General features: G+C 54.5%; 1 protein-coding gene across 1 annotated transcript; it reads right to left on the bottom strand.

The window, feature by feature from the left end:
- Nucleotides 1-5,120: 5,120 nt before the first annotated feature.
- HMCN2 (hemicentin 2) lies at nt 5,121-125,083 on the bottom strand. Its single transcript, XM_077836252.1, has 98 exons — nt 124,965-125,083; nt 115,902-116,257; nt 111,442-111,512; nt 108,886-109,044; nt 108,375-108,497; nt 103,846-104,017; nt 102,467-102,573; nt 101,509-101,629; nt 100,691-100,954; nt 99,579-99,723; nt 98,314-98,435; nt 97,802-98,074; nt 96,440-96,581; nt 95,044-95,171; nt 91,346-91,459; nt 90,691-90,840; nt 84,702-84,896; nt 82,546-82,673; nt 81,692-81,836; nt 80,707-80,819; nt 80,087-80,246; nt 79,135-79,300; nt 73,872-73,999; nt 70,741-71,013; nt 69,938-70,021; nt 67,251-67,442; nt 66,014-66,144; nt 65,701-65,848; nt 64,393-64,519; nt 63,462-63,616; nt 61,694-61,972; nt 60,906-61,187; nt 60,166-60,274; nt 59,249-59,418; nt 58,529-58,683; nt 57,774-57,870; nt 57,114-57,209; nt 56,018-56,194; nt 55,086-55,240; nt 54,566-54,689; nt 53,563-53,738; nt 53,007-53,103; nt 51,416-51,535; nt 50,862-51,023; nt 50,004-50,285; nt 49,235-49,402; nt 47,651-47,764; nt 47,250-47,336; nt 46,181-46,372; nt 45,439-45,612; nt 44,793-44,906; nt 42,744-42,886; nt 41,853-42,003; nt 41,117-41,335; nt 40,140-40,253; nt 39,067-39,254; nt 38,807-38,903; nt 37,233-37,394; nt 36,517-36,630; nt 35,508-35,710; nt 35,334-35,415; nt 33,547-33,678; nt 32,432-32,575; nt 32,119-32,278; nt 31,129-31,253; nt 30,841-31,024; nt 30,372-30,469; nt 29,439-29,717; nt 28,920-29,110; nt 28,750-28,831; nt 27,882-28,018; nt 27,333-27,474; nt 26,371-26,518; nt 25,717-25,844; nt 25,250-25,406; nt 24,869-24,990; nt 24,274-24,438; nt 24,046-24,153; nt 23,653-23,787; nt 22,846-22,980; nt 21,794-21,984; nt 20,874-21,087; nt 19,935-20,069; nt 19,535-19,725; nt 18,763-18,844; nt 17,779-18,048; nt 15,666-15,815; nt 13,747-13,884; nt 12,390-12,511; nt 11,959-12,196; nt 11,634-11,696; nt 10,744-10,866; nt 9,955-10,089; nt 8,720-8,848; nt 7,620-7,940; nt 6,810-6,929; nt 5,905-6,031; nt 5,121-5,491 (listed from the first exon to the last, which is right to left on the bottom strand). Exons 1-98 carry the CDS (start codon nt 125,081-125,083, stop codon nt 5,155-5,157), a joined length of 15,372 nt encoding a protein of 5,123 aa, XP_077692378.1. The 3' UTR covers nt 5,121-5,154.
- Nucleotides 125,084-125,498: the final 415 nt, after the last annotated feature.

Genomic DNA, 125,498 nt, shown 5'->3' with positions numbered 1-125,498 from the left:
CTAGGGATTTCTCCATGAGAAGGCAGCAGCACCGGGCTATTCTGCAATGACACAGGACATTGCTGATGACAACAAGGAAATACCTTCCCGTTGGGCTAAACCCTGACTAGCTCCAGCGTGCAAACCCTGGTTTGCCCTTGTCTGCACTTAGGTGGGGAGGGGGTCGGGGGGGGGGGGTAGGTGCAGCGATGCTGAGTGCTGGAGACCAATGGTTCCTGCCTGGCAGTCTGTGCTGCTCCAACATCACGGCATGGGCTGCAACCACAGTAGTGAGTTGAGGCCCAGGTAGTTGCAGTGACAGGGTAGCACACGTGGGGTACTTTGGTTGTGGTTTTGGCCCCTGCCCCTAGCTAAGCAGAGAGGCCAAGGGACTGAATGGGCCTCTGAAATTGAGCTCTAAGTTCTCACCTTATAGGTGACGCCTTCTAGGTCAGTGGCCAGGCGAGAACATGAGGCCACACATGGGAAGTTTGCTTTGCCCCAGCTATGATGTCCCTCTTCCCCAGACAACTCCAGCCTCCAGGGACGTCAATCAGGCACCTTTCACCAGCACTGACTGCACTGTAGTATCTTTCAAATCAAACAAGGAACTAAATCAAATGTCCATGGAGCAAAAGCAATGTCCCTTTGCGGCATGAAATATTGACAAGAATGTCCCCAGGGACAAGCCCAGCTTCCTGCCACTCTCTGCCAGCAAAGGGCCTTGCAGACTACATCTTCAGCTATCTTCCAACAACCAGCTAACATAATTGGGAAGTCTTTAGGGAGATGGCATCTTGATGCCTGACTGATGAGCCCCAGACAGTGCAGTTAATTTCCCATGCTCTTAGTTTTCCACTTAACCACAATCTGGTGCACCAGACGCATCAGGAAACGAGGCCTCTTCTGAACCAATACTAAAAATACTACCTAGCTCTTATCACCAGTAGATCTCAAAGCACACTGCAAAGCACATTATCCCCATTTAACAGATGGAGAAATTGAGGTACAGTGACTTGCCCACCGTCACGCAGCAGTCCAGTGGCACGAGTGGGAGAACCCAACTCTCCTGAGTCCCAATCCAGTGCACAATCCCCTAGGCAACAGCAGGTCCAGGACTCACGCTGCCATGGGGAGGTTGAGGGAAATGCCCAGTTCCCTTTTGAAAATAAAGCAGGAAATTCCCAGGTTAAGAATTTAGCCTTCAGTCACCCCTAGGAACATCTGTTTGATCCATTTGGCCAATCCCTTAGACCCAAGATGGTACAGTGCATGCTGGGATCTGCAGGCTCTGCAGATTATCCCTTTGTATTGGAGAGGAGAGCAACTTCACCCTGTTCTGTTTTGGGCAAAATTAGGTATGTGGCACCCATGTTCCCAGCACATTGGAAAGTTTGGGTTCCCCCGAGACAGAGGGCTTTCCCCACAGCTGAATGCAGCCACCTCCGGAACATGGCAACCTCTGTTGTCCCAGCGACACACCATCAGCAAGGTCTAGAAGAGGGAGTGGTGAATGAGAGAAACCCTCCCCACACTACAAATGATTGCAGTCACATTGAATCCCTGCCCTTGAGGGCTGCAAGATTAGGGGGTCAGATGAGGTTATCAGGCACAATGCATCACATGGGGGTCTTGGTGGTGGTTTTGCGGGGGCGGGGGGGGTAGGTGGGTCAGGTGACTGGGAAAAAGGGAGGCATTTGCAGCAGCAAAGCGACTGGTTTCATTCAAATGGCTCCAGCTGATGCAGGATCAAGCCTGTCCCATGTAAGCTCGAAACTTCCCAGCTCCCACCAAGCCGGACAGCTTGGGCCAGGGACACATCACAAGGGGGCGTTTTGAAATCCAAACAGTCCTCTCATGACTGGGTCGCTTGACTTCAAAGAACACGGCCTCCTCCCCGCTTAGCAGGGACGTTGGGGAACTGGGAGCCAGTGCTGTGTGAGACTCGGCACATCGCAAAGCCCAGGCCAGGGCCAGCAGCACAACTGAGTAGAGCCTTGCAAGCCCCCGAACCTGCTGGGAACTGATCCCAGGTGTCAGCTTTGGGTGGGGGCTGAAAACAACCTGAGCGACCCTCTTGGGCTTGGGTCGTCCCAGATCGCGTCCTGCCCAGGGCCCGGGGGGTCAGCTGGTGCCCAGCTCCTGCAGCTGCAGAGGGAGAGAGCCGGCAAGTCACTGCAGCCTCTCCCTCTGCAGCCCACACAGTGCAGCTGGCAGGAGCTGGGCACGCAGCTGCCACCACTGCGCTCAGCCCCTGCAGGCATGAGGCGGACAGAGACTGTTTGCGGGCACAGGGAACTGGCAGCGCTCCCCAGACAAAGCCCCAAGGACGAGGCAGTGGGAGTGGTGCTGCTGACGCAGGTCTGGGTCAGGTCTGAAAATAATGCCACCCTCTGGGGTCAGGTTCAGGGTATCGGAGCTCAGGTCACGCTCTAAAAGGGGGCCTGGCCTGAGCAGACCGAGCACCAGGTAGGTCAACGCAAAGCACCAGGCACAAAGCGGGCAAAGGGCCTTTGTGTTTGCAGGGCAGCTCTGCACACTACCAGCTCTAGCAGAGCCATTGCAGGGATTGGTCTTTCCCTGCAGCCCCTTCACCCCAGGGCTTGGCCCAGCCAACCTCCATGGACGCTCTATCGTCCTGTGTGCAATTTCCAGGCATCCTGTCTCTTCTGGAGCCTGAGCCGATACTGCCGCAGCCAACAGGCATCTTTCCATTGACTCAAATGAGTGGGGATCAGGCCCACAATGAGCGCGCTCTCTGGGTAGGTATGAGATGTCCAAACACCTTCTCTTTATGGGGAGCTCCCTCATTCAGATGGTCCCAACTTGACCCCTTGATGATCCTAAGAGGTCCCCAGAGCAGGAACTCCTTCTGCTGAACTGTCTGTGTGCTCCTGATATTGCTAAGGTAACAAACAAGAAGTGGGGAGGATACTCTTTCCACATCCTTGCTCCATCACACAAACCCAGTTATTTCGAATAACCATTGCAGGTCACCTCTACACAGGACCCAGCTCCCCCTCGCTGGTCCTGAGCACACAGCTAGTGCAGAAGTCAGTGCCACCAGCACTGTGAGCAAACAGCCCTGCGCCCTCTGACCTGACGTGGGGGCCCTCTCCAGAAACAGAGATAAAGATCACTGAAAGGAGAAAGGATCTTTGTATCTCCAGATCCCATCTGTTCTTGCAGCTTACTCCCACCCTGAGGTTATAACTGCACCTAGGGCCTGATCCTGCATCTACCGCGGTCACTGACACAGCTCTCATTGGTTTCAGTAGTATAGGATCAAGCTGTGAGATACGCGATGACTGGTGCCCTGTCACTGCCACAGGTGAATAACTTTGGGCAAGTCATCAGGGCTTAATTCATGCCAGGGCTGAGCCTTGGCACCTCTAGGCTTGGCAGTTCCCAGCCCCAGCACCTCTAGGCCTGCTGCATCAGTTATGAACATAAAAAATAAAAATTGCTTGAGCCCCGGCACCGCTATCATTACAAATTAAGCACTGCAAGTCACGCACCTCCCTGTGCCTCAGTTTCCCCATCTATAAAATGGAGACAGATGACATTGCCCTCCATTGTAAAGCGCTTTGAGATCTACAGATGAAAAGCACTGTAGAGGCACTAGGTGGTGTTATTACCATCGTAATCTCCAAAGCCAATGGGGATGCCTGGAATGGAGGATACGAATGAGAAAATGGGTCAGATCCTGCCCCACTGAGTTCAGCAACAGCTGGTTGCTGGGACTGAGAGCAGAGTCAGGCCCCAAGCTCCAGTCCGAAATCTGAAGCGCCGTCATGCAGTGCAGAAGGACGATGCCCTCAAACAACATGACTGTTTTACTCACAAAATCATCTTTATTTGGTACAAAACCAGAAATAAATAAGTGTGCCGAGAAACCAGTTTGATTATAACAAAGACTGACCACGAGGGAACTAACCTTTTAATATGTGGTTAGCAACAAACCCTTCAGCCCTGGAACTCCCTTCCCAGGCCTCCCACATCAGCTCGGTGGCTTTTTAAACATCTGCCTCACCCAGCACTGCGCAGTGTGTGCTTGGCCTCGGGATGGCTACAGGACCTGTGCAACGCTAGCAAACCTCTGCACCACTTCCAGAGCTGCAACGTGCATCTCAGCTCTCCGAGCAATATGCACCTGAGCACTCAATGCGTGGACAGGGCACGGGATGGGGACTCAGGAGACCTGCGGTTCTGTCCCTGATATGGGCACTGATCTGCTGGTGACCTCTCTGGGCCTCCATTTCCTCTCCCACCCTTGAGCAATGGGGCTGTGATCTCAGATGGGGTCTCTAGGTGCTACCCCAATACAAATGGAAAAGAACAGTAATGGCCTGGTGTCTCCAGTGTCTGTCTCAGGCGAGTCACAGGCTCCGTGATTCCACCTGAGAGCCAAAAGCCAAGGAGATTAACAGCCGCTGGGGCAGTTTCCCCTCCCAGGTTCTCGGTATCTCAGCTCTGATTGCCCTCAAGACCATGTAGGCAGCTCTGTTTGCTTAAAAGCCGCACGTGATAGTAGGTCCAAGGACAACCCCATGTTGCAAGAGACTAATAGCACCTGATGTTTACAACCCCTCACCCCTCCACCACTGCTGAACACTGGAAGAACCAGGGCCTCAAGCCCATGCTCCTCTGCTGAGCTAGTAGGTGAGGTGATGGGTACAATGTCCAGACAACGAGAGGTCAGCATTTGCAGGCCTCCAAACTGCCTTGGCACCATCCCACGGGGTCAAGGCAATTTCACTCACCAAGGGATTGAGCCATAGGGCTGGGAGTAGTGTTGCCAAATATTGGTTGGGCATATTGGAGGTTTCATCACGTGACACCATCTTTAAATTAAAGATTAATCTTTAATTCCTGGAGACTCCGGGACAATCCAGGAGGGTTGGCCACCCTAGCTGGGAGCCAAGGGAGGGGAGTTTTACAGGATCATGGGGAACCTCTTGCAGGGCACTGAACTGATGGCAGGCAATGGGGCTTAGGGATTCTAGGGACACACAGGGGACAAAGGAAGAAGCGCATGTCAGACTGAGCTGATGCCACGTACGGGAGATGGAATCAGGAACAGAAGGAGAAGGAGACAATGTCTGGTGGGGTTTGGGGCATGGGATCAGCATCTTCTCCCGTCCTCTGCCCATTCCCAGCGCCCCCTCGCTGCCATTAGTAGGGGTAGGGTGAGACGGAAATGAGGATGAGGAAGACGCTCCGTGCCCGCTGCTCGCCGTGAGCCAGGGCCTGCACCTTCAGCCGATAGACGCCGGCAGTGTGGAGTGGGCGCAGTGTGGAGAGGACCCCCCGGCCTCTCTCGTCCCGGAGGGCGAAGGGGCTGCCCGGGCCCTGTTCCAGCAGAGTGAAGACAGTGCGGTTCTGCAGGAGGCTCCCCTGGGAAGAGGCAGTGAGCTGGACAACGTCGTGGCCGGCCGGGATGCCAAAGGGCAGCGTGAGAAGCTTGTACTGCAGAGTGAAGGGGCCTCCAGGGCTGCGGCGGAAGCACACTCTGCACGAGAACGGGCAGAGGACATGGGTGAGAGCGGTGAGGAGCGGCAGCATGATCTGAGCCTCGGGCTAGCAGCCAGGACTCCTGGGTTCTAAGCCTGGACAGCCTTGGACAAGTCACTGAGCCAGTCTGTGCCTCAGTTCCCCCACCAGGGAAAGGGCAGGGGGAGGGTCAGACTTGGCAAGTCTCAGCACTTTAACTCTTCAAAGTGCTAAATATCATTAATGTACTGAAATGGACATGTGCCAGTCCAGGCCCACTGGTGTTACACCCAGGACCTGACCACCCCCACAACCTGGCAGCAGAGCTAAGAAGAGCATTGGCAGGTTGGTCACGCCAGGAGAAGAGGAACAGCTGCCCCACTTGGGTACAAGCCCCTTCCAAAAGAACTTCTCCCCCCCTCCCCACCTTACCCTGGGCTGGAGCCTCTCCTATAGCCTGTGGGGCAGGGCGTATCCAGGCACTGGGAGCCTCCCCGCGTGTTAAAGCACACCTGGCTCGGGTTGCAGTGAATCCTCCCCTCTGCACATTCATCTATGTCTGCAGAGGAGAAAGGAGGGGGGAGTGAGGACAGACAGGTGCTCAACGGGGCCCAGGCTCTGCTGCTGGGGGATCCTGCTCGTTGTATCACACCCCTCTGTGCATTCAGGTGAACAGCTGCGCCCTGGAGAGCTCCTCCATTTTACCTGCTGGGTGAGCTGCAGAGTCTGGTGGCAGCAGGCACCCGCCCAGGGCACCCACCCAGTTACTAACATGCCCCCAAAGCAGACCGTGCATGACCATACTGCACACGGGTCCAGGAAGCAACAGAGCCACACAGGAGCGCCACAGCAATTCCTGAGCAATGGCTTGGCAGAGGGGGCAGGAGGACCATGGCCCTGTGGGCTAGTGGCCTGAGGCCAGGCATAGGCACCAGGAGGTCCCAAGTTCTAAGTCTGGCTCTGCCACCGCCATGCAGTGTGTCCCTTGGGCAAGTCACATCACCTCTGTTTCCTGCTCCATGGATTGGTGGCAGTGATACTAAGCTGCGAGCGCCATTTGTGAGGTGTAGGAATTTAATGGGCCAGATCCGGCCCTGGCCTAGCTCCGTTGACTTCCCTACAATGACGCCCCTTTGCTTGGGAGATGAAAAGTGCAGCACCAATGCAGGCACTGTGGGGAGCCTGGCAGCTGGGTGGGGATTTTGCTGGCGCAGCCAGAGACAGATGTGAAATCCAGGCTTTAGAAAGGGAGATTAGGGCTTACAGTATCGAAGTGGCAGGGAGGGATGGACGGACACACACGCTATGTAACCGACTCCTGAACAGCACGCACTGACCCCGGCAGGTTTCCCCATTGGGCAGCAGCCGGTAGCCAGCTGGGCATAAGCACTGGTAGCTGCCCTCCGTGTTCCTGCACTCGTGTTGGCACAGGTTCCGCACCTGACATTCGTCAAGATCTGTGTAAAGAGAAGGGAGGGGAAGCGAGGAGAGATTCCGAGTCCGGCACACTGCAATGCACTGCTGTGCCCTCCACCCCCAACCCCGAGGGGCAACCCCAGCCCCACACGCAGCATGACACTTCCCCTATGCCTTCAATGCACAGCCACCATGGTGCACAGTGCCACTGAAACAACCCTGCAAAGGCGTAAGGCCCCGGCAAGTGCTCCCATTTACCCACCCTCCGGGGGAGATGTGGCCCAGGGAAGCCCCACTCCAGCCCCATGGGGGACCAAAGGCCTCGGCCCCAGAGAGACCAATTGTATGGGGGAGCAGGTAGAGCCACAGAATGGCTGGCACAGTGGGGAGGAAGAAGGGAAGTAGGAGTGAGGAGAGTGGGTTATAAGACGGGCTATTCCCTTTAGGCCCTGGTGGGCACCCAGATCCTGCATGACCCTTCTGTCAGCCCACAACCTCTCTGCTGATGCTGGCACGCAGAGCACCTGCTTGCACCAGCGGCTTTTGCAACACGGACACTTGTTCATCGGGAACTGGATTGATGGCACCAACCCCTGCCCCCCCAGGCAGCCAGCAGGTGCCGCAAGCTTTCAGTTGCCCCGCAGCTAGGCTGGAGTTGGGCCTGTTCCAGCTGCATCGCTCCAAGGCTCCCCCTCTCTGGAGTGACAAGGGTCAGCAGCACGTGGCCTTACCAGTGCAAAGTCCATTGCGCCTGGTGAATCCTGACGGGCACTGGGCCTGGCTGCCGGGGCTCAGGGCGTTACCAGACTGGCCAAAGGAGAACCAGGTGTAATAGCCTCCCCCGGGCGATCGGCCACTTGGTCTGAGCCACTGCAGACGGGTCCTTCTGTTGCTGACACGCGTCACGTTCCCTCCTGCCTTCTCCGGCCCAGCACAAGACTTGCCATCCCCACGTAAGGCCTCCCCAGGTGGGCACAGGCATCTGTAACTGCCCTGGAGGTTGCGGCACTGGAAAGCACATGGCGGAGGTACCCGCTGGCATTCGTTTATGTCTGATACAGAGAGAAAAGCCAGCGTGAGTAACAGAGCCCAGCTTTCTAGGGCAGAAGCCGCGCTGGCTAATGGCTAGAGCAGGAAATAGGAACCCAGGATTCCTGGGGTCTGTTCCCTGGCTCTGGAAAGCAGAGTTGTCTCCTGGTTAGAGTGGGGGGAACTGGGAGTCAGGACTCCTGGGTTTCTATTCCTGGCTCTGCCACTAACATGCTGCGTGACCCTGAACAAGTCACTGCACCAGCTACAGCTTAGTATCCCCACCTACGAAGTGAAGATAACACTTCTTGATTCCCACCACCACAGAAGGCTTGTAAGGGTTAATGAATGATCCTGAGGCGAAGGGCAGGGGACAAGGTCCAGCGCAAAGCATTCACACCCACCACCCCCTGCACCCAAACACCCGCCTCCTGCAAGGTTTGAAGCTTCACTGGCAGCTTCCCCCAGATCCATGCCTGGCAACTCTCCTTCCCCCCTGCTCTCACCAGGGGGCGCTCTCGCCGGGCAGCGGGAGAGCAGGCGGCTCCCTCTACAGGTGACAGCATGAAAGGGACTGGGCAGAGGAGAGCTGTGTCGGGAGAGAACTAGCTGCGTTACTCCAGCAGCCACCTGGGGGGTCAAGACCCGTCTCCGGACTTGTCACAGAGCGAGTCAGTAGCGGAGTCTGGAATTGAACCCAGGAGTCCTGAGGCCCACCCCCACTCTCCTGCTCGAACCAGCAGAAATGCTACCTCTCCCTGCTTTTCTCATTGCATGGCAAAGGCTGGCAGGTCTGTGTTACCCAAGCAGGGTCGGCCGGTGCCCTGGGTCCTGTAACCGCGGGGACACGTGCACCGGTGCCCGCCGACGGTGTTCACACAGATCTGGTTGTAGCGACAGGCGTGGGATCCCTCCGCGCACTCGTCCAGATCTGTGGGGAGAACGAGAGGAGAGGTCCCCCGGCGAGCAAGTCCCCACACAGCAGCTAAAGCAGAGGTGGGCGATATGGCCCGTGGGCCACATCCAGCCTGCGGGACCATCCTGCCCAGCCCCTGAGCTCCTGGCCGGGGAGGCTAGCCCCCGGCCCCTCCCCCGCAGCAACACCACCAGCGCTCTGGCCCGCCGCTCCTGCTGGGCAGTGCGGGTGGCGTGGCTGGCTCCGGCGGGGCTGCCAGCTCCTGCTGCTCTGAGCAGCATGGTAAGGGGGCGAGGAGCGGGGGGGTTGGGTAAGGGGCAGGGGGTCCTGGAAGGCAGTCAGGGGACAGGGAGCAGGGGGCGGTTGGATGGGGCCGAGGTTCGGGGAAGGCGGTCAGGGGATGGGGAGCAGGGGCAGTTGGATAGGCGTGGGAGTCCTGGGGGGCCTGTCAGGGGCCAGGGGTGTGGATAGGGGTCAGGGGGGCACTCAGGGGACAGGGAGCGTTGGATAGGGGGTGGGGTCCCGGGGGGGGCAGGGGGGCCCAGGAGGGGGCGGTCAGGAGACAAGGAGCAGGGGGGTTGGATGGGTAGGGGGTTCTGAGGGGAGCAGTTAGGGGGTGGAAAGTGGGAGGGGGCGGGGGCCAGGCTGTTTGGGGAGGCACAGCCTTCCCTACCCGGCCCTCCGTACAGTTTCGCAACCCCGATGTGGCCCTCAGGCCAAAAAGTTTGCCCACCCCTGAGCTAAAGCCATGGCCCCTCCTCGTGCATCATGGGCTGAGATGCCAGGAGACCACTGACCCCTTGTCACTGCCTGGGACCCCTCTTGTGTCCAGCCTCCTGATCCGCTTTGGCCTGTACTGAGCACGGGGCCGATCGAGGGCTCCCTGGCTGGGCTCACTGAGACTAACTCCCCTCTCCGCTAAGGGGAACCCCAGGTGGGGCAGGATGGGAGGAGCTGGCCCTGCAGCTTCCCCATCCCACAAGGCAGAGGACTCATCCCTGGGCTGTTCATCCAGCCCCCGGCACACGCTGGAATGCCCCGCTGGAGAGCCTTAGGGAAGGAGTGCGAGCCAGGCGATGTCCCTCCCCATGGGCCGGGCAGGAGAGCCCAGGGGCCGTTACCTTCACACCCCACTCCATCCACGGCCGGACGGAAGCCAGCCCTGCAGTGCGTCAGACACCGATAGGCCCCCGCCAGGTTTGCACATTGCTGCTCCGGGCGGCAGGCATGGGTGCCCTGCGCACACTCGTCTATGTCTGCAGAGAGAGCCGACCGTCAGTGTAGCTGCCTCACCCCCTCACCCATGGAGCCTGGCAGCAGGGGGGCTTCTGGGCCCAGGCCACCTCCAAAAGAAACCCTCTGCCCCCTCTCTGCAGGGAGGCCTCCTGCCGGTCTCCTTCCCGTTGGGCAGCATCGATGAAACTGCCAATGGCTGCTTCACAGCATCGTCGGACCCCCAGCCACCGCGCCCTTCGATCTCTGGCCCAGCAGGGTGCACAGACATTCCCGCGCTGGGGGGGGGGGTGTCTTTCCCCCTGAGACGTCCAGAGAAGAAGGATGGACTGGTCTATGGGGCAGCCCCCTGCTATGTTCCCCAAGGGAGCTCCCAGGGCCAGACCTGCACGTGTTCCTGTCTCCAGCCTCCTGATATTCCCATGGGCACCCACCACCCCCAGGGAAAGGGGCCTTCCTCGCTCTGGGGAGAAGGCAGAAGGGGCATCCCCTCCCTCACCTAAGGAGGTTCTGGAGATCCTTCCGCCTGGGATCGCTTGCCCCCATGCAGCGAGGGCGCAGGGCGAATTGCTTGTGCTCACACCCAGAGGCTGTCCTGTCCTAGGCCTGCAGCTTCCCCGGAAGGTCAGGCCAATGTTGGGGGGCGGAGGGAAGCTGGAGGGTAGCCCCTTCCTTACCTCTGCACTCCCTGCCATCCGGCACCAGGGCGTATCCGGCAGGACAGGCGCAGGAGAAGCTGCCCACGGAGTTGTGGCAGACATGGGAACAAGGGCTCTTCGCAGCTGCACACTCGTTCCGATCTGGGATGCAGGGAAAAGGAGTTACCGTCCCTTCCCAGCAAGAGCCTGGGGTAGCACGGGCCAGGTACGCCTCTGCTGCCCCCACCCTCAGCACCGAGCCAGGCGAAGCCACGACCGCCGGGGAAGAGGCACCTCAGCAGAGGTTACTGACCCGGAGATCACCCCAGGGCAGCGGGGAAGCAGAAACCAGGCCCTGGGTAACTGCCTCTGGAGAGCTGCCATTGCTGGGGGGAGAGCACAGAGGCTGCATGCAGACGGCAGCATGCGCTCCAACCTCCCCTCCTGCCCCCATGCAGCACCTCTCCTCACCCTGGCTGGGACGGCTCCCAGGTATGCACATCTAGTAATGGCCTCTGCCAGCCACAGGGTGCCAGAGCCTCCCCCAGCCAGTGCACACAGGGCCTCCAGCAGCCGGGGGAGGGGATGGCCGCACTGGAGCTGGAGGTCAGCTGCAGCCGGTGCTGGGTAGATGTACAAGCGCCAGCTAGTCTGCTAAAAATAGCAGCCCGGGCGCAGGCAGGCGCAGCCCTGGGGCAGGACTGAACTGGGGTGGCCAGCCCAGCCTGCCACCTGCACCAACACTGCTGTTGTTAGCCCGCTAGCTCAATGAAAGGCAGCATGCCGACGTCTAGCCGCACTGGGAATTACAGGGCCGCGGCACCCCCGGGGACACCAGACACTGAAGACACCCTGGCGTTGAGCAGGGATGGAGAACGGGCCCCAGCCTGAGGGAAGCACATGGCCCACCCCTCAGGAATGGCGCTTACCTATGCAGTACAGCTGCTGCGGGCCCAGTGCAAACCCCTGCGGGCACTGCTCTCCGTTCGCCTCTGTGACAAAGACAAGAAGGCAAGAGAGCCCCGTCAGCACCTCAGTGAGGCAGGGCTCGTGGGGAGCACGGGGGACAGGAGCCCTCGGCACAGCATCACCCAGCTCCCAGGTACGCCAACGGGGAACGGCCTCCCTCTCTCATCCTGGGGAGCAGGGCACACTGGGAGAAGCTTGTCCTGCCACCGTCCGGCCCGTGGACTCTGACTCCAGGGCTGTCAGCGGGCCACACTCACCCGGAGAAGACGGCTGCTCTCCTGTTACCTGCGTGGAGGGAGGAGCTGAGCTGGAAGAGGAGCTCCTCAGAGGCCGGCTTGAAGGAGGATGTGACGGCCCTGGCCTGGACGTGCTGCACCAGGGAGGGCTGCCGACCCAGGGCAGCATTGTACTCTATGCTGTGGTTGCCGCGGATCTGAAGCGGGAGCCCGTCCTGCAAGTAGCTCTGCACAGACTCCACGTGCAGCTGCCCGGCCCCTGTCTGCACGTAGCGCTCGCTGAAATCCTGGGTGGGGGGAAGAGGGAGATGGGACACTCAGGCACCGGGGCTCACTGGGACGAGGGGCTGTGGCAGCGGGGATCTCCTGTTGTGCCCTTGGCTGTCACTGTGGGCAGGAACAGGCACTGCCAAGGTGCTGGCGGGGGCTGCTGGGCAGAGAAGAAGGTAGCGAGGGCGGTGTCCCGGAGCTCCTACTGACCTGGAAAAGCACAGCAGCCTCTGCGATGCTCTCCGGCACAAACCCGTTGACCACAGCGTCGAAGAGAAGAGCCCCACCGGCGTCCAGGCCTCGGGCGACATGCGTGATCCGGAGAAGCTCCCCTGCAGCAACAAGGGGCGGCAAGCAGGGTTCAGCAACTCCGTACCAGTTAACGATCCAGCCCACGATGATTTCAGACAGCCCCGGGGCTCAGCCAGGCTGCAAAGGGCCCAGATCTGGGCTCTGGATGGGGCCAGCAGCAAATTTCAAGATGTCGAAGCCAACTTTTAAACCTGGGGGTATTTGCATCTGCAGGCTTGTCTCTGACCCCAGCAACTCGCTGTGCAGACACAAGGCTCCCTGCAGAGCACCGCAGGCCACCCCAGCAAAACACCACGCCCCATCGCTGGCTCTTAGGAAGGGCTCGGTAAGGCTGGCACTGAAATGAGCTGCCCTGCCTGGCTGGGAGCCCTGCAAACAGCTCTTCATTCTATTCCCTCCAGATGCCTAGACACCAAACGTCCTGTTTCCCTTGGGGTTCCAGTGAACCCGGAGCCCCCATCTGGAATTCAGGCCAAGGGGTCAGTTTTCACTAGTGTGGGGTTGAAGCCACAAATTTCACTGGGTTTTGTGCCAAAGTTGGTCCCCTAAAGCAGAGGTGGGTCACTCAGGCTGGGACACAGCCCTGCTCCAAAGGCTCACGAGCCACCCCAGACGCCTCAGGCACCGCGGTGGAGATGGCTAGCACACAACAAAACCAGAACCCAGGCGGCACTCCTTGGGGGCTTGGGTTTTGCTGTGAACGTTTTGCACAACCTCAGCATGCAGTGGTCACCAGCCTGTCTCCAGGAACTCCCTGCAAAGCGACCTGAAGGATAGGACTCAGGATCCCTGGATTCAATGCCCATTTTTGCCACTGGCCTGCTGGGTGACCTTGGCAAGCCACTGCCCCTCTGTGCCTCAGTTTCCTCAGCTGTAAAATGGGGATAATGATACTGCCTGCCTTTGAGATCTACTGATGCCAAGCCCTGTGTAAGAGGCAGGTATTTGTTATTATCTGACCCCCCCCGGGTGAGAAATGAGCAGTGCAGGGTTTCCTTCCCCAATCCACCCTCCTTATGAGCTATGGGTGATACCTAGCTCTCTGGGTGGCTGACGGAACGTTTCTGCTGACTGAGACATGCCACGGATGTAACCCTGATCATCGTCCCAGGCCGTCTGTTCCAACTGATGCCAAACCTCCCACCCAGCCCTAAGGGAACCTCCCTAACAACAAGGCTCCCACACGGACTCCTGCACCATGATCTCTGCCGCCCTCCCTTGGCTCTCAGTAGGACACACATGCCTGCCTCCTCACCTGTGGCAAACTCCACCTGCGACTCCTGCCTGAAGACACCACTGGTCAGCGAGAAGCCGTTCCTGGTGCTGCCACTCTGATGTGCAAAGGACCAATAGATCGGAGCAATGATGGTGACCAGGACTCTCATCAGTGGCCCTGGGAAGTTCAGGGAAGGGCACGAGGGTCAGTCCCATCTCAGTCAGGGCTCTCCTGAGGAGTAGCTGTGCGTTCTGGGGAGAGGCGCCCCGGAATCCCAGCCAGCTCCCCACCCAGTGCATCGGTCACACTGGCCTTAGCAATTAAATTGTGGTCAAAGGTCCTTATTGGGGCAGCAGAATCAGAATCATGATCCTACTCCAGCATGGCACTCCCAGCAGCAAACAGTCTGGAGCCATTCATCCCAGGGAGGTACTAAGCCTGTTCTGCTCACATGGGAGACTCCCGTCTGTATCTGGGTGAGCACTCAGGAGTTCCTGCCCTGCTAGCCCTGTGCCCCAGGGGTCAGAGGTGCTAAGCACCTACTGCTCCCACTAGTCACCGAAGAGGGCACTCAGACCTTCTCATACCAAGGCAAGAGGCCTCTCGGTGATGGGTCAGGCTCCCCCATAACTCAGCCCCCAGATCCCTTCCATGAAAATCCTGTTAGGAGCAGCTCCCTCCCCAACAGCACCCGAGGAACCCACCAAGGGAGTCGCAAGCTTAGATCCCTAGGCCAGAAGGGACCATTGTGATCATCTAGTCTGACCTAGACCAGAGAAAGCCCCAAAATAGCTCCTAGAGGAGATCTTTCAGAGAACTATCCTGTCTTGATTTAAAAATGGGCAACGATGGAGAATCCACCACAAGCCTTGGGAAATTGTTCCAATGGTTAATTACTCTCACTGTTCACAATTTACATCTTATTTCCAGCCTGAATTTGTCTAGCTTCAACTTCCAGCCATTGGCTCATGTGATACTTTCCTCTGTTAAACTGAGAAGCCCACTATTAAATATTTGTTCCCCATGTAGGTACTTACAGACTGTCATCAAGTCACTCCCCTGGACCCTCTCTTTGGTAAGCTAAATAGATTGAGCTCCTGGAGTCTAATACTAGAACGCAAGTTTTCTAATCCTTTAATCATTCTCATGGCTCCTCTCTGACTCCTCTCCAACTGATCAACATCCTCCTTGACTTGTGGGCCCCAGACCCGGAAGCACGATTCCAGCGGCGGGCCCACCAGTGCCCAATACAGAGGGAAAGCACAGAGAGCTGTGATGCCTGCTGCGTTCGGAGTGCGGCGAGCAGGCAGGCAGGAGGATCAGACCAGCTCCTCAATTCAAGCAAACCCACCTCGCGCCTCACCCTCCAGACTCCTTCCTCAGCTCCCAACAGCGTTCCCCAGTCTGTACCGCACCCACTCAGCCCTGCGCTGAGCGAGGCCCAAAACGAGCTTTGGCTGCCGAGTGCCAGAGGGGCATTGAAGAACCACACCCCGATAGGTGCCTGGCAGGCACAGTCACGGTTAGGTTAGCATACCGCGGGGCACTGCAGGTACTGTATTGTCCCAGGCCGGGGCTGCGGGGGGGTTGGGGGGGGCAGACAGGACTCAGGTATGTGAATGTAAAGGGGGATAGACCGGTCCTGTGGTTCTCCCGGGTCTCCAGCTCCCAGACGAGACGCAGCTTGTGCTACTAGAGGTCTCCCTAAATCCTGGGATGGGTTACCTAGCCAGGGCACAGACAACGGGTTACATACGTGTACGAGTGGGATCAGCAGCATTTATCCACTACATCCCACTAGAGCTGGTAAAAAAATACCGCACGGCTAAGTCGCTCCATGCCCCTCACACTACAGGCAAGCGTACTGTGCAGTGGGTATTTCACCCAGATTTACATCCGGCTTTTTGCCATGTAGTAGGTGTAACGGACGCAAGATGCATCCCCGGGGCGTCACGCACCGACAGCTGGTGGGATATTCCTGATGCTGCTCCATATGGTGGCCGTGCCAGAGCGGGGATCCTCCATCACGCTGGCATTCAGAGAGGCAATGCCAAATTCTTGGTCATTAATGATGCCGATCAGACTGCCCCGGACTCTGAGGGGCTCTCCTGAGGGAAGGGGAACAGGGCGGAATGAGTGGGGGAGACCCACACTTTGCACAGCAAGACCCAAGCTGGTGGGCAGAGGGCCCACTTGGCCAGCGAGCCATTAATCCCCATCTCCCCTCCTGCACCACTTCATTTCCGGTGCCCAGCTACCATGGGCAGCCGGAGCCTGGCCTGCAGGAGCCCTCTGCCCTCTGCTGCAATACACTGCTGCACCAGCTGCCGGGCACAGGTCAGGCCAGTGTTGGTTTGTCACGGTTGGAGCAGAGGGAGTCATCTCCTAGGGCAGCTGGGGTTCACAGCTCCACAGGACTAATCTGGATGATCTCTGTACAAACCACATCCTTGCACCTGCCCACAGGCTAATACACATGCACAGCCACCCACATGGTCTCACACGGTCCCATTCAGGCTGCTCTCTGTGCTGCACACGACCATCTCTGGCCTGGGTTTCTCTCTGCAGCGTGTTTCATTTGCTCTTCCTGTAAAGCATCTGGGCAGTGCCAGAGCACCCCTATTACTGCTAATCAGACGGATGCACCAGGCACTGCTGCATACTTCCTCTGCCTAATCGCATGACTGTCTCATCTGGCTCTTCAATCTGTTCACCGAGAAAAAGCCGACATCACCAGGCCTGGGCATTTAGCAGGTCTCCCGAGACAAAAGAATCAAATCACTGAGGATAGATTCAGTAAAACTCAAATGGGGAAGACCAGCCTGCTGTGGGGTGGAGGAGCCGGGTATGCAAGCCTTCATTGAGGCTTCGTGGCTCAGGGGCTTAAATGCAGCTTCGAGATTCCCCCAGCTCCACCCCAGGGCTATTCGCTTGCAAAGGAAAAGGAGAGAGGCGGCAGGATATCAAACAAAGAGGGGCATAGAGGTCCGTTGCCCCACCTCTCGGTGCCATTCCACTCAGTACAGGACAACGGCGGGAAGAACCAATGAAATTACAAGGCAACATGGTTTAAAACAGATCACTAGGGAAGTACATCTTGACACAGCACATCGTTAACCTGTGCAACTCAGTGCTGCAGGATGCTACAGAGGGAGCAAATTAGATATTTATAGGAATAAGCATAATGCCTGCGTTACACCAGACAGGGTATCCAGGGTAAGGGCTGGTGCAGCAGCACAACTATGAGTCCTAACGCTTCACCTGTCAGCAGGTGGAACCAGAAACTTCCTCCTCACCCCAGCTGCTTTACTGTGTTTGCAAAGGAGGAGGGGTGGAATATTCCTTCCGTCTTATGCATCCAGGATTGGCCACTGGTGGAGACAAGAGACCAGCCTCAATGGCCCATTGCCCCAGTCTGGGAAACGGAGAACCCACTTGATAGACAAAGGCCCCTGCTATTAGCATCCGTGTTCTCATGGGAGCGCTCAGTGGGGCACAGGGCCCTCCATACACATCTGCAAACTCCACTTGGATGCTACATACACATTACAGCTCCCATCTGACTGAAATCCTGCTGTAAAACCCCCAGACAGGCCAAGAGAAACCAGGTCGGGGAGCTCCCAGCTTTGCAGGGATCCTCCCTTCCCACTGGCCAATGGCCCTCAGGCCGGAGCCTGCCCCCAGCATGCACAGGGGGAGAGGCACCTCTCAGAGCTGTGCTTCGTACCAGGGCACTGATGGGGCGAGCATAGCTCCATCACCACATCCTCCCCAGCGCAGGCCTTGCCGCCGGACTGAGGGGGCAAGTGGACACAGGAGTAGGTGTGCTGGCCACAGCCCCCTTCACAGGGCAGAGAGCATCTGGACCAACTGCCCCAGCTTGCCCAGTGCCCGTCCATTAGGGCAGGCGGGGGAAATAGAACTTACAGCCAATATGGTTCTATTTGCTTAACCCCCGCAGCCTTGCTGCCCTCCCAGCGACCAGTCCTCCCCTGTGGTGTGCGGAGAGGGTAGAGGGCACTAACAGGCTCCCCCGTTCCACGCAGGATCTCCAGCCCATGGGGCGCATACCTCGCATCGTTAGGAAGGCCTGGACGACCGAGGATCCCATCAGATTGCGTGCAACACATTCATACAGCCCCACGTCTCTCTCCTCCACGGCGCTGATCAGCAGCGTGGAGTTGGCTAGAATCTGGACTCGGTGGTTCTCCTGGAGGGGTTTCTCTTCCCGGGTCCACTCCACTGTGGGGGCTGGCTCTGCAGTAGCCTGGCAGTGCAGCATTGCCCTCTCCCCAGCACTCACAGCCACGTCTTGAGGTTTCACACTAAACACAGGGGCACCTAGAACACAGGGGGGTAACCACCTGGTCAGTGCAGCACCCTACGCCCGGCCGAGTCCGAGAGTGCTCAGTGGAGCTGAGACCAGTATAGGCGTTCTGACATTCAGCTCTGAATTGCCCCAGAGTTCAGAGGGGGTGGGATAGCTCCACCCATACTTATTTTGAGGGGCTTCTGGTCAGTTACTCGCATCTCTCTCAGATGTAACCCGGACTCTTCCAAGAGAGATGTTCACACACAGTCACATTGGATTTCTGAGGCCCCGGGGGATTTTATGAGGCTGATCCTCTCAGTCAGTGGGGTTACTAGACAACTCTGTCATTTTTTCTTCTTGATCTCAGTCCTCTGCCCACATCCTGAGGACAGTTACAAAGTCAGAGAGTCTAAGGCCAGAAGGGACACCTGATCACCTTGTCTGACCTCCCGTATATCCGCGGTCCCCACACCACCAAGCACCTGTGCATTTAACCCAATTGGGCCAAAGCATGTCAGGCCTCAGCAGACTATGTCACTGTGTGCCAGAGGGAGAGAACTGGAGGGACTGAGGTGCACAAGTGCCCAAGGCCTGGGGCAATGGCAGGGACCTGATCAAGCAGGATACACCCAGTTTGGCCATTTCCCCTGCAAACCAACTGCCAACCCCCCCCCCACAGGCATGAGGGCGACACCGTCCATGAAACTAAACTACTGAGGCTGCCAATGTGGATGGACACTCACTCCGCAGGGCAAGGGTGACCACCTTCTCCACCGTGCCCACCTCGTTCTCTGCCACGCACTTGTAACGCCCCGCGTCGTCTCTCTGGGAGGAGGGAAAGCAGGTGCATCACCCACCTTGCCCAAGGCAGGGCTGCACTGATGACTTCCCAGGAGTCCAAGGGGCACAGCTAATTAGCATAACATCGGGCAGACTGAAGCCCCTTCATCTTTAAGACAAACTGGTGGCGAACACGCAACACCCCATCGGGCCTTTGCAGAGGACTGCAGAGCCGGAGCTAGGGCCTCTCCAGGTTCCCCTTGAGTGACAGACGCCGGAGATCAATGTGGGCCTTATCTGCCGGCCGGCCCCTCCTCACAGAGAATGCTTCTGTTCGGAGTTAGGGTAGAGAGGAAAGAATTTTTTTAGACCCTCTCATAACCCCCAGCAACAAAAGGAGAGGCTGGCCCAGCGAAGAAATCAGTGCACTAGTTCCACAGAGGGAGAAGTTACCTCCCGAGTACACCTCCACCGGGTGAACGGGTCCAGAGAGCCCAGCCCCTGTGGCTGACCCTGCTTGTTCCCAGGCAGCATCTCCTCTGCTATGCAGAACGCTCCAAGATTCGCTAGCCCCCACTCCAATCTAATCCAGCCATGAGACTCAAAGGAGGGAAGGAAAAATCTGGCAGCACAAACGAATAGAGAGAAAAGGGAAGAAACCCAAGCCCCTTCTCACACACCCCTGCAGCCCTCAGCCCCCGTCTACAGGGAGCCAGTGCTGGGACTGGGACTCACCACCGTCCCATAGATGGCCAACGAGCCGTTCTGCAGCTGGCGTAGGTGGGGGCTGCCCAGCAGCGGGAGCCCGTTTTTATTCCAGTGGATAACTGGGGCAGGGTCGCTGTGGGCTTCGCAGTTCAGGAGGGCGTTGCCCCCGAGGGGCTCCACCTGGTAGGCACTGACTTCGCCACGTAGGACCGGAGCCTCTGGGGAAGGAGAATGGGTTAGAGACAAAAATCTTGCTTGGGTCTGGGCTATGCGCTCCCGGAACAGCCAGGGCCTTCAGACACCAGGCCATGCTCTGGTCTCTGTGGATGCAGGAGGGTCTGCTGACCACAGAGGTGCTATTCCAGGCTGAGACCAGACCCCCTCTTCTCAGCACTCCACGAGCGAGCCGCCCCCACGGCCAAGGTACCTTTCACATAGACGAACGCGATGGCCTTGATGCTCCCCACGCCGTTCTCGGCCACGCAGGTGTAGGTGCCATTGTCCTCTTTGGTGACGGCCTCCCTCTGCAGGGTGCTCTGCCCTCTCTGCTCCCAGATGCCCGCTGCCAAGGAAAGCCACACGGGACGGTTTGGCGGACAGACAGTGGAGACAGCTCCCCAATGCATGGTACCATGGAGCAAGCAGGTGCCTGCCAACTCAGCCACGCCACCAGCATGCTGGAGCCCTTGGTGCCTGAGAGTTAGGGTGAATGGGGAAGATGAATGGGGAAGGGGCTGGAAGGCCCTGGAGTCCAGCTCTCCCTTCTGTTCCTGGGGGAAAGTGAGCGACACAGACCAGGGCTGATCCCCTCACTTCCCAGAAGGAACGGCAGGACCTGGACAAAATGGCCACCCTTTCCACTTCTTCAGAGCCTTCTTCTGAGGGCAGGCCCACCTGGGATGATGAAAATAGCAGCACGTCCCTCTCCACCGCCTCTAGCTCAGCGAGCTCACAGTGCAAGTCTCGCAACCTGCCCCCCTGTGAAGTGGGTTTTCTTAGCCCCGTGTTACAGGTGGGGAGACCGAGGCACAGAGAAGTCATGTGACTCAGACAGAGCCAGTGTCACAACCCGGACCAAAACCCAGGAGCCCCGACTCCCTGCTCTAACCACTCGACTGCACTCCCTCCTGCACACAGCTCTGCACAATAACCTACAGCTAGGTCTGCACCCTGCTACCAGGATCTCTGGGGCCTTTTCTAAGAGACACCAGTGCAGCCCCCAGGTCACTCTCCTTTCGTTCACCTGCTCTCTTACCCCTCCCATCACCTGGGGTCTCATGCCTTCTTTCTCTGCCTCCCCCGATCTAATCCCCCCTCATTCCATGCCAGCCCCCACCGCTCCTATGGCAGAGTTTGCCCAGCTTACCTCTGACGGGTTTGTTGTTGACTGTCCAGGTGAGGTGGGGCATCGGGTTCCCCTTTGCCACACAGCCAAGTATCAGCCTCTCGCCCCTGTTCAGCGTCCGGTCCCTTGGCTGCTCTGTGAAGGCGGGAGGGACGTGGACGGAGAGCTGGAGCTGCAGTGTGGCTTTCCCAGCAGAGTTTTCTGCAGTGCAGGTGTAGGTCCCGGCATCCCCACCCTGCAAAGGGGGAAGGTTCGAGTAAGTCAGTGGGACACCCCTTGGGCGAGGCGCTGCACCCCACAAATGAACCGAGCCCAAAGGATTCTGAATGCTTTTCCATTCCAGCCAACGGGCTGATCCTCCACTCTGAGCTGGGTCCTTTGTACTCCTCAGGATCCCGAGAGTACCCAGCTGGCTGAGATTTCCCTGGGGGTATGTGTGCACGTCAGGGGTCCAGCCAGTTCCCACTCTCCCTGCCTCGGTGTGGAGGCCATGCCAGGGACAGGGCAGAGCTCTACTAGGCTCATCCTCAAGTGGTGTTTGTGCACAGATTGATTCAGTGCTTGGTTTTAAAAGTTAATTTTTCTCTTGGCGGGACCTGTGTGATCAACATCCCCCAGACACACATGCAGCCCCAGGCAGCTCCACCTGGTGCCAAAGGGGACGGGGCACAAAGCTCAGAAGCCATTGACTGCAGGTCCTGAAATCAGCCAGTGGGAGTCACTATTAACTGGGACCCGGCTCTCCCCTCCTTCCCCTGCAGCCCTCCCAGCCCCTGAGAGTACAAGAGGCACTGGACATGTCGTCAGTCAGCCCAGGGTGACACTGTAAGGCCACTTCTTCCCAAGATCCCTTTACTATCACGGGCCTGCAGACCTGGGAGAAGTAAATGGGATGTGCCCCAGATAAACCAGAAAACACACTGCCCCCTTGGATTGCTTACCTGGGAGTCCTTCACCATCAGCTCCCCAGACGGCAGCAAGGTGAATTTTCCCTCCATCCTTGGCAGCGGGACCCCGTCTTTGGACCAGGTGAGTCTGGGCTCAGGGACTCCCCGAGCTGCACAGGGCAGGAGAACTTGCAAGCCCTCCAGGATGGACAGCTCCGGCCGGCTGGCCTCAATGACTGGGGGCACTGGGAAAAAACAGAGAATGGGAGACAAAGGATCCCTCATCCGATTTCAGCGGACGGGGTTCCCCCTCCCACAGCTACTTCCCAGTGAATGCCAGGCGTGATCCAGCTTTGAATGAATAACTGAGTTTGCAGAAGTGCCCTGCAGTGAGATGCCAGCCCAGACCCTGGTAAATGAACTCCACCCCACCCCACCCCAGCCTCGCGGCTCTGCATGGTGCTCCTCTGTTACCCTCTGCCCCTGCGTACTGCCAAACCCCTCACACCTCCCCCTGCTCTCCCTCATGGTGCACAGAGACGAATGCAGCACAAGAGTGGAGGGGACACAAGCCAGAACATTGGATCCAAACACCACCTGGCTTTGCACCCAGATCCAGGCTCTACATTTCCAGCAGGCCCCTGTGCTACCTCAGACCAAGACCTGAACATCCTGGGTGCTTGGGGGAAACGTGCATCCAGCTCCCAAATGCTGCAGCTCAGCCCATCTCTAGTAACAGCACATGGTGACACTTGGCCCCCAGGCGCTGGTTTGGAAACAGCGCAATCCAGCCACGCTGCCCTCTTCTCCGAGCACCGTAAAGCTAGAAAGCGTTCCTTGTCCAACACCTGTAAGGGACCAGAATGGTGACCAAGCTCTGCTGCCCACCCCTGCATCCCACATCAAGCTGGGAAACACACTGGGTCCTGGGCCCCCTATGGAGGTTTTAGTAACAGATACTCGCCACCTCCCCAGGTCAGACAGGACATTCCAGCCAGGCCCAGGGGAACAGGAGAGCACATACTGCGGGATAACGCACAGCCCCCTGGGTTTCACATGTGGCTCTGGGTTTGCTCCGAGGCGTGGGTCCCCGTTCATGCTCCTACCTTGCACAATCAGTCTGGTTTTCCCCAGCGCTGTGCCCGAGGGGTTCTGAGCCACACACAGATAAACCCCAGCATCCTCCTCAGAAGCCCGGGACAGATGCAGATGCCCATTGGGGAGCACCTTGAAACCGGCTCCTGCCACCAGGAAACAAAGATCAGAGAGAAAAGGGATGTGACGGAAATGAAGAGCAAGAGCAGGAAGGCCGGCCACTGGTCAGACAACCCTGGCCCAAGCACACTAGTGACTGACTGACAGACTATACACAGGGACCGCTTCCTCCGTGCATCACATGCGGCCTCCTCCCAGGTAGCACACAACAGCTTAGCTTAGGAAGTGAAGAACCCATCGGACCCTCTGAATCGGCAGGTGGAGGCAGAGTCTAATGACTCTTGGTGGCTTTTAGCAAGGATACCCAGGTTAATGTCTCCTTAGATGTGCCAAGGGGTATTTTAGGATCACCAGCTGTCCTGATCTCCCACTGAACTGACTCACGGTGCCCCCTGCTGCCCTCTGACACTGTGCTGGGATGCACAGGGCTACCAAGTGGAGCGCCTCCCGGCGCTGCAGCCAGGAGAGGTTCCGTGAGAACTAGGGATCTAGGGCAGGAGGGGATGGGGGATTTGGAAGGTCCTCAGATTGTTTGTCGCCCAAGCCACTGCCACCCCCAGCAGCGCCCGGGGTGCTAAGTTCCAGTAGCATCACCAACCCCTCCCAGGGGCTTTGCTGAGGTGAAGGCATGGACCGGCTGCTGCAGTGACCAGCGGGGCAGTTCTGGGCTCGGCTGGTTTAGCTGCACCCCAGCTCACCTGCTGGGATACTGATCCCTTCCTTCTGCCACGTGACCACCGGGCGGGGGATCCCAGACGCCTCACAGGGCAAGACCACACCAGCATTGACCCTCACCTGCACCATGCTGGGCAGGGGCTTCACCACCGGGGACTCTGCAGTGAAGATGGGGAACGGTGCCTGAGCTGGCTCCTTCAGAGTGTACAACCTGGCTGCTTTCCCAGCCTCCAGGGCTCTATGGTCAGTCGTAACCAGGAGAGGTCCAGGAAGCCAGGCTACTTCCTAATGCCCCTTCACAGTCCCAGCAGATGGAGCGCTCTCTCACAGACCCCTCCCCCTCCCACCCTCCCTCTCTGGAGCTGGGGCTCGCCTCCTTCCCCCCAGCCTGTAGTGGCCTTGGCAGCTCCGGGTACCTTGCACTGTCAGGAGGAGATGCTTGTGTGCCATGCCAGCGGCGTTCCTCGCCGTGCAAGTGTAGCGCCCGGCATGAATCGGCAGAGCACGGCTGATCTCCAAAGCACCTGGGAACACAGGAACAGTAAATAATGGAGGCGGGAGGTGAATAGTGCCCTCTCTTGGGTAGTGAGCGTGCTGCCCTGCTCCTGCTGACACATCCATGTACGGGGTGGTGCTGCTAATACCTGTCGGCAAGACGCGGTAGCCACTGCCTCGGTTTCCCAGCTGGGCTCCATCCTTGCTCCAGGACACAGCTGGTGCCGGCACCCCAGAGGCATAGCAGGTCAGAACTGCTGGGGACATCCTGGTGGCTGCGAAGTCTGTGTGATCGTCGGCAATCGTGGGAGGGACTGCAAATGGGGAGAGTCAAGGTGAGAGGGGCTGTGCAGCGAAGAGTAGGAGCCAGACTCTCCCCTCTGGGCATGGATGCAAGACTCCGGGAAGCATGTGTGACAGCCATCGTCTTGGCCGACACACCAGGGATTGAACTGGGGACCTCCAGAGCTAAACACATGAGCTGCTGCAGCTTGAGCTGCAGAACCAAGGCGCGCACACACTTGCATGCGTGTACCCCCCACCCCAGTGGATTCTGCAGGCTCACCCAGGCTGCTCGCCCAGAGAGCACGGCTCTGTGTTCGCTGTCACTGGGGCTTCAGCCCGGACGCCAGTGCCGGGAAAGCACTGGCCGGAGCTCAGTCAGCGATTTGAGCGCCGGGAAATGGAAAGAGCTCAGAAAGGCCGTCCCAAGGTGAGACCACTGCATGCCGGAGAGCCACTCACCATGCACAGCAACAGCAAGGAGCCTGCGAGCCTCTCCTGCGGGGTTCGTTACGATGCACTCAAACTGCGCCGTGTCCTGGAGGCTGGGGCTGGCAAGCAGCAGGGAGCCAGAGGACAGTAACCTGAGACACAGAGTGCCTGGGTGAGGGGGAGCCACAAACGTAGGACCAGATCCTGCCCCACTAAGGTCAGCAGTGGCCCCCAGGACAAAGAGGGCCTGGGCCAGCTGTGTACAGGGTGGAGCTAGGGTACAATGGCAGAAGCAGCTTAGCAAGCGAACCAAATGGCAGCAGAACCAGCCACCGGACCTGACTCGCTCTGCACATTTCCCTGAGCGTCCCACCCCGCCGGCAGCATGCATGGCAAGGACAGCGCCGGTACCTGTATGGGCTCTGTGGAAGGTCCACGTTCAGGAGGTGCCCGTTTTTCTTCCAGGTCACGTGGGGTTTGGGGAGGCCAGTAGCTTCGCAAGCAAGCGAGGCCGGGCTGTGGGCCATCAGGGTGAGGTTGGAGGGCCCCGGAGCAATGGCAGGAAGGACTGTGAGGAGCAGAGACAGATGCAATCGGTTCAGGAGCGGATTCCAACCAGCTCGAGGCATTGCTGGAGGGAGGCGGCATTAATGAGAGGGGAGCGCATTGGCTTGGGCCAGTCCAGCAGGAGGCAGAGGGACCCCTTGGAACAAAGGAGAGGGGACGCCGGCATGTGTAGGAAAAAGGAGATGGTGGTATCCAGAGCAGAGGCTGTCTGAGATCCATGCAGCATGGCTGGATGCGAACCCTGCACGCCAGGCTCCTAGGGGCCTGCCTCATTCCCAGGTCAGTCCCTTCCCGCCTCACGCTCCCCTTACCTAAGACTCGGAGATCCAGGCCTCGGCGGTCAGACCCAGCAGGGCTAGATGCCACGCAGAGGTAATGTCCCATGTCCTGGACCTGAACTGGGTCTATTCTCAGGGAGCCATCTGACAGGAGCTCCAACCTGAGGGGAGGGAAGGTGAATCCATCAGGCCACCAGCCAGTTTGGTTTAATGCCTCATTGACAGAAAGCAGCAGACAAATAGGAAAACAGCCACTGAGGGAGAGGAGAACACTTGCCAGCAGACCAGAGCCATCGTATGGCAGGCCCAGAGGTGGCCACCACCAGCACAGAGGAGTGGTCCAAGCACAGGGCTAGGTGTCAGAGCACCCGGGCTCTGTTCACAACTTGGCCCCTGAGTGGCCATGGGACCTTCTTCTCCCCTTGCCGCAGCTCCCCCAGCCTAGAGTGGGGGTAATAAATGCCCCTGCCTCATGTGGGTGCCTGCGAGGCGCCGTTCCTCGCTGTTTGCAAGGGGCCGGGCCCGTGCAGCAGCCCAGTTACAAACCTGAGCCCACTGGCCGTGCTGAGGCACCACAGAGAAAACAGACGGGAAGCGGCTGCTTTCCCACCGCCGGTTTCAAACTGATGGGAGAGCCCGGCTGCGGAACGGCCCTGGGTTTGCCGCCAGCACAGCGGGCTCACGTACCTGGGGTTCGCAGCAGGCAGCAGGAGCAGGCCATCCTTCCTCCACGTGAGCTGGGGCGTGGGCTGCCCCTCCGACTCACAAGGCAGCAGAGCGGACTCGTTCACAGTGGTGCTCACAGCCAAGGGGCCCGGCTTTATCACAGGGGCAGCTGCAACAAAAAAATCACGGGGGGCACGAGGCATTGGAAAATAACAGTAAGAGAAACTGTGGAGTTTGTGCTTAACTGCTCTGCCCTTGAGCCCCCTCTGTCCAGAGGCAGCGCAGAGCCCGCTTCTGCTCCTGTGAGCCTGGTGCTGCAGCAGGGTAGGAAGAAGTTTGGAGGGCTCCCAATGTTTTGGGGATGGGGGGGTCTGAAACCCCTCCCTCTTTCATTCACTCCCACATAGGCCTGGCTTGAGATGAGTAATTAAACCCAGGGGAGGCCTCATTTCTTGGAAGACAGGATTAGAGAGGCACACAGATGAGGAGGCTGAAACGAGAACGTTTGTGCTAACGAAGATAGGGAAATGGGCCAGCGAGTGGGCTCTCTGAGCTGGCCAAGGCCAGGGGGGGGAACATCCGGGGAACCACTGGCCAAGAACAAGCTAACAACGATGGACAGGGTAAATCGGGAATGGAAAGATGAGGTAACGAGCAGGTCGAAGGCGGACAGCCCGTGGACAGAACATGCTGCACAGGGATTGGCTCCTGCCAATTAACCAAGCCAATGCAATGAGACGTGTAAATGGAGGGACTCCCAAGAGCCTGTCCACTCCTCTGCTGATGGGGAGATGGCTCATTGATAAATGGGATCCCATCACACAGCGTATCCCACCAACCCAACTCCGGGAAGGAAAGCGAGGGCCAGAGCGTCTGAGTCAGCCCAGCTCTGATATCTGCCATGGAGCCCCAGCAACTGATGGCACCGCGGAATCTGAACTGGGGGCTCACACCTCCCCACAGGCCCCCCGAGCTCTGCTCACTCTGGATTTCCACGTGGAAGCGCAGGCTGGTTCTCCCCAGCGCGTGGCTCGCTGTGCAGCTGTATTCTCCGCCGTCAGGCACTCCCATGGGCTGGATCTGAAGGAAGCGCCCCTGGGCCAGAAACCGCACGTGGGCATCCTCCTGCCAGCACCCAGAGACAAACACCCCATCAGCAGCGCCGCCCAGACCGCAGGCTTCACAGGCAATGAGTCTGGTGGCCTTGGTTCAATATCCCAGAGGCAGCATCCGCACTGCTTAGCGGCCAGAGCCAAGCCAGGCGGGGGGCGGCTGATCAAAGGGACACGCACCGCGGAGGGATCCCCAGGGCAGGGGCTTCAGTCCCCTGCCATGCAGTGATGGGAAGCCACCTTGTGCATTGGCTGCACCCCAGAGAGTGGGAGGGAATCTCTTGGGCCCTGACACAGCCAGGAAGATGATATGGGGAGTCAGCGCCACCTCGCTGAGACGTCAGCTCCTCCCTCCAACCTCCTTGCCATGCACGCCCAGCCTGGTACGTACAGCAACTGGCGAACGCCCCAACTACACACCTGCAGCAGGGAGCCCCCTCGGTGCCACTCGATGCGGGGTGGCGGGTCAGCGGCGGCAGGGCACTCCAGGGAGAGCTGCCCGCCAGCCAGCACGGTGACAGAGCGCGTCTCACTGGAGCCCCGAACGTTCGCAGGCGCTGCAGGGATGCAAGCCAAGCGGGTCAGGCATGTGTGGAAGGGGAATCGTGCCCATGAGCAACTGGGAGCGCCGGAGAGAGGGCACCGTCCCCGAATGGTAACACCCACCTACCAACCACCGCCCAAGAAATGCCCCAGCCCTCGCTGCTCCGCTTTGTGCTAACCCTGCTTGTTCTGTCACCCAGCCCCAGGCTCACAAGCAAGGCACTTACATCCCCCTTCCACCTCGCTGATCTAGAAGGGTGGGCACAAGAGAGGACCAGGATCTGCGGGCCCAGCCATGATCCTGAAAGGCTCCCACCAGGGGAGAGTGCGGTACATCCCCCAACACCCCAGTTATAGGAGACATCTAGGCCCCTGTCCCCACTCGCAGACCCAGCCTGGTCCTGCTGGAACACAGCTGCCTTCCAGTGGCGCTAAACCAGGACCCACCAAGGTTGCTGCATGGTGGAGATTGATGCCAACCCTGCATTACATGCCATTCAACCCAACCCATTCCCTCCGGGGGCACTATCCTTTCCCCTCCCTGGGCAAAGGGAAGCCAGCAGGGTGAGCTCACCCACCCACCATCAGCTAGAGGCTGATGTGGCCAGCTCTGCCCCACCCCCACCCCGCCACTCTCCCAGGGGCCAGGAGTCACTTCTGATGGCAGCGCAGACATGAGGCTGGCTGCTGCCGCCGTGCGACCTGCCTGCTTTCTAGCCACAGGCGCCCCGCTGTGCAATGGTACCTTGTGTCTTGACCCAGAAGCTCTTGCCATCCTCCCCAGCAGGGTTGGCAGCCAGGCAGGTGTACAAGCCAGCATCGTCCGCCTGAGAAAGGCCAGAAGGGAGGGGAAGCTCAGGTGAAAACTCAGGGATGGAGGGAGGGAAGAGGGGAGGGCGGGGGAGAAGTCCCCACCTGCACGCTCTCTATCCGCAGGGAGCTCCCGTTCCTGGCCACGATCCCGGGCCTGGCTAGCAGCCGGCCATCCTTCTCCCAGGTGACGCTGGGGGCGGGCACGCCAACTGTGGTGCACAGCAATTCTAAGGGAGCCCCAATGGTAGCAGCCACCTCCGTGGGCTGGGCCAAATCCTCAATGCGCGGGGGCTCTGCAAGGCACGGCAGGGCTGATTTCACCGCCCCTCCTCCGGACAGGGGCCTGGGAGAGCAGGCGGGCAGAGGGGGAAGGTCCTCCTTGGGACTGAGCGCAGAGATTCGCTAGTCCAAAGGAATGCCCCTGGGAGAGTCTGGCCCTTAGCGCCCAGAAACTAGAGAGCTGAATCCAAGAGAACAGACTGGGCACTGCCCATCCCCCTCCTCATGCCCCCCAGCTCAGCCCCATCAGCCCAGCCTGCTTGCCCCTCACCCATCCCTCCTGATGCCCCCCACCCGCACCCCCTTCCAGCCTCCCTGCCGACAGGCCGCTCAGGCACGTACCCACGACGGAGAGGTGGAAGTGTTTGCTCACTTCCCCGGCCTCGTTCCCAGCAACACAGGAGTAAACGCCCGAATCGGCCGGCTGCACCGACTCCAGGTACAGCCTTGTGCCCGGGCCGTTGGGCACCAGGTTGTTTTGCAGAATCAGGGGCTCGCCATCCTTCAGCCAGGTCAGAGCGGGCAGTGGCGACCCGCTGGCTGCACAAGTGAAGGTCACGGCAGAGTCGGTCACTGCGGTCACGGTCTCGCTGCTCTCCGAGGGCTCTAGGGCTGGAGGCACTGCGGGGAGGCAGAAGCAGCAGGTGTCTGTTACCGGGGCCAGAGGAGGCCTCACCTGTCATTTTCAGATGACACCTTTGTCCCCCTCACCTAAGGCTGCACCTTCTGTCTCCTGAGAGGCGTGGCTGTGGACGCCCAGTTCAGGGGCCTACAGTGGAAAGACACTGCCCAAGGCAGCCGAACAGAAGGTGACTCTGCAAAGCACCATTCGCAGTGAGCGGAGACAGCCTCATACAGCCTCTGACGCACTGGCAGCCTGGCTTGGGTCTGCTCCTGCTGTCCATCCTGCCTCCTCCATCCTCTGGACAGTAACAGACGGGGCCCCTCATCTCCGTCAATCTCTCCCTCCATGATCAGCGTCACGGTGATTCCCCATCACACCCTGCATTGCCCCTTGCTCATTTCTTCTCCAGTGATCCCCTCCAGTCAACTAGCCAGTGACCCCATCCCCCAAATCTGCATTTAGCCAGTTTCTCCTCCCCCCACTTCCCAGCCCCTTTCTCCCATACACCCCTTCCCCACCGCCCGCATTTCCCCAACCCCTCTCCATGCTTTCTTCTTGTCTCAGCCCCAATCGCCCCTTTCCCCCCCACACTCCAGGCTCTGCCCTCCTCAGCAGACCCCTCGGTTACACAGGTGACATTCCCCTCCTACCCTGGATCTGCAGGATGAAGCTTCGCTCCGCTACTCCCGCCCGGCTGGACGCAACGCAGGTGTAGATTCCAGTGTCCGAGTCCTGCACCGGAGAGATCCTAACTCCCAGGGGTAGGGAGTGGGGTAAGATGATGATGAATCAATTCAGAGCACATGAAGGCCAGCTTGTGGCTTCTGCTTGCAGTGCCATTGCCACGGGACAGCTGAGCGCACACCGCATGGCGTACGGCCGCTTTTCCAAAGCACCCAGCCTTCCAGAGCACCCAGCGGGCTGAACCTGCAGCTCCTGCTGTATCTCCAGGGGGAGCGGTGAGTGCTCAGCACCTCTGAAACTCAGGCTCCTTGATCAACACTCCACTGAAATGCAGCCACCTCTGGAGTGGGCAGTGGCAGCCAGGCATAACAGTGCATGAGTACGGGAGGAGGATTTTGGCCAGAGTGGAAAGCACTCGGGAACCTCCTCTCTTACCTGAGGGTGCGTCCTGCAGAAAGCAGCCTCACCCGGTGGGAGAGAGGGAGGGGTAGTCCGTCCCTCAGCCAGCTGATCTGTAAGGGAGGGGAGCCCCGTGCTTGGCACTCCATGGTAACCAGCCCCAAGGGGGCACTGGTGATGACTGCAGAGTCGTTGGCCCCTGGCTCGATAGTAGGGGGAGCTGAGGGGGAGGAGAAGGGGTTGACATTGAGGGGGTTAATCTTTGCCCCCTGCCCAGCAGCAAACCCCACCTGTGCCCTGCACCACCCGGCATGCATCACTCACCCAGGACATTCAGCATGTGGAGCTTGGTGTCCTCTCCGGCCCTGTTTTGAGCCAGGCAGGTGTATGCCCCCGAGTCAGACACCCGCAGCCCCTTGAGCAGCAAGGAGCTGCCATCAGGAGACAGCCTGCACACACAGAGAGAGAAGACTCAGCAGGTCAGCAGAACCCACTAGGACCACACACATACACAGACACCATGGCCTTGCCTGGGTATCGAACCTGTGACCTTCTGTGCCGAAAGCAAAAGTCCACCCTGACTCAAGCTAAAGGATTAATTCATTGAGCCCTAAGTAGCAGGCATCATCCTTGCCAGAACCAGCCACTCAAGCTATGTGCACTAAGCCAAGCATTACACTCAACGCAAAGCATCCCTGGCCTCCAGGCTAATAGCCATTGATGGACCTATCCTCCATGAACTTAGCTAGTTCTCTTTTTAACCCTGTTATAGTCTTGGCCTTCACAACATCCCCTGGCAAGGAGTTCCACAGGTTGATGGTGTGTTGTGTGAAGAAATACTTCCTTTTGTTTCTTTTAAATCTGCTGCCTATTAATTTCATTTGGTGACCTCTAGTTCTTGAGTTATGAGAAGGAGTAAATAACACATCCTTATTTACTTTCTCCATACCAGTCATGATTTTATAGACCTCTATCATATCCCCCCTTAGTCGTCTCTTTTCCAAGCTGGAAAGTCCCAGTCTTATTAATTTCTCCTCTTATGGCAGCCATTCCGTACCCCAGTCATTTTTGTTGCCCTTTTCTGAACCTTTTCCAATTCCAATATATCTTTTTTGAGATGGGGCAACCAGATCTGCACGCAATCTTCAAGGTGTGAGCATACCCTGGATTTATACAGAGGCAATACGATATTTCCTGTCATATTATCTCTCCCTTTCCTAATTATTCCCAAGATTCTCTTCGCTTTTTTGAGAGCCGCTGCACACTGGGCCATGGCGCCCCTCTGCAGCACCAGAGCCCTAACAAGAGGCATACCGGCGGCGAGGGGCAGCATGCAGTTCCAGTGGTCTCCCATCCTTCAACCAAGTGACTTCTGGAGCCGGCTGTCCTTCCGCTTCACACTCCAGCTTCACCCCGGTGCCCTCCAGGACGCTGTGCTCACTGGGGATGCCTGCGCTCAGGATCCTGGGCACCGCTGAGCGGAGAGAGGAGAATGTGACTGGAGGGCAGAGGAATTACCTGACCCCTTTAAAGCGCAAACCACATCCTCAAGAGGCCCCAATGCTCCCACGACAATCTGTCTCCATCCCCTTCGGAGGCAGCCTGCTCGCTGCAATGCCACACACACCTTGCACCAAGACGACGAACTCTTTGCGGGCCTCTGCTTCAAGGCTTTGTGCCAGGCAGGTGTACCGGCCCGCGTGGAAAGGCTGCAAGCGGCTGATCTGCAGCTGCCCACCTCGGGACACCACTCCCTGCTCCACACTGTTCTCTGAGGGGGAAAGAGAGCGCATCGTTCCAAAACCAGTACAGAGAACTCGGCTTCTCCTCTGAGGAGGTTCCCTCAGGCTTGCTCGTCCACAACCCACCTCTGGCAAGGAGGCTTCCCACCTTTCCCACTGGAATTCCCCCCAGTGGGACCTAGGGACCCCAATCTCCTCTCGCTCTTCCTGGGGTGACTCAGCAGCGCTGCCCTACGCAGCGCTGGGAACTTTCTGCTCATGGGCATGAAACACCAGGACCCCGCTTCAATGTATCATCGGGATCACGAAAACTTCACCACACAAAATCAAGATCAGGCTCCTTAGACGCCCGCGCATTTCCCTGGCTGCATAGTGCACATTTCCAGTTCAAGTCGAACACAGTAGGATTGGGGTAAACCCAAATAAAGCCAGATATCCTGGTACTTGCATTTATATTATCCGGAGACTTTAATTCTGCAGGGATCTAAATACCATGTCGGCCAGTGATTTCCACTACCCCAGAACTGAAACACCACAAGGGAACCAGAGTTCACATGATTTTGGCTCCGTAAATAGACCCCCAAGGCTTTACAAGAGTTCATGAAAAGCACACAAGACCATGAACCCACCCAAAGATGGCTTTGCATACGCCGTGGTGTTTATTTCATGAATTATAATATGCCCTTCTGTCACTGCCTTAGATCTCAAAGCACTTCACACACATGAATGACCCAGGCCTTATCCCCACACATGGTGAGTGGGGAATCCCCACTTTAGAGGAAGGAAACTGAGGCACAGAGCAGTTCCGCTTACAAAGCAAGTTGACATGAGAACTGGAAACAGAACCCAGAACCCTGCATCCGCAGTCCTGTATTCTAAACCCAGAAACCACCCCTCCCTGCTAGATGCTCTAGCTGTGTACGCTATGGTCAGCTAACACCCAGCCCTGCTCTCCCAGCAGCCCATCAAGCCAGCTGATGCAGTGATGCGGCCTCCTTACCCAGCAGTGCCCCATCTTTCAGCCAGCTGATGGCAGGAGGGGGAACACCGGCCGCCTTGCAGGTCAGAATGAGGAGGCTCCCCACGGCTCCGTAGACCGTCTCCTGGTGTGGATTCTCGATGGTCGGGGGGGCTTTGGGAGAGAAGCAGAACACACAGGGAGGCTTAGTCACTGCCGCTGGAGCTGAGGGACACCAGGACCCCTCTGCATTTGCTGCTATCACATTCTTAAAGCACAGCCACGGAGCAGCTCTTTCCCCCGCTCAGACACACAGTAAACACCACTAAGCGCTTTCACCCAGAGTTCCCAAAGCCAGGGGGAGTGCCATTGTTCCCATTGTACAGGTGGGGAAACTGAGGCACACAGTCAGGCAGCAGCCTGCTCAAGGCAGCAGAGCTAGGAACAGAACCTGAGTCCCCTATGTGCTGCCCCATTCTGTTTCCCTACTCAGCACTCCTCTTGCAGGGGCTGTACTTGCAGGCACAGCACAAAACGCTAAAATAAAAAGTGACTCCCATCTTCAGTGGGTGTCAGTGAGAGAGGAGTGTCTGGAGCTGCACACTGGCCCCAAGCCCCCACTGGGCTCTGTGAGGGGCTGTTACCATCCTCCTCCTCCTCCTTGGGGACTGCGCTCACACTCATCCCTGACCTGCATTTCAGCTGCCTGGCCTCTGAAGTTAAAACCCCAGAGCTGAGAGCCCTCAAGTTTTAGGAGTGGAGTTTGAAATCGAGATCTGGATTGCAGAGCCCAGGGGACCATCTGCCCCAGTCGGTCCTCTCCCCAGCACTAACCATGTCCATGGTCACAGCTCTGCAGCACTGAACTAGCATCGAACTAGAACTGGTCACAAAAATGGGGATTCTTCCTCTGGAAAAAACTTTGCGTTTCAGAGAACAATCAAAATCAGAAATGGATGGCCACTGCGCTGCCTCCTGCTTCCCATCTCCCCCATAAGCCAGGTTCTCTGGTTGAATTACATCTCCCGTGGTCTCCCATCTTGGTGAGTGGGGGTGGTGCATCATGGCAGATGAAGGCTATGTCTACACTGCACCTCAGTGTGGACTACAGGGGTGCGAAATGCAGAGTGCACCAAAATGTTACATTCTAACTGCCCCGTGTGGATGCTGCTGGGCAAATGAAAAGGTACCTAGTTCAAAGTAGCGTAGTCCCGTTTCAGAGAGGATTGTGTTAATGCAAACAAGGTACCTTTTAGTTTGGGCCAGGAGCATCCACACAGGGCAATTAGAATGACACATTTTGGCGTGCTCTGGCATTCACACCCTGACAGTCTGCACTGCAGTGCAGCATAGAGAAGCCCAAAGTCTAGCTGGGGAGCCCGCCCCATAGAGAAGAGAAGCACGAGGCACCAGAACTACAACTCCCAGGGGGCACTGCGGCAGCATTTCAGCATGCAAATAGTTTTGGGACATTCTGTTTTTTGACCCACATATATATAAATGCTCCACAGAAAGCAGACACTTTTCACACAAATGTTCACTGAGTCAAAAACCCAACTTTCCGTCCAAAGCAGTTTAAACAGGCAATGGCCAGCCCGACTTCTGACCTTTCCTCTATCGAAAAGCTCGATGCAGATTAACTTCCCCTACTCAGTGCGCAGGGAGTAGGGCAGTGGAGACAGGCCTGGTGTTACTGGTTTCACTTCCAGATCTGCCAATTAACCTCAGCCCTGACCTGCACCCTCTCACAACCCCAGTCCCAGGTCTCCTGAGACAGACAATCTGAAGAGAACGGATGGAGGCACGTGGTTTAGACCCTCTTCTCTTACCTTGGACGGTGAGCGTGAAGGTTTGTTCTGCCTCCCCAGCCACATTGGTGGCTTTGCAGCTGTAGAGCCCTTTATCCGACACCTGCAAGAAGGAGGAAGTCGTCGAAATCTCGCACACAGGGCACGGAAGGCTGAACAGGTGGAACGGTTTCCCTAGGTACGACCTAACCTTACCTGGGCGTTTTCAATCTCCAGCCTCTGCCCTCTCAGCAGGGTCTGAGCACCGTTCCCTAGTGCCAGCTGGTGCCCATTCTTGTACCAGGTGACCACTGGCTCTGGCAGAGCATCAGCCTCACATTGAAAAACAGCAGTCTCTCCGGCACGCACCATCACGCCCTCCTTCTGGCCTCCAAGGGGCTGTGTGATGGTGGGGGGAACTTTACCAGAGAGAGAGAGAGAGAGAGAGAGAAGAGACTCTAGTATTGCTGGATGATGGGGCAGTATATTTCCTACAGAGGGGAACAGCCTGGCCACAGATAAATTCAAAGATCTCTAAGGAGCTATCCTTACCACCGTGGATGCAAAGATACTACACCCCTCCCCACGCATGCATATTTAGGACACACACTTCCACGTGTGCATGCCTCCCCATACCACACAGAGGCTATTCATGAAACACATGTGCAGGGCCAACTTTCCAAAGGAGGGCAGATGCAGGCGGCAGCTGCACAAATGCATGCAAGTGCAAATTGTGCACTTAACCCCTTGCAGGCTGTTGCATGCACAAATGTTGTCAGGGCAACTAAGCAAGCCCTGTGAAAATCTGGCCCATAGGGATATAGCCTCCTTTCAAGCATAGGTATAACTCCCAAAGCACACTTGCTTTTAGAGATCCTAGCATTGCGGGCAGCTGCCAAAGCACCAAGTTTCCGAACTAGGTACTAGCTGTAGCTGTGTGTGTGCAATCATAGAACTTTGTGAATGCCTGGCCAGGGGAAGTGCTGTCCAGGAGCCGCACCAGAACAGAGGCTACTTCTAGAACTGAGCTGGCCTGCATCAAGCACAGACAGATGGGTCTCCACAGGAGCCTGGGCCGGAGCTGAAGGCCCATGTGTGGCATCACGTGCTCTGCTGCTAACCTGCAGCTTCGGTACCATTGATCTGATGGAACCAGAAAGGCTGAGGGGGAAAGATGTTGGCCCACAGTGCATGAGGCAGACAAGGCTCGGAAGCCTTTGCTCACCATAAACACGGAGAAGAAACAGCTTCTCATCTCTGCCGGCTGCATTCAGCGCCACACACGTGTACTTCCCCCCAGTGGAAATCCGTACTCGCGGGATCTGTAGGATCTGAGAACCTGGAACAAGGAAAGGCCAGGAAAGGCTGGGGCTCATTGCCCGGCTCTGTCCACATGGCTCTAAGTTAGCACCTGGCCACATCCACCCACCAGCTTGCTCCCTACACTGCATCTGGATAGTCATGCAAATCTCTCTCATGGCCCCGTTGAGCTCAGTGGGAGACCCAGACACAGAGAGGTTGCAGGATACAGCCTCTAAACCATCATAACAGCAGTTCAGCTTCCAGGTCAGGGTTATTTTTCCATGTTGATTACAGGGAGTGACGAGAGTTTTCCTATGTTCTTCCCATAACCTTCCCATAACCTATGGGATTCATCCATCAGAGAGTGTCACGGAGGGGATCATCCACTCTGGCAACTCCAGGCTGGGATTCTTAAAATAACCTATGGGATTCATCTCAATAGGAGTTGCATGTCTACACTCCTTAGACTCCTTTGAAAATTCTAACCTTACACTTTCTGTATTAGGTATCAGTTTATTAAGTGTGTTACTGGCCCCATAAGAAATGTAACCTCACATCAGGAAGCAGCCAGCCAGCTCTGGTAGGAAAGTCACTGGCTTATTAACCAGTCTGGGTTTTCACCTGCACAGCCATACACACCTGGGATGAGGATAAGCTCCTCGCTGAGCGGCAGGGTTTGGCCATCCTTGTACCATGTGATCTCGGCAGTGGGATGTGATTGGACATGACATGTCAGGGACAGGCTGCTATTGACGACAGCAGTGATGCTTTCGGGGTTTGCTCCCACTATCCTTGGTGGAACTGCTCCTCCCAAAATCAAAACGTGTTGATTAGAAATCTCCCCCCATTTATCCAGGTGCTGTAGACGCTGAGTGCGAACCAACCCCACAGATACAGCAACAAGCAGCAAAAAGGGCAAGGGAGGAGAAAGGACTGGAGCTTGGACATATTAAGCAGCAGCCCTGGAGGTAGCAGAGTGTGGAAGGCCAGAGAGACGGGAGCCCTGTCTGGACATTGCACTCAGTGTAAACAGCAGGCTACCGAATCACGAACATAGGAGTAAAAAGCTGCCCAAGGAGGAGCCAGTGTGAAATACCAATGCTACGTGCGGACGTTATCCTCAGTCTAAGACACTGGCTACCGGAACTGCTTGGAAAGTGGCACGACTTGGAAGATGCATGGCCCGGCGAGAAAAGCAAGCACAGAACTGCATTCTGAATGGATGGGAAGTCGTTATGATTACCCTAGCGCCTAGAGGTTCCAACCGGGTCAGGCCTCAGCATGTTAGGTGCGGCGGACACACAGTCTAAGGGTAGGTCTACACTGCAGTCGCAGGGTGGGATTGCAGCTCGCGTAGATACACCTGGGCTACTTTTAGCACTGGGGCTGTGGCAGTGTTCACTTCAGCACAGGTTGTACAAACCCACCTGGAATCCTAGGTAAGGACTTGCAGGCGAGTCTGTGCTGAAGAATGCCCTGCTTCGGCTTCACTGCTCTGGTACCTGAGCTAGCTAGACCAAAGGCAACTCATGCATGTCTACACAAGCCACAGTCACGCCCCGTGTCGACATACCTTATGAAAAGAAACAAGCCCTGGCCCCCAAGGCTCGCAGACCATCCGGAACTATAGGGAACAAGGGTTCGAAAAGCAGAGGGGTCCAAGCCTGCCTGCAAAAACCACACCAGCAAACCCGCAGGTGCAGCAGCACACATTCAACGGGCTCCCCGGGGACCTGCCCAGACTTTTGCACACGCCTTCACCCGGTTTGTGTGCGCAACTGTAAGTGGGCGATTTGGCACCCACATTTTTTGCAAACAGACTTTGAGCCTCCATTTGTGAAAACGTGCTGCAATGTATCTCGATAAATATATCTGCTGGTCATAGCTACCGCTGTTCTCCTAGCTTAGGTTTTCCTAGGCTATAGGATCGAGGCTCAGTCCTTTCAAACCCCGTACTACTGCGTGTGCCTGACATGTGGCATTCTCCAGGATCCTTCAGTCTGCCTTCCTGTGTGGTGCTTTAAGCACTTGCTACGGAGATAAGGGAGAAAAATGGGATGGATGAAGAAAGAAAAGGTTTGGGATAAACTCATCAAGAGAGCGATGAGTGACTGGGTGCCTGGGTAGATAAACTATTAGAGGACCCAAGGGGCTGACCAAGAAGGAATCGGATAAGGGACCAATCTAGAGAAGGGTCCACTTGAATTACTCACCCAGAACTATGAGAGCAAAGCGCTTCTCTGTAGAGCCCTCCTGATTCTCTGCCACACACACATAGCTGCCAGTGTCTGTCACCTGGACCGAAGCCACCTGCAAAGGGAAAGCGGATCCCTGCTGAGATGGCTAGGAGTCATCACAGGCACTGGCCGGCGGATTCAGAGCAGCAGCCAGAGAAGCTGCATTAACACCTCCAACGGTGCGTGTTTTCTTCCACTTTCCACCCACTGCAAAGCCTGCTGGGTACGACACCGACCTGCAGGAGCCTGCTGTCCTCCAGGACCTGGTGCCGGGGGCTGGTGGTGAAGGGCAAGTCATTGTGGAGCCAGGTAATTGCAGGCGCTGGGTGCCCAGTGACATCACACTTCATGTGGGCTGTGCTGTTTGCAATCACTGTCACCTCTTCTACCAACTCCTCCATGTTCCTCTGGATAACGGGGGCAGCTGGGGACAGGAGAGAACCGGTCAGTTATGGGCTGCTCATCTCTCAGCCCTCCTAGATAGGGAGGAGAAGTCTGACCCAGGCCTTCCTCTCAAGGGGATGGAGCACCAGGGCAGGGTCTCAATAGCCTTCATCCTTCAGTGCCCCTTTATTCCCCTACTCTCCCCCTCACTTCCCATGATCTTATCTCACTTTGTTCCTTGCTGTTATCCTAAGCTTCTGCAGTTCAGTCTCCTCCCCTCTCTGTTGTCAGGGACAACACGGTGCCACTGTGAGTTAGCTTCAGAGCTGGGAAATGAACCCAGGAGTCCTGGCTCCCAATACCCTGCTCTAGCTAGTAGACACCACTGTCTCAGATATGCAAGTGTGACAAGAGCTGAAGGCTACTCTCGCATGCAGGGAACGTCTCTGTTTTAGGTCTGTCCAGACCCTAGCAATACAAATTATTATTTATTATGTGCTCCCCACCGACCTCTCCCCTCCCTTGGGAGGAGTCCCAGGGAGCGATCTCTGAGCCAGCCAACGGCACTCACATCAGGTCACCTCCCTTCTGCGGACAACTGAGCCGATGACCCAGACTGATGCTCTTCAGAGAGAACCCGAGTATCAAGAGCTTGGGGACGGGGCCAGATTTCGCCGTCCACACACCAAAGAATACAACGTCACGGATGCCACCCACAAGGGCTTGCCAGCTCCTGAAGGGAGTTGCCTTGACAGCTCAGCTCAGCCCAGCTGCAGGGAGGACCATGAAGACCGGGGGGAGGAAGGCAGCTCCTCAAGATCATTCGGGGTCCTGTGTGGCTCTGGTTTTCTGCCAGGACCCAGAAGCGACGACCTGTCACTTTTACGTCCCCTTGGCCCCATGATGTCTTCCCCTGGATACTCACACAGCACCAGTAGCTCATAGTGCAGCCAGTCCTCTCCTGCCTCATTGGCTGCCTGGCACGTGTACCTCCCCGCGTCGTTAGCTCTGACCGCAGGGATCTGCAGGATTCGTCCCCCTGCCAGGCAACAGAGAGTTAGAGAGCGGGACAGGAATGGCTCCTAGGAAACCACTGTTCTACTAGCGAGAGAATTAGAGCTGGGAGCTGCTTTGCGTGCGGGATGGGGTCAGCGAACCTCCATCGATAGACATGCTCTCAAGGCTGCCTACGCCACAACTCATTCTGGCAGCGGAATGTGCCGTGCCCTCCCCCAACATCCTCTCTGACAAAGCTAACGGGTCTGGGCCCAAGGGCATTAGAACCTGCTAGGGGCACCCTCATGCATCCGTCCCCTTTGGAGCACTCAGAAGGGTGCCGTAACGAGGGAGGAGGAGGCAGCCACTTAAAAAGGGCAACACAGCGAGATAGGAAGCAGGGCAGGCAGATGGCCAGAGAGATCCCCACTGGGGAGACAGTCACATTTCCATTGCTTGTCCCTGCACCGTACATTTCCGGGACATTAACAGAGCCGTAGGAGGCTTCCTGAACATCTGGCACCACAGCAGGTGTGCGCCGTTCAGCACATCCAGCAGCACAGCAGGGGCATCCCCCCAGTGCACCTGGCACGTCCCATAGTACAGCAGACGTACATCACCTGGGCACGCGGGAAGATCTGGCAACGCTGACATTGGAGTATTTTAGCTGCGCACACCTGAAACATCTGGCAGCCAGGGCGGTGCGCTCCCATACCTGGAATGTCCGTTAGCACAGCAGATGTGTATCACCTGGGCACATCTGACATATTCTAGCTGGCCAGGCCTGGCCTGCCTGGGAGCCTGGCAGGTGCTCTCCACCTGGAATGCGCAGCAGTTGTCGAATAGCTAAATGAAGCTTTTGGAGTTATCTGACCACACTGAAGTTTGCATCGATAAGCTTGTTACCTAGCAATACTAAAACCCCCTCCGCAGTGGGGAGGGGCTCTCCATCCTTGTACCAGGTGAGCTTCGGGGGCGGGATGGCATTCATGTCACAGTACAGGGAAGCTGGGCTGTTGACTGTCGCCGCCAGGTGCTCTGTCACCTTTCCGTCCTGGTCTTCCTCTTGGTAGTGGAGCTGGAAGGCTGTGCTGGGATTTCCCTGTCTCTGGAACAGCGGGGGCACTGAAAGAAAGCAAGCGTCAGCAATCAACCCATGCTGGGGACAAGACCCAACAGAGTGTGTGGGCAGCCAGCAGGGGCAAGCGGCTCCAAGGAGGAGGGATTAGCCAAACTGACAGCTTAGCCGTGGGAAGCATTCCTCGCCCAGTTCCCCGAAAAGCACTCTCTGGACACGTCCCCTCCTGCCATGCTGCTGTGTGGGTGGCTGCACATGGGGAAGAGGTAGGAGCTGCTTGTTGCCTGGGATTCTCAACCCATTTCCGCTCCCTTTGTGCCTCTCCCAACAGAAGTCAGAATCTGGCCCCAAATGAACCTGGCTACTTGGGCCCTTTGGGCTCCACTTGAACATGGAATCTCACTGCATTGTGGGTGAAATACAACCCTTCCACAGTGACCATTCCCCGTCCCCCTCTTCTAGCGCTCCACTTCCTGCATTCTAGGGGCTTAGCCCCCTTATGCCTTCGGTTCCCAGACTCTCATTTGCAGCTTTGCGACCCGAGACCCCGTGAGAGAGACTCACCTTGAATATGCACGCTGAAGTCCTTATCGTCTTCGCCCACTGGGTTGGTGGCAATGCAGGTGTAGTGCCCCGAATCCGAGACACGGGCGGGTCTGATCTGAAGAAGTTGCCCCTCGCTGAGAACCTGGAGATGACCGTCACTCTCCAAGAGCTGGCGAGGAGATACCCAGAACAAGGATGTGGGGGAGGAGAAGGCAGAGTTAAACCTTTTTCATGGCGATTAAATGCCAGGATCAAAGCCTTGAAAACAGCCACAGGAAAATACAGAATCCAGACCCCAAGCCTTACAAACGGTGCCTTCCCTGTCCAGTCAGTTGGAAACTGCTCTTCATTCACCAATAGATACCTGGCTATTAATCATCAGAGGGTTTCATTGCCTTAAACAAGCACATTATTTCATGAGAATCAGTGTAAAGATCATGAATCTAAATGAAAACAGAACACAGAGTAAAGAATTACCCTTCCCTGCCTGCCCTCATGGCAGAAATCACTGGGAGGCAGACCTGGAGAGCACACCCCCTCAGGGACCAATAAGGGGGCTTTTTCGGTTGTATTTCTAGGCATCATTAGGCAACTGACCGTGCCCAACTGCTGTGCAGCTCCCTGCTCGAACAGGGGCTGGCCAGGTTGTCACACGTCTGCCGTCTCCTTTGGACTCCAGAAGCCTGAACAAATGAGAATAGCTGCCCAGGATGAAAAAGGCTCGTCATGACAGACTACAGGGGAACTCTCCAGCCTTCCCCACTGCAGACCCATTGATCCTGGCCCACTGAAGCCCATTGGTCCCCTCCCCTTGGCTCTGCCTTTGGAAGGCTCCAGGCCCATTAGAAATGGTTATGAGTTTTCACTAGCGACATTGGTGGCCTCCTGCCTTTTCTTTAGCAACCTCACCTGCCCATCCTTGTACCACTGTATGGTCGGCTTGGGCACAGCCCAGGACTCGCACTCCAGCGTCAGGGTGCTGTTGACCTTGGTTTTCACCTCCTTCATGGCAAATTCCCCCGAAGCATGATCTTTGGCAATCCAAGGAGGAACTAGGAGCCACGACACATGAATACAATCAGGACCAGAGAACCATCTCCCACCACACCTGCCCTTTGGTCTAGCCACATGGGCAATGCGATGCTGGGACATCAGCTGACAGCTAACACCGAGGCCCCTAGGCTTCACTGAGCACTGACAAATGGATGCTAGTATTGTTTAAATAGATATGAGCGTTATGAGAATGTCCGTTCAGATTTCATGAAATGCTTGTAGGATGCTGCGTGTATTAATCTGACTTAGAACATCTGTACCCCTTGTTCTAAGGTGATATTTACAAGTTTACTCTGTGACTATAGAAGTGTTTGCTCTAAAACGGTAACCCCCCTTTCTCCCCCCCACCCCCAGTCAGAAGAGAAACATCACCCAGTGTGAAACACTAGTTACCAGAAGAGCTGTCATCTCCTCTCCAACAAAAGAAGGTCCATAGACACCAGACAAGCCATTGTGAAACATCAGGGGATAAAAGACTTTGTTGATTGTTCCCCCCACACCCATGAAGAGGAGACAAAACACTCATCCCATCCGCTTGAGCTCTGGGGGGAAGGGAATACAAATCCCTGTCAAGAAGAAATTGTTATCCCTATGCTGCTTGGACTTCAGGGAGAGGGCAAGACTTCTAAGCATAAAGCTAAACAGCCAGGGATCTCTTGCTTGGGTTAAAAGAAAAGGAGTACTTGTGGCACCTTAGAGACTAACCAATTTATTTGAGCATGAGCTTGCATCTGATGAAGTGAGCTGTAGCTCACAAAAGCTCATGCTCAAATAAATTGGTTAGTCTCTAAGGTGCCACAAGTACTCCTTTTCTTTTTGCAAAGACAGACTAACACGGCTGTTACTCTGAAACCTTGCTTGGGTTAGCCCTAAAGGACATATAGAGCTTGCACATTACAGCAGCTTCTAAGACTAACTGATCTGTGGGTGTATATTTACCTGCTTTAACCTTGTAAATAGCTCATTTCTTTTTCCTAGTTAATAAACCTTTAGTTAGTTTATTATAGGATTGACTACAAGCATTGTCTTTGGCAGGAGATCTAGGGTGCACTCAACCTGGGGTAAGCAACGGGTCCTTGGGACTGGGAATTGTTGTGATTTTTAGTCTATCACAAAGGGAAGCTTGCCTAGGTGACAAGATAAATCAAAGTACCCAAGGAGACTGTCTGTGACTCTATGGTTAGGCTGTTTTAGTGCTTGAGGAATTTACATTTGATGCTTGGTTGGTGAAAACTAATTATAGAACACACAACCGGTCTGTGGTTTGTGCCCTGTCTTGCAACAGTCTGCCCTGAGTTGGTACTCATGTTTTTGTGAGCTACTCTCGACAGCTTGACAGGCACATTCCTGTGCTGTAGGTGTGCACAGCAACAGCCAGCCAGTGAAGAGTGCCAGGGAGAACTGTGACTCAAGGAGCACAAGGCAAAGTACATACAAGTCAGCGCAAAACAAATCCACAGCTCCGCTGCCAGGAGGGAGGGCTCTTCAGAAGGGATTGGAAGGCAGATGTTTAACATGAGCTGAGATAGGGCCTGCTGCAGCACACCGGGTGGCCGATACCTTGAGTGGGAGCAGGAGACAAAGGGAGTGACCAGGAGGGAAGGGTGGGTGTTGCTCCTGGACATAAACAGCCCTCTCTCAGCTGATTCAGCTCAGGTAGGACATACCCCCAAGAGCGGCAGGAGAAGGACACACAGAGAGCTTGGGCAAAGGGCCTCTAGGGCAGGATCTCTTCTTGGGCCAAAATGTTCATATCATAAAAACCACGGCTCCGTCAGGCACATGGAACACTCATGTGACAGAAGGAAAAGAAGCAGCCATGAGACAGGTCTGAGCAGAAGTCGGCTGTAATAACGGAAACATGGGGCCTTGGCAAAGCGCCTTAGAGAGGGGCTTCGTACATACCAAGGACCCTCACTTCATAGCTCTTCACAGCCTCCCCGAGCTCATTGGTGACGATGCAGGTGTACCTGCCAGCATCCTCTTCCTGGGCATTCAGAATCTGAAGCCCCCGGCCACCTGGTCAGGGAAAAGGACTCTCCATGATGGAGCCTATGGCAGCCCTTAGTCACTTAGTTAAGAAATAAGCAGGTGAATCATCCCAACTAACAATTCCTGGTTATAACACAACACAGTGCAGGGTATGAAAAGAGCAGATATTCCCCAGAAATTGTGGCTGCCTGTCCACACACAGCAAAGCACCTTCCTCAAAGGGCCCCCTGCTGACATGCCTCAAGTCTGAGCTGCAAAGGTCACATCTGCAGCACAGCCTCCAGGTCTATAAGATCACTGGTGTCCCGCGGGCACAGCTCCAGCAGGCATCAGCTGAGATGATGGGTTTGGGAATGCCAGCACCTATCCAGTAAGAACACGGTCCAAGACCTCATCCCGCCCCCAGGCCAGAGAACCCTGGTCACACGATTGCCCTGGACTGGACACAGATGAGAAAGGCTCCAGATCCAGTCCCTAGTCTGTGAGACCAATCAGGAAGCAGTTACATGAAGTCAAGGATGATTCTGAGCAACCACATTCACTGAAATTGATACATTACCAGGGAGCAACCGAACGTTTGTGGATGCTTGGAAAGGAACCTCGTCCTTCAGCCAGGTGATGGTGGGGAAAGGGTAGGCCAGGGCCTCACAGGGCAGGGATACTGGGTTATTGATCACTACAGTAACATCGTCCGTGGCACCCTCGTGGCTCGCTCCAGGAAACGTGGGACTAACTATTGGGAAACAGAGATCGGTTTTGAATGGAGAGAGATAATGTATCTAATTTCTGAGACTTTCTGTCACAGCTGAGACTTTCCACCACTTTACTCCGCCCACCACAGAGTGTGTAGCACTCAGCTCCTCCGGCTGACAGCTGGCCGAGTGGGGACTAAAATATCTGGTGCAAACAGAACCTCAAGTGCTGATGTCTAAAGAAACTCTGAGGCCAGTTCAACTCCGCCCAACACCAGTGGAAGTGAAATAATGCCTAGACCACAATGGCCAAGGAAACCATACCAATGGCCACAGTTAAATGCACTCATTGCTAACATGGCTTCATTGGAAACATAGATATAGCTATTCCCCTAGCTCAACAAATTGCTCAAAGGCATGGACCCTGCAGGGTGCTGGGCCCTTCCTGCTAAAAGGCAGGTGCCCTCACTGCACACTGAACTCAGTAGGAGCTGAGAGCGCTCAGCACTGCCCTGGATCAGACCCTGAAGTCATATGAAGGAACATCTTAGTGGTTTTGAATTCCATTCCCCCGGTCAAATCTGAAAACGCCCACGGCTCTGTACTTACCTAGAACACTTAGCAGATAGTGTTTGGTTTTATCAGCCACGGCATTGGAGGCCACGCAGGAGTAGCGGCCAGCGCTGGAAAGGGTGGTTTGGTTTATCTGCAAGACAAATCCGTCTGGGGATATGTGATAGGCGTCTCTGCTAAGCAAAGGGCTGCCATCTTTTAACCAAGTGATCTCCGGCTTGGGATTGCCTGTATGGTGAAAGGTAAAAGAGGTAAAAAAAAAAAAAAAAAGCACGACTTAGCCTTTGCTGGAGTTTGTCTCACATATGCTCAGCTGTGCTGGAGTGAGCCAGACCAGTGCTCTGGAACCCGGAGCCCAGTTCTGGAAAGTTTTCTCTCCATCCACGCTAGGATTTAAGAAGAGAGCCTCAGTAGCTAGCAGAGGGTGCTGGATGAGCCACAAGAGCAATGGGGATAAACTGGCCCTGTGTAAATTCAGGGTGGGAGGTTTCCAACCATTGGAGCGGTGAAATTCTGGGACAGCCTCCCAATAGGAGCAGTGGGAACAAACAGTTGAGATAGTTTAAGATGGAGCTTGATAAGTGTACGAATGGGATTGTATGACGCAGATAGCTGATATTGGACTCAATGATCCAGGAGGCCTCTTCCAGGCCTACATATGGCCAAAAGGTTTCACTGTGATGAGGCAGGACCTCCCATCTCTACCTTACTCTGGTATCAAAGTTTCACCCTGATAAATGGTACCCACGTGCCATATTCCGTCTCTTTCCCCGGAATGGAGGGATCAGCTCCCTGAAGAGTTACGGAACATGCATCTTCCCGTGTTTGTTACCAGAGGAAAGAAGAAAAAAGTGTGGCAGCAGGATGGTGGTTCTATCCAGGCATTTCCAATGCAGCCAGCTCTGCAGTACATGGGAGCCCAGGATATAGGCAAGTTATTTTCCCTAATGGGAAAAAGGCCTCAAATGCACATGGATGGCTAAGTCGCTTAAAAAGAGCCTACTCCTTGCTTAGATGCTGGGCAGCAAAATGATAATTACCCACCCAGAGCCCTAGAGTTAAAACCACCTCTTGCTTTTTCCCAGCCGGGACTCGGGACACTCACCTGCGGCTATGCAGGACCAGCTGACCGACTGACCCTCAAGCACTTGAACTCTGTCTTCCTCGCCCGCGTTCTCGATGCTGGGAGGAACTAGAAGGCCAAAGAGAAAGAGAGGGGAAGACAGGATGATTCTTTCGCCAGGAGTCCAACCGCACCAAGAGAGACAAGAAACCACTTTCTAGCCACTTAGAGCAAAGGATTTGGGGATTGCTGTACATGAAGGGCATATCCCAAGGGCTTGTGTGAGCGTAGCACTTAGCTTCTCGTCTACGTCAGAGAATCCCCACTGGAAACCTTGTAGCAGGCAGAGCATTAAAAACCAAGCGGACAGAGGAAATGGTGACAGGTCCCAGAGCAATAACTCAGGTATCTACAGTGTTTCTGACCCAGTGCTTCATCCTTACCTAGGACCTCCACACTGAAATCCTTCCTAGCTTCCCCAGCCGCATTGCTAGCTATGCAGGAATAGAGGCCTCCATCTTGGGCTCGCATGCGTGTTAGCCTCAGAATCCATCCACCTGGAAATAAAGGGGAAAAGCCACGGTGGCAAAGAACAAAGAAACTGCATTACCAGTGACTACATCCTGGTCCAGGGCTTCTGCCCTGTCCTAGCAAGTCTTCAACATCGCCTGAGCTGGCCTGTCACAGCTCTCTCATTCACTCATCACCACAGCATCAGAGCACCCTCCTCAGGTCTACAAGGACACGTGAGGGGTCTACATAGTGCTCTCTCCTGCCCCTCTATCAGAGTAGAGCCAACTAGGAGTATCCACTAACCCCAGCAGGGAGTCCAACCAAACATGGCATCCTCTCGAGTGCTCTTTCCTCACAAGTAGCTCCTCAGACCACACAGAGGGTGGGTCTACCCTACAAATACAACCCAGGGTCTCTCTCCGTATAGCTTCAGTCTCCATAGCAACTAGGCACTGAATACTGGGCTGGGATGGCAGGGCAGGGCAGGCGGAGTGGCACACTGCTACCAGTGAAGGCCAGTAACAGATTACCACCCTCTGGGAGCAAGAAGGGAGTAGGGACGAGATCATCTCTCTCCAAGTCACAATTCCCTCCTCAAGCTACTCCCAGGGCAGCATGCCGACACGCTGCTCCTTAGGGTTTGTCTTCACTGGGGAACAAGCAGCATTTACAACAAGAGCGCAATGGCAGCAGGAAGCCTTAGTGGAGCTGGCTGAGGTAACCCTGAGTGTGTGTGGGGGCGGCTAGGGTTTATTCCAACCGGCCACACTGAGACACAGCTAGCACTTGCCAGGTCTCCACTAGGGTAGCTGTCTTCTCATAAAGAACGCACCCTTCACTCCTCGTGGGGACATAGCCTTCATGAGGACAACTTTTCATTGGACAAGTCAGACAATCTCGCTCCCGCGGGTTAAATTAGCAGAAAATCCTGTCATTGCTGAATGAGTCAGGCAGCTAAAACCCTGTGCACCAGTTTGAACGCTGAGTGGTAATTAGATCTGCTTCCCTCCCCCCCTCCCCTCCACCCCTGGTATCTCTGGTGCTTTCCAGGGAAAAGTTGCTAACACGCTGGCAGAGATGTCAGAGGATCCTTGGAAGCATTAAGAGCATCCACAGAGGCCCCTGTCACTTCCATTCACAAACCACATATTTGCTTTTGTTTATTAAAGACATTTTCAGTGGGATCCTGCCCAACCCCTAGTGACTCCAAGAGACACTGGCTGAGTGAGCCAAGAACCCCCAGCTTGGCAGTGACCTACAGGCTTCCAGCTCTGGAGTGTGATTGTCTAAGGGCTTGTCTATGTAGGGAAATTGACCAAAATCACTATGGAGGAATAAGCTATTCAGCAATAGCTATTCCAGGGTAGCTCCCTGTGTTATTCCATGAGCTATCCCGGAGCAACCATTGCACCGTAGCAATTCTGGTCAATTTCCCCATAGCGAAACCCTGAGTTCCAAGGTTGCTAGCCAGCCAGAATAAACCTCCCAGCAATGATTACTCATTAATGCCTCACCTGACAACAGGCGTGTGTGCTCGCCAGGGACGATGGGAGAGTTCTCCCAGGACCAGCTGACCGATGGGGGCGGGACGCCTGAGGCCTCGCAGATCAGAGTTAGGGCTCCATGCAAAGAGACAGTGACATTGGTGACTGACCCTGCTCCCCTAACAAGCTCAGGGGGAACTAGAGAGACAAAGGGATCGTCTTTCATTTACAAAGCAGTCTCCATGGAAGCAAGAAAATAAGCAAATGGGGGCCCTAGGAAATCCAGCTTATCCCTGCCTTCAAACTACGGACCCACGTTCAAAACAGGGGCACAAGGAGGTATGCCCAAAAAATAAGCCTGCCTCCATGGTGCCTTCAGGACCCAGATCTGTGCCCCAGAGCAGCTCACTGTGAATGTAGCTGCCAATCCAAATGTGAGTTTACAGGGATGACAAGTGCACATGCAGCCAGGCAGGTGACCCAACTCCCCGGAGGAACTTGACTGTTTGAAAGCTTCGTTCACACAGTCCAGGGAAAGCAGATGACTTTGTCTCCTTGTTGTTCACCCCACCATTTAAACCCCCTGCCACTAGTTGCTGGGGTGGCCATTGCAGTAACAATGCCTAAAGCTTACACAGAACTTTTCACCCTGATAATATTATCTCATCCTCACACCTAAAGCTCTATCATGTGTACGGTGGAGCTTCCCAGTGCATCACAATTCTCCTGATCCCCGCTCTCAGACCCCTCTCCCCCAAGGTCCCAGAAACAAGAGCAAAGCTGCTGCCCACATCCTTACCATGCACAGCAAGATCAAACGTCCTCTCCACCTGTCCAACTGCACTGGCCGCTAGGCAGGTGTAGCGGCCTGCCTGGGTGACCTGCGCCCTCTGAATGTGCAGCTTCCACCCCTGGTCCTTAAGAAGAAGCGCTTCCCCATTCACCACAGGCTGCCCATCTTTCATCCATGTGACTGTTGGCTGCGGTGATCCCCCGGCTTCACATTCTAGTGTAATCTCACCAGCCTTGGCCACGGAAATCTTCTTTGGGGCTTCGCCGCTGCCTTTGATCACTGGCAGAACTGCAGGTGAGAAGAGCACAAGGCAGAGACACTGCACCGACCTGTTGGGATTCAACTCCTCCTGGGTTTTCTGCACGAGGATATTAAAGGCAGCAAGCGATTGGTCTGGACCAGCAAAGGACAGCTATGAGCCATGCCGAATACTAAGGCAATCCAGACTCTGGGGTAGGGTTCACTGACCACCAGGTGTCTTGAAATACTCAAAATCACACAGCTGCTTTGGACCAGTGGCTCCCAAAGATTGCCCAGCTGAGCCCACACTGGCTGCTTGCCAGGAACCCAAGGGCAGCACCTAGTTTTGCAGATCATAGCTGCCCTCCTCACCAGGGAGGTGTAGATTGCAGAGACCATAAGTCCAGCATACGAAGTGTGGATCACGATGGAGCACGGCATGCTGGGACATGGTGTCTCCCAGGGCCACACCTGGGCAGGAGAAATGAGAGAAGCCACTCATGCTCCCCAAAACCACTAACGACGACTGACCTACACTGGAACTCTTATTGTTATTCTCCACGCAGAGATTCAGCTCCCTGTAGTATAAAACCTCACTCCTCCCCCAGCACCTCTCCGACTCACCGTCCACCGCCAGCCGGTGCTCCCTTCTGCTGCTGCCAGCCGCATTGCTGCACTCACAGGTGTAAGATCCCTCATCTGCTGTCTGCACCTTCCCGATGTACAGCAGCCTGCCTCCTGCGGAGATACGCTCGGGGCGTCCAGGCTCCATGGCAAGGGGCGTACCTGAAAGGTGGGGTGGGGGATAAAAAACAAAAGTCTCCCCTAAGACTCCTGGCAGCACTAGCTCCGAGGCACACTGTCCTACAGAGGGTCGGATGGTGGTTACATGGAATTGCCTGCTTCTCTCCAAGGAGACAAACCCGCGATTGCCTCTGAGGCAGATGCAGCCTTCCCAAAAGGGGCAGCTTCTCCTTGTAGACAAGAAGGAGATGCCAACACAAGTCTAAGTAGGTTTAAATCAATGTGTATCCTCGGCTTTGAAATCCAGCCTGGGACCTTCTAGTCCACTGGCTCAGAACCATGCTGTCTAGCTGGCTGGACTAACACTGAAGGGCTGGTAGCCCTGCTAGGTGACATCTTCTTGGGGAGGAGCGAAGATATGAACACAACCCTACCGTCTTTCTCCCAGGTGAGGGTGGGGAAGGGGATCCCGCTGCACTCGCAGGACAGGCTGACGGACTGTCCCTCCACCACAGAGAGGGCAGCAGGCTCTTCCGAGGAGAACGAGGGGGGAACTGCACGGGACAAAAGAAGGATATAACTGAGTGCAGGGGGCATCAGACATGCTACAGAAGCAGTGGTATGTGATGCTAGCTAGCTTCCCAGGGGACTTCACTCTGTTTGCTACTCTCTGGCTTACAGGAGGTGGGTTTGGCCAAAGGAGAACAACAAGAAACACGTGACCCCTGCCCGTTGCCCTGATGGGAAACCAACCTGCCCAGCATCACACACATTTAATAGCAAGTGCCACTGTCAGTCACACAGACTTGCAATTTTGATCCATGTGGAAAGAATAATTTCAACTTTCCAGCTATTAAAAACCAGCAGTATTCTCAATCATACAACTCTCCTACAGCATACGACAGTACAGAAAGTGTACTGTGCCAGCCATGTGGTTAAAGAACAGTTAGACTGGCCAGCCACACTATTATAGATAGGGCAGGCAGCCCTGTTTTCAGTTGCTTAAAACTTTCCCAGTCTTCAATCATTTGGGCTGAAATTTTTCATGTCAGGTGTTTGCCTCCAGCTGATTATTATTAATTATTATTATTGGTAATTTTAGCCAGAATGGCTTAGCTGTCCTCAAGGACAAAGCTATGGAAAAATGTTGCACAGCCAGCCTCAATTCTGGCATTTCCTAACTTTTGGGTGCTTGACTTTGCAATTTTAATAAGATTCTTTCAGAGTAGTTTGGTGCGTGTGAAATATCTATTTTAAGTAGTAATAACGGACCACAGACTTCTAAAATTAAAAAAACAAAGAAGCAACTAAACCATGTGTTAGCAAGATAATCCAGCTTCAGAAAGCTTAGCGTGAGGTTATGCAAGCAAGTGTGTTTGAGGAACTGCACATGAGCACTGTGGAGGGCTGTATTTTGGGAGAGGGTGTGCTCGTGTGTAAGAGAAGGATTTTATCATTGCCAGGGCAGATCCCAAAGGGATGCAGTCTCCTTGCACAGCGAGCACACCCGGATTGACAGGACACTGGAATGGTTTTACACAAGGTTTCACAGGCCGTTAGGTGGAAAATAGGTATCATTCCCCACCTTTGGGAATGGGGTGTGTGTGTTACAGACTGAACTGCCTTCACGGAATGGACATAACCTGATAAAGTGGATCCAAGATGCATACACCCCGCCCTCACTAATAGCATCCAGGCTGGGACAGCTGGAGTGGGGAGGGACAAAGGGATTTCTCCTTCTCAGCAAGTTCTGAGACCCAAACTTACAGGCGTGGGGCTTGAATTTCTGGGCAGCTGAGCACCCACGGCTCTACTTAAGATAACAAAAGCTGCCTGTAGGCTCTTAAAATCCAACCCAGTTGCTGCTATTTTCCTGACCCTTGTAAGAGGTGGCTGTATTATGCCGTGTGGTTAAGATGGAGGAACTCTCACAGAGAGTGACATTAGGCCATGGGGCCAGGCAATATTCACGCCCCTCCAGGGGATCTTTGTCCCCCTCCCATGTTTGGCCAACACTTGGCTTACCCCAGACATGGAGGTTGTAGCGCTTCTCCGCCCGGCCCAAGCGGCTCGACACCTCACACGTGTATCTCCCAGCATCTCGCGCCTGAGCGTGCTCAATCTGTCAAAGCAAGCAGAGCCGAGGTGGGATCGAGAGACGGGCAAGCAGCACGCCACTCGCCCAGCAGCAGCACCAGAAACGCACGCCCAGCCCGGCAGCAGGGCCAAAGGCCGCTCGCAGCCCAGGCCCATCATCCAGGTTGCTCCTGGCAACAAGCCCCTCCGTTCTGGTGCAGTGCTGCAGCCATTCGAGCTGGGCCCAGCGGACTCAAGGGGCAAGGAAAGTGCTGAGACGGCACAAGGACTCTCACGCCTGAGGAACACAGCCTGGGCGAGACGGGGGTAGGCCCATTTCTCCGTGACTCCAAGCCACACCTCTCACGGGCAGTGGAATTCCCTGCCAAGGCCAGGTAGGGGAGAGCCAATGAGCCATAGCCAGGCATACAGGGGACAGAGACATTTACTGCAGGGCCAAGTTCTCTGCATCCCCTCCCGACTCAGCACCGGCCAGAACAGTCACCTGGAGCACGGCCCCGTCCACAGAGAGTCGGGCTCCGGGGTCCTGCGGGAGAGGGCGCCCCTCCTTCAGCCAGCGGAGCACGGGAGACGGGGCCACGTGGTGCTGGCATTCCAGGGTCACAGACCGGTTAATGATGACTGAGATATTTAGTTCCTCACCAAGGTCATTTGGGGGCACTGAAAGGAAACCACCCCGGGGGTAAAATCAACGGGGAAATGGCTCCTTCCTGAGGCCAACACGCAGGAGCAGGGCAACTGAACGACCACACCAGTAGATTCCAAACCTCCGCTCCCGCCTCCTTCCCATACCCTGACCCGTAATGCGGAAAGGCCAGCGCTTAATCAGTAATGAAAGAGGTGCCTGGGCTCAAGCAATTAGGGACTGGAGCTCAAGCCATTTTTTTACTTTCATAACTGACACGGCCAGGCCCCAGGGGCGCCGGGGCTCGGAAGGGCCAGGCCCCGGGGGCGCCGGGGCTCGGAAGGGCCAGGCCCCGGGGGCGCCGGGGCTCGGAACGGCCAGGCCCCGGGGGCGCCGGGGCTCGGAAGGGCCAGGCCCCGGGGGCGCCGGGGCTCGGAAGGGCCAGGCCCCGGGGGCGCCGGGGCTCGGAAGGGCCAGGCCCCGGGGGCGCCGGGGCTCGGAAGGGCCAGGCCCCGGGGGCGCCGGGGCTCGGAAGGGCCAGGCCCCAGGGGCGCCGGGGCTCAGCCCTGGCACAAATGAAGCCCTGGGAAAAGCCCCCGTGCAGGGCTGAGGACCAGCCTGTGACAGAGCCCCTGAGAAGCGGGTGGCCCTGCAGTCACCATACATGGGGTTTGACGATACCTTATATTTACAGGGCTTTAGCAAACAGACAGACTGGCTTCCCTAATCTGCGTAAACTGCAGAGCAGCAGCGGCTCTAGCAAACACGGGAGTCGCTAGGAGGTGAGGTGCGGGGAGGGGGGAATCGCAGTCTGAGACAGATTCCTCAGCCTGGGTGGGGGGTCAGAGAGGCCTATACTTGCCTTGCACCCGCAGCACAGCATCCCACCTATCCTCTCCCACGGCACTGATGGCCACACAGGAGTACGTCCCCGCGTCCGAGAGGTGCGCGCTGGCCAGGGAGAGGACGCGTCCCCCAGACAGGATCTGCGCCGTCCCCAGAAACAAACCAAAAAGGGATCAGTGAGCAGAGGGGAGCTTCCAGCCTGCTGCTCAGCATCCTGCCTCCCCAAGCACCGGGATGGGGAACTGCAGAGCTGCACGAGCCAGGGGCTTGCACTAGGCCTGTCCTCACCAACTGGCACCCAAGCCCTGGCAAGAGAACTCCACTTCCCCCACCATCAGCTCCCAAGTTTCCGCACCAGGGAGGGATGGGAGCAGCAGGGGAGGCAGCCCCGTGGTCCTTTGCCCAGCCCCGCTAGAGCAGCAAATTCCAACAGACTGATGTGCTCTGGGTGACAGGGGCCTCGGAGCACAGGCCTGGTGCCAGGAAGGACCCAGACAGTCCCTTCTGCTGGTTCTAAGCTAGCCGTCCACACTGACCTGTAGTCCCCCGGGCACCGTGCTGGAAACAGGATTGCCGTCTTTCAGCCACACCAGCGTCGGGGCAGGGATCCCTGCAGCCTCGCAAGCCAGCTCCACCCGCTCGCTCAGCAACGCAGTGACAAGGCTGGGGCCGTAGATGATTTGGGGAGGCACTGGGGAGGCCAAAGTCATGCGCTGAGCCTCACAGAAACACCAGGACATGAGCATGGGCAAAGGAAAGGTGGGGTGGGCAGAACCACCCAGAATAACGTGGTTTGTTGGCATGATCCTTTCCACTGGGACTTCCCAGTGGGGTGAACAAAATCCCATCACTGGTACTGGGCTGTGGAGGGGAAAAAGGGGAGGCTCCGGCCCTGAAGGGGGAGGTGTTCAGTGTCCAGGCTGGAGCAAGGGAAAGGCTGGATTGTGCTTCCTCCAGAGTGAAAGCCTCCTAGCGGAGTGAGAGCCACGGAGGATCCCAGGCCAAAGTCTCCCGCTAGAGCTCGAAGACTTTGAATGAGCTGGGGGTTCTGTGGGGCCCGGTGAGGTGACAGGCCCTGCTCTGGGGTCATGTGGCGAGACTGCCATGCCTTACATTAGTATGCATTAGATGGTACTGGAGTGTTGTGTGGGGTTACCTGAAGTTGCTGGGTGGTGCAAGGCATTCTGGGACAGCACACAGTCATTGCTGGGATGGACATGGGGGGGTTTAATCACATGGCCTAGAACGGCCAAGCTCTGAATTGCCCAGCACTCTAGACAAACCCTCTTGCTTCGGCTCTGACCCCAGTTCTGCTCACGGAGATTTTGTTACACAGGTAAAGGAACGTGCCACTGAGTGCCAGGGAGGGATGGTGGGCATGGACCAGGGAGTCCGTCGAGTGATGGGAGACCCCAAGACCAGAGACACAGAGGCCGCTGGTGCCTTCCCTGCCCACCAGGTCACTCACCAGTCACCTGCAGACTGTAATGGAGTTCGCTGCTGCCCACCACACTGGATGCCACGCAGCGATAGCTCCCCGCGTCCGAGACCTGAGCCCGCTTGATCTGCAGGCGCCTCCCATCGCCCGACAGGACAAGGCCTGGACTGGCCGAGAGAAGTTGGGGCCCCTTGTACCAGGACACGTCTGAAAAGGGAAGCAGGAGGACGTGGGCTGAGTTAGTGGCCATGCCACCTTCACCACCCCATGGACTTGCCTTGTCTGTGGTTTAAACCGTTTGCCACCTCCGTTACATTGGCTTTATATTCCCCATTATATTCTTTGTATTTGTTTGTTGTACTAATACAACAGCAACAAAAAGTCCCAAGCAGGGCAAGGAGGAGGGCCCGTGATGGAAGAGACATTGCCTCTCTAGTAGGAAGGTGTCTGCGATAACCAGGGGCTGTGCAAGCCAATCTGGGCTGCTTTTCTCAGATCTGTCTGAAGAGAGGGCTTTGCATTTGATTCTGGGGGGCTTGGCAGTCCAACTGCAGTGCCACAAGCCTTGAGGCAGGCAACCCCTGAAGGGAGGATGGTCGCGTAGGTCAGGCAGTGCGCTGGGACATGGCAGATCTGCATTCAGTCCCCAGCTCTGGCACCGACTCCTCTGTGTGACCTTGGGGAAGTCACTTAGGCGGTGATAGTCAAGGGCATGCCCGAGGGAAACTCTCAAATCCACTGTAATTCAAAGGGGTTTGGGTGCCTAATTCCCTTTGGCTCCTTTGAAAATCCAGCCTTGGTCTCTCTGTGCCTCAGTTCCCCACAACAATCCTTTGTCTGTCTTGCCCATTTTCGCTTTAGGTTCTTTGGGGCAGGGAGAGTCTGACTGCACATTTGTACAGCAGGGACCCCAGGTGAGCTGGGGTATGGGCAGTGCCCTACTACAAACAATAAAATGGAGTCCCTTTAGCTGTGGACTCTAAGGTAGAACCACAACAGGGAGGAGGAGTCCCATGCGACCGGTCTAGATTTGAGCAGAGAGGGCTGAGATGAGGTGGGAAACCAGGCCAGGCAAATGGACGAACGCTGGAAAGAAGACGAGCCAAAGGGAGCGGAGTTGCCTTACTAGGAGTGGGCATTCCAGAGGCCAGGCACTCAAAGGATGCTGGGAAGTTCTCAGGGACGGTCTGGTTCACCTCTCCGGGTTCAATGTTTGGGGGCACTGCAAAGAAACATCACGTCAGTCCGGTGGCTCTGCGCAGCCCCACGCGGGCGTTGCCAGAGGCAGCACGGGGAGGGAGGAGGTTGGGAGGGTGAGATTTTATGCACACAGCTGTGCCGTGACAGAGCAAGGGGCTGGGAGTCAGGCCTCTTGGGTTCCATAACCAGCTCTGGGAGGGAATGCCATCTAGTGGTTAGAACCAGAGGCTGGTAGTCCCAGGACTCCTGGGTTCTACACCCAGCACAGCCACTGATTGGACAGGTCACTGTGACTTTTGTGAAACGGGAGGTAACACCATCCCCCTCGCCAGGGCCCTAGCAGGGTTAATGATTATTGGTAACACACAGAGGTTGCAGGATGGAAAACAGCAAACATTGCAGTTGCTGAGTCATTTTCACTTAAGAAAGAGAGAGGATGGGGGAAGGGAAGAGACTGATCCGGTTTGGTTTGTCCTCAGACCTGGGGGTAGCTCTTTGGGCAGGTTGTAGCTCAGCAAGCCAATTGCCAGGATGGAACCAGTGGCTAGAACACTGGGTGCAGCCCATCCCATCTTTGGCTCCTCACCCAGCACCTTCAGCCTCACGTCTCGCCTCCCTTCCCCTGCAGGGTTCGTGGCCACACACGAGTAAACCCCTTCGTCCACCACGTCCACCTTCTCGATCTACGGGGAGGACAGGAGGGAGTCCATGGTTAGAGTCATGCCACACACAAACACACTTTCCGCGAGCATGGTCACACTCAGGGCAGCAACTCTGTGCCACGGCTGTTCAGCCGGCTCTCCTTCCCCCACAGCCCTGCCTCCAATTGAACGCACAGCTCCCTGCTGTGCCAGCCCTGAGCTCCTCCACAGCTCTGCTCTAGCACCCCCAGCCTGACTCCAACCCCCTGCTAGTCCAGCTCTCGGAGACACACCTGGCATTTGCCCAACATGCACGAGGCTGAGACCATGCTTGTTTTCAGCTGTCCGAAGCCCAGTTTGGTCCCAGAGGTGACAGGACACTACAGGGCATGCAAAGCAATTGGTACAGCCCCACTAGACACAGCTCCCGGCAGCGCTCCATTCGCTTGACCGAGGAAATACCCTCAGGGCTTCCTGAAGTCTTGCATTAGTGTAATGAGACACCTACATCCCAACAGCTTCACCCAGCGCACCGTCACAGCAGCAGCCCTTCCGCACACGCGCGCTCACACAAACACACACACCCATCGCAACATGCCTACTTTGGACTCGCACATTCACATGTGATCTTTGCAACATCACATCTGCCTCTCACTCACATCCGTCCCCCTGGTCTGGGCCACAGCTGCACCCACCCTACCCGCAGAAGGCTGCCCGTTGCCTGCAGAGCAATTCCATCCTTCCACCAGCTGAGGCTGGGTGCGGGGACTCCGGTGGCCAGGCACTGAACAGCCACCGAGTGACGAAAGGCAACACTGAGATCCTCTCCACCCACAACGCGGACCGACGGGCGCTCTGGCAAGAGAAGGGGGAGAGAGGGGTGTGGCACCACGTGGGCACATACCAATCACACCCAGGGGGAGGTGTATGTGCAGAGATGTGGTGTTAGTGGGTCTGTCATAGCCCCCCTTCAGCCACTTGAACCTTTGCCTGCAGCCTCCTTCATATATGAGGATGGATCCGATGGAACTCACCAGATCCCCCTGCCTTTACCCTGGTAATTGTTCCCGCCGCCCTCCACCTCCTGGGGGCCTGTGTCTGAAGCAGTGCTTATTCCTGGCCTCCCAGGGGGCAGGTGATAATGCCACCCCAGTCCTCCAGCAGGAGACCCTGGTGCACCCAGTGACCTGCCCACAGGCACTATTTGTCTAGAGCCAACCAGTGCCACTTCCTTCAGGAGCACAGAGCCGAATGGCTGGGGCAGAAGCCAAGCTCATTGCTGAACCTGTGACCCTGGAGATGCAGCACCCCAAGGAGGCTGGCTGAGACCTTGCTTCCCAGCCAGATGCTCCCATCTCTTTCCCAGCACGAAGCCTGGGACGTGCTTCTCCGACAGGCGGCTCGGGACTGTCCTGCTCACCTTGCACTGATACCCGCACCTCTGCTCTGGCTCTGCCCACCTCGCTGCCAGCTTCGCAGGCATAGAGACCGCCGTCGCGGAGCCTCGCACGGGGAATCCAAAGTATCCTTCCGTCCTCTGGCATCACCACCCCGTCCAGCTCTTCGAGTGGCTGGCCGTTCTTCAGCCACCTGGGACAGAGGGAATGACAGGTGAGTTCTTACCAGGTGAAGAACAGCAGCTCCCCCACCCGCTGCCTAGAAGGAGGCCTGTTGCCCACCAGGCAAGGTAATCAGCAGAGGAACAGGGAGCAGAAGTGGCATCAGGGGCTGGGATCATGGAGCAGCCAGCAGAGTTTGCTACAGGTGAAGCATCCTCACATCCCCTCGGATATTTCAGCGTAGAGCCTCGCATTGCAAACCGCCGGCTGCTGGGCCCAGGAAAGAGGGAATTACTGGGGGAGAGGAGTGAATCAGCACAACTCGCCATATTATGCACGAGCAGTTTCCCTCAGCTTCCCCAGCTGGCAGATGACTGGTGTATTCAGCACAATTCCTGCCACCCGGGGGGGATGGCGCTAAGGTAGAACTGCCGTGGAGTTGTGGTGCGAGCAGGGGCAAGTTTATACCCCAAACTAGAGAGGAGTGGGGCAGTGGATGGGGAGGGGAGCCACTGAATAGAAGGAAAATCCAGAGGTAACGGCTCAGAGCTTTTGCTCCTCCATCCCCCGTGGGGTTTTCCCACCAGCTCCCCAATACTATTAACCACAAAGAGACACCCCCAAATATGGAGAGCAGATGCTGCACATCCTGCATTCCTTTGAGAGCCTGCTCTACAGTCCAGTGCTCAAAGGGTTAAGAGGCCCAGAAAGAAGCCTCAGGAAGACCGTGCCAGACCCCAGAAAGGGGTTTCCTTGCACCCTCCATCTCTGTACTCACTGGACCCTGGGGGCAGGGAAGCCTGTGGCATGGCAGGGAATCCTCAGGGAGTCATTCACAATTGCTATCACATGACCTTCCCCCTCGCCAATTATCAGCTGAGGAGGAGCTGATTGGAAAAAGAAAGCACAAAAGAAAAGTCAGCAGAGAGTAACAGGCATCCTGCTCACCCTCAACCCAGACTGGGGCCCTGACATAGTGGAGAATGCATGCGCGGGGATCCGGGAGCAGCTGGGGGGCCCAGAGGGCTCAGTCAGCATCCCCGGGGATCCACGGGGCACAGTCAGCATCCCTGAGGATCCAGGAGCAGCTGGGGGGCCCGGAGGGCATAGTCAGTATCCTCGGGGATCCAGGGAGCACAGTCAGCATCCCTGAGGATCCAGGAGCAGCTGGGAGGCCCAGACGGCTCAGTCAGTATCCCCGGGGATCCAGGGGGCACAGTCAGCATCCCTGAGGATCCAGGAGCAGCTGGGGGGCCCGGAGGGCACAGTCAGCATCCCCGGGGATCTGGGACCAGCCAGGGGGCCTCAGTGAAACACATGACAAAATGGCAAATCCATTAAAAGCTTTTTGGTGCAGCCCTTCCCCGTGCCCTGCCCACGGTGGCTACCAGGCAGCGCATGTTGCCCCTGGCCGTGGCCCTATCATGGTATAGCAGGTCACCGCCCCCTAAGAACGCTGTGCAGCTCCCCCAGTCCTGCAGCATCACTGACATCCCTCCTGGTCGCCCAGCGGCTTACCCCGAACAACCACCGAATACTGGATTGCCCTCTCCCCTGCCGGGCTGCTAGCTAAGCAGGTGTAGGTCCCCCCTGAGCCTTCCAAGACCCTCTCGATCCTCAGCACCATGCCGCCTCCTAGGATCTGCGTCCCATTGCTTCTGGCCAGCGGCAGGCCGTCTTTGAGCCAGGAGAGGGCAGGCGGGGGCTGGCCGCTGGCTGAGCACTCCAAGGCCAATGGCTGGCCCACCACTGCTTCCACCCTCCGGCCTTCTGGGCTGTCGCCATCAATATCAGGTGGCACTGCAGGGGCAGGGAGGACACAGCTGGCATTAGCACTGGGTACGTGGAATGGAGACATGGTGCTGCATTACCAGCATGCTACCTCTGCGGGAGGGGGGGATGATCTGGGAATGGTGGGATTCTGCGCTGGGGAAGCAGAGGGACCGGATGGGCCTGAGACCACACACGGTACAGCTCGGCTCAAGTGCCCGAGGTGGTCCAAGGGATCGATGAGGGGAGAGGCCCAGGAAGACAGCAGCACACGTGTCACTGCAGGACTCGGGGCGAGCTGTAGGAGGAGCCGGCGAGCACGACGGGAGAGGCACCCGCCGCTCCCCTTGGCCATGGCAACCATGGGCCTGCGACTGACGGAGCCCTGGCCCTCCAGCCAGTGCTGCCTAGTGAGCCAGCGGGGAGCAATTGCTGTACAGCCCAAGCTGCTGGGGAGAATGAGTGGTGCACCCCCTTCCCCCTTACCCCTCTCCGAGCATGTCAGGCCGGGGGCCGCGCGCCTCAGGAAGCCTTACCATACACCTCCAGCCTCACAGCCTTCTCTGCCACCCCTGCAACGTTGGTGGCCCGGCAGGCATAGAGCCCAGCGTCGGACACCTGGGCCTGGCTCAGCTGGAGGCCCCTCCCCCCGTCGGTGTAGGCTGCCCGGGCGCTGGAGACGATGGGGCGCTTGTCTTTGAACCAGGTGATGCTGGGAGCCGGCGAGCCCCGAGCCTCGCACCGGAGCCCAACGGGGCGGTTGAACAGGCCCACGACTTCCGCCCTTTCGCTGGACCCCAGGATGGTGGGTGGAGCTGAAGATGCGAATGAATGCGGAGAGTGAAACACGGGGGAGAATGAACACCCCGAGAGGCGGCTGCATGGCTCCCACTGGAGGGGCTGGGCAGAGGAGGTTCCACAGTGTCCTTGCCTCCAGCTCCTGGGGCAGAGCGGCCCACGAGGGCACTGTCACCTGGAAGCCGTGGCACGTTCACACCTGGTCTTTTCAGGGTCGACTATGCCAAGCAACTCCTACAGAAGTAACGCTGGTCTGATGAAAGAAGGACTCTTACCAGGGCAGCATGGAAAGGAAGCTCACACACAGTTAGGTTGGACCAATGGGCCACTGCATTCTGCCTCCAGCAGTGACCTGGGTACCCAAACCCCTATGTACTCTGTGGTCATGCCTGATGCTAGAGCAGGTGAGCCCCCGTAACACACCTGGCAGAAGAGGGCTCTTTTCTGGCCCCGGAAGCAGTTAGGGAAGGATGGAGGCTCAGGGATTGAGGTTGTTGGTGAGGAAACAGGGGAGTAAAGGAGACTTACATTAAAGGCAGCGCATTGGCATGGTGCAGCTGTCACCCACTGGGTAACACCATAAAGGCTTCTCACCCACCCTGAATGTACCGATCAGCACACAGATGAAGAGCAATGAGCATCTGCAGACAACAGGCACATGGCCCACTGCCACCACTGTTAGCCCGAAAGGGCAACGCATAACTGGATCGTCAATTACTTCAGCTAGACTTGGTCTCAAGGACCATGGACGAAGAGATTGGGGGAGATAATTTCTCTCTGGGTGCGTCGGGGGCTTGCCCTGCTCCGCCTGCCTGGTGCTCCCCAGCCCCTGACTCACAATTCCCTTGATGAGCACCATCTTCCGGCATGCAGAGCCACATGGCACTGTTTCCGGGATCGGAACACCTCCCCGCCACGTGGCAGCATGCCCAATCCCCTCCCAGTCTCCTACAGCCCCACCCTCTAGAGCCTCGAAACCGCCCAGTGGCCGCACCCATCCCAGCTACGATGCCTCCGCTCATAGCAGGGCTTGGTCCAGCAGCCTTGGTGTCACTGCCGGCAGGGCCCCTAGGAGTCCCCAGTACCGCTCCATAGAGCCCCCCTCCCCCTGCGCCACACCCCATGAATCCTTGGTAATATCCCTTAGAGGGCCCCCCATGCTACACCCCACAGAGTCCCCCTCCCTCCCCAGGCATTCATGGCCCACCATAAAATTTCCACGCCCAGATGTGTCCCTCAGGCCAAAAAGTTTGCTCACCCCTGAGCAAGCGCACCAAGACCACCTGAGCTCAGACCCTGGGGGTCGAGAGGGCTTGAGAGCCCCAGCTGCCATCTGAGCCACCATGTCCACACTGCTACTTTTAGCGCACTGGCTCGAGCCCGTCTATTTGGTCTGGGAGGCTAACTCCAACCTGCAGTGTAGATGTACCTATTCTCACACTCACACTACTTCTATCTGCAGTTCTCACAGCAGGTCGCAGAGGAAAGTCCACTTTGGGAACTTACTGTAAACATGCAGTTGGAAAGTCTTGGTTTGCTGGCCAGCCTGGTTGAAGGCCAAGCACTGGTACTTCCCTTGGTCTCTCAGCTGGCTGCCCTGGATCCTCAACACCTGTCTCTGCTCCAAGAGTTGGATCCGGGTGTCCATCGGGACAAGAGGCCTGAAGATACAGAAGATCAGAACGAGGCATAAGACCTCAGCCAGAGGGCAGAGCCGGCTGCATTTAGGGCAATGGTGCTAGTGACTCCTGGGAGGTTTTATCTTTGGTCAGTAAATGCAGTGCCAGCAAAAGGCCCTGGATAGACCGTCCTGGAGACCGAGACCCTCTGTTTGCCCACAGACACGGAGCAGCCGTTGCAAAAACTCCCCCACATCCGTCTCCACCTTACATATACCTCGCAAGTTCCGAGGGGGTGTCTGATCACGAGGTTTTGTGGACGAGATCAACTCCAGAGCACGGCAGCTCAAAGGGCAGGGCCCTTGTCCCTTGAAGCTGACCCATCACCATGTGCTGCAGTGTCACGTAGTGACGGCAGAGCTATTCCCTGGTGGCAACCTGGCCTGCAGGACGGCTCGCAGCTTGCACGGATCCCATCGTGTGTGCTCTGACAGGCCTGTGAGCAGGAGGAACCCTCCCCAGGGAGGAGAGGCGAGAGCTCTGTCCTTGGCCTCTGTGCCAAGACTGCCAAGGAGGGTCTCAGCGATGGACGTTTTGAGGAAGTGGCATTAGAAGTGGATGGAGAGGTCACCGGGTTTCCAAAAGCACTTTCTCTGCTCCTGGAGCCCAATCTCTAACTGCATGTAGTGTGGGGTCTCTAGTGCCTGCCCGAGCTTACTCCCTACCCGGGGCCCCGCTCCCACCTTGCAACCCCTGTTAAACCCAAGCTTTCTGCAGCCTCAAGCTGACCTGAGCTGGCTGCGTCCCCTGACACTTACTGTCCATCCTTCATCCACTCCACCTGGGGAGGCGGCACTCCCGTGGTCCGACACTGCAGCTCCACCTCAGAGCCCACCAGCACCGACATGTCGTGGGGCGACCCCATGCCGTACACCACGGGCGAGACTAGGGGAGGAAAGGAAGGAGGAGATCCTGGGAGAGCCAAAATGACAATGGCCAAGGATACGGGCGGTGAGGGGAAGACCTGGGGCCCGGGAGGGGTTATTTGATCGTTGCACTGTAAGGGGATTAACAGCTTTATTACAGTTTATAAGGTGCATTCAAGATGCATATCGGTTTCACCATCCTCCTCCCATCCACCTTCCAAATGCAGCCCAGAGAGAGGAAGGAGAACAACCAGGCCCTGGCGTCCTATGGGGGTGGGGGGGTGGTGGTTAGCAAAACAAAGGCAGGTGACAGTAGAAAACTGCTGCACTTCCTTATTGCAGTGCAGCCACTCCCAGGCGTCTCAGGAGGCGGAGGCTCAGCAGAGCGTCTCCCCCTTAACTCCTCATTCATTCAACACCCTCTCTCACTGAGAAAGTAGATAAGGAAGTGTTATTTACTCCTTCTCATAACACAAGAGCTAGGGGTCACCAAACGAAATTAAGAGGCAGCAGGTTTAAAACAAACAAAAGGAAGTATTTCTTCACACAATGCACAGTCAACCTGTGGAACTCCTTGCCAGAGGATGTTGTGAAGGCCAAGATTATAAAAGGGTTCAAAAAAGAACTAGATAAATTCATGGAGGACAGGTCCATCAATGGCTATTTGCCAGGATGGGCAGGGATGGTGTTCCTAGCCTCTGTTTGCCAGAAGCCAGGAATGTGCGACAGGGAAAGGATCACTTGATGATTACCTGTTCTGTTCATTCCCTCTGGAGCACCTGGCATTGGCCACTGTCAAAAGACAGGATATTGGGCTAAGATGGACCTTTGGTCTGACTCAGTTTCACCATTCTTATGAACACTACGCACCTGGCCAAACTCAGACCTGGTGTAAGAGGGTGCAACTCTCAGGAAGTCAATGGACTTGCTTACTTGCTTACTCCAAGCTCCAAATTTGGCCCCGTGGATTCAACCTGTGGCCTGGCACCCCTGTTGGCTTTGGAAGGTGGAGGATTAGCGGCTGCCAAGGAAGTTAAACCCTTCCCCAGAGGGACTGTCAGCAGGCTGGCAGGTTAGCCCTGGTGGGAGGACTGGGACACTGGGATTAGTGTCTTTCCCATCAGTCCCTGAACAGATTTCGCTGGCACGACCAGGGATACTTTTGCCTTAGACAGAAGGAGGCTAAGAACCATGACTCACCTAGAACAAGGACGTGGAAGTGTCTTTGCGCCTCACCAACCCTGTTCACAGCTTTGCACGTGTAGGACCCCGCGTCCTCCTTCCGCACCTTGTGGACCTGGATGGACTGTGCTCCACTGAGGAAACGGAGACTGCCACTCCCCGTGAGCTATGGGGAAATAGCTAGAAGTAGGACAAGGTGGGAAGCACCTTACCCACTGCCACCCAGGTCCAGCTCAGAGCACCTGACTTCTGCTGCCATTCTCCAATCATGGGCTGGGACAGCAGCACCCCTCACACCAAAGGTGTCCACTAGCTCTCTTCTGAAACTTACCAACTGCCCATCCTTATACCAGGTGACTGTAGGGGCTGGGATGCCAGAAACATCACAATCCAGAGTCAGGGGCTGGCCAGCCAGGATGGAGACATTCCTCCTGGGGCCGTCACCTCTCAGCTCAGGGGGTGCTGTGAAAGGAAAGGAACAGCCATGTCGGGCGAGGAACAAGCAGAGGAATGCAGAGCTGGCTCACCGGGCTAGTGCACACCTTTCAAATGAACACACACCAAGCAAAGCATGACATACATGGCCACTCGAACGGCTGCATTGGCAGACACCAGGCATGCAGAGACCAATTCGTCCACCAGTTCAGGGGCCCACCTGCCTCTCCAGCACAGTGGGAGAGGGCTTGCCCACACGTTCCACGTATGTCCGGGAATGGACTCTCCAGGTGACGAACGACGGGTCTGTGCCTATCAGAAAGCTGCCTGCACCCAGCTAGCAAAGAGGGCGAAGTGACCTTGGCTGGAACAGAGAGGGCATCCAAAGTGCCTGGGGAGCTGGCTAAAAGTTCCTTGCCACATTCTGGCAACTGGACAGGACATACTGATGGAGGTGAGGGGCTGGGGTTGAGGAGAGACTCTTTGCTGACCCACATCCTAGCCCCCTGATCCGAGCATGCCCAGAAAGCAGGTCGTGGGGGAGCTCAGGGGCTGAGCAGCCTCCGGGGTCCAATGTGGTGAGAATCTGTAGGAGTCAGTGAGACATTCCCAGTTAGGAGACTGGTTTGTTTCTGTATCTCCTGGCTCTGGAGCCTTGCCTGCATCCTCCCTTCTCACCTGTAGGAGGAGCTCTCTATGAGCCCCTTTTAGCTCCAGCACTGGGGGCTCACGGTGATGAGGCTTTAAAGTAAAGCCTGAAGCTTCCCAATTCATTTGTCCCTGACACCCCTCTGCTTGTCCTCCCGTCCCCGCACATGGCACAGGGGTGGGAGGCAAGCGGCCTTCTCTAGGGAACTGACCCCAATGTTCCCCAGGATGCCAGGAGATCAGAAATATTAGGACTTTGCCCCAACATCCCTCCCCCCATACGGCTCCACCAGCTCAGCTCTGGACAGCCCACCGGAGTCCACACTCTGCTCCCAGGCCCAGACTCAGCCTTCAGTTCCCACGGGGGGGATTGCCCGTGCTGGCAACAGAGAGTGCACACCAGGACTGGGTATGGAGCCCAATCTGCTGCACCCGAGCACCCTCCCAGCACTGGGATCTGCTCCACCCACGCGGCCCCCTCTTACCGTAAACCACGAGCTTGGTTCTCCTCTGCACAGAGCCCGCCTCGTTGGTCGCCAGGCACGTGTAGTCTCCGCTGTCACTGGGCAGCACAGAGCCGATCACCAAAGAGCCCTCGTCCAGCACCGAGGAGCCCGGCAAGCTGCCCAGGAGCTCGGCAGAGTTCTTTAGCCAGAGGACGGCTGGCTTCGGCACGCCTATGTGATAGCCAAGGAGGGGAGGGTGGATCAGCCAGACAGCTGCAGCTCTCTCTAGGCAAGAGCGACTCGCGCAGACGCCCCGTTTCACCCCCACTCCTTGATGCCCCTGCCGCAGCCCCATACCCCAACTTTTGGGGAAGTAGAAGCTGCAGGGTGGGTACCACCTGTTAGAGGAATAGGTGCTGCCTGCAAAATTTGGATTTCAATACACACCCCTAAAACGTAGGGTGGTGCTCAGAGCAAGGGGTCTAGTCTGAGTCCTATCTTGGGCGGTAGCTAGCTCCTGGATGGGGCTACCCTGCCTGCCATACCCTGCTCAAGGTCAGTTCCCGAGTGCCTGTCTGGTGCCCCCTTTCAGCGCTGCCTTTGGTGGCCGGCCCACCCCACACGTGAAATGCTTCGCACACCAAGAAGTTGCTCCCAGAGCACTGTCGGAACAGTGGTCTCAAATCAGCATCGGTGCGCAGCACGCTGACAGCCACAAGGAGGCGCTCCAGGTACAGTTTTACATCCCAGCTCCATTCCTCCCCTGCAGTGCCAGGCTCAGCTAAGGGAAAATTAACAGCACCAATCTCCCCGGGGGAAAAATCAGCCAGGAGCTGCATCCCCTCACGCCCACCCCACCCAGAGGGCATTGACTGACATGCCACCCCCAGGGCGGTCCTTGGCCATGCGGTGATGACTGCACCCTGGGCTGACTGAGGCCAAAGGCACCGTTATCACCCAGTTACAAGGGACACCCCCACCCCGCCTCGACTTACAGGGGATGTTGCACATTCGCACTGCACTGACCACATCTTCCTAGCAAGAGCGAATCGTGGCACCTCCCCCGCACGCAGCACGGTACCGTCCCCCCCCCATGCAGAGCTACCCAGCAGGCACCAAGCCTGGCTCCTTTCCAGCTGCTCCGACAGGCAAACGGGCTGTTCTGGGCAAGGAAGTGCCCAGATTCCTATCGAAGCCACTGGAGACGAGGGAAAGGAGCCTGTACCATGTGGCCTGCCAGCACTCCACCGACCACCACCAAACGTGCCCCGGACACCAGGCACATTGTGCTGTTGTGCCGTAATGTCTGCTCCTTCCTGCTACTATAAATCCTGTCTGCTGTGACTGGCGACTTCTCTGCCCTCTCCAGCTAAGGCTGCCCCAGTGGGTGAGTTAGGGGCAGCGCCATGCCTGGCGCGAGAGTCTGGATTCCCAGCTCACTCCTGAGCCAGCAGAAGGAGAGACGGAAGGCAAGGAGCAAGGATGCAAGGAGTAAAAGAAAGAAAAGCCAGGGCAATTTCTGCCTATCTTCCTATCCCAGGACTGGGGATGTTCCCTGAGGCTGCTCCACCCGGGACAAACACCAACCAGTCTGCATCCAAGACCCTGTGCATTCCGGGAGATCAGGGCACTGCCCCCTCCGCTCCCAATCCAGACGTCAGGAAGCTGTAGCTACTGCAGGAGTTTTCATCTGAGATCTCAGGCCCAATGAGACCCCGAATGGCTGCAGGTTATTTATGCTTTCCAGGGAGCAGGTGGAGAAAACCAACTCAGGGCAGATCTGGAAAGAGCTAGCTGGGGAGAAGGCAGGGCGGGATGGGGATGCAGTAAGAATAACCCCGCTTCTTGCGTTTCCCTGGGTACTCCAGGCTGTGGAACTGACCCGCGGCTGCTCCATCTTTGAGCTCAAGGACTAGAGGTGAGGACCAGGCCAGCTGTGCCACGAAGAACCCGCACGAACTTCAACGCCAGCCATTCAGGTGCCTCGCCATCCCCTCGCGTGCTCTCAGACTGAGTCAGGCCCTGCACTTAGACCTCTCTAAGTGTGGAGAGTGGCATCTTCCACGTCGAGCAGAAACTGCGCCAGCACCAGGGAGGGCCCTGAGCAGCCAGGAGCTGATTCACTGACTCCTTGGAACATCTGAGGTCAGAGGCCGCATGGGCTGGCAGGTAAAGGGCACAGGAGTGGCACTCAGGAGACCTGGCCTCTATTCCCAGCTCTGCCACTGACCTGCTGGTTGAACCTGGGCAACTCGTTTCCATCTGTAAATGGGTATTGCAATATCTACACACCTTGGAGCTCTAGGGATGGAAGAGTCAGCTGTCCATCCACAGGGCCCAGAAGGCCAGCCCTGGTAGGATGGTTTCCAGGATGGTGGGGATTGCTGAGAACATGGCTGCACCCCAAATATGGACCTGGTAACGCCCAGTTCAGAATGGAAGTCCCTCCCAGCCCCTATTAACATCACACACACACCAGGCAGGGAACTGAGACACAGGGAAAGGGCTGTGGGTAGAGAATTACACTGTGGGTAAATATTATATTTTACACATAAGGAAACTGAGGCACAGATGGGGGGGGTGACTTGCCCAAAGCTTCCCAGGAACTCAGTAGCAGAATCAGGATTAGAACCCAGGTCTCTTGACTCTTAGCCCAGCACTCTAACCACCAGTCCATGATGCCTGTCTGACATGAGAATCCCCAGCTCCAGGAGTCGGTCTCTTACCTTTGGCGGGGCAGGGCAGGGTGACGTTCTCATGGAGCACTCGTTCTAGCAGGACATCTGCACTGTCATCCAGGTAGGGCGGCTCTGGAGGGGACAGAAGTTGCACCAATGGTTCATTTGGTCCCGTTTGTGACTCTCCGGCCTAATCCCCTAGGGGAGAGTTTGGCCCCCAGTGTCTTGCCCCTGTGGAGACCCGTCTCGGGGAAAGAGGAGCCGAGGTATGAACTAATGGACGATGATACGAGCTAGAGCGGGAGCCAGGATCAAGGCAGAATCCATGCGGCACCAGGTTCTGGAGGGGGCTCCAAGGACGCCCCCACCCTGCTGGGCTGAGACAGACACTCTGCTCACTCTGTCACAGAAGAGGGTTCAGCACAAAGACCTGCTCGTGGCCTGTGGCAGCATCAGACCTTCCACCCACATGGCAAGGGAGAGGAAGGGAACCTTGGGATTTGGAAGGATCTAGGCCCCATTGAACCCGAATCTGTGTCTGGAGGAGACCCCTCACTCTCCTCCCAGGCCAGGCCCTTTAACCCCAAGCTGCAGATTGCTCCTGAGTAACTTCCTGGCCCGTGCGTGCTGCCAGTCCTGCTCTGATCCAGAGAACACGAGTCTGTTACAGCCCCAGCTCCAGAGTCAGGCTCTACAGCTCAAGCCCTAGCGCCTCCTTCCCTTAACTGTGGAGGTCCCCCAACCACGCCTTACCGGCAGCCAGAACGGCAGCTGTCACCTACAGCACCTTACCACAGGGAGCGCAGTAAAAGAGAAAGAGCCGCGTCCCGCACGAGGGATTCAGCACTCACCCAGCACCTCCACCACAAACTCAATGGTGTCTTCTCCAGCGCTGCTGGCTGCAAGGCACCGGTACAGCCCCGAATCGGAGACCCGCATGTCCAGGATGTTGATCGTCCCATCGGGCCCCTCCAGGAAATCCTGGTCGCCCACCCTCAGTGGGCTGCCGTCCTTGGACCATCTGAGCTTGGGGACTGGATCTCCATGAGCCACGCACGGCAGGTCCAGCGTGTGACCCACTAGCACCTTCAGAAGCTTGGGGCCTGGCTGAACTCGAGGAGGCACTGAAATAAAGCGAATGTACAGGAAGGACAGCACCAAACTGGGAGGCAGCGTAAATGGCTCTTGGAATTTCCTCTGAGCCAAGGATCCTCAGACTCGGGGGTGGGGGTTAGTGTCATTAACCCCATTGCACAGAGGGTGAAACTGAGGCAGGGTGAAGTGACATGCCCAAGGCCTCTTGGGGATTCAGTGGCAGAGCCGGGGATAGCACCCAGGAGTCCTGAGCCCTTGTTCTCTGCTCTGAACATCGCTAAACTGTTCTGTCATGGGAGGAGGAGTCACAGCCCAGTGCCCGCTTCGTGGCAGCCCTAGCTATGTATTTTTTCATTCCATATGGGGCTGCTTGATAGTGCTTCAGAGTTGAGATTCTTGGCAAAATTAGCTCCCTTTCGAGCAAAGCTTTTGCCATGAAGACAGAGCCATTCCAGGCTGGGGACATGTACTGGAGTGGGGAGAGAGAATGTGGGTTTGCTCTCTCACAATGACAAAGGCATCTACTGTGCTGAAACAGAGAGGGCAGGGCTTCCCTGCCTTAATCTAATGGCCCCCGAGGACGTTACTCGATGAAAAGTGGGGCCCTGGCCACGTGAGCAGTTCCGGCTGTCTTTACAGGCAGTGGACGAAATCAGCACATGGACTCAGATGGCCTCATCACTTTGTGAGAGACACCAGCCAAAGAAACAGTGATTGCAGGTGAAAAGTATGGTTTACCGGTGAGAGGGAGAACCAGCCGACCGGGGTTCTAGTCTCGCTGTGGGACTTTGGGCAAGAGCAGTTAACCGGTGCATGCCTCGTTTCCCCCTTTGTAAAATGTGGGATTTCCAGGGACCCACTTCACAATGGGATTGCAAGGCTCCATCCGTTAATGTCCACTAAAACCCACGCAGAGCGGTGAATCCTCCTGCACTAGATCCCCACAGCCCAGCGGCCACAGACCGTGTATATCATTGTATGTGCCCATTGGAACCACCTCTCCTTTACAAACACAGCCACTCCATCATCTCGGCCCACTCCACACCACTGCAGCAGTGCGGATCACACGTCCCCAGTCAAGACGTTTGGCTGAGCATGCAGCGTGTTTACGCACATTCATAATCCATTCACCCTTGAGCTATTTTTAAAGCAGACTGTAACACAGGGCACCAAGCCGGCATTAAACCCAGCTCTCACCAGCCTTATCAGCCCCGCGCTGAAACGGATGAACAGTCCGTAGAAACCCAACTCAGAGCTTTGCCTCCTCTACTTGAAGCATCTTGGACTGCTCTCCTGCGCAAGCGGACAAGGGGACCCTCAATCAAACTACAGGAGGGCTTCACACCAACATAGGGCATGTGGTGCCAACTCCCACCCTGTCTGGCAGAGCAGGAGAGCTATCCATCGGCCCCATGTAGGTGAGGCAGGTTCAAACCATGGGCACCGTTGGGGGGAGCCCAGTTTACGGACTCTGATCGGGCCCAGGGAAGAGAAAGAAATCTGATGACCACGTTGAAATGAACATGTAAAGCCAGCCAGGACAGTGCTGGAACAGCAGATGTTGGCTCCTTAATGACTTCAGCGTCTCCTGCATTTCTAACTCGGTAGCACAGTCATCCCTTTAGGTTAAATGCCTGCAATGCTTCCGGGCCAGCAGCAGGATAATTATGTTAGCAGCTGTCTGTATACAGGATCCTGTCCGAGCCTCACATAGCCCCGCTGGGTATGAAGTTCAATACCATGCTGGTCTGGCCGGGAGTCTACATCCCGTCTGCTGGCTTGAGGATGTACGGACACATGGTAGCGATTTGGGCAGTGATCCAATGCTAAGCACAATGTAAGGAAAGGCTGCTGCTGGTCTCAACGGGTGTTGGCTCGGGCCCAGGGTGGGTTGCCCTCTTAAGACACTAGGGTCCGTTTACACTGGGAAATTAGTTGGTCACGTCCTGGAATCTCTCTGAACATGCGACCTTATGACCAATGTCAAGTGACACAGCTGGGGCCGGCAGTGTGGCTGGGACATGCCCTGTCCTGCTACCAGGCACCCCACATCCGGACACAGGCTCCTGAATGGCTTTCAACAAGCCACGCCCAGCCCGCTCTAGCTGGTCCTGAAGTGTTGCCACCCAAACCTTATCCGAGGAAACTGTCTCCAGAGCAGTCGATTTCCCAGCTCAGCCAGAGACCAACGCCCCTTTTTCACTCCTTGTTCCAACCAAGAGTCCTAGGGACCAGGATGTTATTCTGGAGCAGAGGGGACCTGGACGCTCAGGCCCCTGTAGTCAGTGTGAGCAATGCTGTGGCCTGGGGGTGGTCACAAAATACCCAGCTGGGAAAGACCCAACAGCAAACACATCAGGACTCATGCAGAGGATCCAGCCTGGGGCATAACAAGGGGCAACGGGGCAGCCTGGTAACTGGGTGCCAGTGATGCTTCCTGGGATGTGAACTAGATAGCAAGAGAAGCCACCCTAGGAGGCTCCCCCAGACCCCAAATCACTGGCCCAGCATAAACTGAGTCCCCTCCTTTCATCCCAGAATGTTGCCGCCTATTCCCCTTAATGCCCAAATGCTACGGTGATGGGCACCACACCAACTCCCTTGTAAGCTGAGAGATGAAATCGACAGACCCAAGCACTGCCCGTAGTAGAGCACCATCACCCTGCAACGGGCTCCTGCTCCTTGCCGGGCATATCCAGTCCCTAGAGCACAGCAGGCAAAGGGTACGTAGGACGGAACCCCACTGTTCCCATGCAACCCCCCACCCCTCCACCCCACACTTAACAACCTCAGGGTTCCACTGGCAGGACTGTCCCGCCTCCTCCCCCCATTACAAGGCCTATCTGCCCCAGGGACACGCCAGACAGAGCTCTGCTGGAACAGGCACCTTGGACTTCCAGGCGGTAGCTCAGCGAGGAGTTCCCGGCTGGGTTCACTGCCGTGCAGGTATAAAGGCCGTTGTCAGTCACTCTGGGCTCAGCCAATCGGAGGGAGCCTGATGGGAGGATGCTGTACCTAGATCAGAAGAGAACAGATCAACTAGGGTGATACCCTAAAGGAAAACCCACAAGAGCTGAGCGAACAGCACATGGCCCCGTCTCTGCCTGGGTCTCCCTAAAGCTCTCTTAGCAGCCAGATGCTGTACATCAGCGGGAGATGCCCGTATAATGACAGGGAATAGCATGCATCAGTTGTCAGGGAGAAGCAGAGAAGCCCTCTGTGTACAGTCAGCATCTAAGAAGGATTCCTGTTGCTTGGAAGGGAAACAAGGAAAGGACACTATACCCTGCGCCCTGTCAGCGTGATTAGCACTGGACAGACAGGCCCTGCCCTGAGGAACTTGCAGTCTCTGATGGTGTGAGGAGGGGAGGTCCCTCCCTGCTCCGGAAGACAGCCCGCCTCCAGAGGCCATCTGTATCGCCCCCGGCCTGGGGCCAACACCAATTCCCCACCCTCAGCCTCAGCTTGCCCTCCAAACATGGCTCTTCCTACGGCATCCTTGGAGGATCTTCCTCTGCCTCACCCTAGCTCCTTCTGCCCCAGAGTCACTCTCTAACCCAGTGATCTCCTGATCAGAGCCTGCCACCATGACTCAGCTATAGTTACCCTGAATCCTTACGCAGGGAACACAAGAGAATCCTTGAACCTGCCACAGCCGGACAGACACCACAGTCCAGACACACAATGCACCAAATGATCAAAGACTGGGGAATGTTCTCCGTGGTGGTGGGAGGCCCATGGAGCTCTCATCCTTGGTGAGCTGCTTCCGCGCATGGCTCAACATGCTAAATCCCTTTGCTCAGCTCCTCCAGACGAAGGAGGAGTGCTCACACTGAGGTAGAAGAATGAGACAGCGTCACACAGAGCTGCCAGTGGCTGGGAGGTCGTTCTTGAGGGTGGCTGAGCTGCCCTGGAGATCGGCTACTGCAGCTGGAGCTGACCGCGTGCTCCCCTCCAGCTGCAACCCTGCCTTTGTCGGGGACCCTGCAGACGTGACATCACCACAGCCCACGTCCGCAGACTCCCTGCTGTGTGCTCCCATCGATCAACCCAGCGAGCGATGAGAGGCGGCTGTCCCCAGGCAGCAAGCAGAGCCAAGGGGAAAGGGTCATGGGGGAGGGGGAGGACTGGAAGCAGTCAAAGGAACTTAGACAGGCAAGAATGGGGAGGGGGAAAGCTCCACTGGGAGATGTTAAATCCAGGTTCCTTCCACGCAGCAATGGTGGCTGTTTAGGTGGGGGATAAAGATCAAGGGGAATTTTAACAAGCTGTAAGGCAGGGAGTCACGTTCCCTGTTATTAACCTCAGGACCACGGGCCAATGACCGGACGTTTAAGGAGCCCTCATCTGGTAAGGAGGCGAAGACAGTTTTAACAGAGGTTCCTGCTCGTGAGGGCTAAACGTGATTTGCTTGGTCAGTATGAACCTAGGAAAGAGACTGGAACTTGCTGTCCAGCATGAGTCACTCTTCAGACCGGCTCTTCCCCACACTGGTGGTAAAAAAAAACAAACCTTGGCTCGCTGCTGTGACCCGAGTCAGCTTCACGGACTTCACTGAAGGATGAATTTGGCCCTCCAACGTTAACCCGCGTTAACAGAAATTGCCTCTAAACCCACATCCTGCCACAGATAAAAGCTATTACTGGGCCCCGAACTGCTGCTCTCCCTACACATCTGCTGCACTTAATTCCTAGTTTTGCAAAGCACTCTGCATATGAGAAAAATGATGTAAAGCCCAATCGCTGCATGGTGTTGCTGTGCGCTGTTAAACAGCTGCTGCTTTCCACCCCAGAGGTGACTGCATTTCAGTGTCAGTGGACACAGTGTGTAAGGTCTTGCACCAAATTCATCCCGGACATTGCTCCATTGAAGTAAATGAAATACAGTAGGGATGAATTTAGTCCATTCATATTAACTTAAAGGAAAAAACCAATGGAAGGTGGAAAACAATAAACCATTAGTGTTTGCTATGGAGCAGCGAAAAGAAAAGCAATTTACCTCCTACTTCCAGTATGTAATCACAGTCAGGCCAAGTTCTGTAAGTCATCACCAATATAACTCCAAGGAATTCCTTCCTGGGAAGATCACTTCCCAAGACTCAAGATACTACCCAGTGTTTTGAGCCGGGGAGAGTGGGAGAGGGAGATGGGAGGTCCGCCCACCCCCTCATGCAGGACTCAGAATGAAATGTGTGTAGTGGTGGCAGTGCTCCAGATACCTGACCACCAGGGAAATATTTCAGTGTGAGGGGTATGTGACTATTCCAGCCCCCGAAGAACCACTCAAGCTGGCAGCTCCCAAGACCACAAGCTGGCGAGAGGAGAGTTTGGTAGGAAGTTTCCTCACTGAAGTCCCCACCACTGGATTTGTTTTCCTCATATGCAGATTCTCTCCCGCTGACACTAACCCGGACTTCGGCACCCCCTCCCACGCACACAGCCATCGCTCCTACCCCTGGAGGGAGGCACTGGCCTACGCAAAGATTCCCCAACACCAACGCCATGATAAATGTCCGCTGATAAATGGAATCAGCTGCGTGTCTGTAGCAAGGGGCCCAAGTTATGACGTTCGGAGTCAGGACTGTGGTTTGGCCCGCGAAAAGGGGATCGGGATCCAGGTCGGACAGTGGAGGAGTTGGGGGAGTGTAGGGGAGGGTTTGGAATGCAAAGGTTTGGTCCAGGACCCACCGCTCGTTTACGTAAGGATACCATAAGGGACTGAACTGCTATACCACTCATCGGAGACAGCCACTGGATGGAGTCAGGAGAGGAAGGATGATCCAGTGGTTAGGGCACTAGGGTTCAAATCCCTGTTCTGCCAGATTCCCTGGGTGCCTCAGGCAAGGCACTTCCCCTCTCTGGGCCTCAGTTTCCCATCTACCCAGTGGGAATAATAGAACAGGAGTGCCAAGAGGATAAATACACTGAAGATCGTGAGGGATTCAGAGGGGTTTCTACAAGCACCTCAGATAAATCGAGGAGACTGTGGGTGGCCAGTTACTCTGCAGCCTTCTCTCCTCTATGCACATCACTCTGTGACTTCTCCTTTTATCCCCAGGCTGTTGCTGGGGCCTCCCAATCCCCCGGGATTCCCTGCAGCTAGTCAGCCTCAATCAGACTTTTTTCCCTTAAATGAAAGGCCCTACTTCACACCGGAGCCGGGATTATACTTCACTGATTTCTATGGAGCTGAGCCCATTTAGACCAGACCTGAACTGGGCCCCAAGCTGTTGCTGGGAGGGAAAAAGAAAAGTTGTCTATTTTTCACTTTAAGGCCCAGATATTTCCATCCTGTCATTTTAGTGCCTCAGCTCACCTTGTACTCGCAGAAATAGACCCCAGGCAATCTCCAGCGCAGCAGACGCCAGGGATCATGCATGGATGGCCCAACAGCATCAGTTATTCACGGTTTAAAGCAAGGACCATGCCCAGGTCAGGACTCTCTTGTACGTTCCATGCAAGATCCTGGTACCAGGACTGCGCAACCCTTGCACTTTTGCAAGCACGGGGAGCCCCCTCCTCTGAAGCATTCGCTTGGTTTGCTTTCAGAGGCTCGCAAGGCTTAGGGCCAGATCCATGCACAAGGAAAGGCTCCTCATGTGAGCAGGGGATGCATTAGTTTGTAGTCTCCTGAGCACCCTCATGGGGGTCAATGGGAGTTCCAGATTGGTGCTCAGCTCCCGCGATCGAGCCCTAAGATTGAAGTACTTTGCAGGCAACCCAGTGCCTTTGGTGTCGGTGTCTTTAGTCTTCAGAGAACGCCTCTTCCTCTGCGTTTTGTACAGAGCCAACCACTGAAAGAACAGAGCTACAGCACCGAGGAGCTGGAGTGACACATGGCGTGTGTGAAGGAGGCTTTTCACTGCCATTTGGCCGGGGATGATTGTATATCAATTAAATCCCAGCTAAGAGCCATAAAACACATTTAGCAGGGATTAGCTGTGCAGTAGATCTGTCTCGAGTACCCCTCAATAAAATACACTTCAACAGGCACTTGGCACCGATCCCGCTTTAGCCAAGATAGAGTTAAGCACATTCAGATCACATCACTCAACCTTTCCAGGTCCTGCCTTATTCCAGAAACATTCTTGGCTTTCTTTGCTTTGCTAACCTCACTCCCTTGCTCCACTACCTTAAGCAGTAACTGTGACGGCACCAGCCAAGAATGCACAAAAACCCAGCTGTGCTGACGGACGGGGATGGGAGAACAGGACATGAAAAGCAGCCCCCTCCCCCACCACAACCAATGTGTGCACTGCAGCTTAATGCGGGTTGAAAGCAGATGTTCCATCCAGACAGATGTGCGGATAAAGGGCTGGTAGGGACGAATCCAAGAACTCGCTCTGCTTCCTTTCAAGGGCTGTGCCAACTGCTGATATCATCCCAAGGCGTTTGAGTCTGTGGGGTCACAGATTTCTCCAGCCAGGCATAGTCTAATCGCCGCTCATAGCAACCAGCAAGGAAAGTGTTCCTGCTGCAACAACACTGAGCTGGTGAGACATGCCAGCTCTGGGTCCCTGCTCCATCGGCTGGGGCCAGCCACTGCACCCAGTCACAAAGCACTACCATGAATGTTAACAGGGCTCATGGCTTTGGCTGGGTAGTTATGGGACTTAAACCACATTACGTGCAATGCTTTCACCATCACCCATGGATGTCAAACGCTCCGTTACTATGAATTAAACAATGCCATCTGCACATCCTTGTGCACCAGGGGACCACTGCCTCACTGTTCCAGGCAGGGAAACTGAGGCAATGTGCCAAGACCACAGGCTGAGCCAACAGTAAAAGCGAGGAGTGGAACCCAGATCTCCTGCCTTCCACTTCCCCAGTTCTAACCACTAGACAACGTCCCCTTCCCATGAAACATGTCAGACCGCTCAGCCCCATCAGATCGCCTCCGGGGCCGAGCGGGCATCATGTGCGTCCAACAGACTTGCAGAAAGGGGCCGTTCTACGTCAATCTCCCACCATAACTCCGGTGAAGCTGCTGGAACAACAGCAGGCAGGGGTTAGTTTAGTCCGTAGCTGCTAATCTATTCTGTGTACAGAGTCCCAAGAGCTTAAGAAGGAAATAGATAAAGCTGAGGGGCTCCTAACAATGAGCCCATTAGGCTCCCACAGCTTTACGCCTTCTAGCCCGTTCCTTACCTTGCTGTGGTGAGAGGCAGCGGCCGGGTTTCCTGAGTCCATACGACCAATGGGGACGGCGATCCCTGAACTTCACAGGGCAGTGTCATTTCCTGCCCAACCACGGCGAAGATTCTTATTGGTCCCGTTGACTCACGTGATCTGTTCCTGCTAATCCTGGGTTTAGCTAGGTTGGTGGGACAAAGAGGAAAGTGAGGCTGGCGTCCAGGCTGAAGAGCTCTTGGGTTTTAAAGGCCTTTCCTGACTCAGTGAATTTAGCGCCCGGGAAAGGTGCAGGGAGATGGGCTTCCATGGGGCTACGTCACTGCAGTCCTTCACTATGCACATCCATAGCCGCTCAGGACAAATGCCAGCTGTATTACTGCCCTACGCAAGACCAGTGCCCCAGGGTATTAGCAGTAAGAGACAGCCCCTGCCCCAAATAGCTTATGCTTGCAGACAAAGGGCCAAGTGAGGAGAAGGAGGCACAGAGAAGGGAAGTGACTTGCCCAAGACCATACAGACAAGTCAGCTGCAGAGCTAGGAATATAATCCAGGTCTTCTGATTCCTAGAGCAGTGCCCTAACCACTGCACCACGCTGCCCCTGCACGTTCCCTAGAAGCCCCCTGCCTGGGGCAGTATGAACTCCGGGCAACAGTGAGGCTCCCATGGGCTAGGCCGGGCTTATTCACGACTCCTAGAGAGAGCTGGAGGCTCAGTCACAAACAGGGAAGGGAAGGAAATGTTCACTAGAAGAAGAGAGTATCTGTCTTTCTATCGGGGCTGAGAGGGCTTGGGAAGGGGGAGAGAGCCAGGAACAGGCTCAGCGAGTCCCGAGGTTCCTATTAATGCACCTGGAGGGTGCTGAGCTCCCTTCTGCAGTCAGCCCAAGGCTGGCCGGTAGAGGGGGCCATTTTAACAGGCCGCATCCTTGGCTGGGTCTTCCCCAAGCAAGCGGACAAGCGGACTCACTGTTGACAAAGAGCTGGATTTCCCGGCTGGCGGAGCCCCCCAGGTTGGTGGCCGTGCAGACATAGACACCCGAATCTCCAGCAGAGGGCAGGGGGATCAGGAGGCCCCCGTCGCTGGGGATGTGGTAGTGGGGGCTCCGGGAGGAAAGGGGCTCCAGTTCCTTTAAAGGAAAAGAACAAACAGCAGGGGCTTCGATATTAACAGCCAGGGGTGGGGGTGGGGGTAAACATGGGAAAGAGGAGCTAGGCTTGTGCTTTTAACCCTTCTCCCACTGGATTCCCTCGGGAGCATCCATCTCAACTCCTGGATGCTCTGGGATCTAACCCCTCTCCCCATTCCAGATACACGGGGCAGCCTTAAGGCCAATCTCTCTGGCCCTGTCTACACTGGGAAATGGCACTGCGTTAACCACAACTCAGCAGTCAGTGGGGACCTCAGGGTTCACCCCAACCAGCTGAGACAACCTGACACAGGCCAGTCCCTGTCTGCAGCAGGCAGTGAGCCGGTTGACGCGTTCTAACACACCCCTGGCTGGGATTCCTTTGCCAATATACTGCTAAGGAAGAGTCATCTTTCTGCCCCCCTCCCACCTTGACCAAGCATTAGAGCCTCCACCCTACCTTTGTCCAGGTCACAGTGGGGAAGGGAACTCCACTGGCATTACACGGCAGGGTGACAGCCACTCCCTCATTGGTGCTATAGAGGGCAGGACCAGGCTGAATGCTGGGTGGAACTGTAAGCGAGAGAAGCATCCCCCTTACTGCTTACTACTGACTGAGAACAGCAAGGGAGGGCCAGAGCTCAGGGCTCGATTTCCAAGTGCTTGGCACCCACAGCTGCAAGAGGTCTCAGCTCCCACTCAGCCATCTAATTATGGGCCAAATCTGCAAGCGCGCTCAGCAACCTGTGGCGACCCCAATGGCCTGGTTTTCAAGGGAGCCCGGGTCCTTTTGAAAAGGCCGTGCCAAGCCCTTCGGAAAAACTGGCTACTTAGTCGAGGGCCAGCTTCTGAAAACAGCTCAGCTCTCCTGGCCAGAAGTGACCAAATGGGAGCCGAGTGCTTTAGAAAAAATCTAGCCCCAGTTGGGAGTGCTGGGCCCTTCTGAGAATTCCAGCCTGACAGTCACTGTCCCCGAGGCAGCTTCACCAGCCTCAGAAGCCCCCACTACGTGTCCCCCCATGTCCGTGCCTTTCAATCAGCTCGCCCAGGAGTTTTAGTATGCAGCTGAAGTCTACTTGTCCTGAATCGAATTGCACTTGTGCAGGCCAGTCAGATGTCCCAGCGCTGCTAGATCATAGGAATTTTCCTAAATTACTTTGTCAACAACGTGCTGCCCTGGGGACTGACGCTTGCTAAGGAAACCGGCTCTAACAGCGCAACATTTTCTCGCCTTGAGATAGCAACATTGCTGCTTTCGCTCAGTGGCAAGAGCCAGGTCTCTTCCAAAAGGCACCATGGTTTCATAGGTGCTCTGCAGGAAGCTGGCAGAGGAGGTGCGCACTCAACATCCATCCCTGCAGCTGCCTCCACACACTGTAACACGACAGTGTGCAAAGCCAGCAGACAGATGAGCAACACGCAAAGCCCAGATTTAAACCGCTCACCGTGGATGGCAAGAGTCACGTTCTGCCTGCGAGAGCCAATGGCATTCGTGACCACGCAGGTGTATTTCCCAGCATCTTCCTGGAAGGCCTGGTCTATATGGAAACTTCCATCTGTGCGTACGGAATGGTGGCTGCCCAGCATGACCTGGGAACGGAAAGAAACCATGAGTCAGCACTGATGGTCAATTCAACGAGCATCACATGCTTGTCCCTCTGCCTTTAGAAAATATCTAAGGTCAGATCCTCAGCTAGTATAAACTGGCATCGCTCCGTTGACTTAAACAGAGCTATGGCAATTTGCACCAGCCAAGGATCTGGCCCCTCATGACAAACCGGAGGGAGCTCAGAGAAGAGAGACAATCACCGGGGGGGGGGGGGGGGGAGATGAAAGGAGCTCACGGCTCCGTGATGACATAGGGGAGATATTACAATTGCCCCCAGTCTCTGAAGGGAGTAACCGTGGAAGAAGAGGAGTTATTTAGTGCAACCCGTAGTAAAGGGGAAATTAAGAAAGAGAAAAATTTAGGCTGAATGTCAGGGCAAAGCTTCCTGACAGCGAGATCTGTGTGACAGTCTCCCAAGGGAAGGGGTCTGAGTGGTAACATCTGGGGGTGGCCTGGATATTCTCCGAAGTCTTTCCTATCTCTTGCTTTGATTGTACCCTCATCCCGTTGAATAACACGATCACAGTGACATGACACTGCACAACAAATGCTGTGCTGCTGTCAATAACAATCAGATTTACCTACGGTGCTCCAGCAGCTCAAGGACTCTGTGACTCACCACTCTCTGCCCCCCTTCCCCCCCCAACCCCCGGCGCAGCAAATTAAACAGACAGAGGACCAAGACCTCACCGGCTGCCCGTCCTTTAGCCATCGTCGGTCTGGAAGAGGTTTCCCAGCCAGGATTATGCATGGCAGTGAGACGGGCTGACCCTCATGGGCACGGATCACAGGGGCCCCGACAGCTATCTCTGGGGCAACTGGAGAAGGAAAAGGCTACATTAAGTGGGGACAAGCTGGCTTTAAGAAGCCAGGACAACGGTTCTGCTTCTTGGTGTTTTATAAATTAGCTTCCAGGATGAAAAATCATTAATATGAGCCTTATCCAGCCTCTGAAAAGCAAAACAGTTCTTGGTCACACCACTGCACGAGGTTCACCATGCTGGCTGGATCTACGTGCCAGAACAGCTGCAGGGACCAAGACTCACACCCAGGGTTTGGCCATAGGTTAGTGCATCTATTCTGTCCTCATGCAGGTTCCTCACTGCCCTCTGCTGGGGGGAACTTTGGATCTGCGTGTGCATAAACGGTTGGGCCATCCCCTAAGCTACTCTACGGACAGCTCAATTGTGAATGGTTGCACCCACTAGAGCTGCATCCTACAGTCTATCAGGTCCAATATTGCTACACGAGTTCAAATACGCTGGCTTCATGGGTGATCATGTCCCCGTCTAGTGGCTGGCCGAGTGACTAACAGCCCAATTATATACAGCAAAAGGAATTACTCCTTTAGCTCAAGTGGCAGAGCCCTGTATTCTTGGTGCTGTGAAAGTCCCAGTTCAGTCCCTGCTGATGACATCCATGTAGGCAGAGGGGGCTCATTGCAACTCATCACCGCTAGAAATGGCCAGAGCCAGTGTCTCTATCGGGATCTCATTTCCCCCCAAAGTTCATATCTGGGAATTTGGTTCAGCCTAAAGCCTATCCACCTTGCCGAAGGGTGCAGGGGGGTTGGCGGCATCATTTGGGTAAAGGTTCATCTCTAGATACAGTATCATAAACCTAAATGTCAAAGGGCATTACATTTAGCCCCAGCCAGCGGGCATTGGAATTCCCAAGCTGCATATTCCAAAGGAGACCAGTGTGGAACAAGAGTCGTCACCATCGTTACAAACACGGACAGGGACAGTCAGCATCTGCGCCCTAGGCTTTAATTTGATTTAGCAATGGCATGAAACTAATAACAAATATGCCCAAAAGAAAGGCTGTAAACCGTGTCTGGTGGCTGTGAGCTTGGCCTCAGCCTGGGTCTTCCCAAATATATTCTGTGCTTCGCAGACACAGACGGCTTGGTCATCCAGTGACACGCCTGGGGCAGAGGGAGAGGAAAGGTCTGAGCAAGGCAATACGGCAGGGTATGGGGAAGAGCCCACGCCAGCAAACAGTGGGACCACCTTAAAAACAATCCCACACCGCCTAGCATTGTCACTTACACCTGTCCAAGGTGAGTGGAAAGTGGGCGTGTGACAGAGTGCTGGGGCTCTGACCCAGCACTCTGGTCACTAAGGTACTAGCTATTCGCCCGCACCCCCCAGAGAGGACTTCACTGGGAGATCAGTGCTCAATGGCTTAATTAGGCAGGAGGTTGATGAGCAAATGGGAACAATCAAGTTTATGTCCACTTGTATGTCTCCACACAAGGCTGTACTGATGAATTGGTGAAGGAGACCTAATAAATAACACACGGATGCTTATAAACCTGAAAAGCATCCAGCCGGCTTGTGGTGGTCCAAAGGGTGGAGACATTTGTCCTGGTACAAGGTGTACCATGCTACCACGTCAGAATGGTAGCACCTCACACTCCCTTTGTAAACGATGTGCCAGGCAGTGGAGAAGCAGGGCCCCTGGTTAGCAAACATAAGAGGCAACAAGCCCGTGCAAAGCTAGTTATGAAAGCGTACACACCGGCGCACCTCGGAGTGCAGTTACTAAAGGATGCAAATGCAAGGAATATGCCAAACCCATCAGCTTCTTCATACAACAAAGCAAGGGCATAAGATCTAGTCCAATTCCCCCCCCCTCCAAATGCTTATGTGTATACACAAAGTGACGACACACATGCACCACTGCATAAGAGAACAGTACACACATCTTTTGGCAGATAATACACAGAAATACTCCGCACACCCAGACGTGTGAAATGGGTACACACATCCAGATGTGCACTAAGTGTTCATGCCTCAGCATACACCCGTACATGCGTGCACAAACAATCCCGGTTCTCTTACTTTCCACAAAGAGTTCATCAGACTCCAGAAGGCTGGAATTGCTGACCAGACCAGGCTGGGCAGTGACAGCTTTGCCGTCCTGTCTGGACCACGAAATCCGTGGAGGGGGATGTCCCTTAACGTGACGTGCCAGACTGATGTTCTTCCCCATCTCCATAGACACGTCTTGCGGGAGTTCTACAAACCGAGGGGCAGCTGAAGGAGACAGCAGAGAAGAGTCTCAGATCCCAGCCCTGACACCAATTTAGCACAATCTCTAAATGGGACAATCAGTTTCATTCTAAAGGGCACGCAGGTCTTCTCTGTGCTGGAAGTTTCCCTTTTGGATCATATCCATTCCACATCCCAGCCCCTGAAGACGATCTGTACCCCATTCCATTTTAAATAAGTTATTGACATTAAAAGAAGTTTCCAACAGGTGTAGCTATAATGTATTTCACATGAGCGTACAACATCCAGCAGGACTCACAACGCCAAGATGCTCTAGGGTGTGCGACAGACTCAAGTCAAAGGGTAAAAGGTACAGTACTTGGCATATGGACAGGATGACCTAATAAGTCCTGTTGTCTCTAATATGTGATCATAACGATTAACACAATGACACGAACGGGTCCAACTCAATCATGGTGGACAGGAGAGAAAATATCTGGGACTTGGGTAGTTCATCCTCTTGTCTTTTAGTTCCAGGTCAGTACATCCCTCTCTGCTGCCTTCCATGCTGAGGATGTCTATTGAGATGGAGATATCTGTAGACATGAATGGTCTTATCTATAGACAACATGGATCTTCTCCATCTCCATTGCCAGTGGTTGGCAGAGGAATGCAAATAAATGTCCATCAAGTACTAAACTCCTGGTCACCCTGGGACCTACCTGCCAGGATCTAAAAGCCAGTGATTTAACCGGTGCCAGCCCCTTCAGACCTATTAGTTGCCAGATGCAGGTTGTGTTTTAACTTGTACGATGGTTTTGCATTCATGGTGGACATGAAAAGAGACAGGAGCTTTGCCAGGGACACTTTGGCAAATGTGATCTTCCCTTTCCAGGGCTTCATTTTTCTTATAAAATAAACCAAGAATTGAAATCCCCAAGGCGCATGATGCAATTCCACGTGGCTCTTAATAGCTGCCATTAAAAAAAAAAACAATTAAGAGCTCAGGACCCATAGGCTGTTTTCAGATTGTCCATTTCCAGGAACGTGGAGAGAGGCATTTAGCTGCAGCATATCACACCACGGTGCCTGCTCTTTATGGGAGTTAGCAGATTTAGGTCTGAGCTCAGCTAAGAATATCTAAATAGCTCGAGACAAACGGAGGGGGCAGCGAATCACAGAAGCCGGAGGGAAAAAGACCTAGTTGGTCCTGAATCCACCTCGCAAGGCCCCACGTGGAGCTGTGCCTGGGGGTATTTCTCACCAGTTTTCCCAGCTCACAGATGGCCCAAGTGACAGGCTCCCATCACTCCCATGGGGAGACCCTCCCATATCAGCACCACTCTCTCCGTTTCTCAGCCCTTCGCTCATTACTTTACTGGGATGGGACTGTGGGGGGGATGACGGACGAGGGCTAGTTTGAGGAAAAGGAACACTTCATTTCCCCTCAGCCCAGAGTCATTCCAAGCTCATCTCGCAACTTGGCTAGATACAGCAGGTCACAGGGTAACTAAGACAGCACGAGAATCAAGCAGCTTGCACCAGTCAGCCCGAGAGACAGAAAAAAAGGGCTGCCCCAAAGTTAATCTGGGGCATTAGGGGCCTGATCCAAAGTCCTTTGGAGTCACTGGGGTCTCCCCCAGTAGACCCAGGCCTAGGTTCTATGGAGACATAGATGCTCTTCAAAGGCCAGCCAGAGACACATCACTCACTGTTCGCCTCCGTCTCTCCCTGCGGGCCTGGTTTCCAGGCTGGCCCCCTGAGGCAGTCACTCAGATGGGCATGTTAGCTGGCTGGTGTTTGGGTTCCATACACCGGTTTGAGCATCCCTAGATGGAGCTTGCTCATCCTGTTACAGGTGCCTAGGTCTGAGAACTGCAAACCCTTCCCCTTTACCTCCACTTCTGCCCAGCACGAGGGTGGAGTCCGGCGCTGCAATGCGCTCAGGTCTTGCTGCTGGGAAAGCGATCCCCTCTTGTTCCCCTTGGCTTCTCCGCCAGCACAGAACAGTCTCAACACCTAGTCTAGGCAATTCCCCCAGCCCCCTGGAACCACGCTGGTTAAACAGCTAACGTTACAGAATTCACCCCACTGCCTCCCTTTATAATGAGTCTAGCAGCTACCTTGCTAGCCCCATGCAGGATGGAGCCAGATCCAGGAACTGAGCACTGAGTGGGGAAGCCTGCAGTCAGGACAGTGTACACAACACACACACACACCCTGGAGCTGGCTGCCTTTCTGACATCATTGCAGGCCCACCAATTTTCCCCAGCACCAGAAGCCAGGCAGATGGCCCCGTCCCTTCCCCTTCCTTCTTCCTGCCTGAGGAAACCTGGGCTCACTCCATGGTCCTGCCAGGAGCTTTGCTCTTGATTATATTAGCATGTGGGAAGCAGCAGCTGGCTCAGGAGGGTGTCTGAAGGAGGCCTACACCCCACCAAACACTGTACCTTGGCTTTGAGCCCCGGCCACATCAGAAAAGATAGCAGGGGCCAGTCTGTTCAGAAGAGGAGCTTCATTCCTTGTCTCGTGTATTCTTTTAGCTCCTGGTCCTCGCTAAGCAATGCCTAGCTGCATCTTGTCTTTGTTCTATTCTTGTGTGTCCGCGTGAACACACACACACACACACACGTTTCTGAAAAATCCCCAGCACATCCTGTCTTCTCCAAACCACAACAGCAGCTGCTAGGCTACCCGCACCCCCAGTTCTTAGTGTGCCCCAGAGAGTGGGAGGCAGCTTTTTTCACTGTCAACATGAGGGGAGGCCTAACTGGCAAATTCTTCCCTGCCAAGTCCCCATCTTTCCCTCCCCAGGCCGGCCGGGGCCAGGCAGGCAGGCTGCGGAGACAGTCTGCTCAGAGAGCAAGAGCCAGAGCCAAGACTGGACCCGGTCAGGTCCCGTTCTCATTACACGCGTTACCCGTGCTGTAATGGACTCAGGAGACAACCATGTTGTAACCAGGTCTGATTGGGCTATAGTCATAGCAAAGACATGGCTTAAGTCTCTGGAGTTAGGGAGTAGCTGGCCAGGATCCCTCTGGCTGATCTAAGAGCATTAACAACAGGATCCAGAGTGGCCCCCATCCAGGCCTCAGCTGTGATGGAGGGAGGTCGCAGTCCAAGATCTCATGGCCGAAGAGCGTTCAAGGAAGAACAGTGAATGGGTGGTGAGTGGGAGGAGACTCCTCCGGGACTTCCCAGAGCTCCTACCCCGCAGAAGCGGAGACAGAATTGGGAAATTCCTCTGGAAAGTATCACAACAAAAGGAGTGAGAGTCACCCTCCCAGCGAAGCAGTGGGTCCAAGAACTCAGAGGGTGGGGGCTTTCCGACCCTCTCCCTCCCCACGGATTCCCGGGAGAACACCTGCCCACCACTAGGAAACACAATGTGGCCGGGGTTTTGTTACGAACTGCTCTGTGCCCCATTGTGTGGTGACACCGCCCTGCTCAGACCCAAGGGGCGTGGGACTGAGCAGGGTCACCCTGACGCAGGGTAGGAGAGGCTCCCTGAGGAGTAAACAGAAGCGCCATACCTGCCTGGCTAGGCATTTAACCTCCTCTCCCCTGGAGGTGGCAACATGTCCCCTCATAAGAGCCAGAAGCTGGCATTCCCCACTGCAGCCCAGACAACGACACAGCCACCAGGCTGGGGAAGCTGCTTTCACACCTTAACGCTCTCCTCTGCCTCACGGTGCTTCTCCCCCTTTCTCTAGCTCCCCCCGCCCCGGCTGCACTGTGAGAATGGTAGAGAGCCAGCTGTGTTTCAGCAGCCTGAGCCAGCGTGCCGACAGAAGAGCAATTGGACCCCAGGGCTGGGTGCGTGGGGGGTGTTGGCTGGGACCCACTGCCTGAGGAAATCCCCCTCCGCTGCTGGCAACATGTCTGCAGTCTGTACCAATGGGAACCGCAGCTGTTCTGCACTTGACCTAGGGGAATGGGCTGTGCAGAGGGTCATCTCGTTTCAAAACGGCTCAGGCTCTGCACCCCTCTGAGAGAAGCCATGGGGCCTGGAGCCAGTTCAGCCCACACCACTGTTGGCTCAGTGAGGAGTTCCCCCTGAGAAGGGGACCGAGGGGTTCAGTCAGTCACCCCATTCATGCTCATTGGGCCCCACCTGCTCTGTCCAGCAAACTGGCGGCTGAAGGGACGAGCACAGAGTTTGCAGCTGAGAAGTCCCAATTTTTCATCTTGGCTTGGGCCCTAAACGAGTCTCTGAGCCCGAGTGGGTCTGCGTGACCTGGAGCAGGTCACTCGCCTAATGACGTGAACCCACCACCAAGGATTGCTACAGGGCTGGTGCTGCTCTCACTCCCAGACCTAGTAACCAGCCCGTCTCCTCTGCTCCACCAGGCAGGGCATCTCCTCTGCCTCCCCTCCCCACACTGAACCTAGGGCAGATGCTCCAATACAATTCTGCTCACCATCGTGCAGGGCTCAGTCCCATCAGCCCCACTCAGACACTGGCAGTTTGCAGGTGTGGACACACAAAACCATATTTAGCAGCACAGTGCTTGGCTGCAGAGTGTTGTATAGGACGGCTGGAGCCAGCCCAGAAGAATACAGTGGTACTGTAGTGCAGGGAAGGTTCTAGAGCTCCACAGAAAGACACAAAACTCCTATCTCCGGGGCGCTGGGCTGAGACATCCCTGTTCTGTGAGAGCAACGCACAACGGCACTGCAGCAGAAGTCAAGAAAGCCAGTGCTGGATACAGCTAAACGGGGAGAGAGATTTACCTACATCCATTGCAAGGGCTGGAGATAACTGGGAGTGAAGTCTTCTGGCTTCAGCACTGGGCACCTGGATTCAATTCCTAGCTCTCGACTGGCTGTACGACCTTAGGGAAGCCATTTCACCTCTCTGTGCTACTCGGCCGTATGCCTTGCCCCTGGTTACGTGGAGCGCTCTCCAGGGCAGGGAGTTCTGTACAGTGCCTGGCACAATGGGGCCTCCCGGTGCTATGCAGTAAGACTACTCTGTTTGGAAACACAGGTTTGGAAGAGATGTGAAGTGCAGTCCCTGAGCGTATGAGGACGCGATCCCTTTACACTCGGCATGACACCAGAGGTGTCCCATATCCTGGCCCACTCTCATCTTGAGCATTTACTTTACCTGCCCAAATCTGCCCTGCAAATTCAAATGGACGCAGCCGCCTTCTTCAATTCCTGCCCCGAGGTGTCAGGCACCAGTAGAAATCCCCCTATAGTTTCATGGGTAGACTCTTTGTCTCCTGTACCTAGAACTCCTGCCAGATAGCAGAGTGCTGGTTGCAGCGTTTCCACCCTAGAAGGGGCTGCATTCCAGTGGTGCAGTGAGTGAAGGGATCTTGTTTGCGTTGAACATCCAGAACTAAATCCTGTCCTCACTTATGCCTTGGAAAGCCCCACAGACTTCAGTGTGGGTGCAGAGCTCAAGGGCAGGATGAAATCCAGAGTCTGGAAAGAACTAGGCTGGCTGCCATAAACCTCAGTTATTACTGACGGGAGCAGAGGAGGGGGACGCCCAGTGACAGAGACTCACCTGTAACGGGGCAGAGAGTGGAGATATCAGTGAATAGCTCAGAGTGCAGAACTGGGCCATTCCAGTGTAAACTCCTGTGAATTCTCTCAAAGGGGTATAGAGAGACAAGGTGAGTGAGGTAAAATCTATCTTTTATTACACCAACTTCTGTCGGGCCAATAAAAGATACTACCTCACTCAGCTGGTCTCTCTAATATCCTGCGAACAACACGTCTACTGCTACACTGCATACATCCCAGCAGAGCAGGTCATTTGCCACTGTTAGCTGGGTTTTTTTTTAATAACCTGAAGGAGCCCAAAGCTTTATGAGTCAAGACTTACAGCCAACTTCCAGCAGGATGCCATCAAAGGAGACCCCCGCCTCACTGATGGCCTCGCAGATGTACTCTCCTGAATCCTCCTCCTGCACCGCCTGGAGCTGCAGGACCGCCAGATGGGCACCAAGCGGAGAAGATGACACTTCTTGTTCCCCTGGACATGGAAAGATCCTGAACGTCAAACCTTTATTCCTCACTGCCTTAGCGCCGCAAAGCCCCTTCCTGCCTTCTCTTGCCGTCAATGGGCAAATCTTCAAAGGGATGGAGAGTTAGTTTGTTTGAATACAGAACTTGAGCCTGCAAAACTGAGCTGGAAATATCTCAGGAAGGTTCTTCCTCCCGCTCAGGGGATTTCCTGTATTCACTGCCAGGGCAGGCTAACATGGGGCATCCCAAACACAGAATGGTCCAAGCAGCCGGTGCAATGCAGTGCAGAATGGACTGCTGCTGGCTGGCAGGGTGGAGAGAGGTTCGGGGTCTCAGGAGCTAGAAGATGGCTAGCCAGGTGAGTCTGTGGAGTGGAGTCCATCTGCAGGAGAGGGATAATGGACTGGGAGGAGCAATCTGCCTGTGTTAAGAGTAGGGGGGTAGTTTTAATATGCCTCTAGTCCTCCCCCCCAAACTGTCACACAGCTCACTTGAGTCAATTCCAGCCCTACCTTTGTACCACATGATCTGGGGAGGGGGTACCCCGGAAACGTGGCACTCCAGCATCGCGTCTTCTCCCAGCAGGGCCTGCACAACAGGGGTCACCGCAACGACGTGGGGAGATTCTATATCCAGGACACAAAAAGAAAAAGGCTCCAAATTTATTCCACGCTGGAGAGCACTTCACGAGTATGCACAAGATATGCCAGCGCTCCAAAGGCAAAGGCCTCTGCCAAACTGTTCTGCAGAGATGCACTGCAGAGCTTGGCAACAGACCTCAGCTCCCCGTCTCACATAACCAGAGGATACCACACACTGATCGACTTTCGAACAATGAGAATTCATTCTTGATGCTACGATGAATCTTTCTTTTCCCTTGCCTGTCTGTTTAACATACGATTCCCCCAAGCTGCCCCAGCTCTGGTTTATGCCACTGATTCATTTTGCCAGACACTATTGACAGGGTGCCCACGGCACGCTAGCCACTTCACAGGTGGGTTTGAAGACAAGGTCTTGACATGCATTATTAATATTACAGCAGTGCCCAGGGCCCAGTTGAGGCCCCATTGTGCCAGGCGCTGTACAATACATGGTGAGAGGCAGCCCCTATCCCAGAAAGCCTATAGTCTAAATAGGCAAGAAAAAGGACGGGAGAAAGGAAGGATTATTATTAGGGCTGTCGATTAATCGCAGTTAACTCAAGCGATTAACTAAAAAAAATTAATCGTGATTAATCATACTGTTAAACAATGGGATACCAATTGAAATTTATTAAACATTTTGGATGTTTTCTATATTTTCACATCTTGATTTCTATTACAACACGGAATACAAAGTGTACAGTGCTCCTTTATATAATTAATTTTATTACAAATATTTGCATTGTAAAAATGATAAACAAAAGAAATAGCATTTTTCAATTCACCTCATACAAGTACTGTAGTACGATCTCTTTATCATGAAAGGGTAACTTACAAATGTAGATTTTTTTGTTATTTTGTTTACATTTACGGGAGATACTGCTGAGATACAACCTCACCTGAAAGTGAGAACAGACATTCGCATGGCACTTTTGTAGCCGGCGTTGCACGGTATCTATGTGCCAGACATGCTAAACATTCATATGCCCCTTCATGCTTTGGCCACCATTCCAGAGGACATGCTTCCATGCTGATGACACTCATTAAAAAATAATGCGTTAATTAAATTTGCGACTGAACTCCTTGGGGGAGAATTGTACATCTCCTGTTCTGTTTTACCTGCATTCTGCCCTATGTTTCATGTTGTAGCAGTCTCGGATGATAACCCAGCACATGTTCCTTTTAAAACACTTTCATTGGTGATTTGACAAAACCCAAAGAAGGTACCAATATGAGATTTCTAAAACTAGCTACAGCACTCGACCCAAGGTTTAAGAATCTGAAGTGCCACCCAAAATCTGAGAGGGACGAGGTGTTGAGCATGCTTTCAGAAGTCTTAAAAGAGCAACACTCCATTATGGAAACTACAGAATCTGAACCACCAAAAAAGAAAATCAACCTTCTGCTGGTGGCATCTGACTCAGGTGATGAAAATAAACATGCATTGGTCTGCTCTACTTTGGATCGTTATCAAGCAGAACCCATCACCAGCATGGACACATGTCCCCTGGAATGGTGGTTGAACCATGAAGGGACATATGAATCTTTAGCACATCTGGAACGTAAATCTCTTGAGTGCCATGCAAATGCCTCTTCTCACTTTCAGGTGACATTGTAAACAAGAAGTGGGCAGCATTATATCCTGAAAATTGTAACCAAACTTGTTTGTCTGAGCAATTGGCTGAACAAGAAGTAGGACTGAGTGGACTTGTAGGCTCTGAAGTTTTGCATTATTTTATTTTTGAATGCAGTTATTTTTTGTACATAATTCTACATTTGTAAATTCAACTTTCATGATAAAGAGATTGCACTACAGTACTTGTATTAGGTGAATTGAAAAATACTATTTCTTTTGGTTTTTTGCAGTGCAAATATTTGTAATAAAAAATAATTATAAAGTGAGCACTGTACACTTGGTATTCTGTGTTGTAACTGAAATCAATATATTTGAAAAGTTAGAAAACACCCAAAAATATTTAAATAAATGGTATTCTATTATTGTTTAACAGCACGATCAATAGCATGATTAATCGCAATTAATTTTTTAAATCGCGTGATTAATTGTGATTAATTTTTTAATCGCCTGACATCCCCAATTATTATCCATATTTTAGAGATGGGAAACTGAGGCAGAGAGAGGTTAAGTGACTTGCCCAAGCTCACACAGAGAGTCTGAGAACTGAATCCAGATCTCCTGAATCCCAGCCAAGTGCCTTATCTGCAAGCTCAACCTTCTTTCCTGACTGAATATCTTACTGGACAGATGACAATTCTGAATGTGAAATGAACAGTGGCTCTTTATAAAGACAGAGCAACTTCCTTGAGAAGGGACTGTAATTAACTATTGACTCTTTGGATGTACATTTTTCCCTCTCTTTTTTATATAGGTCCATTGCCTGGTTATTTTATATTTTGAATGTTCAAGATGAAGATTAATGTTTTTACTTGTTCTCTTCCAACATCCTCGTGTTACATCCTGATGTTGTAATCTGGTTACTTGTTTTTTGGTACGTATTTCCTAGCCAGTGAGACACTGGGCCAGCCATAACGGTGCTTCAGGATTGTTATTAGGGAGGTGTTCTGGAAACGTGCATATCTGATCTTATCTTTCCGTAATAGATAAATATGTGTCCGAAATTTTCCTGGGAAAATGATTTGCTTTGAAATATCCCAGGAAAAAGCGGGAAAATGCTTTGGAAATGCTGCGGAGAGAGCAGTAGTGTTGAGTTATTATTGTAACACGCTGTTATTGATCATCCTCAGGGCACCAGTTTCTTGAGCCAACACCATGCCTGAAGTGAGAATGAAGGTAACATGGAAGGTAACGAGGCGCGTTATAAATCAGGGGAGGTTCTGAACAGAGAGCCTGATGAGAAGGGTGGAGCATAACCTCTTTAACAAGGCACTTGACACAAAAGTTCAAGAGTCCGAGCATGCATCCACCTAAGGAAAACACCAGGCATTCAAACCAGCTGTGTCCTGTCTACACACAGGCTCAAGGAACGAGAACAGCACAGAGGAGGGGCGAGGACAGGGATGAAGGAACCATAAGACACAATAGATAGGTTAATCTTAACTAGACCCTGAAACCAGAAAACATCAGCAGTGTTTTGCTGGGCAGCTCTCTGCTCACACCGCGTTGCTCCTGAAGGTGATGACTTTAATTTTCAGTAAGACCCTCCAGTTCTCCCAACAAGTCCCTGGGAGAATGAGTAACCCCAGGTAAGGGAATCCACCATTGCAGGCCTCCCTTGGGACTTTGTTGACGACGGCCGCGATCCAAAGCCCATTCACTTCAATGGATCAGGCCCTAGAGGAGTATTGCAAGCATCTGCCTATAGCAAAGTGATCCCAAAGCCTGTGGTCAGAGGCCCTATTCTCTAGCGCCTTTTCTTATGGGTTTGTACAGTGCCTGGCACAGAAGGGTCCTGTCCATGAATGGACCTCCTGCGCATGACCACAATACAAACAATATTAATAATGCCCCTCCTGGCTAAGAGCCTGATCCAAAATCAATGGAGTCTTCCCAATGGAGATTCTGCCTTAGGACAAGCTACAGGAGCTGGTACCTGTGTACTGTAGGATTACTGTCTGCTCATCCCATCCAATCCGACTGGCAGCAAAGCAGCTATAATTCCCAGCATCCTCAGGGACAGCCTCCTTGATTATCAGGGTGCCCTGAGCATCTATGAGAAACCTAGAACAAGAAAGAAAAGAGCAGGGGTGGGGGAAAGGTCACCATGAAAACAAAGCTCAGAAAAAGAAGAAAATACAGCATGACTTGCCCTAAAAAAATCTCCTTGCACTTTTCCCAAATAAAAAGTTAAAAGGGGAATTCATAGGTCAAGTTTGGCCCTTAACAAAAAAAAAAAAGTAACAGACGGATCAGCTACAGCAGAAACGAGGCCTAACAACTAAAGCAAATGTTTCCATGAATAAGAAAAAAAAAATCAGAACGTTTTTTACTTTTTTTGGTTTTCTGCAATTTAAGTAAAAAACCACACCAAAAAAAATGTCCGGTACTGTGTTCCTAGCCTAAATCTTTGCAAAATGGCGCTAGTCAGGAAGCCTGAAAGTGAAATTTATCAGAAACTGACAATAAATAAAGGTCAAAAGTAAGTTTATTTCCATTGTTCCTCCCCTCCTTGCACGCTACAGAGCGTGAAAAGTCACTTTGATTTTAACATGCTTTCACAGCCTCCGCAACCTCCAGTGTTATTAGCAGCAGAGATAAGGAAGCATGGTTTTTTTAAATATATTCATTTTAACTAGACCGAGCCCTTCTAATCTCTGATGTGCAGTTCATATCATTTCCTGCCGTTTCCCCCTTTTCCCTTTATCAGCCCTCTCCAGGCACATGAACCACCAGAAATCCTTCTCCGGTTACCTGTGGGGACTCATTTAATAGCGCCCCCTCCCCCCCAAAGAAAAAAAAAAAAACAGCCCGACGCAGTGAGCAGGCCAAAGAGAACAAACATGACTCAGCCAACGCCTCCGAGAGTGGAGATCCCTCTTAAGCCCAGGAGCAGACGGCAAGGGGGTGCAGCTCTGCCCCTCCAGCATTGCAACAGTCCCCAAGAGACAAACTCCTCCATTTCATGAGGTCAAGGCCCAGCCTAGACTAAACACTAACACATCAAACCCATATCACGGAACTGGCCACACCACCGCTGCCCCAGCCCCTTTACCAGCATGAGGCTGCAGCCATGTTTTGTAACCTGGCTAAAAGCTTTGGTCTGACCAAGCCGGCCTCCGCCTGCAGGAGGTCTGGAAACAGCAATAAAAGCCTTGTACTCAATACCCTTTGGTGTGCACCGGGTGGAAAAGGTGCCCCCTTTCCCTCCTCCTCCCCCCGCCGCCCACCCTCATGAATCTGAGGCTGCTCTGCTGAGCGGGGCTGACATGTGGCAGTTTGCATCGAAGCCCAGGAGTGAAGCGGCCAAGGCTCTGATTAGCTAACGTTACCTGCCGTCCTTTTCCAGGGCTCGGTCCCACCGTTTCCAGGAGATTCGGGGCGCAGGGTGGCCCAGCGCCGTGCAGTTGAGCCTCACCTCCCCACCCCTGGTGAACGACTGCGAGCTTGTGGCCACCCTTACTCGAGGCGCCTCTACACACAGAGAAACACAACGCGGGTCAGACACCAGTCACCTGCTCCCAGCTCCAGAGGCCCAATTCCTGGCTCTCCCCCTCCTACCGCAGAGGGTGAGCACAGGGAAGGCGGTAAAGGAACCGTGGCCGAGAGCAGTGAAACTGGTGTGGAAGAAATCAAATCCTCTCCCTCTGTTTGGATGCAGTAAGTCAGAGACAATTTTTATTTCAAGCAATTGTGGGGGAGACTGCAAGTCAGGAGTTACCCTGGCCTTAGACAAGACTCTGAACAACAAGTGGTTTATCACAAATATTTATAGTTTTCGTCACATGCATTGACGAATAGCAATTGCACTTTGTTTATACATTTTCAGTCCTGATGTCTTATTATTATTAACGATTTTCTGCTACCACTACATTCTATTTTGTCTAAAAACAAGGTCAGACAGCTTAGCAATTTTCCATACGCTTTCCCCAGTCCTGCTTTGCAAGTCTCGTGTTATTAGGGTTAAAGTAGCCTAACTTTTGCCCTGTTTCTAACAGAACCAAGGTGGCTACACTTAAATCTCTTTCTGTCACTTCCTACTTCCACACTGGGCTTCTGGAATGGCAATGTTCCTCAGGTCCAGCCTTGCCATTGGTGGGGCTACAGGCCATACATTGCTGCTCCCTCCAGCCTCACAATTGAATGAGGGGAGCAGCGTGGTGAAGCGGTCATTATAGGGTTAACTGGGTTACTCAGGGCAGTAGGGGGTGCAGCCATGCTCCACCCTTCCCTTACGTCCTGTTCAGTCAGTGGGAACATTCCCCCCATAACTCTCTTGGGATGCAGTTAAATAAAGCAGCAAGTTCCCGGCCTGCAGTCCTGCCACTAGGCTGATCTATGGCTTGGGGAGCTTGCAAGGAAGCAGGGGTCCCAGAAGAGCAGAGACTCAAAGAGCAGAGACTTGCTTTGCTGATCCATCAGGCCAGCTCTGATCTTGGTGACAAGTGACTTTCACAAAGCACTGGGGATGCCACCTCCTGCACTGCTTCTGCTCATATAAACCCATACAGGATGACACAGATCCTTCCAAACAGACCCTTTGTAAGACTCTTGGATCTGTGGCGTGCCCTGGAGAAGCAACTGGTACGTTCCCCCCACTTCAGCTCAGACTCTAAGGGATTTCAGGCCCAGCCAAGGACAGGTAATCGCCTCAACATAGGGCTCAGATACTGCATGGAGACAGGACAGCTTACCCTGAACAAAGAGCCAGATGGAAGCATTAGCTGTCCCACGGCTGTTGCTTGCAGTGCATTCGTACCGGCCACCATCATCCAACTGAACACTGACAATCTCCAGCGAGAGGTTCCGCAGGACCCTCACCCATCCCTCGTCTGGCTGCAGCACCTTCCCATCCCGGCTCCAGGTCAGATTATAAGCAACGTCTCCTGACACTGGGCAAGACATGATCACTCCTTGTCCTGGCAATGCAGTGATGTTCCTAGGGGGCACCAGGTACGGAGGCGGCTCTGCATGGGGGAAGCAAACAGCGGAGTCCAATTATCCAGGCTGCTGACCCCCATTCACACCACTGGAGTCAGTCCCAAATTCTGTCATTCAGAGGTCTCTAACACTGAAGTGCTGAGCTTGACCATTAAATATTGGAAGCAAAGCCCAGGGGCGGAGTCCTCATTGCAGCATGCTCTGTGGGAGCCTGGGCTGAGGCTGTCACCTGCCCGAGTTGCCCCCCGCCATCCTCAGTACTGACCTGTGACAGAGAGGTAGCCGCGAGCTCGTGCTGCCCCAGCTTTGCTAACAGCTGTGCACTCATAAAAACCTTCATCGCTTCCGGAAACCACAGGGATCTCCCAGCTGCTGGTCCCAGAATCCCTGGGGAAAAAAACAAAAAAACCCCCTGAGACTGGAGAGGAAGACACCCGGTTCTCCTCTTTTGGCACTGGCTGAGATTTTCACAAGCAACTCACCATTTATGGCGCCTTAATTGTGGGGAGCCCCACCGAAGGCACCTTCAAGGGGCCAGATTGGCTGAAAGCAGAATCTCAGGGGTTTTTGACAACTGGACCGACGCTGGGATTTTTCCTAAAATCTCTCCCCCGTGCAGCAATGACAAGGGCACTAGCATAGACAGGGTGCTTGGGGGTTTATCTCCGTGCTGTCTAGACCTGCTTAGAGCTGGGTTACATGGCACGGAGGCCCCCACTCTCTCCACTGCTCTCCCTAGCAGCAGTGGGAGATCACAATTCACACGCAGTTCCTTTTACCCCTGCATCCCAAGTGTGTCTCCTTAGCCTGCACACAGGCTGGAGGTTTGAGGGCTTATGTATAAAGACCTTTATCTTGCATTTTGCTGCAGAAGGAATGAGGAACCCACTGCTACCACACTGAAAACCCACTGTGTTGTGTCACGGAGTACCAAGAGAAGCCGCTGTCTGAGTCAGCATGACAGCAGCGACAGCAGGGAACAAACAGTCCATAAGATCTTCAGGGCCTCAGTGGGAATTCCAATTGGAAGGGAAATTTCCCACTTGGTCCCCTGAGCCACGTGTATTCTTCACCCTACTGCTAATACATGGACTTCACCACCACAATCTCAAAGGAAGCAGCATTCCAGTAACTCCAAGTGACCAGATTGGACGGTGGAGGTCAGCCGTACCCACCCCCCAGAGAGCAAGCCAGATCCACTCTGTGGAGACAGATAGCAAAGAGTAACACAGTGGCTGTCATGCCGGGACAGAGCCAATGGTCCATCCTGGTGGGGGGAACATATCTCCAATCTCAGCTATTGAAGGTACGTCCGAAGAACATGCAAGAACGTACGGTGTAATGTTATGCCATGGAACAAATACCTTCCTGTCCCCCAAGCTGGACATCATTTTGTGCCCTGGAGCATGAGGATTGCTAGCCCTTGTAATTAACATCCTGGCCAGACCTACCTATATTTGTATGTGACTAATGTGGGTTTGGGGAAATTTACCAAGTAACTGACTTACTGCAGTAGAGCCTGAGACTTACGTGAAAAGTTGATCCTTTCCAAGCATCTCCCCACCACGGCTGAGCTTCAGTCGGAAGGGGATCTCGCTCTGGGCAGAGCAGCTGATCAGCAGTGACTGATTGTGATAAGCCTGGATTTTACTGGGCATGTTCACTTTGGGTAGACCTGGGTGGTGGGGACAGGCATGGGGTAAAGAGAGAGAGAGAGAGAGAGAGAGAGAGAGACTCCCTAATTCTCAGAAACAGAACATTGAAAATTTGATTGGGGAGAGGGAAAAAAAAAATAACCATGAAAAAAACCAAACTGGACCCCTGTGCTGAAATGGAACGGTCTTTCCTTTAAAGAATGAGCAGCCCCTGTCTGGCTTTGTCCTAATAACTCACTATAAGAAGCTAAAGTTAGGGCCTCATTTGGTAAGGCGCAGGTCCTGCTGTAATGATATGTTTACTTGCAGTATATTCTGCAGACATTAGATCTCTGTGTGCTCTGTAGAGTATTAGAGAGGGTGTGGTTCTGGTAAACAATGGAGACGAAGCTGGATCTCAAAGCTGTGTAGAAACCTGTTTGTTCATGGTTCTAATTGCAGCTGTTTGGGTTTAATAAATACGTCCTGTCTGCGAAAGGCTGTGATTCCATAGTCTATTATGACACTGGCTACTTCTCCCTTTCTGGGCATTTATACCATACACATCACTGCAATATCTGCTTCACCCCTGCTTTCAAATAGCAGCCTCACTCCTTGAGCCACATAGGACAAGCTTCTCCCTAACCTTGTCTGTACATTTATACTAAATGTGTAACTGGCTATGCCTCCTCAAAACAGAGCAGGCAGCTACAGACCCTTCTCCCAGAAGAGGGCTACGTTTTGTGCTCCTGAAAGGAAGTTGGACAGATGAACCCCGCGAGGTAGGTGGGGTTCTACCATGGAGGGAGTATTAGAGAAATGTCCGTTCAGAACCTGGGACATTACACCTACCTCCAGCCCTTTCCTGGGTGATTTCAGGTACCTGCTTGTAAGAGGAATAAAAGCTGGTTGGCCTATTCCGATGCTACTCTACGAGCTACAGAAAGGCATCAAGCCAGCAGCTCCAAACCTCTTCCCGCTAGGACCGTACAAACCAGAGCTGCTCACCTGGGACCACACTGGTGTAGGCGACTCCCGATACACGCTGCAATGGGTGTCCATCTGGGTCTTCCCCTGTCACTTTCAGCAAGAAGCTTCCCATGGGTGCCTGGAATTGGGGTCCCACCCAGAGCTGGCTGGAGGAGTCATTGGAGAAAGGCTGCGTCGGCAGGGAGACGAGGGGCCGGCCAGAGCTGTCATACAGCTCCACGCCCTTCAGGTGCCCTGGAGGCTCCAAGCCAGTGCAGTTAATCAGCACAGAGACAGGAAGCCCTGCAGAGACAGGGGAAGGCAGCGGGGAGAGCAAGGAATGGGACTGCATCCAGGACAGTCATTGTAAAGCACTGTGACCTTTCCTCTCTGCTGCAAACATCACCCCTATTATTCGGCGGCTGGGATCACTGCTTTCCATGCTCATCTCATCGTTACCTTGGGCTCCCCTGCCTGTCTGCAGCCACCTGCTGTCTCATTTTATACTTCGACTGCAGGCTCCTTGGGGCAGGGACTGCGTTTGTTCTACATTTGTACAGCGCCTAGCACAATGAGGCCCTGCTCTATGGTTGGGACCCCTAGGCACTGCCGCTGTATAAACAATAGCGCCTGCTGGCTCCAGGCTGGATTGCTGCAACACGCTCCACTCAGAGCTGCTCCGAAGGCCACTCGAAGCTTCAGCAAACATGGAACAGAGCAGCTTGCCCCAGAGCCCAGCAAAACAGCGGGAGCCCACTTATCTTCGGCTCCATTCGCTCTCTAGCACGCCGCGTCTTACGGACCCCCCCGCCCCCTCCACACACATGCACGCGCGCCACGGGAAGAGCAGGAGGTACCATGCACAGGCCGCTGTCTGGGGTGGTTTAGGTCGAACGTAGGTTGGTGGGAAAAACTGGCTCGGAAACGGATGGTGCTGACGCCCGTGATTCTCACTGAGTGGCGGCCGCTGCTCTGGATCTGAAAGCAGCAAACAGACGTCACGTCATCAAGTGTAGAAAGGGGGTAGCTCTGACTCCTGAAGCTGCCCACCATGCAGGATCAGGGGGTGGGGGAGAAGGGAGAGGCTGCAGTAAGCCGCAGACAGACCTTTTTAGTAGCCTGCATTCTGGGCAGACACACACTTCCTTCTGCAGCCCTGGAGAGCCACAATGGGATCGGAGTGACAGAACGAGTGGAACCCTGGGGGGAATCTTTATGTTCAGTGAGGCCAAATTCTCTGTTGCAAATGGGAGCATTTCCATTACTTCAGTGGAGTTTCACCCCGACACCAGTAGAGAAGCTGGCCCTCGGACTTTTAGAGTTGACTTCAAAGTGCCCTTAACCAATTGACACCTTCCTGAGAAGTCCCATGCCCCTATTTATTCAGGGCACTTGGCTTTCCTTAGAACCCCACGAAGTGTTCCCGGTGGCCAGCCCATTGCCTTCCAGAGTGGAGCTGGTGGTGGAAGGGGAAAACCCAGCCCCTGGGCCAGCCTCCCTTCCTGCATCAGGGCCGAAGTTATCACAAGGGACCCAGCTCCCAGAGGGGGCAGGGGACTAGGGAGGCAACACTTGGGTGCTACAGGGAAGGGTGCCCAGGCTGGAACCAGTTAACGAGGCAGCTGCAGCGTCTCCACCCTAGAGAGGGGATAGACCCTGGGGAGCAAGCTGGGGACAAGACACCAAAGTCGCATTCTATACATTTCTCCACGTCTCTTGGCACATGGAGAACCTCTCAGGCAAAGGGGTTTGCCTGCTCTAGGAACTGGCCTAGATAGGCCCCTGGCCCAGCAATTCCTTTCGCTTCCATCCTACCTTGACTGACCACACGCCTGGCCGGTGAGGCTTGACAGTCAGCACCTTGGCGGAGTTCGGGATGTTGAGGTGTGCCTCCAGGCCCCGGCCTTTCTGAAGGATCTTCCCTGCACCGGCAAGCGGAATCCTTGGGTTAGCACCTCCTGCTTCCCGCTCACCCGTCCCAGGAGGGACAGCCCACCCCCGCTACATCCAATAGTTGGTGGCTTTCCAACAAGCCATGCCCGACGCATCTGCCCATTACGGCCTACCCAGGACAGAGGAAGGCAGAAGCCCAGTCTCCGAGTTGCCTGTTCTCGGCAGGAGTCTGTTTGCATCACAGCCTCCAGGGCCGCCTTCTGCCCGTAGCCCCGAGTGGCTAGCAGCGGGCTCAGCATTGTATTCCCACACCTGACAGGCCCACAGAGCTTTCTCCTCCCACCAGGTTTTAGCGCCACTTCCGACATTACGGCTCCCTCCACAGACCCTGTGCCCCTGGAGAAAGCAGCCTGGGATCCCAGCTCTCTCCAACCCAAGCCCTGCCACGCTAGCTAGCCGCTCCTTTTCCATTTTTGCTGGAGGTTGCTCATCTTTCCCTCACCCTCTTCTCTAAGGAGAGACACCCTCCCAGCCCGCTGCCCTTCCTCCTCCCGTGTATGACCACACACCCACCTACCCACATTTCCCTCTGCTCATTCTAAACCCTCAGTATTCACGGCCTCTCGGTCCCTTCCACGGGACCCGGGCAGCTGGGAGGGTCTCTCGTTCACCCATGCTGCCTATCTATCTGCACCGCTCCCTTCCCAGCTCCGAGCCCCCATATCACTTCTCTTTAACCCTCATCCTCCTGGTCTCCCTCGTGTCCTCAGCACTCTCTGCAGGTCGTTTGCTCACACCATGCGTTGACAATGCTTGGGGAAAGCCAGCCACGTGGGGTAATTTCAGTGGCTGAGGAGCAGTTATTGTCAATCAGCAGTTGTCAACTGACAGCTGAGAAGAAAAGCTCGGAAGGGATAGGGGAAAAGCAGGTCTTACAAAATTAAAGTATGAATTTAACATGGCAAAGGGGAAGGGACACACTTGGGAACTTAACATGGTCTTTGCAGCTCATTACTTTTTGCTGAACAGATTTTTGCCCTGTGGCTTGTCTCCCTCAGTGCAGCTCAGCTTGGTTATTTCCTGGCTTCAGTCTCCCATTCGCTCATCAAACGAGCCCCTGGTCGGGTCCCCAAAAGGGACTGAACTCAGGACCTTTTTAGCTCTAAATCCCAGCTCTCTGCTGCTTGGGCCAGTGGACCCGCAGCTGGCATAGGCTGCTCACTAGGCTCTCCCCATAGCCGGAACTGTACTCCCCCTGCCCGAGGTTGGGACCCGCTTGCTGATAATGCCCTGGGACATACCTGCCGGATCCCTGACTTCGATCTCTGGAGCGGGGCCGCTCACGGAGATGGTGACTTCCTTCAGGCTGGGGTCAAAGGGAACCAGCCAGGTGTGCTCTCCCCCCTGCTCGTGGTCTGTGGACAGCAGGTGGACTTTGGAGGCCTGGATAGCCTCTTCTACCCATTTCAGCACCTACGGGGCAGAGAGGGTGACATGGAGCAGGGACATAGGACTGGAAGGTGCCTCAAATGCGAAACGCGGTCCCCTCCTATCACAGGCCACCCCACCGTAAACCCGGGATGCTCTCTGGTGTGCCGGGATGCACAAACATTGAGATATTGGGAGGGGGCCTGCTGTCAGGGCTGTTGCCCCTGGTTACCTCTCCCCCGAAGGTGCAGAGGTGGTAAGAGTCCAGGCACAAACTAGGCGGGGGGGATACACACTGTATGTATACAGACATTAGTTCAGTCACATGAGCAGGAGGGACCGAGCCTTCTCGAGATTCACCATCAAGATCTTGAGCAACAACTCAACTGGAGGGCAAAGCCTGGCTCCTCCAGCCCCATGGGAAAGTCTTTAATGGGCACTGCACCCCTCCCCAGCCATCCTGGTGCCATGAGGTGCACATTGTGTGCTCTCCCACGGGGAGGAAAGCAGGCTAGGAAGGGCACAGACCTGTATCAGAACCTGCACCATGCCCAAGGGCCGAGACAAACGCATTTGGACAGCCCAGTATATGCAACGTGGGGAGCTCCTGGGATGCTGCAGGGTGGGGCTGAGCAGGGGGGTGGTGTGCACGGGAGATGGGACAGCCAGAGCAGGCAGCACAGGACAGAGCCAGGCTCCTTAGCATGTTCTTTGCTCCTCCCCCCCTTGCTCACACCTGCCCCTCCCTTTCCCCTTCAGTTTCACGCCTTGCACCGTTTTCTTTGTTCCTGTAAAAAAAGAAAAACAACCTGCTTGGGAAAGTCCTGCAGGGGATCGAGTGCCGGAGCCCAGCCCCTGCTCCCTGTGGGCCCTGAGCCCAGAGAAGTGATAGGACCGGGAGGAGGTTAGATATCACCTCAGTCCCCGGAAAAATCATGGAGCAGGTCCTCAAAGAATCAATCCTGAAGCACTTACATGAGAGGAAAGTGATCAGGAACAGTCAGCATGGATTCATCAAGGGAAGGTCATGCCTGACTAATCTAATCGCCTTCTATGATGAGATTACTGGTTCTGTGGATGAAGGGAAAGCAGTGGATGTATTGTTTCTTGACTTTAGCAAAGCTTTTGACACGGTCTCCCACGGTATTCTTGTCAGCAAGTTAGAGAAGTATGGGCTGGATGAATGCACTATAAGGTGGGTAGAAAGTTGGCTAGATTGTCGGGCTCAATGGGTAGTGATCAATGGCTCCATGTCTAGTTGGCAGCCGGTGTCAAGTGGAGTGCCCCAGGGGTCGGTCCTGGGGCCGGTTTTGTTCAATATCTTCATAAATGATCTGGAGGATGGTGTGGATTGCACTCTCAGCAAATTTGCGGATGATACTAAACTGGGAGGAGTGGTAGATACGCTGGAGGGAAGGGATAGGATAGAGAGGGACCTAGACAAATTGGAGGATTGGGCCAAAAGAAATCTGATGAGGTTCAATAAGGATAAGTGCAGGGTCCTGCACTTAGGATGGAAGAACCCAATGCACAGCTAGACTAGGGACCGAATGGCTAGGCAGCAGTTCTGTGGAAAAGGACCTAGGGGTGACAGTGGACGAGAAGCTGGATATGAGTCAGCAGTGTGCCCTTGTTGCCAAGAAGGCCAATGGCATTTTGGGATGTATAAGTAGGGGCATAGCGAGCAGATTGAGGGATGTGATCGTCCCCCTCTATTCGACATTGGTGAGGCCTCATCTGGAGTACTGTGTCCAGTTTTGGGCCCCACACTACAAGAAGGATGTGGATAAATTGGAGAGAGTCCAGCGAAGGGCAACAAAAATGATTAGGGGTCTGGAACACATGACTTATGAGGAGAGGCTGAGGGAACTGGGATTGTTTAGTCTGCAGAAGAGAAGAATGAGGGGGGATTTGATAGCTGCTTTCAACTACCTGAGAGGTGGTTTCAGAGAGGATGGTTCTAGACTATTCTCAGTGGTAGAAGAGGACAGGACAAGGAGTAATGGTCTCAAGTTGCAGTGGGGGAGGTTTAGGTTGGATATTAGGAAAAACTTTTTCACTAGGAGGGTGGTGAAACACTGGAATGCGTTACCTAGGGAGGTGGTAGAATCTCCTTCCTTAGAAGTTTTTAAGGTCCGGCTTGACAAAGCCCTGGCTGGGATGATTTAATTGGGGATTGGTCCTGCTTTGAGCAGGGGGTTGGACTAGATGACCTCCTGAGGTCCCTTCCAACCCTGATATTCTATGATTCTATGATTCTATATGGACACAGAAATCCAGCTCCGGTTCCTCCCCTTGCCCAAGGGAAGAACCAGTCTAAGGGAGCCCCTCGATCTCCAGAGCGGAGCTCAGCTGGCAACAGGAAACTCCTGACTGGCTACCAGTGCTGACCCCAGCCTGCTCCTAGCCAGAAGGACGGTGCAGGACTTCGGGTGATTGCAGTCCCAGCTCCCGGCACTCAGGAGACCTGGATTCAACTCCACGCTCTGTCACAGGCTTGAGTGTGACCTTGGGCAAGCGACTAGTCTCTGTGCTGCGCTTTGCCACCTATGCAATGGGGCCAATAGTCCTGCCCTACCTCACAGGGGGTGGTGACGATAAATACATTACAGGCTGCGGGATGCTCAGGGACTGGGGTACCATTACTTTGGTAACAGGGACCCGCCTGAGTACCATAGATAACACATCACACCTCATACACAAACGCAAGATACAACGGCATTTACTGGTCCCATCGGTCCCTGCAGCTGGGACCAGAGAACGGGAACAAGGAAATCAGTCTTTGCACAGAATTAAGGGCCAAATCCTCAACCTGACAGGGCTCCAGTGATTGACACGGCATCTGAGGATCCAGCCTTAACTGTTTATCCCGAACATGCTGTTTTCCAGGTGCTGGAGCAGGGAGGGAGGCAGGGTGCAGGGAAAAGGAGACAGCAGCAAGGGCTGATCCTTTCCAGTTACAAAGCAAACACACACACTTGCTGATGTTAGAGGAATTAAAGATTCTGGCGTGATTGTTATTGCCAGATGGCTCCCACTCAGCCGCTCGGAGCAGATGAGTGATTAGCCCGCCCCTTGCCCACGGGAATACTGTGCAAGAGCCAGCCGCCAGGAAGGGGGGCGGAAGGGAGGCAGAAGGAGACCTCACCGCTCCAAACCTGTTGCTGTTAATAGTTAGACAGACGCTGGGCTCCTGCTCTCCAAGCGCTTCACAGACCGGCCGGGTCAAGACCGTCAAAGGCAGGAGTCTAAAGTCAGGCTCCATAGTTAGGGACCTGTCTGATTTTCAAAGGTGTGGAGCCCCCAACAGCTCCCACCGCGGTCCTGGTTTTAAGGTCTTGGCCTTACTCCTCCACACCCCAGGGATAGTATCGTCTCCATGCTACAGACGGGGAAATGGAGGCCCAAAGAAGTGGAAGCACTTAACCCAGGATCACACAGCTAGCCTGTGAGGCAACCAGAAACAGACCCCAGGTCTACAGACTCCCAGGCTCCTGTGTTAGCCCTGAGACAACCATCTTCTTCAGTCCCCCGGAGCGGGGACAGGGGATTAGATGGGCACTGAGGCTTTGCTCCTGAATGCCCAAACCTCCAGGAAGTCCCTAAGGGATAACAATCCATGGCACGTCAATCTAAGCCACTAATGTGACGACAAGTAAAGACAAAAGAGCCTTGCATTGCTAACTTGATGAGGCCACCTGAACTAAAGGGGATCAACAGCATCAAGCCAGCGAAGGAGAGAGGCCTCTGATCATCATGATCTTATCACGCCATCCCAGCCACCCAAAACATAAAGGAGACTGTGAAAACCATCCAAGTCTTCCATTCTCGCAGGCAGGGTCGTTGTAGCCGCGCTGGTCCCAGGATACTAGAGAGACAAGGTGTGGGAGGTACTAGCTTTTATTGGACCAGCTTCTATTGCTGAGACAAACAAGCTTTTAAGCTACACAGAGCTCTTCTTCGGACCTGGGAAAGGTGCTCGGAGTGTCACAGCTAAATACAGGGTGGAACAGATTGTTTAGCATAAGTTAACACATATTTCAAGGGACCATGCAAGGTGAAGTGGGCCATTAATACCCCTCCAGTAATCGGGGCGGGGAGGGGTGTAAAGACTGGGGGCTGGGTTCTAGATTGTTATAATGAGCCATAAATCACGTGTCTCTGTACAGCCCATGATTTTTAGTATCTATCTAGTATTAAACTCCCAGGCTCATCTTTCGAAGGCATTGGGCAGGTTTCCCTTGCGGACAAGGACTGAGAGGTCAGATAGGGAGTGATCACTCTGTGAAAAGTGTTCACCCACAGGTGACAGGGCGTTTTTGTTTTTTATCGTTTCTCTGCGCGAGTTCATTTGAGAGCACAGATGCTCACAAGTAACAAAATTCAGGTCTTTTCCACTCACCTCCTTCACCTGTTGTTTATCCAGATGGAATATCTGCCCAGAGCTGGTAGCCGCAATTTCTTCGTACACTCGATACCCAGGGTGGCTTCTGTCCCCGCAGTCCCCTGTTAGCACGAACACAACCTGCCACAGAGAAATGCACGACAGCAAACCAAGTCAGAAGAGACTCCAACCAGCCATCCTCACTCCTCCCCCACTGGCAGCAGGTTGGCATGTGCCAACTACAAGGTGAACAAACAGTTACGAGCATGCTCCGGGTCTATATATATATATATGTCAAGAGCTAGCCCAGAGAAAACGTACCAGCAGAGGGAGGTAAAGAATACACGGCATTGTTTATAGGTTTTATAGGACCAGTACAGTTGGGTACTGTTGTGCTTTGCAAAAGGCTTCCTTTGCACGGCTCTTCGCCACCTTGTGGGCTCAGGGAGCGGATGTTCGGTGGCTCCTGGGTCACAGAGAAGGGACATCTCCTGGGAATGCAGCTGCAAGCCAGTAGCCGGACTCTCACCTGGGACTGTTTGTGCTGCAGGAGCTGCAGCAACTCCTGCTTGCGCTTGTAGTCTTTGGCCCGAGCGTCCGAGAACACACAGACGAACGATCCCGGGTGCGAGACCTCCACAGCCAGCTGGATGGCTCCGACGCTCATCTCCGGGCAATCCCCTCCGCCCTGCAGCCAAAGAGCCCATTAGGAAACCCGAGTAATCCTAACGGAGCCCAAAGTGAGGGCTGCAGGAATCAACCTGGGGTGGGACGCCATTTCCATTAGGGAGGCGAAAACTTGCTGAGACCACGTGCCCCATCACGATCACTGCCTCACCTTCCAAGAGTTCAGTGAGCAATGCCTGCTCTGCCCTGGGCACATATCCTGAGCCCGGAAAGCCCCTAGTGCGGACAGGCACAGTTGCCATTTGCCCTGGCAGTGCCTGGACACAGGTAGGCACCAGAGGTGCAAACAGCAGCGCCACCTGGCTGCACAGGTGCCACGTCACAGGCTGCTGGAATGAAGCTAAAGGCAGGAGCCGCACTCGGTGTCCCACCCTGCGCTTCAGAAACGCTAGGGAATCCCAGCAGACTCGTGCCTTTTTCAGACGCCAAAATTCCACTTCTGAGTCGCTTATAAAGGGTCAATAAATGATCAGTCGATGTTGTAATCAACAGTTAATTATAGACCGTCACAGAGACCAACAGGTTGCTGGTAACCCTCTTTAACACCTTTGATTGATGTGCTGGTGACCTCGGATAACACACACTACTCCTGCCTGTAACCTACTTGCAACCCCGATGAATCATTCACAAAGGGACCCTTCATGCAAAGCATGCGCAGTGCAAACACCTGGTGACTAGAGATGCCAGCTCCTGGTGGCCTCCAAGGCAGCTCAGCAACAGTCATCCAACCTCCCATCATCCCAGGGCTTCCCAGCCTTCCCTCCAGTGTAACAGTTTCACCTCCCACACAGAGGAAAACAGAATCTAATTGCCAGCTTTCCTACGGGCCTGGGAAGAGATGCTCATTTAGGGGCCTCCAGCTGACGAAGACCATAGAGAGGGGAGTTCAACAGACCGCTCAGCTATAGCCAAGCCATGCCAGGCAGCCGGTTATTACTTACACAATAATAATACAGAATATCTTGTATAGCACTTTGCACCTTGAAGGACCCTAAAGCTCTTTACAGCGATACATGTACACGTCCTGCTCTCAGAGCACAGAGATAAATGCATCATTCAAGGTTATGAATATCTACGCACGAGTCACTTCCTCTGTCGCCAAAATGCAGCTCTCTCTGCAGTGGAACGCAGTGGCTGTATAACTTTCCGTTTCTGACAGAAATGTTCAGTTCATTGCATCTGAAGAAGTGGGGTTTTTACCCACGAAAGCTTATGCCCAAATAAATCTGTTAGTCTCTAAGGTGCCACCAGACTCCTCCTTGCTTTTGTGAATACAGACTAACACGGATGCCCCTCTGATATTTATTGGTTTTGGTTTTTCAATCTAAACCTGAACGTTTTTTAGTTTGGGGGTTTGCAGTAAAAACCTGAACATATCTGGGGAAAATATTCAATGAAAAAACAAACAAACAAAAATTGTTTTCAGCTAAACTTTATGTGGGAGGGAGAAAAATCATGTCTGGAACAACTCCAATAGCTCCCCAAGCTGGACCCTAGGCAGGACCCCTGCTCACGCAAAGAGCTCCCAGCCAGGATCTAGAATAACCAGGGGAGGGCAAGGCCTCAGGTCTAAATCTCATCCAAATATGGTACCTGCAGCAACAGAGCCCCCCCGACATCTTGCTGGGGCACTGACCACACCAGGCCCCCCCTCCGCTCCCCAAGGGTCTCTCCTGACCAGTGCAGAGCTGCTCTGTGCTCTCCCCTACCCCTCAGGAGCCTAAGGCACAGCATGCGCGTTGGGGGCACGTCAGGGGGCATCGCCAGGACATTCCCACACCTCAGCTATTCTCCAATGAGGGGCAGCTGGGCACACCCTGAGGCTGCTCCACATCTGTGCTGGGAGTTGAACTTGTCCCCAGGAGCACCAGCATTAGCCCCTCTCTTTCCCTGCCCTGGGCGTAGAAATGTATCTCCCTTAAGAGTGACAAGTGTCACCAGAATTCCTTGCTGCACCCAGTCCGCACGTGGCAGGGAGGATCCAGGTAGCGCTGCTGGAGGATGCTCCCAGTTATTTTTAAAGGTAATGACAAAGCCGAATTCTTTTCTCTGCTTGCACTTGGGTTGCGAATACCTCCCTTAATTAAAGGTTGGTTCCGAGAGAGAGTGCACTACACCTGTAGCTTTGCGATAACACAAAAACCCGATGCTTTAAAATGCCAGCTGTCTCACAGGAACACAGCGCCTCTCTTACAAAGGGAGGCAAGGTGGCTCCATGGCCGCTTGGCTTAGGAGTTACACTCCTTGGCATCTGGGGCTTCTTTGCCGCCCGCTAAGGGTTACATTCCAACCAAACAAGCTGGGTTCCCGAACTGGCCACACTCGGGTTTCAAATACCAGTTGCCATAGGCCACTAGCCAACAATGTACAGATATTAAGATGAGGCAGTCAACTGTACCTGAACGTAGAGACCTCTGAGCTCTCTCTGGAATTCCTCGGGATCTGCTGTGAGGGTCGCTGGTCCAACCTCTGCCAAAGATATCGAGACAGCAGATATCAGTGCTTTCTCCTCTCTGGGCACAAGTCTGCAATTTTCCCTCTCTCTATCCCTCATATTAAGTTTCCCTATATCAGCCTCACTAGGCCTATGAAAGAGACAAGGTGGGCGAGGTAATATCTTTTACTGAACCAACCTCTGCTGGTAAAAGAGACAAACTTCCAAGCTACACAGAGCTCTTCACCCACCTTGTCTCTCTAGTATCCTAGGCCCAGCATGGCTACAACACCACCACAAATACCAAAAGGCGTGTGTTAGTTCCTGCCTGTCTTCAGAAACCTGCATCAGCAACTGTAGCTTTCTTTCAAAGAACACTCCCTTGCCATTGGACGAACGCTGGGTCTCCTTTACTGGGCTGGTGGATGATGGCTCGGCCAGTCTGTGCTTTTCCACGGTGGCCACCATCCCAGGTGGGATTGAGAGGTAATCTCCACTCCGGAGTCCCAAAAGAGCAGCCCTGTAGTAGGACACTTTCTAGATTACAGGCTATTTAGGTCTCATCCACATTGAAGCAGGACTGTGTTACGCCCCCATGCGGCTTGGTCTTGCAAAGGGGACCAAGCCAGGCACTCAGGCACCAAGCCAGTGCTGAAGGCCAGTCTGCAGCTTCGCTGCTCTGGTACCAGAGCTAAGGAAGTTAAAGCCGGCTCGGGCGGAGCACACCCCGCGACGGCAGCGGAGACAGACCCTTTGTTGACAGAGGGTTAGAAGTCAGGAGCTGCTGGCTCACGCCACAAGAACAGATTCCATCACACTTAGGGTATGTCTACACTGCAGGGAGACACCCGCAGCTGGCCCATGCAGCTCTGGGACTCTCCCACTTCACAGGGTCCTATAGCCCGGGCTCCAGCCCGAGACCAGATGTCTTCATTGCAATTAAACAGCCCTGCAGCCTGAGTCAGCGGGCACAGGCCCAGCCATGGGTTTTTAACTGCAGTGTAGACATACCCTCATTGATGCAGCAGGCATCTCCCCATGTGTGCGATGCCTTTACACTGCCTTTACACTCCTCCACTCCGGGCCTTGCAGCTTTGGGTGAGATGGGGGATACCTCTAAAGCCTACTATTCTGCTAGTGGCTAGAGCAGGGCAGGTGGATGCCCAAGCTCCCGGGTTCTACTTCCTGGCCGTGTCCCTGGGCATGTCACTGCAGCCTTGTCTACAATGAGAAAACACAACATGCTGACACATTTTAACTAATGTGGCACTAAACTTAACTCTGCTCTAGAGTTAACCACGACCAGCTCCTCACACGTTATTAAACCATGACTGCCCTTGTCCTCGTTAAAAGCAAAAATCACGTTTTGCATCAAGTTAGCTAAAACAAGTTAGTTAACACAATGCACTTCCACAGGTCTACTGTGCCTCAGTTTCCCCACTGCTCTCTGGGGGTTAAGAGAACCTACCTGCCTCATAGGAGGGCCGTGAGTTTTAATAGAAGAGATCCTCAGATGAATGATGCCACGTTTAGATGCAAAGAGTCATCAGCACACCAAACTCTGGCTCGGCACCAATGAGCTGACCAAAGGCACCCCTTCCCTAGACCGGTTCTCTCTGGATATGAGACAGGCTCAGAGGCCTGTGAAATAATGTCAGTGCTCTGACTGACTTCCACAGAGACTGGAAGGCTTTTCCTTCAGCTTAACGGGAGAGACAGCCAATTTACTCGGCCAGGGTGCTCCAGTTACAGCAAACCAGACGCCTGGCCTGACGAGGGACCTTGCAGCCAGACGAGTCCTGGCAAGAGGTAACCCCATCTGTTTTCATGCAAACAAATAGCTATAGCAGGACAGAGGTACCACAGGAGCTGAGGACTTCCCCCAGCCCCGTCCACCATGCCCCATCCTCCCACGCCTCCCAAGCCATTTCAGCTCTTTCGTGGATTGACAGAGACCCTCTGCTTTACAGGTGCCCTTTGTGATGGTAATGAGAGGTAATCACCCTTACAAAGCCCAAGGAGGGCAGCTCTAGGTCTGGTCTACACTGTAACCACTACCATACCAGAGGACACAGGTGCAGCCCCAGAATCCCTCCATGCTTTTAAAAGATGTTTGGCCTTGCAACATAGACAAGGCTGATCAGCACGGAAACTAGGTTACCAGACTGCGCTACAGCCTTGGACTATAGCCTGGCTCCAGGACATAGCTAACACGCAGCTTAGTCTGCCCTAGATGACAAGACCGAGCCCTGTTGGGTAATTATTACTGTGAGGGCAGGACCTTGGCTATGGTGTGATGGCAACAATGCACAGCACGTGCAGAGCAGACGCTGTGGGTATGAAACTTCCCAGTGTGGAGCAGCATGGGACAGAGAATGGAGGAACAGGAACTTGCTCAGTGCCCAAGTATCCCCATCTGGCTGAGCCACAGAGTCAATTAATTTACCTGGGTCCATTCCACAAGGAAGAGTCACGTCCGGTACCATGAGACATTCCATACTCAGGACCATATTAAATGGAGTCCACTTAAATCACCTGGCCTAGAGTTCCTTGGGGCGCCGTCTCCAATGGTAACCAGTGCAGAAACACGAGCTGCCCGGATTTAATGGACAAGCCACCTGTTCTCTCTGTTACAAAAGACTGATGCACCCCCACAGACCAAGTGGATGTAAAGAGGGGCCCTGTTTCTATTTTAAGGAATGTACACAACAGATAGACGCCGGTTCATTCTAAAAATCCATTTAGTGCTTCTGACAGCTTCTTCTGCTGTCTTCAGTATTTTTAATTCAAATGTTCCTTTCTTCAGAATTGCTATTTTCTGTATGAATTTTTGGCAGAGAGCTTGTTCTTATTTGGTATGAATGATTAGCACCTCATGGATGTGTATAAAAGCAAGGACCAGTAAGAGGAGAAACTTTCATCTTTATATAACTTAGAGCACTGCTTCCTTGTTTATTATCAGAGTTCAAATAAACAATTACGACTTCTATCCCAATAGTGTTCTTCAGATAGAAAGACCTCAAGTTGCTCTACAAACTATACAGCTATAAGGGCTCTCTTCACCCATCCACTAAAATGCAGCCAACTCTGGGGTGGATCACAGTAACTGTAACCGCGCATAGCAACAGTAGTTTGGGACATGATGTGAAATGTATCATCCAGCAGAAAATGCAAAAGAGGATTTTTAGGGAAGCAGGATGTAATTAACCAAATTAGAATATGGCCAGGGTCCTCAGAATTAACACCATAATTAATCCTTGTGAAAAGTGACCTGTCCTCATTAATACCCACAAGGATCAAGGTTCACATCACAGCCAGTATACACCACTTGCAGTACTATAGGGCCCTTATCATCTCGCTGATTCTGTGCTGGCTGGAGAAGCCTACAAGGAAGCCTGGAGTCGAATTCAAGCTGCTGTCCCAAGATAAAAGCCAAGTAGCCTTGTCTTCACTGCTATTTTAACCTGCGTTAGCGGACGAGCTAAGGACACACTTTTGGCAGTGCAGACACATCCTTGACTGCGTCACCAATACCCCCCTCCTGCCCTGCAGCACCCAGCCTCTCTGAGGTCTTCCTTCCAAGGACAGAGCTGGCCCAACCCTGCTCCAGGTACGGGACTGGAGGAAATTGCAGTCCAAGCTGCATGGCTGTGAACTAAGCAAGGACATGAGGCTAAAGCAATCTAAATGGGATGGTAAGGTGAGGAGAATCAGCTGCGGCAGGAATCCCCCAGGATCTGGGGAGGCTTGTTAGAATTACTTCAGGAAATTGGCAGCTTCCATCTTAGGCTCTGGGTCAGACTGATGCTTTTCAAATTTAAACTGATACTTTCTAGCCAGCGAGTCAGGTCCCAATGATTCTAGCCATATTAGTCCAACCCTGCTATGGCTGTGTTTGGAACATTTACCTCCCAGCTTTCCCTGTGCCTAACAAGGCTGAAAAGCTGAGGATCAGAAGGGGGACAATAGGGTAGGACCAAGTTGCCTTGAAAGGGTGGGGGACTTTGATCCTTACTAAACGCAGCTCTGTCAGTTTTCATACTGAGCCAGGGTTAAGGGAACCACATGATACTGCACATGTCACCAGTGTTTCCTGTTGGATCAGAGTCCCAGATCCTCCATACCAGGCCTTTTATGGGACCAGAACCCAGTTCCCAGAGTGAAATGGTCTCAGTATGACTGGAACCAATGGCCCTAAATTAGTGCAACGCAATGTCTTGTGCAAATGGCTCCCATATTTTGTAGCATTTTTCATATTGGACCAGAATAATTGATTCTGGCTTAATGCAACACAGTACTTTGTCTGGACCAGAACCATGGATCCTGGTTTATTGCACTGCATTGCCCTGGACCAGAACCATGGGTCCTGAGTCAGCGCAATGCATTGTTCTCAACAGGATTAGCGTGAACCAGAACCGCCTTACCTGGGTCATGAAAGGGGATCAGAGCATAGTTGCTAATGACTTTTGTGCTCCTGCTGAGTGTCCGCTCCAAGATCCGGGATGCTCCATCCATCACCTGCATCAGGTCGTCGTACATGGAGCCAGTGACATCAAAGACAAAGGCCAAGGTGACCCCTCCAGAATCAGAGGTGGGCTCTCCAAGGCTAGAGGCCAGTAGCAGCCAAAGCCCCAGGAGGAGCCCTGCTCTGTGATGCATGGCTTGGGAGTCTTCCAACGCACAGAGACAGGTAACCCCTCTGCTCCTGCTCCTGCCTGGAGACGTGGCCCCCCAAGCCTTTGCGAGATTCCTTCCTCGGCTTCCTTCGTGCAAAATGCTCCTTCTCCAGTTTGTCCCCAGAAGAGCTGAGAATCTCCCCACAACTCTCCCTACCCCCAGGGCAAGAACAATCCTGTGCAGAGAAATCAGGCTGCCTTTTCCTTAACTACTTCTAGAGGGGCAGAGGAGAGCCCCCACCTGCAGGCACAGCTCCCCCCAGCCTTCCCATTCATTCCTGGCTGCTCCCAGACATGCACTGAAACAAGTCAACCAGCTTCCAGTGCTGCTGGGCTAGCGTCCCTTTGCTAGAAGGTGCCCTCCTTGGGGGTGGGGGGACAAGACAAGGCCAGCCCTTGGAAGAAGTGCAGCCACCAACAGCTGCATGAAGGAAAATCCTCCAAAGTTCAACTTTTGCAAGGGAGAAGAAAAGCGCTTTCTGAGCAACTCCCCTGGTGAGGCGGTGGGTGGGAGCTGGAGGAAGGGGCGATGGGAAGCAGGTCCTAAAGCCCACATTATTCACTGAAATACTAGCCTGTTCGTCTCCCCCACACCCGGACTCAAACACTCCTCTCTCGAGCCAGCAGCCACAGGCTGAATGATACAGGGGGTCAGAGGAGGACATGGGGCAAGCAGCTGAATGGATGTGGGGAGACAGGCCAAGAAGGGAAGATGTACAGGATGAGAGGACAGCTGGATGTTCGCTGAGATGTAAAGGGAGCAGCCGATGAGGCCACTCCAAGCACACCAGGTGCATTCCCCTGAAAACACAGAACTGGGCAGATCTCTGGTGCAGCTTGAGGAGGCAGACACAGCCCCACAGCTAGAAAGGCCCGTAGGATGACTTAGATGTGCATGGCCTGGGAAGGGGGGTGCAGGAGAAAGCCACACCACCAGCCTCCAAGCTGCAGCCCACAGCAATAGCTTGCAAATGGTATTGCAAACACAGAGAAATGTAGAACAAGGGGTGGGGTGGGAAATGCATTCCTTGTCTGTGAAGTTATGGATCATTTAAAGCCAGGGAACAAAGAATTGGGGGTGGGGCGGAGGGGGGAAGGTGAAGGACCCTGTGGGCAAGATTTCTGGTCCCCTTAAAGATAAGCCACTGAGCTCTTCGGACCTTATCTGGGCCATCTGAGTAAGACACTCAGCTGTTGCTCAGGTTTCAGAATGGTAGCCCCTGAGTAAGACACTCAGCTGTTGCTCAGGTTTCAGAATGGTAACCCCGTTAGTCTGTATCAGCAAAACCAAGGAGGAGTCCAATTTGTTAGTCTCTAAGGTGCGGCAAGGACTCCTAGCTGTTGCTCAATCAGTTCCTTAAGAAAGGGGATTCAGGGATCAATCATTTGCTAAGGCCAGTAGGCGAAAAGGCAAGGCAGGGAGGAAAGAGCCCCCAAGCAGTGCACTCAGTGCCTCTCTCCGTGCTTTGCAGCCAGACTCATGGAACCCTCTCTCCATTTTCTCATTCTCTGGGCCAAATTCTGATCTGAGTTCTATCAGTGCAACCCACCAGACTCGCATGGAGTGGCCTACGAGTACCAGAGCAATGTCAGATCAGAATCATAGGCCTTGTCTACACACAAGCCTGCAACTGCTCAGTTAAACTGGTGCAAACCCCTCAGTGCACACTCTTTTCGGTTTAAAAGTAGCAGATTTAATCTTTAGCTTAATCCTCCCTAATCAATTTAAGATAAACCAGAATAAACCTGATTTAAACCAAAGTAAGAGTGTCCACACAGCCTTTTGTGCAGGTTTAACTAAACAGCTTTCAAATCACAAGTTAAACCCATGCAACTGTGTATGTAGAAAAGACCTTAGTGCAGCAGGGAGGCCCCCCTCCTTTTGGTTTACTTAGAGGAGATGTTTAACTTCCCTGTCACTAGTTCCTGACGCAGCACATCGTACCAAGGAAACACGGAAGAACACAAGAAGGGAGAGATGTATGGTAATGTCAATCTTGGAAAGAAAGTCTTTAAAGAAACAAATAGGAGCACTGGGACCGTGCCAGTGTTAATGTTCACAGGCAGGGCTTGATAAAGGTCCCAGATACATCGAATCTGGTGTATGGCAGCCTCGCGGATGGACGCTTCCAGGTGGGAACTATTCCTTTGTTCTTTCCACTCGGTATCCCCCCACCCTCCTCCTCAAGTCAGCCAGCAGCAATCAGCTGTGTGCTTCTGTCTAATTTACTGCTCCACCCACAAACCAGCTCCAACCTGCCTTCATCCACCCACGTCACAAAGCACAATATTGTCTGCAAAGCAACAGCAAGAGGTGTTGCCCTCCTGCACTGGGATACAGCAGCTGGGCGCATGGTCCCCTCTCCAGTTAGCAGGGCCAGGAGAATGAGCTGGGGGGTGTGGACTAGATGAACAGCCTGTAAGGCAGGAGGCTGTAACCACGCCAGCAGGTGAACATCTGATGCATTGCAGGGGTCACGCTTCCCAGATGGACGCTGGAGGAATGTGAAGGTGACCCAGTGACAACAGACTCCATCCAATTTAATTTTTTCACTCTAGACGGCGTAGTCACAGAAACACTTGTGTCTGAACCTGCTGCATGTGGGGAAGCTGGCTGGTCTGGTGCCTTAAGAGGCTCCCTGGTATTTCGCTGGTTGTTTTCTATCAGTCACCTTCCAAAAATGCTTGGGTGGCTAATTCCCTGTAATTACCTTATCTATTGCTACTGAGCAACCCTTTACTTCCTAGCCCCACTGGAGCCCATCAGGAGAGCAATTCCAGCCACAGCTGACCCTGGCTCTTTTCCCCTTTTATTAATAAACATCTTTTTTAACCGAGCAGGATTGTTCTGCACTCAGGCCCCCTACTGAGGGGTGGTCCAAGAGCAGACATAGCCAGGCGAGGGGATTCACGCAAGGAGAGCGTCACTGTGCATGATATGACCCTCTCCAAGCATGTAGCCATCTTTTCATCGGCTGAAACAGCCCTGGGAGGAGGAGAGAGAACATGGGTCCCAGCAGCGTGCAAGCGTTTCCAATTCTGCTGGAAACACTGACGGGAGGTGGCAGAGCCTCAAGCCCAGTCATTCGTTGCCTTCCCAGGACACTTTTACTTACTTGGAAAGTAAACTGGTTTGTAGCCACAGCTTCCTCCCAGGGATGGTGGCTGCACAGGGCATGTAAAATCCACATTAGCCAGGGATGTGAGGGAAATGCAGGCCCCTGGGTCACACACCCTTTGCTTGTTCACCTCACTCCCAGTTGGGAGCGGGTTCAACTCACGACTGCTTCTTTTCAGCAGAGCCCCAGCTTTGGGCTGTGCCTAGGAGGGGCTCCCACTCTCTCAGGAGGAAAGGGGTGCACAGAGAACCTACTTCCATGCTGTCTGTGCTCACTTTTCAGAGTAGCAGCCATGTTAGTCTGTATTCGCAAAAAGAACAGGAGGACTTGTGGCACCTTAGAGACTAACAAATTTATTAGAGCATAAGCTTTCGTGAGCTACAGCTCACTTTGTTACCTACCAGCTTTTGCGAGCAATGCTGCCCTCTAGTGTCTGGGTCCACAGGCAGGATAAGGGACCTACGAATGTCAGCAAGGGGAGATCTTCCGGAGCCATCTGCACCGCATGCATGCTGATCACCTCCCTGCATGCTCGCTCCGCGCCGTGCTCCTGAGTAAGGGGCTGCTTCTGGCACAGTGTAACTAAAATGAGGTTAGAGGACCATCAGCCTCAGGGAAGTGGTTTAGAGCAGAGAGGTTCTGAGCACACCCCCCGCCCCGCCCCACCCCACATGCTATAAAAACTCCACGCCCCACCTGTGTCACAATAACTGGTTTTCTGCATATAAAAGCCAGGGCCGGCATTAGGGGGTAGCAAGCAGGGCAATTGCCTGGGGTCCCTCGCCACAGGGGCCCCCACAAAGCTACATTGCTCAGGCTTCAGCTTCAGCCCCCGGTGGCGGGGCTCAGGGCCCGGGGCTTCAGCCCCATGCAGTGGGACTTTGGCTTTCTGCCCTGGACCCCAGCGAGGCCGATGCTGGCCCTGCTTGGAAGCCCCTCTGAAACCTGCTCAAGGCCCCCTAGGGGGCTCTGGACTCCTGGTTGAGAACTACTGGTTTAGAGGGTTCAGCCCGCACTTTCAGGAGTGGTTAGGAGTCAGGCTTGCACATACATGCTGATTTGCACACAGACGTTTCTATGCACAGACCCTTGGCCCTTTTCCCTCCACTAGATCTCTAAGGAGACAGGCCGGCTTTAGAGCCGCTCTTGCTACAGCCACCACCCCAACCAGGACCAGCACTCAATCACAGGTCTCCTGCTGGGCAGTGTAGCACTCCCACAAGGGCTGGAGATGTTTTCTAATCTATTTATATAGATATGGCACCTTCTCTGCCAAAGGAACCCCCAGTGCTTATCAGCTGCGGGGAGGACACAGCAGAAAGCAGACACAGGGGCAGTCACTAAGGACTTGCCCACGAGGGATATTATTAGTAAGCAGAAAGCAAGCCCAGCTCCGTTAGGAAATAGGAGTAAGCCAGTTTTTTCCACCCTTCTCTGCCATCCCAGCAGCCTCTCTTCTAGCTCTCCCCCTGAGCAATGGGAGGGGAAGAGGGAAAGATTTAACTCTTTCTTCACCAGGAATCAGGTCCGTGCCTGTGTCCCCTGTCAAAATGCTTGACAAACTCACTGCATCCCCAAAATGCAGCCAGGTCTGCATCTCCTCCAACCAGTGCACGTTGCACAAGTCAGGGTTGGGGCTTTCTTGGCTGAGGACACCAGGGCAAACCCCTGCTCAGGTTAGAAGTGCTGTAGGATCCGCAGGGTGAGTTTTTCCAAAGTGCTTGGCGTTGGCGTAACTCTGTTCCCCTTGACATCAATGAGAGCTTTACCAGTGTTTCCAGCGGGAGCAGAGTTAGGCCAGGGCGCAGTGCTTTTGAAAAATCCCTCCTCTGTGTCCATAAAGAACCTCTATTGTCCAGCTCTCATCAGAAAGGTCCCCTGCAGCCCCCGGCACACTGCAGGGAACTCTGTTTATGTACCTGGGAAGAATGCAGTCAACTCCATTGGGATTTGACCCTGTGCTTGCAGGAGTTCTGTGCTTTTAGCTACATGAACCATTGGCAGGAAACCTCCCGTAAGTGCTGCATCGCAGTGCAAATCCCCCATTGCTCATGTAGATAGGGCACTGGTGTTTTCTTATTATTCGTTGTGTATATTACAATAGCACCCAGAGATGCAGTCTGTGCCCCCTTGCGCCAGGCATTGCAATCCTGGAATGGCAGGAGTTGGCAGGTGGACCTGTTACACATAGTCTTACAAGCCGTTTTTCTTAGCATGCAAGCACTGTTCAGTCTGAAGAAGAGCTCCATTGCTGTCAGTTTTGTGATGCAATTCTTTGAGAGAGCTGCGGCAGGCAGCAGGGAAGTTTGTTCTCTCCCTTAATCGAAGTAGAGTCTGTTGTTGGGGCGGAGTTCTTCTGAGGAACAGGGTGTTGTTGGATGGGCTGAGCTTACTGAATGAGAGAATTGGCTGCATCCCGTTTGTGACCACCTCTGTTCCAGGACTGGTGTATAGAGAATAAAGAAAACAGTTTACACTAATTTCTCCTTCTGATGCACCCAGACATCTGCTACCACTCTGCAGAGCAGAGGGGTGATAATATACATAGTGAGAGACGGAATTTACAATCTGACTAGACATGACAATGGTTGGTGGGGCAGAGAGAGGTACTGACTTGCACACGGTGACATAGCGAGTCAGTAATGGAGGGATAAGACCCCTGTCTCCTGTCCCATAATTGAGTGCTTTATCCACTGATCGTGCTGCCTTCTACGACACTTCCACACCTGATATTGCTTTGAATAGCATTGGACAATGCGGTAGAAATGCCAGTGGCCAGTCTACACTGGGGATCCCGGAAATGGAGCTGGAATCGTGCGAGGTTTCAGTGTAGACAGCCTAGTTGCTTAAAGCCTGAAGCCTGCACCACTAAGCCATCTTCTCTGGACTCCCAACAATAATAAGTCACATTGTTAAGATAGAAAAGAAATCGAGATGTGCTGTGCCAAAGGATTTGCACAAGACTTTCAGGGCTTATTTCCAGAAGACTTGGCAGACTGAAATTGCAAAAGCAGTTTTAGAGGATGTTAAAAGCATAATCCATGCATGCAGCTCAGTGGCCCCTTCTCTATCTATCCAAATTGCTCAAACAGACATAATGGTCAGGGAGGGAGAAGAGGAGGGACAGGGGAAGCGCAATTAGACTCTGGAAGATACAATTACAAGACATTAAAATCAAACACCATCATCAATTGCAGCCAAACCGAGAATGCCAGCACTTTACTGCACATGCTAAGCACAGGGACTACAGGAAACAATGGCTGGAGAGCGGAACAAGATGGGGAAGGAGTATGGAGTGAAAAGGCTGCACTCATGGGCAGTGCAATGGGAAATAATAAAAGGCCAGAGCATATGGGGCAGATTAGAAGCTATCTTGGCAAAGAACATCTACCATGGGAAAAGAATGGCTAAGACAGGGTCGACCATTACCTGCTCGTCCCAGGAAGAGTAGCTGGAAGAGAAGCATTGGGCTTGGGGGAGGATGTGTGGAAGGTTCAGGACATGCAGCAGGATCTTGGGCTGGACACCAGGAACATGGAGCAGAAGCTAAGAGAACCAGCATGAAAGAATATAAACAATCATCAGTGTACTAGAGGCAGGCAGGCCCCGGGCAGTCCCACTGTGTCCTCCATCCCCAGCACTTCTGCAAACATTGGTGAATGTAGCCCCATGACACCACTGTTCTGGGCGTATGAGGGCACAGAAAGGCTCAACAATTTGCCTTCGGACACACGGGCAGCCTGCATTAGGGCCATGGTAGAATTGCCAGCCCCGCGCTTTAACCACCAGACCGTGAACAATGGAAACACACAGGAAAACGGCAGCCGTTCAGATCAGCTATAAAGCCTGCCAAGGGGCCCTGTCAAAGTGCCTTCTAAACTAAACACAGTCTATCAGTCTGCCAAGGACGCGTCTGTGATTGGTCTCAGGTCAGAAGGGAGGCTAGGCCAGGCCACAGCCTCCCTTGGCCTGCCACATGCAAGAGCAGTGCCCGGCATACACGGCCAGCGAATGTGCCTAATCCACATGTGAAAGATGATGGCATAACTGCCAGGGAGAACACCTGTACTCCGCTGCCCTCACCAAACAAGAGCATCTGTCTCAGTCCATTTCTTAAGCTTGGATCTCACCAGTCCTCCCCAGCTGGTGGCCCTGCCAGATTGTAAGTGGAGATGAACTGAATTCTGCAGGCAGGTGTATTAGTTGGTGGCCTTAAGGTGCCCAGGGGATTATGCTTTGGCAGGTTGGGGGGATGGCTGCAGGGTAGGGTTCACCCTTGTAAGGGCACACTGCATACTTTGGGGTGGTTGGAAAAATACTGGCAGGGAGATGCTTTTTGTCACTGCTGGGATATCAAATCTGCAGCAATATGATGGTCAGTTGTATTAACAAATACACAGGGACTCTCAACTCCGCAGGTTACTCAGCAGGAGTAAAGCATGGCCCTAACTGAAAGAATTGTGTCTGTTTAGCACCCCGCATCCCCGCTCCCTCCTCCAGGGGCCTGAGTTCACAGGACAGATAGACGGCAGCACAGGGTCAATCTGAATATGGACAAAAGCCAGTTTTAGGAGAGCCTGCCCCTGAGGAGCCGCATTGGTTTGTGGGCTAAATGGGAGGAAGCTCAGAGAAGAGCAATTAAAGGGCCAGACAGCAAGACCCGTCCTGACATTGAATCACGCCGCACACCACAAATGGAGCTGGTGGGGCTATGGGTACAGCGATGTGCCACCCAAAATTATTAGGGAGTGGGCAGCTCAGGGGGCTGGAGACAGACTCTAGCTCCTTTCCCTTCTAGGCCTGTTTGAGTCCAGCCTAAAGACAAAGCACTGCCCCAGTGTGAAGCCCCTTCAGGGTCACCAGTGAAACCAAAGGAGCCTGGTGGGCTAAAGCCATCGTGTCTCCCTCTCCATCCACAGAGGGGGAAAGGGGCGCAGAGTGTAACCCCCAGCACATGGGCAGGGTATGCTCGGCGGGTGAAGAGAGGGGGCCCCAGCATTAATCTCACAGGACCATATGAAAAGCAGAAGAAGAATAACAGGATTAAAATAAAATAAAAACCACAGCAACCCCCCCACCCCCTCCCCACCCCCGGCCTCAATCCAGCCTCAATTTTCTCCAGGCTGAGAATGGATGCCACATTCCGGCCTGGAATGAGCTTGTGCCGACCCCCCGCACCTGTACGCCCCAGCCCCCTGCAGTCCTACCCTGCTCTTTTTAGACATGAACTAACTTGCTCCTTCCAGCTGCCAACTCCCAGCAGCCTTGTTCGTTCGTGGTGCTGCACTGAGCCAGAGCGGTTAGCAGCCATTGGTGGGCAGCGAAGGATCAGCAAGGAGCCCCCGTGCTTGTTACCCCCACGTTTCCAGCCTGGGAGTCAAACATATGGCCCCGGCCCCTGCGTGCAGGCCTCGAGAGGTAAAGGCTGGAGGGGAACCCCTGAGGGAACACTAAGCCTTCGGGTTACAGCCTTTCCCCAGCTCTTGTGGTGAGGAAACCAGCAAAAGAACCCACTGGAGATTAAAGGTTATGGTGCCACGCAATCAGACCAAAGGAATGGGAGTAACCTAGGGTTGCCAGGTGTCGGTTTTCGACCCTTAAATTCCAGTAGGAAAGGGACCTTGGTGGCTCCGGTCAGCACCACTGACTGGGCCATTAAAAGTCTGGTCGGCAGTACAGGCAGGTTCCCTACCTGGCTATGCGCAACTCCCGGGAAGCTGTCGGCATCTCCCTCTGGCTCCTAGGCAGAGGGACGGCCACGGGGGCTCTGCGCACTGCCCCCATTCCCAGCGCCAGCTCAGCTGCTCCCATTGGCCAGGAACTGTGGCCAATGAGAGCTGAGAGGACGGTGCCTGCAGGCACCTGCAGTGCGCAGAGCCACGTGGTCGCACTTCTGCTTAGGAGCCGGAGGGAGATGCCAGCAGCTTTCTGGGAGCTGCCTGAGGTAAGTGCCGCCCACAGCCCGCACCTCCTCCTGCACCCCCACCCCGGAGCCCCCTCCTGCACCCAAAAACCCAGCCCCACCTCACAGCCCATACCCGCAGACGGAGCCTCAGCGCCACCCTCCCCCCCACACCTCAACCCCCTGTCCCAGCCAGGTGAAAATGAGTGAGTGAGGGTGGGGAAGAGTGAGTGACAGAGGGAGGGGGATGGAATGAGTGGAGGGTGGCCACAGAAAAGGGGCGGGGCAAGGGTGTTCGGTTTTCTGCAAATAGAGAGTTGGCAA

The sequence above is a fragment of the Eretmochelys imbricata genome, chromosome 16 (genome assembly GCF_965152235.1).
Source record: "Eretmochelys imbricata isolate rEreImb1 chromosome 16, rEreImb1.hap1, whole genome shotgun sequence".
NCBI lineage: Eukaryota > Metazoa > Chordata > Testudines > Cheloniidae > Eretmochelys > Eretmochelys imbricata.
Note: the sequence above shows the minus strand (reverse complement) of the source record. Positions and strands in the feature narration are given on the sequence as shown.

Coding starts and splice junctions, on each gene's coding strand:
- HMCN2 (XM_077836252.1), bottom strand. CDS start 125,083: ATGGGAGCAGCTGAGCTGGCGCTGGGAATGGGGGCAGTGCGCAGAGCC. Junction 24,154..24,273: donor CTACCGCGTCTTGCCGACAG/GTATTAGCAGCA, acceptor CTGTGTTCCCAG/GTGCTTTGGAGATCAGCCGT. Junction 8,849..9,954: donor GGATGGAGTGGGGTGTGAAG/GTAACGGCCCCT, acceptor TTCTCCCCACAG/ATCTGGACGAGTGCGCGGAG.